This window comes from Lepisma saccharinum, chromosome 18 (genome assembly GCF_977018435.1).
Source record: "Lepisma saccharinum chromosome 18, izLepSacc3.1, whole genome shotgun sequence".
NCBI lineage: Eukaryota > Metazoa > Arthropoda > Insecta > Zygentoma > Lepismatidae > Lepisma > Lepisma saccharinum.
In genome coordinates this window covers 23,872,650-24,004,217 of record NC_139246.1, presented here as the reverse complement: position 1 = coordinate 24,004,217, position 131,568 = coordinate 23,872,650, and the positions used below count along the sequence as shown (strand labels likewise).

The following is a 131,568-nucleotide window of genomic DNA, read 5'->3' as shown; positions in this document are numbered from 1 at the left end:
TCTCTTCTTGGTCTTCCTTGCACCAGTATATGGCGGTTCTGTGTTTGATTAATTATTTGGTCTTCGTTTGTGTTATTTTTGTCACATATGTTGTATATTTTAGGTCATCTCAGATTGGGTCCGTCGAGAGAAACTATTGCGTTGTAGATTTTGAATATGCATGGGTTTATAAGCGACATAGGGAGTCTGAATGTGTTTGAACCTACTAATGCCAATTTATTTATTTATTACAGGCTCAGCTTTTGAAGTTTAATCTATGTCATCGTTGCATTTCTCGTAATTTCACACCTAGATATTTAGCTTCCTTTACTCTTCTAAAATTTTTCTCTCAGTTTTATCTGTGGATGTTTATTAGCATTCAGCTTACCCTTCAGTGGGTCTTCTGGGTGGCCGTGGCAATCGTCAATTTCGCCGTATCACACAAGTCCTCGAGGGAGTTTATCGCAATACTGGTCTATCTTTCCAACTCTGTTCTTGAATTACCGTCCATAACATAACGTGATCTGCAAAGTCAATTGTGCTTTTGATTTCGGAAATATTTCTTAATTTCTTGAGAGATGGCTCCAAGTTTAGATTCCACAATTCGGAACCTAGAATGGATTCTTGCGTTGTTGAAATTGAAGGTGAAGTTAGACATCTGATGTGCTTTCCAACTGATATGGTTCGTGGGCAATCTATCCGCGCTTTCCAGATTTCACCAGCGTGCATCAGACTGGTGCACCAAAAGTGACGTCAATTTCGGTGAAATACGGAAAGCTTTATGCTGCAGCAAGTGAAAGCTAGATTCAAAATGCGCGCGCATATTCATGTTTATTAGGGAAAATATCACTGATTGTGACTAAATCACAGAAGATATTTCATAAATATTATATATTTTCACTTAACAACATCTTATTTTGCATGCGCAGTACGAATTCAAGTGGTATTCTTTTGTAATGATATCGAATTTTGCAAATGGATGCCTTCCTGCATGTTGCAGCAGAAGATGGACGCATGTTTCCATGCATCGGCATACTTTATTTCAATTTGCGTGGAAGTGAAGGAGTAGTAGCATAGTATATTTAAAATATCGACAGTTTATGTCTGCATCCAGTCTATTCGCCCTCCGTGCAACAAAATCTGCGTGACATTCCGTACTATTGCCTACAGAACGCATATCACGAATCAGAAAAATCTTCAGTGCAGACGACGCCATTTTGATTCACCAGCCGCACCAGCTCTTGACGGTGGTGTAAATTGATGACGTCATGGTTTAACCTGGTGAAAGCTTTGGTGCACCCCGGTGAAATACGGAAAGCCAAAGCGTGCATCAGCGGTGAACCAGCGCGTCCACCGGTGGATTCTGGAAAGCGCGGATGTCTCTCAAGGTCCTGAAAAGATGGGGTCAACTAGAGTGCGCGTCAACTCTCCTGCATATGGCCTTGAACGGCTGAACAGCACGAGCGAATCACAGACGTGCGGCGTTGCCTAGTTCCGTGACAAGGTGTTTCGCTCAACCACGCTGTCTCTTTTCCGTGTGAGATTTCGACATGGCACCGCTGCAGTACGCTGCTATTGGCTATCGCCACATGCGGGAGATTTGACGCGCACTCTAGTGTTGGTACAGGTAGATGTCAGTTCAAAGCCTCACAACGACGTCAACATCTCTACCATCTGTGAGGGCCTCTTTTTTTTCAGTTGGAAGAGGGACGCAAGGCCATTTGTACCTTACAGCCTTGCGCCGGAGAACCAACTTCAAGCGACTTGATATATCACTTGCAAATACACTCGATATAAATGTCAATTGCATCTGTGTATAACAAGATCTCGCTTTCATGTCCACAACCTAACCTACAAGCTTAAGGAATTACTTCGCAGACCCGAAAGGAAGAACCGTTAGTGGTCTTCCATTATGTACGTACCTACTATCTGCATACCTACATACACACTGGCAATCAATCAAGACTTACTTCATTACACACCTACATTTGCCTGAAGTGATATGAAAAGATCTCAGGGATTACCGGATTACTGTTATTATTGTAATTGTACCGTGGTAAGCTGGCCACGTTCACCCCAGCACAACAACAGTCGATGCTGAGCTAACATAGGACCTTCCCGACCCAGCAATATTCCAGAGCCGACGAACTTGTACTAGCTCGGAAAACCTCATGTACTATCACACCATAGTATAGGGCCACCATCGCAAAGGCAGGCCCACTGTCCTAGGTGGAACTTCCACGAGGTCTCCTACCAAGCAGTAGGGAAAAACCTTATCGGGAGAGATCAACTTGTTCTTGCAATATGAATAACAAGAATCCATGAGATATAGGGTGGAAACGTAACGTGTAAAGTACTTTTAATTATATATAAACTGCCTTGGTTAGCAACTATTGTGTGTTTAATATGGAAACGGCATAATCGTATTACAGCAAGAATCGAAATTACTTCAGGAAAATCATGGGTGTTATATTTTGTCAGCACAAAATATAACACACAGGATATAACCCTAGTAGTAGATAAAATAGCAGATAGAGAGAATAACTAGCATTCATTCTGCAATCTAATCTATCAAGCTGTATACAGCAGCGGTGATGAAATTCTATGAGTTCACTAGGCGCCATCTGGTTGGCAGACTTTGGCACAGGGTTTATCTATTTTACAGACAAACACCTTTCAACATATATAGCATTAATAAGGGTTCCTGGTTCGAATGCCGGCCTGGGAATGGGTGTTCTTTGTGACTGTCCCATCATCTTCATCTTCGCGAGTAGCCAAAAGTGGCAGAAAAGCGAAATAAAATAAACCAAATCAATGCAGCATTAATAACATAAACATAATCTTTATTCATCCGTTGACCCATGTGTGTTCAGTGGCCGACTTTCGATGTTGACACAGGAGTTCTCGTGTTCTATAGCTCTTTTCAGTTGTTACGGCGTGCGCTCTAGAAGCTGGCAGGGGAAGTGGAGAGCGGGGAAACGACCTATCCAGCGCAACGAGACAGGCCGGTTAGAGAGAGACACTGCAACGTTGCCAGAGTAGCGGGGAAGGGGAGTTGAAATCGAAAGAACCATGAAATACAGACGTCCCATTGTTCGCGTATGGCCTGAGAAGGCGTATGTATCCCCATCAGTGTATGATATCAAGTGTATACGTTGTAGGAATTATTTCCAACTGTACCGAATGTTAGCTAGCATTGTCCATTACAATCATTGCGTCTTTGATGTTCCTTTCGTCAAGCGTATCTAAAAACTGCAAAAACCACTGAAAACAAATTTACATTCCTGTAGAAAACCAGTGTGACTGGAACCTACGTGACAAACAATAATGCGCCCACCTTTACCCACGGGCACTTTTAAACCCCCTGTACCCTCTTTATTTTGCCAGATTTTCGTTGGAGCGTAATTCTGATGTATGTACGTTTCATCTAAATGAAATACCTATATAGGACAAAGGTTCCTTATTTTTTAGAAGATGCATTTTTTGCAAAAACGTTACTCTGGCTGTAACTATATCGGCTCTCTCCATCAGAAATCGTCTACCGTCATTGCTCTTTTTATACTTGAACACCATATACTTCAGTATCCTCCACAACGACGAAACTCCCCACTGAAGCTTATTTGTGTTTGCAAATCAACGCGTAACTTGATCAGTGTTGGATATTCACCCTTTACATAATACCCGAGGATAATTCTTATTATTATATCTTTATCGCAACCGTCGATTGCCTTTGTGATACTGTTCCTTTTGATTCGTTTGCGCGGTGATTGAAATGGCATGGAACCCGACGCCTCAAGACTGTCTTTGCCTTCCCTAACAATACGCTGCACAGTTCGCGTACTCACTCCACAAGCTTCCGACACTCTCTGTTGCACTTTGTGCACACTTACCAAGGGACCACTGTTTTCTGCTTCCTTTTGAAAATATCCATGAACCCTATTGATTTTCCTGCATTGGCTACAAACTATCTCTTTCCTGTTCGCCATGGTACGATACATACTGCGTTAATAAGCACAAAGCTCCCTATGGAACAACGAGAGTACAAATAAACGTCACATTACATGCCACATACACGTTTATCGAAGAAACAATGCAGTTAGGCAATACACAACGCGACAACAATTACTCCCACGTATCTTATTCCTACATTCCGCTCATAACAAACAGGAATCAACACTAGGGCAAAACACAATCAGCAACGCGGTGAATTGGCAACACAGCAACGTGCAGAACGAAGTTAGCGCTGCAGCTTCCTCCCACGACTGCGTAACTCTCGGCTCCACCGCTAGGTGGTCTGTTCTCTGGTTGGTCAGCGGCATGTTCCCCGCTCCCCACTTCCCCTGCCAGCTTCTAGAGCGCACGACGTAAGAACTGAAAAGAGCTTTAATCTCGTATCTGGGTACCACATCATCAGTAAATTCGCATCGTCACTATTAGCCAGAAATTACAGAAAAGCGACTGAAAATAATAAAATTCAAAGACTTACGTACTATCCTGCAGCTGCCAGCATCTCTCCACTTTTGCATGGAAATTCGACATTGAAGCTTTAGTACAATATAATTGTTATGCTTGTCTGGTTGTCAGTTTTCGACGTAGTTTCATAGCTACTGTAACGAGCTTCAACAATGAACAGTAACTGTTGCATGTTAAACATTGTTGTGCTGTTTTGTGTTATAGGTCACGTTCACTTACAAAATAATCTAGAATGTAAAAGAAGGAGTTTCGAACTTATAGAAAGTAAATATTGAAACTGAACATGAAGTTAAGCCCGCATCACACGGAACTGGATTTCCAGTAGGTATATCCTAGTTGGCGCTGGACTGGCTACCAATTTGCAAGTTTTCGCCTCACACGATACTTATCAGCGTACTTGTCGATAGACTTTTGTTCCCATACGAGGGAAGTTGTAATGTCGGCCGCGTGAGATGTAAACAATGTATCACTTCACATTTTTAAAAGCCGATAACTATTCAACCGAGAGGAATAGCATTTCGTATAAAACGTTATTAGGTACAAAACAATGGCGCTGCTTAAATACATATTTTACAACGTTTACTGTACACGTATGGAAGAATGTTTTAGTTGTTTCAAATGTAAACATCGTGCATTCAGCATAGTTGGTGTAACTCAACGCGCCTTTCATGCTGTATAGGTTATACGTTGCTGGAGTAACCGTCGGAAACCACAGACAAAAGCGCTCCTTTGTACACTCACAGATTATCTTCACATGGCGAAACTTTGCTCTGATTGGCTGTTCCACAGAATCCAGTCGAGGAAAGCAAGTAGCAATTAGAACATGTCCTATTCCTCCAAACCAGTCAAGCCAGGCGGCCATGATTGCTACCTAGAAAGTTAGTTCAGCGCCAAGTAGGGCATTCCTACTAGAAATCCAGTTATAGGGGGTTTAGAAAATCTCTGGACTTGGCTATTTTTTTTTTATAGCCATTTTGAGATTGTTGCTCTTTACCTGTATCAGTTCATTTTGAATTTCAGAACGTGGATAATTACTGTGAATCTCATTTTATTGTGTACGTCTGAAATGTTTTTGTGGTAATTAGTCATATTTCGAAAAAAAATATCAACAAATACGTGAAGTTTTCTGAATTTTCTGTCGTTTCTGCTGTGTGTTTTTCGATGTTCTCGAACTGCTAAATTATGAGAAGTCAAAAATTGTGTTTATGCTTATCAACATTTGTAAGAGAACGTTTCATTGTTGTTGTTTGGCTTCCTGAATATTCTAAAATCAGACGGCTACCACCCGGTTTATTTAAAATAGTTGACGTATTCATTCAAATTGTAATGTTTCACTACAATTTATAACCGGTTAAAAACATAATGTTGTAGTTTTATCGCCCACAAAAAATAGCCCTTTGTATCTATTTGCTCACCTCTATTTATTACATTAAAAAAAAAAATAACAAGCCCATGGGACGCGAAGGCCCTTCGCCCACCCCATAGGCCCACCCTTTGCTATGCCTCTGTTGTTATCACCATTCCTCCCATTGTCACCGTAAACTGAAGGTCAGATATGAGGAGTGAAAATAATAAACAAAGAAATAAAAACGCATTCTCTGCAGTGGTCTCAGGTCAGAGTCCCTTTTAAGGCACCTTGTGGACTCGTTCTGATCCAATTTTTTAAACTGTAGGTCCAGTTCCGATAAGCCTATCATGAGCATACAGTGGACTTCTCGAGCCTGTTAAACGCGGTGATAAAATACTGAACGAATGAGTCTTGAATATTATTAGGCATAATAATATATCCAAAAACATGGCAGTTGGAAGGGGCGATCGCCCCTTTCGCCCTCCCCGTGGATACGCGCATGATATCATTTCTAAAATGAAGCAGGGACGATTCCTAAACATTAAAATTAATATATTTACGTTTGCTCACTATATTCATGGAACAGGGACGATCCATAAACATTAAAATGAATAGATTTACGTTTGCTCACAATTTTCATTTACAAAACTTCCGGTTTTCCGTTTAATTAATTTTCAAAGAGGCTAAGCCTAGAAGAAGGTTCATAGTTCCATCTCTTCTAGAAATATGTTATTAAAACCTGTCCAGAAAACATATCTTTCAAATAACCATATTTTCTGAAGAAACAAGAATTATTTATGCGAATTTTTCCCACCGACACACACATATTGTGTGTGTGTGTGTGTGTGTGTGTGTGAGAGAGAGAGAGAGAGAGAGAGAGAGAGAGAGCAGAGGCGTCTCGTGAATGCATGCGGTGAATGCTGCGCATGCGTCAATTGTGGGAAAAAGGAAAGCTTGCTCTGCGACGACATTCATGAGCATTTCTACATTCTAATTTCTTCATATAGGAGAAGCATTTATTTTACACGAGAGCGCTGAACTAAGCTTATATTACATTTCTTGGATCTGAAGTGACGCATGCGTCAACTGTGGGAAAATAATTATTATTTTCTTTCCACACACACACACACACGTGTGTACACAGAAATCACTCCCCTCCAGACACAAGATTATTAGAAAGTTGTTTTCTCTCTAGAACATTCCAGCAGGTGGCCTTCCTTTGTCAACTGTACTTTCACCTGACAGGCAATTTCGATAAACATTTCCTTCATTCAGAAATTGGTTGGACTCTTTATCTCACGTTCTTCTTTCTTGCTTCATTCCTCTTCCTTCTACTCTCCTCTTTCACTCTTGTCCTATCCACTTTTTGTTTATCTTCAGTCCCCCATTCCAGTTCATTGTGTCCTCTTCTCCTTTCTTCTCTATTTCCTTGGCCTCCTTCCATTTTCTTACTAGTACTCTCTTCTCCCTTCCTATCTGTTTAGCCTCATCCCACTCTATGTCAAGTCCTGTTTCTCTCGTGTGTTTAAATATCGCATTTTTCTCTCTTGTAAGTCGAACATCATCCCTATGTTGTTTCAACCTGTCTTTTAGCCTCTTTTTCGTTTCTCCTATGTACACACTTTGACATTCTTTCCACTTCACTTCGTAGATAATCCCTTCCTCTTTTCCTTTTTCTGGTTTGCATTCTTCGCTATTCTTAAGATGCTTCTCCCTCCCTTCCTGTAAGTTTTAATGCCCACTCTCCTAAGCACTTTGCATATCTTTTCTGTGGCCTTCTCCATACTCCTTATTCCAAACCACCTCTCTTTTTCTTTCTCTTCCTCTTCTCCCCTGCCACTTTTCTTCCTTCTTCTGTTTATGTCCAATCTAGCCACCTTCTCGTAGCCATTCTTTTCCAGCTGTTTCCATAGGCTATTTATTTTGCCTTTTTTCACATTCTTTAGTGCATATTTTCTTGATTCTGTCCTCCATATTCTTTATAAAATTTAGTTTAGTTTATGTTTTAAAATAAAATAAATTTTCTGCCTTGGTCAGCATATTGAGTTTTTGAGATCAGTGAGTAATGTAATTTAATCTATAATTCATTTCTTTATTGACTGCGTTGCCTGGTTTGCTCACAGCTCAATATAACAAGAGGAACGTAAAATAACACAAAACACAATCATATTTATATGTCAATCAACAATTGGTACTTAAGAATTGACAAATTTCAATTCATATTTCAAAAAACTGTCTCCGAATTACCAGAATGGATCATTATCATAGCTTCATTTCAACAGTATTTATGAGGTAAAAGATACCGTTTACATGCATGGCCGTAGGCAGGAAAAATTTTCGGGGGGGTTAATTCATAATTGTTCCCAGGGCGTCGCCAGAAATTTGAATAATAGAAATAATAATAATAATTGTACAATAATAATTAAAATTTCATAATAAAACAATGTTATTCTATAATAATAATACTAATAATAATAATTATTATATTATTGTTATATCCTTGAGGGGGCTTACTCAATCCAGCAGATGAGTGAATATCCAGCATAAGTTTCTTTTTGTTTTTTTTACGTTTCATACAGTGTGTACTGAAATGCACAATTATTTTACTTCGTCATTAAACTTTAGATACCTTCAAGAAAAAACTTTAAAAAGTTAGATGGAAATTTTAGTCATAAAGTTTTTGTTGTTTGACTTTAAAATTATTTTTTTTGGGAATTTTGAAAAGTGTGGAACCAGTTATTCTCTTTAAAAGCTTAGCCTGGTGCATGGATTGTAACCTCAATAGCGAACGTAATGCGCTACGAAACTGGAGGTACTAGGTTTGAACTCCTATCAAGGGGGATTTATTTTCGACTTTATCGGACGGGAAATTTAAAAGCTGGAAAGGGAATTTTGGGACAATCATAAAGGAATCTTCAGTGGATAGTGTTGCCCACGGGACGAGACGGGACAGGCTTTTAAAAATTCGAGACGAGACGAGATTGATCATGTGTCCCTTTGACAAACGAATATTTTCGAGACGAGACAGCATTTCACAGTATTTCCACGAGACGAGACAGGCCAAAGTCTCGTCTCGTGGGCAACACTATCAGTGGATATTCCTTGTGACGCAGGAACAACACTGGAAAGATGACAGCAGAAGTGATAATGGAGGGGTCGCCGGTGGGCTGCGATTCCGAGAATATCCTGTTTCACTCAACTTTCAGAATTCCAAATGTATGAAAATTCTAGCTCGATCGTTTCAACATTGTCTCCTTGTATTTTTGTGATGCTTCGAGAAAAAAATTGAAAATTTGTTACAGATTTTGGTTTCTGAACATCCATTAATCCAACATGTCAGAAGTTTCGGGGGGGGTTTGAACCCTAGAAACCCCCCCTCTAAATACGGCCATGTTTACATGGTCTTCTTCTTTCTTGAAGCCCTATTTTATGTAATTGGTAAGATTTCACGGAACAAGTTTTCCATTTAATATGCCCGCCGTATGCAAACATAATTTATGTGTGAAGATTGGGAGGAGATAAATAATTAATTTGATATAGCCAATCCAGATTCTCAACATATCTTCAATAAATCTTAGGTGTCATAGAGTTACCTACTGCAAATATTCTAGTCCAATGTAAATTTATATTCATTGTGAACCAAATAGGTACACTTTATGGTGGCTGGGTGGGTGGGTAGAAACTCCTCTTTGCTGCGAGTGGTGATATGCATAGATTTGGCCTCCAGGAGAATACTTGCATGGAATGACATAAGATAGGATAAATCACTGCCACAAGAATAATTGACATTCCTAATAGTGTCCGAAATTAAGAACATTTTATGACGATGGGGTGGGTGCGCTGGAATTCTTTTCGCAGTCGTAAGGATTCGCTGTGATTGGTGATATGCATGGACTAGACTAACTTGCAATTACGGGAAGATACTGAAAACACAAAAATCTAACAGCAAAACCCAATTATAACCGATATCCAACATTGACATCGGAAGATTTCAATAATATCTATTTTAATTGGTAATGCATATCTTAGGTTTTTTCATAAGAGACTTCCCATATTAAGTGAAAGAGTTCGCTGGGAGTAGTGATACAGTGAACTCGAAAATTCCAGCTGCGGATAACTTATTCAAGAGGAAATAATACATATATCCAAAAAATTGATAAAATTAATGCGTTTTTCAAGCTGACATCGGAGACTTTGTTTGGAAGGTCGTTTATATTTTGAATGACAAAAATATAATTTCCTCTGGCCAATTAATTTCCTCATATATGGGGTGCTTATATTGTCATGTAAGTAAAGTTTGCTAGAAGAAAGTCCGTGATTAAGTAACCGAATATTCATATCCAGCTTTGGGAACAAACCAATGTGATTGCCTCCATATGGTGCCTCACAATAGGATTAGAACTTGGGTTGTAGGTTGGTATTATTCAGCTAATTTTTTCTTGAATTCCTGTAAGTGTTCCAATCATTGATTTCCATACTCTGATGAGAATACCTTAAGTAGAGAGTATACAATTTTCTCATACCCTGCATTGCGAAACTTTAAAAACAAATAATATTTGTATGCTTAATAGTGGTTCTGTCGGAAAGGTCCATAAACGTGTCTTGTAGTAGGATCTTGTTGGAAGTGGCGTCACCTGCTGCAATTCTACAACGAAAAGGAAACAAGGAATCAAGCTCATAGCATGCAACATGCTATGTTCATGTGTTTAAATCATGGAAGTGGAAACTCGACGTAATGTTCTTCTAATATGTGGAAATTAAATTCATAAATCCAATATATATCACCAATACATGCAACAATCTACAGTAATTTGTATTACAGGATACTCTAAATTCCAATTATGAAGTTATATCCGTTAAACGAAACATCAATTTCTAATTTCTCATTTTCTAATAACTATAAATAAACCTAAACAATCAATTTCTAGAACTGAAACAAAACTAAACCAATATAAAATAAAATAATAACCTGTGGCTCGACAGCCCTTGAAGGGTCTAGGCCGATCTCCCGACTGCCAGTCTCCTTCCCACAATCCTATCTAGAGGTGTGGAGATCTTCAACCGGTAATGGGACACTCAACCAATATACATTTCTCATAAGCTTTAATTCCAATTTGCAATTAGAGTTAAGATCAAAATAATAATAGGTAATACAAAATTGTGTGTGTAACCTACCTGTTCTGGACTCCAGAATAGGCCAGGAATAAAATTATGTTTTGTAACATATTGTATTCACTTACATGCAAGCCCAAATCAAGTTTGTGAATAGATAAAAGGGTGAACCGCAAGTCAGAGAAAACTGACACCTTGGTTTTTTTTTTTAGAGGAACCAGGGTAAAAAGTGCATACCCCTGAATGTATGCAGGCAGAGGCCAACTCATCAGGGGGTTCCCCCTTTTACTATTTTTTTTGGGGTTTATACTTAAATCTCTAGAACACGGAAGTCAGCTTGGTACCTGTTCATAGTACTACCATTGTTTACATAAAACAATGCAAGTGTAGGTTAGAACGCTGAGGTGACGTACTCCACTGAAATTTGAACCTCTCAACAGTAACTTCTGGATTTACTTGATACTACCACTTAAAAACTTTCAATATATTGTAAGAAGTAATTTAGGGGGGAAAAATTGAATGATCGTGGTAGTTACATAGCAAGTCTTCTCTTATCCATAGATGTTTGTTTACAACTCTTGGAAACAGCTTAAATTACTGACAATTACCAATTTGAGACTGGGTGAGCCCTGGAGCCATTGGGAATGAAACTTAGGTCTCCCACCTTGCAGTCAGACACCCTACCGACTATCCCACCGCCGCTCTCAAATATATATATACACACACACCTACACACCATGTGGCCATTTCATTACAACCACCACTGCAAGCAGCGCTGACTATGTGTTTGGCGAGAGCGTGCTGCTAGCCAATGTGTCGTGCGGAGATAAGATGTTGCTAGTTCATTATGTAGTGTGGTTCAAAATGGGGAAACAGAAGTACATGACAGAGTTTGCCAAAGGTCAGGTCGTTGAGGCCAGAAGAGCCGGTGCATCCATTTCACATACTACTGCGATGGTGAGGTGTTCAAGATCGGCTCTAGTGAATGTGTTACAAGAGTGGCGTCAATATGGTCAAATGATGTCCCAGTGAGAGAACTGTACACACAGGGCCAGAGGGGATTGGAGGATACGACGACTCGTCCAAGCCAACATGCGCGCCACAGTGTAGCCACCGACATCCGAATACAACACAAATCAACCAGGGACTGTATTTACCAGAACCATTCATCAGACACTCTCATGTATGGGTACGTTAGCAGATGACCCCATCAACACTCACTCCCTATTCAAGAGCATAAGTGCATATGACACTTGTGGTGCAAAGAATACGTGAATTGGCATGTGAAAGACTGGAAGAAGGCACGTTGGTCCAACGGGTCTCGATTTTTAGTGCATTCCGTGGATGGTCGTGCGAGGGTTTGGCGTAAACAACATGAAAGTGTTCTTCCATCTTGCACAATGTCAAGGGTGCAGGCAGGTGAAAGTAGCTGTATGCTGTGGGGAATGTTCACATGGCAAGAACTTGGAACCCATGGAGCATGTAGAGCATCATTGGTATGTCAGTCCTATCATTGTCTCCTAGCAGACACAGTACATCCCAGTATGTTGCATTTTTCCCTGATGGTTCTGATATCTTCCAGAATGATAATGCAACATGTCATCGGGCTCGTGTAGTACAGGATTGGTATGAGGAACACTCATCTGACTTCCAACAAATGATCTGGCCTCCAAATTCTCCCGATAGAGCATATCTTGGATTATATGGAGTTAGAGTGCGCGTCAAATCTCCTGCATATGGCGATAGCCAATAGCAGCGCACTGCAGCGGTGCCATGTCGAAATCTCGCACGGAAAAGAGACAGCGTGGTTGAGCGAAACGCCTTGTCACGGAGAGCACGGAACATTAGGTAATATAACATATATTAAACTTAATGGGAGAAAATAACATGCCTGATTATGCCAGAGGGACTGCCAGAGAGGGACTCCTCGTCACTCCAACAACTGCCGTCGTTGTCCTCAACGTCACTGTGTCGTCCTTCAAATGTATTATAATTGGGTCCAAAATTTCGTCCCGATCTATCTCCCTTACAAAATCGTTTTCCTGTAATTGTTGTGCATGTTTAACACAAGCGGCCCATTGTTCTTGTGTTACATTGTCAAGTTATTCGTTAACAAGTTAACAACACATTTTAATGTGTGGTTCTGTTTTACCCATATCTCGTCAAGGTAAAAGATTGGTCTCGAATCACCAGATACTCGAATTTCGTGCATTGCACGAAGGAATTTTACCCTTGACGTAACAATGTCACTTCTCTCCATCAGAAATTTACGACCGTCGTTGGTTTTCCTGTACTTGAAGCCTAATTGTTTCAATATTCTCAAGGTGGAAGTTCTAGAGCCTTTGTAAGATATTTTGTCCCGTAAAGAGTACGTTATCATTTTGGCAGTAGGAAATTCGCCACAATCGTAAACTTTAAAGACGGTTCTACGAACTACGTCTTTTTCAAAGTCACCTAGGTTTGTTGTTCTTTTCGGTACGTTAATGTGCTTTCTAGGTGATTGAAACATTGGAGCAGGCCCCGATCCACATTATTTTGCCCCCGAACATATCCGAGAAACGGTAGCTTGATTCACACCACACGCTTGAGCTGTTAGAGCCTGGCATTTCTTAAAGTCAATTTTACTTCTCTATTCTTCATTCGAACATTATTTTAAAAACAGGAACGAAGGAAGATCAAAAATGATACAATGCAAATACGTTTATAATAACATTGCTTCTACAGAGGGAACGGTATAAGCTACAATCACGCTTGTTTTTCGTACATACTCGCAAATTCATTATCTTTCCATCTGTTGAACTACTGACACTTGAAATAATATATTTATATCCGAGCGCCAGGTACACGATTTTGTAGCGAGGTGAAACAGGTTCTGAACTAGGCAACGCCGCACGTCTGTGATTCGCTGGTGCTGTTCAGCAGTTCAAGGCCATATGCAGGAGATTTGACGCGCACTCTAGTGACACATTAGGCACCAGGAGACATCAATCATGTCAATCCCAGCACTAAAGGCTGTATTGGCCTCAGCATGGTTTTCAATAACTGTGGACTACTCCAGACATATTGTGGATATCTGCTGTCATAAAAGCAAAAGGTGGTCCAACAGACTACTAGGTGGGTGGTCATAATTCAATGGTGTGTGTGTGTGTGGGCGTGCGCGTTCATTAGTGCTGCAATGAGCATTTTTTGCTCGAGCTAGTTTGCACGGGCAACACTAGATGGCATGTAGAATTGATAGGTCTTTCACTCGAACAAGTGGAATACACTCTAACTCTCAAATCCTATTACAGTGGAATTAAAAAAAAAACAAAAAAAACCGAGCACTCGCGACTCCTGTGCACCCTACTCGCACGTGGAGTGGAGGGTTAGAGTGGAGCACGCTTTCTTATGGCCCGAGCTGATTGGAGGAAGGGAAAGGTGCACTGCACAGAGACTTTTCGTCGAATGTTATTTTCCTTGGGGTCGCTCTATACGCTGGTAAAGTCGTCTGCTAGTCCCACGCATGGGTGCGGCCATGTTGGCTGTATACAACTGGTTGCTAATTTGCTAATGCTATTCCGTGTTCTTGCAGTTTGGAAAGGTGAGTCGAAAACAATGAAGAAGGGAGAGTTAGCACATAGGGAAAACAACTTTGCAGAGCTTTAGATATGTACGATAAAGAAGGTGTCTTCGAAGGAAGGGTGCAATGAAGCATGAAAGAAAAAGAATATGATATTATGCAAAGTACTATTCGGATGATGTCGCACTGTTGCGACTATAGCTCGACCACAAGGAAAAAAACCTTCCATCCAAAGCGTTCGCGCAACTCTGCCGTTATCGGTGTTCGGGGCAGTGTTGCCAGGTCAGATTTGAAAAAATCGGGAGATTGTTCCTTGGGAAACCAGAAGATCTGCTACAAAATCCGATGATCTAATAGTAGCGGATGAACGATGTTCTTGGGGGCGGAGGGGCGGCATAGTCGTGCGCACTGGGGGAGGGGCAAGGGGAGTGGCGCGCATTGTTTACGGTGTAAACGTCACAGATACTTTTGTAACAATGGTGCTAAACCCAGCACCCTGTGTTTGGCGAAAATATACCGAAGATCTCCATTTCAGGAGTGGATATGTTTCAAACAAAAGAAAGTAAACCGTCCGAAGGAACCGACCAACATCTTTCATCTCTTCTGCATTTTCCGGTTAGAGGGTGCGTAGAAAACACCCTCAAATTTGCCCATTCTCAGCACCGACACAAGGGGTTTGCGATGCCTCTATTATCGCGAGGAATTTTTATGACAGGAAATGGTAGAAAGTTGTGTTCACAGATGAAGTCAACGTGCCGCCTTTCGTTGTCGGCGATTTTCCACAATCTTTCAACTCGAATGCTAACAATAACAAATCAATTTGCCTTCTGCTGGTGTTCGGTGTACAGCTATCGATAGGGGTGGGCACGCGTAATGCACCATAATGAGAAAATGCATTACGTATGTGAAATATATTTCGTGAATTAGACAGCATGTCTTCCTCAATAATTCAAGATAGCAACGCTTATGCTAGGGTGCCACCCATCCTCCCCATCTGCTAGAAATACACCCACACCCACAAACACATACATGTATAACATAATTTGCCCACGCTACAAAGTCAGTGTTTCTAGCTCGTAAGGCAAGGACGTTTCACTGTGTTTGTGTCACATCATCCATTTCATCAGTTTTTCATTCATCCATATTGTCGTACTTACCCGTAGAGGCACAAAAGCAACGTAAAATAACTAAAATTGAAATAGATTTTCGGGTGGGATAAAATACAACCATCTACAAATAGTAATGTAGTAATAGTAATAAAATAATGTCCTAGCACAATTGAGTAGCGTTTGACATAATTTCACAGTTCAAACAGCACTTTTCACGGCTGAGTGGAGTTCCACTCCACATCTGCCCTCCATGTTCAAGTGAGATGAGCAGGAAACGTGTTTTTAAGCTGGCCGTTGGAGGTTCCATAGCAATAGTTTATTAAGGAATTCTTCCGAGAAATCAATAGGCCTGGCAACGCTGACGTGAGCCAGCGCGAATGTTGCTTTCCCGCACCCGCCGGCGCAATGTGCTTCTGCGCAGGTTTTCTTTGCTTGTGGTTCCACTATAGCACTTTTTCGAAATGTCTACAGCAGTTTTCTTAATAATAACTTTGTGTGCAAGCGAAGAGATGTTTACGGGAGCCGAATCAAATATTATTTAACCAATGTGGTCTGTATTCCTTTGTTACGTGGTAATCACGAGGACAAAAGGGTTGAACACAATGTGTGCCGTTTCCTCTATTCGTAAATATTTTGTCATTCTTATTCCAATTTATCATACTCTTTTATGCAAAATACATTCGAATGAAAACAATTTGTTGTAATTAATAATGGTCCGCAAAACTAAAAATATCTTCAAGTCGATTCGAATTAACTAACAAGTGGGCGAGTTTATGTAACTCTGTAATTGATTTTTCACAAGATTGTAGGAAGGGAGAGAAAATATTGAAATCCTCTAAACAAAAATATCAGCAGTACTGATAACTTTGATTTAGTATTCACAACATATAATTAACTTTATCTCATATATATATATATTAGGGATGGGACCGATTAATCGGTACTCTATCGGTATCGGCCGATATAGGCATATCAGTGTATCGGTAAAATTACCGATTATTTTACCGATCCGATATATCGATATATATCTTATAATTTAGTGCAAAATTCTGCCATTTTGTTGTAATTTTTATGGATAATGTCCATGCCCTACTTTCTGAAAAAGTAAATGTCTAAATATTAAACTTCTTTTGCATTGCAATCAGCTCAAAACACACATTTATTACGGAGATCAATGAAAATTTCAGGGTCTTCAAGGACCATTTCTAATTTTATATCGGATCGGTAGAATATCGGTACTGTATCGGTATCGACCAAAATTTCATATCGGCCCATCCCTAATATATATTAGTTTGTTATTATTCTTTATTGTTATTTTGATTGTTGTTTCTTCCATTGTTTTTACATTCCAATGTAAAATTGGCAACGCTATATTTGGAATTCTGTGGTAATAAATAAATAGAGCGAACAAAATTGCTAACTAAAAAAATTATATTAGCATGAATTATGGGCGTCGTAAAGGAGAGACGAATCGGTTCTTGGACACCCATGGGAATTGCCATAGTTCATTTCAAGTAAGAAAAAAGCAGAAAGGTTATTGTTAATAAGATAAATAGAGAGCAGAATAACCAAAGTAAAAACTGCATTTAATTGGAAAAATACAGAAACCAGGTTATGTTTTCTCATTATACAATTTAGTTCAAGGAATAAGTGGTTTCACAGTTTCTAAATATTAGAGTTTTATATGAAAGGTCACACAAACTTTAGGACTAAAATTTAGCCTAACTTTTTGTGGGTAAACTTTAGTAACAATCTAGAATAACTATACATTTCAGTACACCAACTATTCGAGATGTGAAAAAAATTAAAAACAGTTGTGCTATTCACTTATCTGGTGGATCGAGTAGAACAATCTTCCAAATAATAATAATAATAATTATTATTATTATTGAATAAAATTTGTTCATATCCATGAGTTTATAATAGTCATTGTAAAACAACAATTATTACTAATACTCAGGGCACCGGAACTCTGTTCCGGTAAATCAGTTCCTGCTGCAGCATTGATTTTATTCTTTAATAACTGTACAAAAGTCAATCCTTTATGACATGAATTCCTATTGTAATCAATAGAGGAAGAGGAACAGAAACAGTTCATGTATTAAATTTGTCTGCTGTCTGTGAGCAGTCAGTAGGTTCCAGGGTGACAGGTTTATCACACGTTTAATCTTCCGTTGGATATGCATACCTTGGAAGAGGGGTGAATATACAAGAAGCGAGAAGAATTATTTCCTATTCGGTTTACTATTGTCAGTTTGTACTGTGATAAATAAAACCACTAAGAAACAATTACATTATTTTAAGTCAATTCTTGATAATATATAAATGGAAGTAAATATTTCCGGTTAGTATTCGCTTATTTACGAGTTACAATTATTCAGTATTTCCGGAAACTTAGAAAAATATTATATTTTGGTAAGTGCTATTCCCTTAAGATGTAAATGAGAGCCACATTTCCTGAAACTACAGACGTCACAGAGCTTGTGTGTATATATATATTTACTTTGGATGGAGTATTAATGCTAATAATAATACAGTTGTTACCTCAAAATGCATTTATTATTATTAGTAGTAGTAGTGGCAGTAGTCTTGTCCATTCATTGTGGTTCGCGTTCAGGTTGTTGAATGAAACCACTTTAGGCACTGCTAATATTACCACCAGAGACAAAGAAGTATGCTCTTTGTCCATGCTACTACTAGTACTACTACTACTATTCACATTTGTCAATGGCCTGACCACCCATACAATCATTTCTGGGGATATATCTAGCCCTACACATATATTCTTCTGAGCAAGAAAATGCATTGTATTTATTTTAATACCCCGTGGTGTAGAAGGCAGGAAATGTGCCTAATGTTTGCAATCACACACAAAGCAGAAATCCATATCTGATCGCAGACAAAGAACCATGTGACCTCATGTTCCTTTACTCGCCAGCAAGCCTATGGTAGCTAAACTGAAGAAATCGTAAGTTCCGGCCAATTGTTTGTCGGTCACTTTCTTGGAAAATGCCTGCTTTTGTTTCTCCATTCCTTCTTTAACTTCTAGTCTGTAACCAATCTGTATTTTATCTACGTATTCCTCTGAATCTAATCTTTCAAATGGTGTAAGATACATATTACCATTTACTTTGATAAGCGCTGTCACTTAACAAAATGTCTCCCTTGCGACCAGTTTCCATACTACCTGCATGAGGAAAGTACAGGGAGCATGTTGTATTAAGCCAGGTCTTCCGTTGCTATGGCGACAGTGACGGAAGTGATGTGATGTTTACTTTACCAGCGTATAATACATATTTCTGTCATTTGTCTAAGGCAAGGGAACCTCAAATATAGATCATAAAGTAAAAGATGAAGTGAAATTTAAAAATAAGTGAACATAGTCATTATCTCCATGTTAAAATGCAGTTTTGTATATCTTAGAGATGTGAAAATGAAATAGGTGATTATGGGCTGAAACTGCTTAGGCTGACATTTTACGTTTCTACGATTATTTTCACATAAAAATGATGTTGATTGAATGTTAAAACTGCATTTTAGAATTTTGCAGGGTACTTGTCTGATAAGGCCCGAACACCTCTCACTCGTTTATTTCCTTAATTTTAGCATTGATACTTACATATTCTGCATTGCGGAAGATTCTTTAAGGTGAAGTTATGCCTCTTTCCATAAAATAGTGTCAATTTTTCATATTACAAGTCATTATTTGTCTTCCTTGTTATGCTTGGGTAACAGACAATATGGCATGCAGTCGTGCTTGTGTTTTGTTGATTTGGAGTGGGTATGCTGTGTTTCAACCTTCTTAACCAAAAAATACCTACTTTCGTGTTTATTATGTCATCATAAACCATTGACGGATAGCCCCACAGACCATTTTAGGCAAGGATAGGTTAGGGAAGCATAGTTAACTCTAAAAAAAAAAAGGCAAGTTTGGAAACACTGCCGAGACCACGTGACTTTTGACGCTCGCGCCATCTGCACTTACATAATGGAAACAACGGCCTAATGTTACAGAAGACGCAAGTTCCTTACGTAAAAACTGATTATTTATTGTTGTGCAGCATTCTATGGTGAAGTTTTTAGTTTCTGCGAAAGAAAATACCTCGAAGAACCTAGACAATGATACAGAAAGTGATTTCAGTAAGTAGTTTCTCCTGTAAATTTGAAGAAATCCGTTCGGGCGATATCAGGAAGTTACCTTTCACAGAATATGATTATCATTTTCAGTTAAGTGCACATATTTGTTGCACTGTGATACGATATTTGTAATTGCTTAGGCAGGTGTCTACAAGTGTATCCATATTAAGTTTTGGTCTGTAGATATTGCATTACTTTCATATACGAGGCGCATCCAGAAAGTAAGTTTCCCTATTTTTTTCCCGTGAAAGTAAACATAATGAGCCGTGTAAATTGCGCATACGCAGCAGAGCTAAGACATATCAATCATATGCCAGGCGGACATATCCTGCCCGGTGCCGGTAGCGAGGCAGCAGTGGTCCGAAGTGGAAGCTCGTATTCCTTCTCCCGGCGCATGCCAGTAGCGAAGCAGCAGTGGTCCGAAATGGAAGCTCGTATTCCTTCTCCCGCCGCATGCGAGGTTCGGTCGGTGATAAAGTTCCTGAATGCACAAAGCATTGCACCAATTGACATTCGTCGTCAGCTCTGTGAGGTCTATGGGCCGAACATTATGAGTAAGCAGATGGTGCATCGCTGGTCTCGGCAGTTTTCGGAAGGCCATCAAAGTGTCCATGATGAAGAGCGCAGTGGGCGTCCGTCTCTCATCACTGATGATCTGGTTGAGCTGGTGCAGCAGCGCATCATAGAGAACCGTCGCTTCACGATTACGGCCAGTTGAGTAGCCTTTTTCCGCAGATATCGCGATCCGTGTTGCATGAGATTGTCACGCAGCGCCTGCTGTTCATAAAATTGTGTGCCAGGTGGGTGCTGAAAAACCTGACACCCGAACACAAAATGAAACGTTTAGGAGCAGCACTGACATTCCTGCAACGGTACCATGATGACGGCGATGATTTCCTCGACAGGATCGTCACTGGCGATGAGACATGGATTTCGCACTTCACCCCGGAAACCAAGCAGCAGTCAATGCATTGGTGGCATAGTGGATCTCCGGTAAAGAAGAAATTCAAACAGACGCTGTCGGTACAGAAAGTGATGTGCACCGTGTTTTGGGACAGGAAGGGCATTTTGCTCATTGACTTCCTCCCCAGAGGTGAAACGGTGAACGCTGACCATTACTGTGAAACACTAAGGAAATTGCGACGTGCCATTCAAAACAAGAGGCGTGGCATGCTTACTGCAGGTGTTGTGCTCCTCCATGACAATGCTCGTCCACATACGGATCGGCGCACAACAGCTGTTTTGACGGAATTTGGCTGGGAGTTGTTTGATCATCCACCTTACAGTCCTGATCTGGCTCCCAGCGATTTTCACGTTTTCTTGCACCTCAAGAAATTCCTGTCCTCCGGCGAGCATTTTGGCAACGACGAAGAGCTGAAGACGTCCGTCACACGCTGGTTCCATTCCCAGACGGCAGAGTTCTATGACAGTGGGATCCAAAAGTTGATACCACGATACGACAAGTGTCTCAATTCTGGTGGTTGCTATGTTGAAAAATAGCTGAACCTTTGCTGTACCTGTTGACAATAAATGGTTTCCTGAAACTGTGTTTTTTTTTTTAAAAAAAATAGGGAAACTTACTTTCTGGATGCGAGCCTTAGATAATAATATACAGAATTATTATTTAGAATTTTAATTGCAGTGTGGTTTCCTTCCATGTATGGGTTTTAGGTTGACGGTGTTGTTTATTAGGTTCTGAAACACGGGACATTGCCAATCATTCCACTACGACGGCGGTACAATCTAGTATTTTCGAGTGAATGTGGTCCAATGCAGAACTCTAGTGTGTATATATAATAAGGATTTTTAAATATTTTACTGGAAACCTGTGCATTTCTAATTATTCCAAACAACTGAACTCACTATGCGAATAAAACTGAACAAATATAAGATGTTATAATGTTCAATTACAGACCCCAGACATCCCTAAATATTATGCAATAAGGGAATTCCGGGAGAGAGAACCCTGTTAAAAAAAGTGAGCTGTAAAATTATTCAAGGTAGTAAAAACCTACATTAAATTACAAGAAAAGATGGGAAATTTATTCAATTTTACTTTTATAAAAATATGCATCTTAATTACCGAATACCTTAGTTTGAAAGGTAAAAATGTAACACCTTTACATTGGGCCATCTCTCCCGAGTGACTGGGTGAGATGCCCCACTATGAATTACATTTTGATTACATAAGAAAATTTATTATAAATGACAAAAGTACTTCACTGTCTTTTCCTATTCTTAGCTCCTTTTTCTTTTCTACCACACATGTTTCACACATTGTGCAGGATTCATGCAACCACTTTGTACAAAATAAGCATTTGATGCACATACCTTCCTCATTGGAGTTGCTCTTGTTGCTGGTAACATCAGTTGGATGTTGAGATTTTCTTAAGTTCACAAAAAAAGAGCTAAAAATACATATTTTTAAAGTTTGTTTGATTTATATTTTGCTTATTTTGTGTCACTTTCTCCCCACTCTTCGTTAAATGCAACGATGAGGATGAATGGTAATCAGATGAAATTGATGAAGGGTCTTACATCTATGCCCAGGCCGGGATTTGAAACCAGAAGCTTTGGCGATGAAATCATGAGGTCTAGTATGCAACATGTTCAGCCACCGAGGAGGCAGCCGTTAGATTTAAAAGAATGAGTACTTCAAATTGGGTGGAGCATCTTTCCTTTTGTACCAAACACTAAAGGTGGACGACACTCAACAATGAGTAATAAAGAAACCCGCACGAATGTGTTCTTATTGATGGAACAAGGATTTAGACAAACACACAAATTCCATGCATAAGTTTAAACCTGTCTTATAACACGAGACAAATGCTGATATAACTTGACAAGTTTAAAAACAAGATGCTTCAAATAGCTGTTGCGCACCTCACACCACATTTCCCATCTCCGCGGCGATGTTGGTTTGCAGTGTTGCAACATGGAGGGAGCAGAATGGTCTGAGGATTTTCAACGAAATTTGTATTCGCTTTTTCCTGGGTTGTTTTCTACCTGTCAGAGTACAGAAATTCAGCTCACCTTTCGCTAACAACTCTTTTTCCTTCTTTTAAAACTTGAGAAACCATCCATTTAGATACTCCCGTGGCGGCGCTTGTGGACTCTACTACATTATACTTAAGTTTATGTAACTCCTTGCAAATATGTTGCAACATTGTAAACAATTTCTCTGGCCTGTTCTCTACGGGGCTTTCCAGAGCAGATTGTGGATTTCGTTGGACCAGACATGATTTGATTTTTGCATTTCAAAAATATGCAGCCAAGAGTAAAGAGCAAGAACATTTCAATGCTTTAAAAAAGAACACAGGCAAGCGTGCTATAAGATTGCCTTCTCGTAGTGATTGTTGTACGATAAAAACCCACCCACCCCACTCTGCTAAAAAAAAAAAACAGGCCACGGCTTGTTGTTGCATTCAGAAAATGAAGTCATTCGCCCTGTAGTTTCTCTTCGTTATAAACCTTAACGCACATGCATAAGTTTAAGATTCACGCACCACACGCATTTTCAAAGACCGGATTAAATCAAATGAACCACTGAATATAATATGAGCCGGCACCATCAAACTACACAGTAAAAATAGTTTGTCATTTGTTTTAGCTTAATTTTGCTGAATTGGCACCACAGGTACTCTCAAGGCCAGACCAATACGTAGAAGAGTGGTGAGGAGGATGACGTAATAGGAAGAGCTCTGAAGTGATCTGCGCATATTGGGACTTGTCAGGTTATAGTGGTCTTAACCTTTTGGAGCCCAAGGCCATTTTCACATGTAACCCCCTTGATGCCCAAGCCAATTTTGAGCAAAATGCAGAGTTTCAATTAAATGAGTGTAGATCGAAGACTAATTGCCCTAGAGAGATGAGTGATATACCGTAGTACGTGGAATGAACCAGAGACTCAAGACTATATGAAATTTTGCAAATTCAGCATATATATGGCAGTGGGGAGGGGGCTAACTCTCAAAATTCCAAAATTTCGGGAAAAAAAAATTTGGTTCCCCCACCCTCCCCTCAAGAAAAAAGTACATGACAGTGTCGACATGCACATGGAAATGATAGCTGACATGTACGGAACACAAAAATATTTGCATTATTATCATATGACCAATATAACTTGAGTTGTACCCCCAAAAGGAATGGTCGGCATGCCACTGATTCAAGCTTCAAAATGCAGCGGTACCTTGAAATCACTTTAGCTCAGAGACCATTTGCCCTGGAGATATGAACGATATACCGTTGTACGCAGAATGAATCACAGATTCAGAAGATATATAATTTATGCACATTCGGCATATATATGGAGGGGGAAATCCCCTGAAAATACTTTTTTTTATTTAAAAAAAAAACGACACCTACGCACAACATTCACGGACGAAAAGCTAGATCGTAGTGAAAAATGAGCGCCAATTCTTGCAGCTGCTTGAAATTCTATTTTTAGACAATGCAGGGTAACCTCTGTTGCAACTTGTGCTAAAAAAAAACGAAGGTTTCCTTCAGCGCGCTTCGAAATTCCATTCTCACAACGCAGATTCAACAACCAGTCTTCCCTCCCTCCCCCTGCTTGCGCCCTCACAGAAAACTTTCATTTTGACATGGGATACTGATAAACAAGCTTCCTTCGAATGCAGTTAACAGGAGGGAGTGAAAAGCATTGCTTTAGAACAACAAAGCCGGTCTTCCTTTATTGGCAAAAATTTGACCTTGAAAAGAGACTCGAAAGATAAGTCCCTTTTCCTGCCTTTCCCCCTCCATTTTCATGAAGACAAAAAAAAATGCAAAAAACATTTGTTAAATACATGTGTTAGGAATATAAAAAATTGAAATTCTAGCCAAAAATAGAAAAGTTATAACGTAAAAACTACGACCTTGACACAGCATCTCAATCGAGATGCTTGGGACCGTGAGGGTTACATTTGGGTATCTCGATCGACACAAAAGTTTAAACTACCTTGTAACATACTTAAAAATTAATTCAACTGGACGAAATTCCCACTATTTTTTTCTTTTGTGCCTCCAACTGACGTGATGAACCTAATAGTGTGCTTTGGTTAATACTGTGAAAACTACAACTAGGGCATATCTTCCGGAATTACCTTATAAATTATCTATTGTCGCTGTAGTTGGTTATATGATGAATGTATGTTCAAAACAACAAATGACTGTATCCAAAATGCAAAACAAAAAACAGGGTTCCATAAATATAATACACCTGAGACAACCATGAAAACTTCTCGGTACTTTAGTATTATACGGACTACCTCATTTCAGACAGTCTGTTTTCTGGAAAAGCAAAAGAAACACTTACCTAACCTAACCTAAAATGTTTATTACACAATTACACAAAGCAATAATCACTTGGAATGAGGTAGTCCGTATAATACCAAAGTACCAACTTCTCTATACACCAGATTTCAAAAGTAACAGTGACAATAATACGAAATTGGATTTTAAAACATTACTTTATTTTTAAGTGATGCTACACAACAAATGCATGAAAAATTCAAAGACAAAGGACAGTTTGAATTACTGTCTCATCCCAAAAAATACTAATCTTTCTACCCGAGTTAAAACTTCACCCACAAAGTTACCCTGGTAGCATACATACGAGTACAAGTAAGATAAGCATCTTTGACTTACTCGACACTTTAAAATACACTCAGTACAACGTAAAATATGAACATGCATGCACAATGCACAAATTAGAAGGTAACTTTATGCAAAGACCAAAACCAAATCCACACCTTTTTTTCTTCTTCTGTAGAATGAATGCATAAAATGCAATTACAAGATTAGCAGTACAGTGGTCTCATGCAGTCTTTGGTCTCTTAAGATACACACGCACACACGTGCACAAAAAAGACAACACACTCAACACAAAAAGGAAAAACAACACAACACAAAAAAAAAAAAACATTATTCAATCACAGTTTACACATCACTGAAATCAAGCACTGTTAGAAAAATAGTTATGAACAAATATGGAGTAGAACCTACACGAGCTAAACACACATCATAAGGGATTTTCCAAAAAACCATCAGGATCCGAACGGGAACTATGCAGTCCTTTGACTCAAATCCATCATACACTGGAAAAAGCTTCATGATGCCTGAAGCTGGTGGCAGTTACACGTGAAAAAGTTTACAGTGCTTCTTTAAAGGCTTTCAGGAGGAACTCTGGATCAGGAAATTTATTCTTACGAGGTGGGCCCTTGTCGAGACCACTCCACAGTAACGTTTCTGAAAAATAATAAAAATTAAAGCTATAACAGAGTGGTTACTACAATCCAGCATCAATACCAAGACTTATGCTAAAATGCTTTCCTTGTTCTCTAACCAGTAGATTACTATATTTTATCGCACCCTGTTGTTTGTCCAAAAATTGTTTTATACCCTTTCATCGAGATTGTCACGTCAGACAATGAAACCAATAACAGGGCAGAATCCTTGGATACAGAAGATTAAAATTTGTAAGTCTGTACGTAGCCCTACTTCCTTAAAAGAGTTTTTGAAAATAAAATCCTCAGAAAAATGTTTGAACCTAAAAAGGGACGATTAGACAGGTGAGTGGATTGATTGATTTGCTTTTTGAGCCACTTTTGGCTAATTTGCGAAGTTGGGGATGAGTGATGACATCATGAAATTGATGAATGGACACAAACATCCATGCCCAGGTGAGTGGAGATGGTTGCATAATTAGGGACATGAAGTTTGTTTTATATATTCCCTAAATCTCGGGGTTATTTTTTGCAGTTTAAAGCAAATTTCGGTGTTATTTTTACATGTGTTTTTATGGTTTCTTCTATGCATAAGATTTTCACATTGCTTTAGTTATGGAAAATTAAGGCAAATTTTAGTTTTAATGACAAAAATAAATAAATCAATGGCTTACCTTTGCGAGAAATTACCAAATTTCTTGCATTCTGGAAAAGAATGTTTCTCATCGGCCACTAAATATGAAATGTTTATTGAAGGATATCACCCAAATCTTTGAACACAATCGTATTTCAAATCTTTCACTCTCACAGAATATAACTAAAAAATTCTTAAATTCACTTTTCAGTTTACAATAACATTGATGATTTTCCAAACACAAATGGTGTGTAGTAAATGTTTACAGTATTCACTCACCACACTTCCTATATCAAAAAAACAACTTCTAAATAGAAAGATAGCAGATTCTTTTCCATTCACTCTAATGGAATGATTGCTTTAACAAAGGCTTCCACAGTTGATGTACACCTTATCTTCTTTACTTTTGTTCTCGGGCATCCCTGACGGCATAGTGGTAATGTCGCTGTCGTGTAATAAAGTGGTCCCGGGATCCATACCCAGTGGAAATATTACAGTGGTTCAGATTCAACAAACTGTAGGTCCAGTCCAGATTAGCCCTTATGTGCATAAAGTGGACGTGAAACAGTCTCTCACTTCCATTGCGCTTAATGAAGGAATCCTTCCGCTTCCATGTAATTTTGAAATTAGTGATTACAAAACAATGTAGTTCTATCTGAAGCATAGTCTTCAGAAGCAAACTAATGCATTCACTGCTGGCTTTGGGATGTGAAGTACACCACAGAAGGAAAAGGAAATGAAAGACACTGCACAAACCATGCAGCTTCAGTGATTCTGACTGAAATTTCCCTAACAATGCCAAAAAATCCCTCTCAGGCCTCACAATACCATTTTGTGTACACATACACCCACACAACCCAGTTTATAGTGAATATTTCACGGAGTTGTTCCCATTACAGTGCAAATTCGGTGTTATTCTGAAAAATGGCGTAATTTGCATTATTTCACGATTCTGAAACACAAAAAACTTGCCCTAACCTACCCAAATACAATTTAAACATTATTTTGCTTTCCTCAACTTTTCGGTGTTATTGTTAAAACTAAAACTCCACGTGCCTATGCATAATTTGTATTCATGTCCAGATATTATTAGCATAATTAAATCAAGACGACTTTGGTGAGCAGGCCATGTGGAACACATGGGAGAGGAAAGAAGAGTTTACAACATTCTTGCAGGAAGGCCAAGATGAAGGTGGGAGAGATAATGCTAAGATGGACCTAAAGAAAATTGGGAAGGATTGGATTGATCTTGCCCAGGATAGACACATATTGAAGGCTTGTGTTGCTGCAGCCATAAACATTTGGGTTTAAGAAGGCTAGTAGAGAGTTAATAGTTAGGATGATCAATGGAAATAAATTTTATGTCCACTAACTGTCACGAAGATATGATTTACATCAATTTGGACTATCATATCCAATTTTAATGTACATTCACAAGTATTCCGCGCATCCTAATCTCACACCATAGACAACAGTTTAGTAATAAATAATAATTTTTGAATACCAGTAATACCAGCACATTAAAAAAAAAATCACAATGGTTGCACCCCACGTTTTTCAAAAGTAAGTTGGTATAAAACCAGTGATGATTATGCGGTGAAATATAGTAAGTCTTTCATTAGTTTAAATTTTAATTTATTTTATCTATGTTGATCACTACCCATTTTGTCATTTATGGTGTCTTGTTGCCAGCCTACTTTGAGAATTTTAAAATGGCACAGAGTCTTCTGTGTAATTACAACGAAAACGTGTATGCTTGACATGAAAATCAATAAGTATATGGAAGTCCAGTTTGGCATGTACTGTACTTTTCACTCAAGCTTTCACCACAACACGAGGTTTCTTCAGGAGCTAAGAAAAGATTAGTCAAAGGGAAAAGTTAAGTTTGGTTAAAAGTAATGTTAAAAGACATTCTAGAGAGAGAGAGAGAGAGGCTGCCTCATGTGAAATACAATAATGCTTGTGATGTATCTTCCTAGTTTCTTGCATTTCCGAGATAAGACTGAAGGGAAATCACAAAACACAAGGCAAGAGAAATGAAGTAATTACCTACAAAAAATTAAAACTCAACAATATAACAATCTTTTTTAGATTACAGCAGAGCATTTTTAACTAACGCCTCGACGTCCAATATTTATTTAACGTGCCTGACGTCGATCTGGTTCTACATTACAATGGTAATGTCAAACCCACAAAAAACAATTAAACAAATAAACAAAAGGCAATCATTAAGAACCTATTTACCTTTTGTCCCAGGGTAAGTGCCATCAGTTGGAGCCCAAGAGATTACATAGGGTAGAACGAATCACACTACAGGGTTAGTTCTATATATATACTGTAATTTCTATAAAAGAGCACATGCATAAACATTACATCATTGCCCCTTTCACTCATACTTTCACTCTCGCATTCATTTCTCGGCAATCCAAAATACATTAGTAATTAATACAATAATAGTTCGGCGGCATGTTTACAGTTAGCTACATTAATTTAAACAGTTCTTAATTTGACATTTACTTTTGCATTTACGGAAAAAAACTGTTCCGGTAGGAGCTTAACCTGCACTGTAAAAACACTACTCCTTTTATGTTGTTGTTGTTGAATGAATGTTAATCTATATATTGTTAATTTTGAGGTTAACGAGGATCACTGATATATAATTATGTTGACAATTTATAGCGTCGTACAATCTGAATATTAAATACTTTGGATGAATGGATAATTGAACGCTGTACGGTTTTACATGTTAAAATAATAGTTGATGCAATTTAATCACCGTAATAAGCAATGTCATTTCGAGATTTTTAAGGTAATTAAGGCGAGTTCATTGGATGTCACGACGGGGCGAACGAAGCTTATCCATTTTCACGTCCATTCCGGCTTACCTTTGTCGGCTCAGGCTAAAGTCCTCGTGGTGAAGTCGTGGATGTTTGTGGCGTGGTCAATAGATGGCTTCCGGGCGATAAGATAGGATCTCCGCGTCTTCAAGGTGGTAACTGGGTCGGACGCCCCCCAGCAGGGCCTTTCTCTGTCTCTACTCCATATTGATAGTACACAGACACGTGCGAAATAACACAACACGGGACGGTGCGACACACAAAGCGAATACTTTAAGCGGATGGTTCGCGAAAGATTGACGATGATAACACGTCGAAAAAAATCTGAGTAAAACTGGTTGATAGCGCGTCGAAGAAAATCTGAATAATACTGTCTCTTCCGCTTCTCTGCTCGTCTATTTATTTGCTATTCAAACGGTTCGTTACTGTACCCTCTCTGTCCAAGCGTTGCTAAATTGTCCTCAAGTCGTAGGCTCTTGTCTTGCTATCTTCGCCCGTATATTTGGAGTTCTTTGACCCTTCTCGAGCAGCACCTCGAGTAGAGGTTAGCCAAAGACTGGGCCTATTGTAACCTGCACGTTCGTTCCGAAGACAGTGCCAGGGAGTCTGTAGCTATTGTTATCCAGTCTAGCTGTTTAACCTTTAATATCGGGCTTAATTTATCTCCTATCAAATTCTGCTTTGGGGATTTCGTCGATGATAATCTGCTGCTGGGCTGTCTTTAATTTCAGTTGAATCTGACCATTGGTAACAAAGTTGTATTTTTATATTTCTTTACCCGAGGCTCGCCCTCTTCTCTCGGGAAACAGGCTAGTCCTTCGCTCTCTGCCGTCCAAGTCCCGGTGAACAGCAACAATCCAATGCATATTATTGCTTATTACGATGATTAATTGATTTACCTGATAATTAGCAAGATTTTATCGTTATACATTCAATAAATAGAAATTATAGAGATAACAAAAAAAAGAGGGGGAAACGACTACAAGAAAAATATCAAACAATGTTTTCAAATGCATGAAAAACTCTTAATGGGACATTTTCTGAAGTCTGAATTATCCTGTAAGTTATGCAATTTATTAAGAATTGATCAATTCTGCTGAAAGTACTGGAGCAGGAATAAACTTAATACTCTGAAACTACATGAATGAACGAACTATTATTGATAACGACTGTCATTACTTAACGGGCATACTATGCATAGGAGTGGATGACAAAAAATTTGTGTGCAGCTAACCATCATCAATGCAGTTAACATCATAGTACCCTTGATATTTGATTCACTAAGGGCTCAGAACATTTTGCATGCAGGGACCACAGAAAACTGTGCCACTGATGTTCTACCACTTTTGGCTAATCATGAAGATGAAAATTAAGTGATAAAATGAGATGAAGTCGATGAAAACCAGAACCTCACTATTCTGCAAGAATGAATTTCAACATAATCTTTAACCTACTGTATGATTTAATACACATACTGAATGTGTGTGCAGGGATGCTTTTTTGTGTCTGAACGTACTTCAGAATCATTATGAATGTCTACATCTTGGACAGAGTTTTACATTTTTTCATGTTCACAAAGAAAATTCATTCAGAATACCCAGAAGCTCACCTCAAGTATCATATTTCTTTCAAGATATGGAAACCACAAAAAACAGATATTTGTCACTGAAATGTAGCTTACATTTGAAATTTTATTCCCATGAATATCATGGTGTGCGCACAAACGTGTGAATGCTAACAGCATCAAATCCTAAACAAAACCAATAGAACATAATAAATACATAATTTGCAAATATACTTTTCAAATAAATACACACAGAATAACTAGGCTCCATTCCAAAAATATTATATCACTCACATTTTCTTTTTTAGCTTCAAATCTGCCCAAGCACAGAACTATCCAATTTAATGACTTTTTTTCTTACAAAATTCCTATACTTTCCCAGGCCAGTGGGAACCTGATTTTATATTGGATTGGTAGAAAAATATCTGTTGGTAATTTTTATATATGTACAGTCAACTATAATAAAATGAATCACCTAGATCCTGAAATACTGACTTCTGAGCATGGTGTTGTGTGTTGCATGTAACTACCTTAAACCTAACGTAACAAGGAAAGCATTTACGAATGTCATATCCCATGCATGTGAAGTAAATGGCAGCAACAGCCCATATCCAAGACAACAGTAAACTACTGGCTGCTCGCAAACAAAAATATCACCCAGGAGTATATGGAAGGTAAAAATAGTTTTCCAGAAAACATGCAGTAAGTGATCACTAAGCCTCTGAAGTACGTGTAAATTAACATACATAAAAATCAAAGCATGCAAAAAATGTGTATTCTATGATCAGTTCAGAATTAAACAATCACAATCTATGCCATTTTATGCAATGACTAGGGACATGCATATTTCGTTTTTGACGGAAAAAAAAACAAAAAAAACAAAACAAAAAAAAACGAGATGTCAAAGAACACATTGCAGTGCTAATTCTTCAGGTTTTTTAAAGGTGTGTGATGCATTTTGCTACCATGTTTTGTCACGAAATAATGCGAAAACACGAAATGTAGGGTCTATTTACCGACATGACACCTGAGGTCTGAATTATCCTGCAAGTTATGCAATCTACGGAAAATTATTAATTCTGCTGTTAACATTGGAGAAGCAAAAATGGTCTCCTTTACACAGATATAAACTAAATACTCCGATAACACATACATGTGCTATTAGAAGTGAAATGTTAAATTTCCTAAATTTAAATCAAATTTAGGATTATATTCAAAATTTTAAAATCAAATGTCATTTAATTAACCACTTTTGAACCTGAAATTGACTCCGTTTTTGTACAGAAATTTTGCTTTTTTATTTACCAAAATTATGTGCCTCTAGCATAGGGTTACCAGATGTCCGGATTTTCCCGGACATGTCCTACATTGTAGCCTTGTGTCCGGAAGGAATTTGAAAAATGTCATAAATGTCCTACATTTTGAGCGTCACATAATAAAATTAGGGAAATACGTGTTTCAGTTTAACAAAGATAAATCATGCAAGTTACAAGTCTATGGACTGCGCTCCCAAACTAAATAGTGACATTTATTTTGATTCAGTCATTGCAGAAAAATAAAATAAAATATTGTCCTGCTAGAGGACAAACGGAAAAACGGAAGCAATTAATGAACAAAAGTTTTGGGGCCACATTCTGATGATGCGACCGTTCAATGCCTGAGGGTAATTTCTTGCCTTGGGGTTTATACTGATGAAACAAAGTGTTTTCCATTCTTATTCATTATCTTGATTGTAAAGCAGGGGTTTAGAGAACGAAGTTATTTAGGGTGTCTACTAGTCAAGAAAGTCGTGAAAATCAAGAAAAATTAAAGAAAGTAGGCCAAGAAGTCAATAAAAAGTCAAGAAATTATACTTGTGGTTAAGAATTTTTGCTATCCCAATGACTGATTAGTGGATTTAGTTTATTTTATTTAACTTTTCTGCCCCTTTGGCTAGTCGCGAAGATGAGGATGAATGGCCATAAGATAAGATGGATGAAGAGACAATCACAAACATATAGGGACGACAACACGAGCCCCACATAAGATAATACTGGTTGTGAGTCCAAACGCCAGAGCCTCACTAGTCTGCAAAATGCAGGGATAAAATAGGTCTAAATTTCTTGTTGTATACTGCTGCAGTTTACATTTTAACCAGCCTTTTGGTAGGATTTTCTTATTAAATATTATTTTCTTAATTGCTAATTTCCAACTTAACCTTCATTTATTCGACCCCTACTTAGGTAAACAAAAACGAAAAATAAATGTAAAGAAAAATCCTGAAAAACTCAAGAATTTTGGATTTGTTATTTTGGTAGACACCCTGTTATTCAACTAAAAACTACCCAAGATGAAACTTCTGGAACCATTTCTATGGTAATTGCTGAATATTTGTTTGCCATTACAGGTCATAATGCAAAGGTTGAGAGACTACTTTCATTACCATCAGCACAACGGACTCGCGAGAGATTTTCTTTTCATAAAGTCTGTAAGTTTGGTACTGGTCCATATAATATCAAAGAGTTTGACTGTTCATTCTCTCATAAAAATATTTTGACTTAACCTGAAATTTTGGGAAAAATTGGCTCCTCTGAGAAGTACCGTTAAAACAGGTGCATTGTTTAGTATAATTACAAGTTTGGAAATTTTGAATTAAAGAATTCATTAAGAAATCTTTTTTTACTGAAAAATGTCAATTTTAAATTACTCTCGTAACGTGTTCTATAAAAATATGTATTATTTATTGTGAATGTTTTGTGTCGTACATTTTGACTCAATGTCCTACATTTTGGAACATAATGTCCTACATTTCCCTCATAGCGATCTGGTAACCCTACTCTAGCAATGACACAGGCATAATAATATAAACATTAAAAAAACCTTACCCGATCCATCCTCCTTAATCAGTACAAACTCGTAGGCTCCTCTCCTAGGTGTTGTTTCATTCATAACCACATCCAGATCATTATTTTCAGCTCTCAGCACATCTGCATACTCCAGAGCTCTGCGACGAAAAACACGTCATGAATTGCTGAAATAAATGTAAAGGAAGAAACTTATAACAAGCATGCCTGAAACACTACAACACTACACTGAAACTACTCTTAATTTATCTCCTGTAATACAGATTGGGCATTATTAACCTATTTCCTTTTACTGCAAACCTACCCATGCACGTAAAACTCAGCATACTCCATTGTTATGCTGAGAACATGCAGTTAATGACGCTACAAGACACAAACAATACAAATCTAACAGCTGATGCCCTCAACTGTGACCTCAATGCTATACATAACTGGTGTAAATACAGGGTGGCTGAAAAATACTTATAACTTTTGTAAATTTATAGCCGGATTTGCATGAAACAAAATGTATTATGATTCCTGAAGTGGTAGCATTTAATTGCTAATTTGTGCTTTCTTCTCACGATAGTAAGAGCAGCCCAGCTGGTATCCATTACGAAGTGTGGCAGTCTGGGATACATGTGCAGAGATGATTGTGGGGTGTTCATGGACCTCGATCTTCAGTGGATGCCAAGAACATTAGAAACTGCAATTGCAGGCTGATGACTATGGGATCTGTGGTAGATAGTCGCAGAAGCAGCCGTCTCTTAACATCCAGATTGGAGTGAAAATATGCCGGTAGTGCAGAATATGTATGTTCGAAGTCCTGTAGTCATATTGAAATGACCATTCCTGATAGTCTTGACATCCACTGAAGCATGAGGTACGTGTACACCCAGCCACAATCTCTACACCTGTACCAGGGACTGGCACACATCGTAACTGATACCAGCTGTGTATGCTCACGCAGTGTCAGACATCGTGCCATTACGGGCTGCTCTTATTACCATGAGGAGAAAGCACAAATTATCAATTTAATTCTACCACTTCAGGAATCTCAATACATTTTGTTTTATGGAATTGGGGTATATTTATAAAAGTTATTTATAAAAGTTATGACAATTTTTCAATAAGGAGTAACTTTACAGCCACCCTGTAAAATGGTCTTGTAATTAACCTCAATAAGTGCTACTTTAAGGTAATTGGTGTTGGCGCTACTTAACGTTTAGTAGATGCGAGCCTGTCCAGACTTAACGTCTCAAGCTTATGCTTCTCCCATAAAAAAATGCAGCTGCCACAGAGATGAAATGTCCCCCCCCCCCAAAGAATGACAGGGATTGTACCTCACAATAATGAAAGTTTAAGAAGAAAACCAAGATTTTACACAAAAGTTCTTATTTGGCATGTTCCTGTGACCACCACAATAGTAAATAAATGAAAAAATGCAGTATGTAGCAGTGGTAAATTTCTACAACTATGCAAAGTTGCATTGAAAACAGAATTATACTTCTTGGGTGAAAGTAATAAGGTATAAGACTGCCAGTGTTGCCACCATACAAAAAAAATCCAGAGAATCGCTTCTAGTGTTGACCCTATGGACAAAACTTGCAGGAAAGCAGGACACAAGAGCACTCTTTGAGGACATGTAATGCCCGTTCCACAATTTTGAAGAAAGTAGAAAAAAGTAAGCTTGCAATATTTTAGAATATTGTAATTTTAGGGAAATTTTGAACGTTTCCAGCTAATTGCCGCATGCTGTGAACATGTTCTTTTGATTGATTTGCATTTTTTTCACTTAGCCCTTTGTGCCACATTTGGCTAATTTGCGAAGATTGGGATGAGTGATGACAAGATTAATGGACACCCACAAACAGCCATGCCCATGCCAGGATTCTAGCCCGGAACCCCTAGCATTGTAGCATGATGTGCTAATCACTTTGCCACAGGGGCTGGAGCACATGTTCTTTTGTTTTAATTATTACATGTAAAAATAAAATATATCCACAAAAGGTAGTGTTTGAAGAGTAAGTAGCACATTTACAAGATCTGATTCTACATATAATGTGGCGATGGAAAAAAATTGACATTTTCAAATTGCATTTGTTAATAATAATAGCGATGGATATATTGATTTGTCATTCCAGTATGTCATTCTTTCATATGTATGTAAATGAACAAAAAATACAACTGAATTATTATCTCTAGTTTTCAAGAAATTACATTAATTAATGTCACAAGAAGGTGGTTTCGATGTAAACAGGAGCGACCGCCCCGTTCCAGTTTGTAATCCAAACTTTCGGTGGTTGGACATGTGAAAGTGTGAAATACATGTTTAATAACATACACAAATAACTGATTACATAAACATTCCCTGTCGCAGAGATGAAAAAGGATATTAATGCACAAACACAACAACGTCTTGCAGCCATGAATGTTGCTCACACAAAGACAGTGTTGCCAACACCTTTTTGGGAAATATAGTTCACAAAGAAAATGTCTTGGCCACCATATTGTATCCAAAGACATGATTGTGGAGCCAACAGTAGTGGACTTAATAAGTTTAATATTATACGCCACAACAAACTACATCTGACTTGCACTACATTCAAAATCTTGCAAACAAAAACAGCAACATATTTGGTAATGGTTCCAAATGTTTAATTTTTTTCAAGTTTTATTGGACTATTAGGAAGTGCTTTACAATACTGGAAACTATTGTGAGAGTAAGTTCGAATATTGGAGATACTAATTAGCACAGTTAAAAGCTTCTACCGGTAGTTACCAGAGAAATTTTGATTTGAAATTTAGCTTGACTGAGCAGGCATTCTCTGTTTCAGTTGACTTACACAATTTTCTGCAGATTTTAATGCAAAGCTTGGAGGGGGTTTTGTGCTAGAGACCAGATATTACATCAGGCGTTTCAAGCATCTAGACACGTTGTTTTTAATGCTAAGAACCTTAAACCTAGCCTGCCTAACCTAATAATGAAGCATTTAGCAACGAAATAACACCTTGTACCCCACGCACGTGAAGTAGAAGTCCGCAGTAGTGTATCCAAGACAGCAGTAAACAAACAGCTGCTGCTCGCAAACAAAGAATCATATAGGAATATGAGGAAGGGAAAATAATTCTCCAGAAAACAAGCAGTAAGTAATCAACAAGAATCTGAAGTATGTATTAATCAATCAAAACTTGGGCCAAAAAAATATATGACAGACCCCAATTTATGCATGAAATACACAATTACAGGACACGAAACTACACAAAATGCCAATGTGGACAACTTTTCTAAATACAGTGGACTATTTTCAATTCAAACTTGGACAATTCGAACTACTCGGTTATTTGAATGTTTCTAGTTTCCCCTTGGAGTTTGAATTAAAGAGAATAGACTGGCTGAAATTTAAGGCCAAAATTGATATTCGAACACAAATCGAAGTTTAGGATTTTTTTTAGTAGGGTAGTAATATAATATAAAAACTTTTTTTTTAAAAGATAAAACATATGCATCCAAAGTTTTGGCAGAAAATATTTGAGCTCTGCTACTGGTTTCTCCTTCTGGTTAAAGCTCTTCGAAAATACTAGATTTTCATTTATTTTTTAAATTTCAGAAGAAGTTTTCTCTGTTTTTACGTATTACCCCCTCTCACCACCCATACACAAATATATTAACAATATAAAGGGTCTGCATGATTCCATTTATCCAAAAAATATAATTTAATTCAATTCTGGGTACATAATTTAAGGTGCGGAGTTTACATTTGCCTTTTCACATACTCAACACTCGAAATAAATCTGCAAACACAAGTCTCAAAGGTTGCGGGACATACTAATCTATGAAAAATTGTTAACTCTATAAGAATTTCAAACTGTAAATTTACCTAATCAACTTCAAGAAATCTTGCAATAATCTTTAGTCTGTCCGAGATTGTTCTGTAAAGGACACTAACAAAGCAAACTGATTGAGAGAATTCTGTTTTATTTTCCACGCAGCTTCATTTTCTTTTCCTTCCTCCATAAAAATAAAAGCTAAACTGTCAAAGCCTTGCCTCAGGGCATTAATAAATATGTACAAATTCAATGGGATTGGGATTAATAAAAGTTGCCATTTTTCACGTCTACGGAGAAAATTCACGCCGAATTCATGCATAATTCCCGGAATTGAAGGAATTCCAGGTGATTAGCTACCCTGATACTATCAATACTATCGCTATTTTATTATGCTTGTAACTGAAGATAATAGTACACACCTGCTTGTGACAAAAGTCGTAATGTATCCATTATTGATACAACATATGCTAATATCATTTCAAACATACAAATTTGCTATCCACAGATACACAGAGGTAACCAGGAAATCTTAAGAGAATAAAGGATAAAAAATAAACCTTACTATGGTTTAGCAGTTTGTTGTGGTCTGCTAGTTGGGTGTACCGGGCGGCGAAGTGCAGTGGGTAGGTTGAGCGGCAATTACAAATGTGAATTATATTACATGTATTCACATTTTATTTATAAAAGCTCAACAAAACCCGAAAATACCCAATTATGGTTCCTTTTTTTTTAAAAACTGTTTTTTTCAAACCCTGGTATGAACTCAATGGTAAGGCTACTGCTAAAAATTATATGTGCATTCTTCTTTGCCAGCTATTACTCGGAAACAACACGTTGCTTGTTTATTTGCAATGTTACATTCAAACAACCAATGGTGACGGAAGTGACTCATAATGTAACACGTGTTAATTTTAAAGATTACAAATTACTAAGATTGCAAAAAACCAACTTATGCATGGTGTACATTTCGTATATTGTGTTGTTTGATTGAAGAAATTTGTTACAGCAAGCACATTCATTTATTTGGAACGCCATTTTAATACAATTTTGCAAGCATCGAACGGATTACTGTAACCTGGAAGTCTGGAACCCTAGTTTTTATTTATATATCTGTACCAGCATGCAGTCAAATCCTACTTATGACATTACAGTGAAACTGCTAATGCTAAAATTAATATACAACATTTTCGGAATACACACGAAAATGACCAACTAATATTACATTTTTACACATATATTTATAGGTGTTGCTTTATTTATTGCCATTCCTGGGATAATTAACAAATCCACCGTTTTGCTGTCATTATGGTAATGCAAAAAACATTCAGCAAACTTTCGCAATTTACAACAGCTGATCGAGACAACCATATCAACTGCAAACAGATTATACTATGTACTGCACGTATCTGTTGGATGCACAGTGTCCTGCATTTCCATGTTTATCCGGCACTTAACGTGTTAGGCAGAGCCCGACTGCCACTTACATTACACAGGACTTTAAGTGCTGGTAACGTTAGGAACAACCCACAAAATGGTGTTAAGTGGGGGTTGAGATGCTAAGCGGAGATTGTGCAACCAGCCCTAAGTCAAACAGTGCCACACACAGATTAACAGTTTACACACTTGTACCAAAAAAATGCAAAAGTTTTAAATTAACCAGATTGTGTTATTCTAGCCTTCATACAAATGAGGATTTGAATGAAACTATTGTCAATTGGGTGTGAAACATTTGTGCGCAAACAGCACAATGAGTAACAAGTTCATTATTTTATTTTTGTTAAAAGGGTAAAAATTGTTTCTTCATCATTTGTGAACAATTGGGCATGAAACGGACATTTATTGAAATTGACACAAACGTTAGCCAAAATTCTTTATGTGAGAATTACTTTAATGATTTCCAGCAAATGTGTATTTCAATGAAAATAGTGTTAATAGTTTGTGAATCGTTAGTGCACTATATGTATAAACTGCAATGCCAATACAGTATACTCAGTGAAATATCAATTTTGCACTTAAATGTCAGCCATTTTCATTAGAGGTGGTGAAAAAAGGAACAGAACATAACACAAAAGCTTGAAATTGTTTTTACCGCAGCTTTCTATCATTTTTCTTACCTGAGTTACCATAATTATCGAAACTGTCTGCAAAGGTCAAAAACATGAAACAAAGAATGGACTATTTTAAAACAAAGTCAAGCACTAGAAAAATAATACCTGCTTTCAACTACCCTTGCATAGGGGTTAGAACAGCAAAAATATTGAAAATTTTTAAAAATGGTCAAGCAGCAAGTGCTGGACCATTCGGTATAGACTGATCCATATGAATTCTGGACTAAAACTCTGTCTTAGTACAGTTTCTCTCAGCTAAAAGTGGATAAGCACCATAGCAAAAGAGGATAAACACCATAGCAATGTTCTTCCATGTATTCAACATTTCTAACAATATTACGGGTGCGTTCCGAAAGTCTTAAAGAAACGAACGAAGATAACTGGGCTCGTGAACCTGGTGAAACAGACTTATGGGATGCTTTAGACGAAAGTGCTGTGTTTGCTTATAGAAAGTTTCCGCATGGCATCCAGCGGAAGGCATGTCCTTCTGGTAGAAATAAACTCTACTGCAGACAATTTTACTAATTTTAATCACATTGTAAAAACAGTTAATGCACACTTGTCTTGTGCATATTGCTTCATATCGCTATTTGTTAAAATTATAATACATTTTCCGAACTAGAGCAGTTTGAATCCATCAAACACACATGTTCTCTGCAAGCAGCAGACGATTCTCACCAAACAAACCAGCCTCCTGGCCCGTGCATTTGGTAAACATTGTTCTTGCACGAAACACAGGAGAGAACTTATGGGATGGCCAGTTACCATAACTTGTTCAACGCGTTAAACTCGTGCGACTTTCGGAACGGGCCCTATCTGTACTCATATTGGTGTTAATTTGTGAATGTTTTTGGGCCATTTGACATAGCAGTATGCTAGTGGAAACATTGGATCATACACCCAATAATGAAACGTGTGATATTTTTACTATGAAAAATATTACCTTCCTGATTTTTAAAAATTATGCTTGAGATGTATTGATTATGCTGTATAACAATTTTCATTGTGGTAAAACCTGGGATTTCCTATGAAACAATTGCCTTCTTTAAAGATATTTCTGCTTTCTGAGCAGGTAAGAATGGTAACAGTTATTTTCTGTTAGGACTGTCCTTCTCTCCAACAATACTTAATCATTGCAATACTCCACCTAGTTTCTGAGATATGAAATGTTTTGTCACATGGTGTGTTCGTTCGTTCACCTAATTACTGAAAATCTTCAAATGTTCAAAAAATGGTAACTTTAAATGTATTTGTTGGACAAGTCTAATATTACATAGTTGCCATATTGGACCAAATAACTATCAGTAAAAAAAAAAAAAAAACCAATCCATGAATACGAAGCAACCTGCTCTGGGTGATTTCACATGGAATGGTGACCCAATAGCATATAGTGTTATTTTCACCAGGTGCTTGAGAACAGCATTTTCACCACCAAAAGTACCTGAATCATACCATAAGATTGTCTTTTATCTTTTTTTAAAATTCTTTTACAGTGTTCTTGAGTTGGTTTTTAAGTTCACTTTATGCACAGTAAGGCTAATTGGGACTAGACCTACAGTTTTAAAGTGGAATCTGAACCACAATGTGCCTCCACCGGGTATCGAACCTGGGACCCCTTGATTACAAGGTGATGACGCTACCACTGTGCCATCGGGGAGCTGCTGTACTTCCCAGGGTTGGCATTTCATCCAGGAGGGTGAAATAGTTAATGTTGTTGCTTTGTGATCAGTTTTCAGGGTGGCATTACTTGAGGAGACACATTGGCGTATTCAACAATCAGACTACCAGGGGGAGGGGGTACAAAATATGTTATAACCAGTGCTTTTTTTCTGGCAATCAACAACGGTACTCTAAACTGGCACCTTATTATAGGTGAGGACTAATAACATTTTATTTTAACAAAAGAAATGACTACAATGCCAGAGGTCCCGGATTAGAATACCGGACTACTATCCGTGACAAAAATATTGAGGCCTCTGTTTACGTGCTTTTAAAATTGTATTCCATAGGTGGAAAATTGTGGATAATTGCAAATTCAATGAAATTGTAAAAAGCCGTTCATATGACACATTTGACCCAAATCCAGAAGTTTAACGTGTGTATTACAAGTATGACCACAGACAAATTATTATTGACTACTCCTAATACGGATGATGTATGGTGAGATGCGGCCAGTCTCAGACTCCGCGGGCTGCAGGTGACTTGCACAGCGTTGCCACCTCCCTACACGGCCTGCAGGAATATTGGAAGTATGTTACGTTGGTCCGATCCAAAGCATTGTGGCAGTGTTAAATAATGAATAAACAATTTGTCGTATTATGAATGAAAGACATTTTCTTTGTATACTTTAGTTTTGGTTAAATTTTCTAGCTTTTTTCCAATCTTTATACGAACGTCATTTTCTCCTTATCTGTATCATTTTATGTCGCTCATTTCAACAGAGTAAGTGCAATGAAGAGGACGATTTGATGAAGGTGCTAAAAAATCTTAATAAATAATCAAACCCATGACTTCTGGCTTCTCAAGTCTGTGTAAAAAAAAAATAACGTGCCTGTGATCTATAGCAACTTCATAACAAAGGAAAACTGGGAAAGAAAAAGTAGATGTAAGGGATCTTATGTATGTGTGCAAGTCCAGGCAATAATTCATGGTAGGAACACAAGAGTGATAAAAGAAAATTTTCATTTGTTAATCACAGTATCTGAACAATGCTTCCCTGTGCATAACAATTTGCTTTGTAACCAAAACTTCGGCTTGCTTTCCGTGTCAAAGCTGCTGGCTGAACGCAGAGTTTAAAGGGCTACAGGCGGCCTGTGGCAACAAAGCGCACATAGTCATAGCAACAAGAAGGAAAACGCGCGAGCCAGTTGCCAAGAAAAACAATTCTGTCTGTAGTTTTCAATTCGCAGAATATGAAAAGATAAAGCATGGAAATTTGATTTTTATTCCATGCTCATCATTTGGATATGCTTTGCATCGCCATTGGGCTAACCGTTACAGTGATTGCAACACTGTTATTAAACATTAGTTGTGGCTGTTCCACAAATGATAGCAATATTATATATGGCTCAGATATTTCCACATAAACAAGCTTCAATCACAAGAAATGTCATTTTTACGACTGGTTTACAAGAAGCTACACACAATTGAATTAGACTTGCATAAAAAACACACAAAAAAACTACACTTTTATGAACATTTTTGTTTGAATAGAGAAAACACAGAGCTAAAATCAATGTGTCTTGCTTTTGTCTAAAAAGCAGACTTCTGGCTATCCAATGAGATATATTTGACTTCTTTCCTCCCACGAAGTACAATTTTACAAGGACATAAACAGAGGGCTCAATATTCTTGTCATCGATAGTAGGCATGGGTATTCTTTGTTATATCCCTTCATCAATTTCATCATATCATCACTCATACTCATCTTCGTGATATGCCGAATGTGTCAGAAAAGGGAAGTAAAATACACCAAATCAATCAATCGAACAAGAGAAATGCACATGTGTGTATGTATATACAGGGTATCTGTGCCAGTGTTACAGACTGGTCCAGAAATGCCCCAATCAAGAGAGGCGGACTTATTTGGATGCATCATAGTTTTTGAGTAGTTGTTATGATGAACACATTAACAAGCAAAACAGTAACATCAACAAATCAACTTTATTAGTGCCAGTACCATTCTTACCAGGAAAAAAAGCAGTAAGTAACATTTTTACAGTAAGACTTTTCTAATTTTATTAATCAGATTTGGTACTTTCTTCCTCATGCAACGTAACTCAAATTTAAGAATGTTAAAGCATGTCCTTCAAGATGCAGCACATGTATTTAGTATTAGTGAATAGTCCATCCTGAACTTCAGTTTATGAAACAAATTATTTTGCAAGTGCAGTGTTGTGCCAATGTTGGAATTAATTATGCTAGAGCTACAAACACATTTCTTATCTCATTTATTTCATATGCCACAGACCATTAAATAATTCAAAAATACTGAGACATGTTTTAAATCTGCTTCAATACAATTTGTTCAGTTTATCACAGTTGGTTATCCCTTTATTTTTCTGGATATTTCAAGCAAAAATACCTCCTAAATATAATAAGTTTGCCATATTAATTGCCTAGTTGATTTCGTCCAAACTGAATCATCCTCCAAAATATCTGGCCGCTATGAAAATGGCATTTTCCATGTTCAAAACATTAGTGACCCCCAATTTGGTCCCCAACGCTCCCCAAACATGCACTATATTGCAAAACATTTATCGTCAAACTATAGCTTAAGTGATGCCCTAAAATTCTTGCGAGTTTCTTTTCTTAATCTCAAAAATGTAGTTTAGGCATTTGAAAGGGTCATCAGAATTTGGAGTCTACCTCAGAACGTGAAAAATCAATTTTTCATCTACAATCTTAAAATGCCTTGAACAAAAAATTACCGAGGTGTATCTAGTTGTGATTAATTACCAACTAAAGGTTAAAAGATTAAAAATCAGTAACTTACGTGTGTGAGCATGAGATTTGTCGAACTACGTTTTGAAGGTTATACTACCTCCATCTTCAGGTTGAAGTGATGTTTTCAGACACCTGACATGGTGCCTTGTCGAGAAAGTGGAGGTTTAGGATTTAAGTCAAAAGGTGTAGGAAAAGATACTTTCTAAAAAGATGATGTAAAATACATATACTAAAACTGTGCAATACTCTATTAAAACAAAAGAACGTTCAAAGGTGATGTATTTTCAGGGTGGCTACAAACAAGCAGAAATGAAATTCCCTGACTTTTCCAGGTTTTCCAGGACAAACTTTACATTTTTCCATGACAATTACAAACTAAACAAAATCGATGCTTTTGCAAATGGAAATAATAAACTCATACAGATCCACGTATGGTTTTGTTAAGTACCAATATTATCTTCTATGAAATTGACTTAATTTCTCTATTCTCTATGATTTGAATTCAAACTGCAAAATAGTGAATTTGGAAAATTATTACAATTCACAAGCTAGGGAAGGATTACGGATTTTTTTCATACGCAGGGAGTTTAAAACAAAATACTTCATTATTTTTAAAGTTACGACTAAATGAGATAAGAGTGAAGAGAGATTGATTAAGAAATACAATTTGTAATTTATCAGTCTCCTTATACATTCTCGGTATTATATGTTGATATTTCCACTGAGAACCCTTTGCTTGCAAAAACCATGAGTGCGGACTCATTTTTCAATGCATAAAGCTACTTCTCTTTTCTCTGTAAAGCAAACAACTTAACTCTTGCATATAAGTGAAACAATTGAATCGATCAAAATAAAGTGTCATATATTTCCTTACATCATCAATGGGATTTCTGCTTCAGTACAGTATATCCAAGTGAAGTACTGTGAACTGACAACATGCAGTTATACCATTAATGCTGATGAAAGGGTATGTAGGTATTAGAAATTTAACGCAAGGAATTTATAGAATTGCATTGTATAGGTACCTGATTTAGCTAACCACACATTAAAACAGGAAAACACTAATAATAAAAGCTTATGAAAGTTCATATACGAGGGGCATCCTGAAAAAAGCTCCAATGGTGTATATACACAGCACTAGTGGTCGGAGAGCGACACACACACATGCAGGCAGGAAGAAGTGGTATGTAGCTGTAATCTGGTACACTTGCAATGCAGCAGTTTTAGGGCAGTTCTAGGTTAAAGATTGCAGCTCTCACACAGTCTCCCACCGACTGCGATGTAGCCTACATTGCACGCTCAGAATTTGGCACAGAGCCACCAGCAATCGTGTGAGGTGTGCAGACCGGATGTCGTGAGTGATAGTATGGTCAGACGATGGTGCAGACAATTCACGGAAGGCCAATCGAATGTGCACAACCCCATACAGCTGAGCACACACGGGCCCTTTGCATCACTTCAGGTGAGAGATCTTGGACCACTCCCTGAACAGCCCTGGCCTTGAAAGTACAGACTTTCATCTCTTTGCTTTAGTGAAGAGGTTTCTGGCAGGGCAAGGATTTGACAGCTACACTGCGGTAGAGATAGTTCCAGTCTTTGCTGTCAGACACATATACCATGGACATACAAAATTTAGTGCCATGCTATGACAAATGCCAGAACAACGGTGTATGCCGATAATTATACCGCGTTTGTTACAACCTGTCCCCTTTCCCGCGCTAGGGAGCGCTCGACAGTTTCGGTGCCAATGAGAAACGAGGAAAAAATCGTCTGCTGGGCAGCGAGGAGCGAATGGAAGCCAGAAGAGAGGCGCTTACGTAGACGCTGTTGCGACGTTGCGTATTTTAATTGGCTGCCTGGCTGTTACTTTCCCCAGCACCGAGAAAAGCCAGGGAGCAACTAGCGCGGGAACCGGGACAGGTTGTAACAAACGCGGTATAGGTTATGACTCACTGTTACTAATGCAATAAATTACAACTGATATTCTTGTTTTATTTATACCTAATCGGCAGACTCTTTGATATTTTGTTATTTTTTTTTCAAATTGGTGTATTTTCTTTTTTTTTTTACTTTTTACTATACGGTGTTATTTTTCCCAAAATTCAAATTTTCATTTTAGCGCATTTTCTGGCAAATATCTGAAATTATAGCTTCATGGTGTTTTGCAACTACTGTTTCAAATTGTAAGTCACATGGCTTACGTCTCTTCGTGAGAGAGTGGTATCTTGAAAGTTATTTTGGGAAAGTTATTTTCCATACCCCTTTTTTTAATTTTAAGGTAAGAATTTTAGATAATGGAATTTTCCCCGTATATACTGAAGGGTGCATAATGACCATAAGTGGCGACGCACACAAAAAATTAAAATCAATCAATCTCACGTGACAGATACCGATATATTATGGCACCAAAAATTGGCATTATCTTTTTTTCACTTGTTAGTGTTATGTTTCCCAAAATTCGCGTTGTTTTAGAACATTTATCTGCCAGATATACCGAAACTTAATACTCCATTGTGCTTTTAAACTATTATTTCAAATTGTAGGTCATATGGTCTACATACTTTCGTGACAGTTTGATATGTTGGAACAGATTTTTGAGGAAGTAAAAGTAAAGTGTTTCCCTGCACTTTTCCATGAAGGTGTATAGGGGTGTGGAGTTAGGGTCCCACACTTTCTTGATCACGGTCGAAGGTGGGGGTGATGTGATCAGCACCACGCTCCTAGCTACTTTATCCCTCAAAGTATCCTTAAGGTACCAGCTTCATATGATGCTGGGTGGGTGCCGGAGCAGTTTGAATAGGTGAAAAACATCCCTGTTCTCCCCTGCAGGGGATCGACCCCGGGTCTCTCGCATAGTAGTCAGATGCCCTAATGACTGAGCTCCATTATTACTCGCTCGACAAATGCCGATGTGCGCACTTAGCTTGGTAATTCAAAACATATCTCGTGCGACAAATACGAAGATGTGGCTCTCGTGTGACGGTAGATGCGCACTCGATCTCCTGTTAGAACCCTGTCACTTTGCTCTGTGATGCAAATGGTTTCGATAGAAGTTGAAAAAATCGTTGGAAATACATGATTTAATGTGGCTGTCGGAATTATTTCATGTACGTATAAGTATAACTATAGTTTACTCTTGAGTAAAATGTTGGAAAACTTGCATGTTCTATGTACATAAACATGGCCTAGATAAGACAAGAATGTTTCGTTGTTTTACGACATTTCTTTAAAAAATATCGCTAAAAACGCCAACAATTCACATTTTATGCCAAAATCGCATTATTTCGATATTTCGAAAGGCCAAAAATGTGTCCAAACATCACTGCACATTCCTCAACATAACTTCGCAGCAATTACCAGTTTTCACGGTTTTGGCGTTTACGGTTCACTACTAATCGGAAATTACTTTCTGGCCACCCCTTGTATAAATCAGTAGATGGAAAGTGAAAATTTAGCAGGGCTGGCAGAGAAAAGTCAATTCTTGAAGAAAGTGATTTGCTTTTATGATTGAATGATTCGAGTAAATATATTAAAATATTTACGTTTTTATAATTAGTATTTTATTTCATAATATTGGACATTAACCTTACTCAGTGAGAGATTAATGACCATCTCTCACGAGTTTAAACAGACAGGACAGGGAGTGGCGTTAATTTCATTGCAATACTAGTGTTGCAGTAAATTTGAGGTTGGGAGCATGCACTTGCCAATTTTTATAACGTTCACCAATGCAGATTTATGTTTCACTTTTTCGTGATAGTATTCAATATATATCCCGTTTGGTTGGATTCTTCTTGATATCTAATAATAGTGCAATGCCATTGTAAACGTATGTTAACTTGTACGAAACCAGTAATACGTCAGGATGATGAAAGAAAACCTTCGTAAGCACTGCTACATTAAATAAGGTGAAGTGAGCCAGAAGTGTAATAAAATTCCAGCAGCATATTTTCAGTGTAAAGCTCTTCTTGTTTATGCATGCGATTTTTGTTGGATGTTGCAGTCCATGCAATTTCTGTCGCATGTTGTAGTGAGATACTTTGTCGGGTGGCGATATTCGACAAAAATAGTATGTATCAATAGAACCTATTTTTTCCCATGTTCCTTCATTTTGCCAACAAAATGCCTTACTATCGGACGACGCCATCCGCTCTTATCCCCTCCATCTGTTGACAAGACCCCTTACTACTCCCATACGGACAAGAAAAAATGATAATTCAAAGCATTTTCCACGTAATATTTAGAGGCTAAACTAAACCTTTACTCCCCCGATGATACCATATGGTATCATCGTGCTGATTATGAAATGAATGTGCTTTTTGGACCTTCATACTCTTATATTTGGGTGGAACACTGACACAGGTCTGGAGCAAGCCTGGGAAATTCATATTGATGACCAACCTCTCACCCTCTCCGCAACATATCAAAGCCACATTTCCGAACAGAGTTTCACATTTTGGCTCATTATTCAACTTGTATGGCACCCAGGAACATGAAACATGTTTCAGTCAATCTCTTTGGAAACGTCCATTCCTTGAAGATAATACTAAGGTTTGCGCCTTCTTCCCCACAATAGTGGGAGAAGAGGGGGCAAATTCCAGATTTTATTTTTTTCATTGAAATTCGGGGGACGTGCCCCAAGCCCCCTTCCTCGGTCCCGCGTTCTGAATTGTGCACGGTTGCATGCTCTGATGTTTGATCTGAAAAACAAAACTTATCCGAAGTAGATTGCTCCCATGGTGCCAGAGTTATAACAATTTTCCTCCAAAAATGCAAATTACCTATTTTTCGTAAAAAAAAATCACATTTTGACTTATTATTCAACTTGTATGGCACACAAGAACATGAAATATGTTTCATTCTCTTGAGAAATGTCCATTCTATGAATAGAATACTAGTTCGCGACCTCTCCCCAAAATAGCGAGGCAAGAAGGGGCAAACTACAGATTTTTACCTTGTTTTTTTTTTCCATTGAAATTCGGGGGTCGTGCCCCCAAGCCCCCTTCCTCGGTCCGACGTTCTGAATTGTACACGGTTGCATGCACTGTTTTATCTGCAAAACAAAAGTTATCCAAAGTAGATTGCTCCCATAGTGCCCCAGTTATAACAATTTTCCTCCAAAGAGTGTTCGAATTTAAAATTCCCGCCGAGAAGCCCGAACGAGAGAAATTTCTCTCTCTCTCTCTCTCTCTCTCTCTATCTCCTCCTGCCATCACTGGTTTCTGGCGCCGTGATTGTGTTGCGCATAAAAGGGGCCTAAAAGTTGAGGCCGAAACTTGCGAACGAGATTTCCTGTTCCCGTGCAGTTCCATAGTGATATCTTTAAATAAATAAATAAAAAAAAAAAATCAATGAAGACGAAATTTCCTGACTTTTTTTGACACCTCAAATTCCCTGACTTTTCCCGGTTTTCCAGGTCTGTCGCCACCCTGATTTTAAATCATCTTTTTAGAAAGTATCTTTTCCTACACCTTTTGACCTAAATCCTAAACCTCCACTTTCTCGACAAGGCACCACGTCAGGAGTCTGAAAACATCGCTTCAACCTGAAGGAGGTAGTATAACTAGGGAACGGAACTTTATGTGCTAAAAAACTCAGAAATATTTATTTTTTATGTGTCATAAATGTTGAAAATATGTGATAAAAACAGGAAAATATGTGACAAAAATAAAAACATTTGGTAACAAAAACAAACTATAACATGCATTTTAAACACCTGAAATTAGTTTCTAAATGATTACCTCTTAGCGACCTATTTTTTGGAAGAGTTGCAGCAGATCACCATAGTTTTTTTTCCAAATTCTCCATTGTAAATCTGTGACGATTATCTCTAAAAAGCATTTATACTGTGAGAAAGATCGTTCCACGTCACAAGAAACAATTCTTGCATATTTGAAGCACGAAATGTCACTAACGCTGAAGTTTTCCAAAGCTTCCTCTTCCTCTACTTCACCTCCTTCCAAAACACATGCAATTTGGCACAATGTTTGAAAACCTTGGTTTTTCCCCAAAAGTTCTGTACATTTAGACATTTAGATCCAGTGAATTCTTTCAGTTTCGTTTCTACTATACGGACTTTACCAATGGAAGCTGCCAAAGTGTTCGCGGACGATTCAAGCTTTCATATGGAATTAGAGAGAATGGACAGGTTTGTTGAGATGTATGCCAATTCGACTTTTAAGGAGGGCTCCATCAACAGTTCTTGCAGAATTCTTCTTTGTCGAGATCATTTACAACAGATACAATTTTTTTCAAAGTTCTGGGCATAACATCTGCATCGCGTAACTACAGGTGTAGGGGGAAGGGGAACCTCAGGACATTTTTGTTTAAAAATGTCTATTCTTCTAGGCGACTTGATAAAAACTTTCTTCCCATTTGAAACCAGTTTATCGACATTGGGAAAAAGAGCTCTTATCTTTTCACATATTCTATGCAACGCATGCGCGACACATGTAACGTGCACCATTTTGGGGTAGCTAACGGCAAGACCACTGCATGTAAGCTGCAGCATCTGTCAAGAGAAGAACATTGTCAAATTTTATGCCTTCTGGCCACAATAGCTGCATTGCTTCATTAAAAAGCCTTGCTATCGTTACGTGTAGCCAGCCCCAGCTACTCACAGCTATTTTTTCCCAATAGGATCGTAGGCGAGGTGCCAGAAGTCTGCCAGCGAGGGTGCTCAAAGACAAAACAAACCTAGCACTCTCGATATGAAAGAGGTGGGGAGAATAAACATTTTTCCTTCGAGGATTTCGAGGTAGATGAAGTCAATGAGCGATTTTATGTATTTAAAATGAAAATTCGCAAAATATGTATTTACATACGGAAAACTGGAAAATATGTGTTTTTATGTAAAATAAAATTTGCTGTGTTGACATATAAGGCTATGATCAGAATTTTTGCAAAAATGAGGGTCTCTATCTTATCGCAGAAAAAACATTTATTTACCTGAAGTTCCTTTCCCTAAGTATAACCTTCAAAACGTTGTTTGACATCTCATGCTCACACACGTTAAGTTACGGATTTTTAACCTTTAGTTGGTATTCGATAGTGAGCAATTAGCACATTACCAGTTTGTTTTGTGATTAATTTTAGCTAAAAACATCTAAATTTGTTGCAGTTACCGTAGTCCCAAAATTGGCAACTTATCCCACCCTTCCTAAAACACACACTATATTACAGAGTTTTTATTAAAACTTAAAGCTCAAGTGCTGCCATAACATTGCTGAGACTTGTGTTTCTTAATCTAAATTCAACCTAGTCAAATACGAGCACAATTTAAAGCTCTCTAAAGATATGTTAAACCAGTCTGTCCTCTACTATCTTTAAGCATGATGCATTTTTCTCAGATACAATGTGAGACCAATCCCTCAAAGTTATCTTGCAACTATAAAAATTGCAACTCAAAACTTTTATCATAAATACAAGGTTTGTGATTTTACCACCACTCCTCTCCTGAGATATGAAATATTACTTTAAAAGTTTTATTGCAAAATTGCGGACCAATGAAATCTCTAAAATGACTGTTTAATTCCCTTTCCTCTGAAAATGTAGGGCACAGCATAGAGCCTGCAACATTGGGAAAATCAGTTTTCCATCCATCTTTAAATACATTGTCTTATTTTGCTCACACGTTTTCTAGCAGCAGAAATAATTTTACATAAATGATTCAAATTTACAACAGTTATCATGGCCACTAAATAGATGACTTATCTCTCTCTACACATCCACCCTAACTCAACTTATCGCTCTCTGCCCATCCACCCCAACTCATGCTCCTCCTAAACCATGCATCATATATTTATAATTTTATTGTCAAATTATAGTGCAAGTACATAATGCTCTTGTAAGTTTCATGCACAAAGGTCAAAACTATAGTCTATTCAAATGTTTGAAAATGTCAATAATGATCAAAATATGAAAGTATTCATTTGCACTGTATTTACTCGAGTACCCTAAGCCTGAAAAAAAAGTAAGGAAAAAAAATGAATTTTTGGTAATCATGAAGGTGCATGACTTACATGGGTATAGAGCTCCTACCCAGACATAAATAACATTTACCTTACATAGGCCAGCAACCAATTATGATGAGAAAAAATATTTAAAGTGTGTTCCCATTTAATTATGCCACAATTAACGACATTCTCCCTTGTAATACTTAATCATGTAAAAATATATTGCATCAATTGATCATCCCAGTTGAAACTATGATGTGCCACTATGGTTTTCCCAACATAAGTGCTTGATAACGAAAATACTATCACATTTCAAAAGTATAAGCTTTGTACAACTATGCTGCATCAATCATTGCAAACGTTTTATCTAAAAATGTCTGATACTTCCTAATTGTTTCTTGGATACATATTCTTTTTGTTTCTGTTAAAATTACATTTCTAGCATGATTTGAGGAAAATAGCTTGAAAAACCCACTTGTACTACATCCATTATTTTTTAATATTACAAGCTCTGCTAAGCCTTTTCAAAATCTTAAACCCTTGATTTCGCAAGTGATTTTTTTAAATTAAGATTATGCGCTGCTAATTGTGAATAATAAAATTCTTGAGCGCGGAAATAAGTATTTACGACTGTACAGCCGTTTGAAGTTGCAAGGTAGTTGCAGTGTTTAAATTTCCCATAGATTCCGGGCTCCGCCCCTGGGGTAATTACTGCTACCGCGGCCCCGCCTTTCTATATAGTCCCCCTTTTGAAGGTATGTTAGAAACTGGCCGGAGCCACCTGCCGCCAATACTATTTTTCCCACTGACACATGTAGGTACCAAAGAAATAAGGCTGAAATTAAACCTCAAAAGGTAACTTACCTCTTCATCCCAAGTCCAGGCTGAATTGCAGGTCGAAGTTAATTTGAAAGTCCAAAAGAGAAGTAAGTCGCATGTCAAAAGTCTTTGTTGTCCTTTTCCACAGAATACTATCCTCCCCTTTCCGTACCACCATACAAATAATAAGTTGCAAATTATCCCACAAGTCATTCAGAAAATACAACCCTCCTCTTTTCTGGCCCATAGATGCGAAGATAAATGTGCTTGATGCTCCACAAGATAACGTTGTCACAGAAATCAATTCCAATGTCTGAAATCTCCAAACCGACCAATACGTCATACAAATAACATATTGTAATTTATCCCATTGCACAAGTTAATCATAACAAGAAAAAGAAAATGTGTCGACGTAAGGAACTTCAATATCAAAAAACTTAAGTTTCGTAGCCGCAGATGTTAAAAAAAATACCTTCTGCACTATGTAGAAACACACTTTGTTACAAGAAACTTATTTATGTTACGAAAATATTTGAAATTTTTGCGAAATCGAGGGTGTAAGATATCGGCAAGGAGTCGGTGGGTTAAAAAAAAAAAAAAAAAAAAAAAACATGAGGAAAACTGGGCTGAGCCCACCCGGGCCAACCCTGATATTTCCTGTTAAGAAGTTATTTTAAATTAAAAAGGTCGGTCTATTGGTCAAGAAGATAAAGGCAGGGAGAAAAACCAATAAGCAGTAAATACTTTATGAAGAACAACTTCAAGTGGCCATCTGAAGCACCTAATCCAAACGTCCGGACCAGAAAGCACAACATAAGAACACATCTCTCAACTCCCAAGAATAATTGGGAAGGCACGGCAGATTTGCACAAACTACAGAAAGCAGTGCTTTGGAGCTGTTCTTTTTTTTTTTTTTTTAAAAGAAATGTTGGAACAAGTAATTCTCCGAACTTGACTTTGTAACATCCCTGACAAGGCAACTGACTGAGTCCCACATGAACATTCGACTTATAAATGGATGACTGCCTCGAGAGTTGGGTCAAGATATAGCAAATATCCTAAAGGAAAATTACCTACATCTTTCAAAGCAAGTAATATGTTGTCTCCTAGGGTAAAGGACAGAAAGGCAACAATCAATTGTCCTGAGTGCAAAACTCCAATTTGCTCTCCATTTTGTACTTTGAAAGAAAATAGGGTATAATTTAACAATACAGGGAATTTCTCCAATTTGTTCGAAATTTTGGATACTTACTAATTTGGGTCTCCTAATCACGAATCTGCACTTAAAATTTGGCGCTCACGCATAGAAATTCCTGAATTATGGCTAGCCCCACGAACCATTGGCACGTGGTTAGGTTAGGAAACATAGTTAAATTTTAGGGTCGTAGTAGTATCAGGAATATATATATATTTCGTTCCTTAACTATTCGAAACTGAAAATTTTGCGATAAATAATGAGCAATTGTCGGTTGCGATGACTGACCCTCTTATTTTGCAAGTTTGACACGTGAGCGCCAAATTTTAACTTCAGATTCGTGATTAGGAGCCCTAATTTAGTGTGTATGCCGAATTTCAAACAAAATGGAGAAATTCCCGGTATTGTAATATGCGTATTTTCTGTAAAGTATTGGCTAAATAATTGATATAGTTATGTTAATTAAAATCACCTTCATCATTATTTTAGTCTTTTAAATCCTATTCATAACCAATTCCGTGAGAGGACATTTTTGTTCGGGGTTTGTCTCACCCCACCTCACCAGCTAAGGGAACAAATAGAAATGAAACATAAAAACGTGTACCATGAATAATGAAACAAAAAAAACTTGTACCATGAATATTTCAGAATTAAACTTTAGCTAACCTAATTCGACTTACCAATGTTCAATCGTAACTTTCAGCCGCCTTGCGTTTGCCTTGGCCTTACTCTTTGTTGCCTCATCATCTTGAGAAGTTGCAGCAGCTCTCGCTGGTCTTCCTCTACGTTTCTTCACAGTTTCATCAGACTTGGCTGCACCCTTTTCATCTTCTGCATCATCTTCGGTAGCAGGGTTGTTCTCAACCGGTGCAGCAGCGGCACGTTTTCTTGAATCTTGGACATTTTTTTTAGGTTGGCGTCCCCCCTTTTTTGTAGTCTTATCAGAATCATTTGTGGTAGCTTTAGAGCCTGCTATTTCTTCGTCCACTTCTTCTGTAACTTCTTTATTTGTTTCTTCGTCGGTTTCACTGTTCTCATCCGGTGTAGCAGCACCACGTTTTCGTGAACTTTCCCCCGTTTTTTTCGTTTGGCGTCCGCCATTTTTTATACTTTTTGCGGAAGTTTTTGAGACTGGAATTTCTTCGTGAATTTCTTCTGTAACTTCCTCATTTGCTTCTTCATCGCTTCCATCGTTGTTCTCAACCGGTGCAGCAGCGGCACGTTTTCGTGAACCTTGTACATCTTTTTTCGCTTGGCGTCCGCCCTTTCTTGTACTTTTTTCAGTGTCGTTTGTGGAAGTTTTTGAGACTGCCATTTCTTCGTCTACTTCTTCTGTAACTTCGTTGTTTGTTTCTTCAGGCTGAGTTGTAGCAACGGCCTTTTTCCCTCTTCCCTGCTTCCTTGGTGGCATATTCACTAAAATAATAAAACTGCTCGATCAACACCAAAAACCAACATGCATCAAACACGTTGCAGACGCAGAGAAGAAGTCAAATTCTAAGAGCGCCAAATTCACAGATTATTTCTAGGCGCGCAGTAGCAGCACAGCACAACGCACATCACTATCAAGCAGAATTGCCAGGTCAGATTTTTTAAAGGCCGAGTCTGCTGCCACGCACGTGTCAGCAGTGTCTGCTGCCACGTTCTTTTTCTGCTGGAACCTCAAAAAAGATGCGCGTGGCAGTAGACTCGGTCTTTGTTTTATCGTGATTTCATCATGCTATGTATGCAAGTACGTCTGTAACACATACTGTAAAGTTGTAGCGATTACTTTCAAAAAAATGTTTTAAGATTAGGTCCCTCAGCATTCTTCTAATAATAAACCTAAATGCTCTCGTAGTTAGGTTAAGTTCTATTAACATTAAAATAATATCGCTAAATGCTTTCTAAAGAAAAAAGGTTCTAAATTACCTGTACATTCATTCCCACTAATCATAAACTTGCATTTCTCTCGTCTTAATCTGTTCTTAAGATTTGTAACATCCTCTTAGCAGACGAATTACGTGGCAGCAGCAAATTTGATGCTTATTCTTACTGCTGACACGTGCGTGGCAGCAGACTCGGCCTAAGAATAAGCTTCAAATTTGCTTTCAAATTGTCCCTTTGAAAACTAGATTTTAGGATCTCGACAAGTCTGGACAGGGATCGGGAACAAAATTTCCCGTCTCGATCCCGACTTCGGGAAATGACTTCCCGACTTTTCGGGATCCCGAGCAGTCGGGAAATACCGAATGGTCATTTAAATAAGTCATTAATTCTTGACGTTTTCTGCATTGTAAGTGTCTGGAACTTATCGTAAATTGTTAGTTTTTTTTTTCAGAAATGCAAAAAACAATCACGTAAGGTGAAAATGACATGTAGATTTCGAGATTTCAAGAGATTGGGGAAATTTCGAACATTTCCCATCCCGAAAATTTCAAGTCTTTGGCGGGAAATTGCGAATTTTTCCCGTCCCGAGTGTTGGGATTTAAAAAATTTCCCGTCCCGACCTCAAAAATTCTGTTCCGCACACCCCTACTAGATTTGATGGTGACGTTCTTGGGAGTCAATGGCGTAAGCAGGATTCCATTTCGGAGGCGGCTGAAATTTTAAAAGCGGATATTACATAGCGACAGTTCTGGAGGGGCGGAATATACAATAAAATATTTCATAATAAGGGTTAACCCGATAACCACTCCAATGCCCGATACTCTTACCGCTTCTCGCCGATGTCGATGACTGAAATTTGTAATAATTAAAAATTGTTCAAAATATTCATTAATATTATCATCTAACTAACTATTTCCAATTATATGCATCAATTTATTCGAGTTTTCTTCAAAATATTCACGAATTACATAACACTATTAAACTAACTCATATGTGATCACAGAATACAGCTTTCTCACACAATAATGGTTCAAAATGGATGGAAACTTGAATTTTCCTATAATTTCCAGGATAATTAGAATCCGCGAAATTGCCGCGTAGCATTTTTGCGGACTCCGCAAAAGACCAAAATGCCGGGAAAGCATCGTTCGGTATGTAAATATAATACAACCGACACTTTCCAATGTCGATACAGGGGTGCCACAGGGGAGTTTCATGACGCGCCTGCGTCATGGGAATTATTGAGGGGGGACAAAATTTTGTACCAATTCTATCTATCTTCACACAAAAATTGGGGGGGGGGGTGTCGTATCGTTCCATTGACTTGTTATTGATTTTTAATTTTGGAAATTATGTATAGTTTTTCTACCTACCTGTGCGTGATTGCGGCGATAGGGTTGAAATGAAACACCACCTCTTATGCTCTTATGCCTTTAGAATCGGTTTGGTAAGGGAGGGCGCGCGTGGCATTCGCATTAATACAAGGTTGGTTGAGCAGACAAACTGTGCAGAATAAGGTTAACTAACAATGACAGTGAGCCTAAAGTATCTAAGGTAAACATATATTGCTTAAATATGTCTGTATTATACAGTGACGCAACCACAGGGGAGGGGGGCAGGGGGCGTCATTGCCCCCCAACCTTCGACGGAAGTCAATTCTAGGTTAGCAAAGAGGGACAAACATTGACGGCCAAGGGTACCTGCAGGGGGGGGGGGAGGCACAGAGGAGCAATTACCCCTTCGATTTCAAATTTTATGCAAATAAAAATACATTTTGTAAAATTTTCTTGCTTGCTTCGCTAGCTTTTTATTGGCTTTTCTCGTTTTCGTCAAGTTCAGAGCTGTAGCTAGGGGCGGCGGGAGTCGGCCATGGGCAGAGTACTGCAAAGTCTAGCTTTTGCCTACCCGTGCTTCTTGCCCCGCGAGAACAGGTTTACCTGCTCGCCTGCCCACGACAACGAGTCGACTTGCGTCTTTAGCCTGGTTCCTCGTCCTCAAGGCGCTCTGCGCTTACAAGGTACCTGCGCATTCAACAAGACCCGGGCGCCTGCAAACCCTTCTGGAAGGAAACAGCCCTGCGGCAGCGTGTCGCTCCAGGCGTTTCTTCACCACGTGGACAGCTGCAGCCAGTGTTGCCTACTTACGTAGCTCCAAAATCCTACGAAGTCCTAGGAGGATCTCTCTACTTTAAGGAGAATTTATATACTTAGCGATTTCAGTTCATTATAAGCAGTTTTTATCTTATTGCCAGGAAATGCACGCAATATTACAGCATCATTTATTTAAATGAATGATCGGGCAAACAAAAAACTCCTCATCTAAAACTAATTGTTTTTCATTACATGGTGTCTTAACCAGGCACGCAGTAGCGCAACCACAGGGGGCATTGCTCATTAATTTTCGACGAAAATGAAGTCTAGCGGGGTTGGGCAAGGGGGGCAAACATTAAAGTACAAGGAAAACTAGGCTAAAGGATACTCAAGATGGAATTAGTTTTCATATTTTTCTTGTATTATTCCTTCCAGACGGCAAAGGGCACCTGCAGAGGAGAACGGAGGGGAAATTGCAACCCCTTGATTTATAATTTTATGAAAGTATAAATATATTATAGTATATTATACAGTCTCATCAAGTTAAATACCGTAGCTAGGGGGTAGCTGAGGTCGGCCCTGGGAACCGAACGATCTAAATGAAAAACGTTTTAAAACAGAGAATGCCATTGCTATCAATGTTGGTTTGTTATGAGATTGATTAATTGATTATGTAATGTATTTAAATATGCATTAAAGAAACTTTGAATACGTGCACAATTTAGTGTTAACATGTTGCATATGTATATTCTTATTTTACGTCGCCCTATGTTTCATATGTGAAAAGAAAATATTTTACATGAAAATTTTACATGCCACATGAACATTCGGAATGCATTTATCATGCACTTTCTTTCAAAAACAGTTTGTGTGCTTGTTTTCCATTATTAGCTAATGCGTTATAACCGACTTCTACCCACCCCCTTTTTGCATGATTTATGAGAGTAATAATGCCTTTGATGTTACTTTATTACTATTATTGTTATTGTTCTTGTTGTTGGAATATTTATCCAGGTATTTGCCCCTCCAAAAGAAAATTCGTGGTTGCGCCTCTGCAGGCCCGTAGCCAGAATTGATTGGCGGGAGGGGGCGCTCATGGGTTATCAGGGAGGGCTTATAAACCAAGTCCATTTTCAAGGGTTTAATAGTATTATATGAAAGTAAATTATATGTGTGTGTTGTGTGTGTAGCCTAATCATTAAGTTAATATAGGACACAGAAAATCTAGAAATATCTATTGTTCAAATACTTACAATTAGTGTTGCCCACGAGACGAGACGAGACGAGACGAGACTTTGGTCTGTCCCGTCCCGTCTCGTGAAAATGCTGTCTCGTCTCGTGTCTCGTCTCGAAAATATTCGTTTGTCCCGTCTCGAAGGGTTCTGTCTCGTCTCGTCTCGTCCCGTCTCGTTTTGTCCCGTCTCGTAAAAGTGATCCGGGATATCATGCCAACAAAAGTCAAAAGTAGCAGAAACACAATATTTTTCCGGAAAGTGGGATAAAGCTCCAAATATTTTATCCATTGCGTGGTGAGAATAAATAAAGTTCGTTAATCATGAGGACTAGGTATCTTATGAAATCTACCTTGTGGTTTTTCTCGCTTCCATATAACTGTCTATCCATCGTACATAAGTGAGTGCTCTTTTTCATTACTGCTTTACCTTTTGGAACTCTTCAAATGTTTTCCACTAGACCTTCTTTCTTTCTGAATGTCGAACTTCCATGCACTATGAAAATGTACATTTTTTCTTTAAATTCTAAGCTTGGCGCTGGGAGCACAAAAAAGTTTTCAAATGTGTAGTACGAACACAAAAGACTATTTAAAATTTCAATACTTAGTATATTACAAATAGAAAGCATTTATTGTTCTTAATATTGTTAAACATCTTCTATGACATAAGTTTCAAAAAGTGTTTCTTTGTGATATTGTGCTGTTTCTTATGTTCAGCTTTTGACGCACATACTTGTTTGTTTTTCCATTAGCCTCTTAAGTCCGGTAGCACCACCGCTTGATCTAATTTATCCTTCGGCAGGCACGCATCTAGAAATATATGTCGGGGAAGGTTTCCGAGCCAAGTGTTTCAGAAATAATAATAATAATATCATTAACGACAACAATTAAGCAAATGTTTAAATTAATACATTAATATAATTCATAGGTCTATTCACTTGAATATGTAAATTAATGAATTCTATTATTGTTATTGCATGAAATGTTACAAAGATGGTAGAAGGATAGTAATATAACAGCACGAATATTAGCTAATATCTAGCTTACGTGTAGTTAACATCGCCAAAATGTGCATAAAAACAGCTGTCCTGGCAAGAAAATTAATGTCAAAAAGGTGATAAATTGAATATTTGCTGAAACACAAAAAAGGATGTTACATCCAGCTGACGAAAAATAAAGTTCCTGATTAATATTTTATGCTCATTATTATAAGTAGTAGTGTACATCATAAATCTTCATTGATACTGTCATTCAAAGCCGTATGATCCCAATAGAATCCTTGTGTTCTGGTAAGTTCGGCAGGAATAAGTAACCCTCGATTATGCTAAACAAATATATTTTTGGTTTAGCTAGAGCAAGGCCCCAGGAGGATGCAAGAAGCCATTCCTGCAAAAGTGTATGTTTTACGAAACGAAGAAACGTGACAAAACCACCACGTATGGAAGGCAAACCTGCATTTAGTTCGTATCGCACATTTACAGAGCCGTGCCTCCTGAAGTTATAAAAATCCCAACTTGAATGATTCTTTTAGACATGCTATAGTTGAAAAAAATATGTTTAGATGCACCAAAAGTGCATCATTATCAGATTATGCATATAACGTGTTATTGGAATCAACATATTTGTGTAAATTGGGTGCCTCCCGGATGGCGTAGTAATAAAGTCGAGGTCTTGTAATGAACGGTCCTTGCGTTCGATACCCAATGGAGTCAAAAAGTGGATCGGATGGCACATTAAACTGTAGGTCGGTTCGTGATTTAGCCTATTTGTGAATCAAGTGGACTTAAAATAAAAAAATTAAAAATATTATCAACCTTAAGAATATTAGAATCCACTAATTCACCCGCAGGTAAGTCAAATTTCACATATCCGTCTTCATCCTCGTTCATAGACTTCCTGCAACACCTTGTGAATGTGTGTTGCATCCTACCAGGTGCGAGAAATGTGCAGCGTTATTCTTTCCCTGTACTGCGTTATTTCTTTTCATAACAGTAAGGCTAAATTCTCGTTTTATCTGAACTTTTAAAAAATGTGCAAAATACTTCTCTATCTTTAAACAACCACCCTTTCTCATGTATCTGTAAAATAATCCCACTTTGTCTCAGAAAACCTCTTCCCACGATGAAATGAAGGAAACAACTCTCAAGTCGCAACAATTATAATTTTTTGCTTAAATTTCCTATCATTTATACAAACAGTAGCACATATCACGTCCTTTGGTGCAACACTGTCAACAGCTAATGTTACTTTCCTCGTCCTAATCAATTTACTTCCAACCAGTGACGGCGCCAGGGAAATGTGACTGGGGGAAGGGATGCTGGCAACAAAATATTGGAAGTGGGCAGTCACATTAAAACGCCCGAAAACACTACACATATATAATAATACTTATAATAATAATAATTATTATTATAATTATTATTATATTCATGTATGGTGTTTTGTGTTTGTCTTTTGTTTAGAGTGGACGTTTACTGCCTAAATTTACTTCTTGATTACGAGTTTATCTCCACATGATTCGTTTTAATAAAGACATTAATTCTGTTTTATTGTAAAGTTGCGTTGTCTCTACTGGCCTATTTCAGTATTGGAAGACATTCATAATTTTATAATTCATCCTCTTTCTTGAGATGACTACTGATATAAATATTTAAGTTATAAGATAATAATGTAAATGACGAAAAAATGCTTCGAAGAGTTTAATTTTCTTGCAAAATAAACGTGACGTTGGAAGAAATGAATCTTCTTAAGGATTAGAAACAATGTGAGGCACTTCTCCTGTAGGAGAATTCTGCTCTATGTGCTTTGGAGAACACATTGCCCACCTTTGGTACGTCCAGGACTTGACATTTCTTCTCAATGGCAAGAACAGCCAAATGAGGCAGTCTGCATCCAGCATCCTGTTTCGAGCAAACCTTTTCAAAGATTTTAAGGACAACAATCTTCGTAACGCTGAAGAGTTTTGAGCAAAATTTGTGTTTCACCTTTCAGGGAAATGTTATCACAGGATAAAAAAATCAGACAAAGGTTACAGTTATCTCATAATTCAAGAAATATTCTGACCCTGGCATTACTTACTCTTACTCTACCACTCCAACGCATGTCTGTGCTACACAACTACAGGCACCTATGGAGTTTGTGGGAAGAAGTTCTTCGATTTTGATACGTACGAGAAAGAGCGAACCTGCATCTAATGATTGAAGAGTGGCAAATCATAATAAGCGTTCTTTTACCTGCCCGCGATATGTTTTGAATCGAATTTTAAGTGTAATTTGCATTTTAAGGTTCACGTCCAATACATTTCCAAATAATATCCCCTCATTAACTTCAAGAGTATCGAAGAAATTCCCTTTGTTAAGGTTTCCTCACACTCATCATTTCGAAATTCAAGTCCCTGAATAGTAAGAAACCGCGATGAATCCACAACAACTGACATGTAGTGTCGGGTTTTCTTCGATCACCTTTGGTCCTGGGTTCGATACCCAGTGGAGGCATTTTAAACTATAAGTCCAGTCCCGATTAGCCTTAATGTGCATAAAGTGGACTTAAAACATCAAATCAACCAACCAACCAAATCTTGAATCAACTTTGAATGTCTTTTACTAATTAGCGTTGTCACTAATGACCACGATTAGAATAATTTCCCCGTACTACAGATGATGTCTTGCGGTCCGATGTCTTGCGGTCCTCAAAATATTCGTGATGTTTTAAAACCATCCACATTCAACATTTTTTCCCAATTCTTAAGACTGGTTAAAACTTAGGTTAATCTCGGCTATTACAGGACATAAATGAATGAGAAATCACCTATGCCCAGGTCGGCGCTCGAATCTTGGACGAAAGTCACACACATATAGCTATATACCGCGTGAGGCACCTAAAAGTACCACCTGAAATAGCGAAGAAACCAGAAACAGTAGCGATGTGAGGTTTGCGGGAAACAATAATATCAAATGGGGCTCGTAAATCGGAGGTATGGGGTGGATCGAAAAATATCGACAAATGGGGCATCTGGAGTAAAGTCATATTTTCTTAAATGGAACGATATACAATAACATGCATAATATAAAAGAGCACACGCAGAGAAACACAACGCCATTGGTCTCATGCATCTACTGCACATAGGAACGAAGATATGGCCATGTGAAAATATGTCAACAAACTAACAAGTGGCCCACTTGACCGTCAGTACCACGGCATGTACAAGTATGAGATGTCGGAAGCCATTGGACAAGATGAAGACAGAACGTGTTAAAGGAAGAAAAATACAGTAGACATCGTCAGCACCATGTATTTGACTAGTGTTACAGCATAATGAAAATGACCATGACAATATGTCGAAGAACCACTGCGTAAGAAGCGAAAACCTGTCAAAGTGTGTGTTCAAAGTGGTGGCCGTCAGCTGCGATACAGGCAACGAGGCGCCCACGCAAAGATCGTTGCACAGAATGTAGCATATCGTAGGGAATGTCCCTACAGGCCGCAGTAATGCGTCGTTGCATATCCTCTGGAGTTGTTGGCACATCCCGGTAGACAATGTCCTTCAGCTTTCCCCACAGGAAAAAGTCTAACTGTGTCAAATCTGGGGAACGAGCCGGCCATTTGACAGGCCCTCCACGTCCAATCCAACGATTTGGAAATGTATTTTCCACACATGCTGTAGCGCGTCTTGCACTGTGAGCTGGACACCCGTCATGTTGGTACCACATTTCCCTCCTTGTCTGAAGTGGTATGTCCTCCAATAGTACAGGCAGTTCATGTTGTAAAAACTGTATGTATCGGTCAGCATTCAGTGTCCCTTGTATAAAAAAAGGGCCAATGAGATGTTCACCCACTATACCACACCACACGTTCACACTCCATGGGCGCTGGCGTTCCACTTGGCGAAGCCAATGTGGATTTGTCACCGACCAATACTGCATGTTCCTTAGGTTGACATTTCCATGATTGGTAAAAGTTGCCTCGTCAGTGAAGAGGATACGTGACAAATCGGGTGTGTCGTGTCGTAACATCCATGTGCAAAACCGAACACGGTCCACAAAATCATTCCCGTGAAGTTCCTGATGGAGGGAGATATGATATGGGTGAAACTTGTGTGTGTGCAGAATGCGCAATACACTTCGCTGACTCATCCCAGCATCTCTGGCAATTTCACGGGAGCTAACGTGCGGTTTCACAGCAACAGCGGCGAGAACATTTGTTGCACCTGCCTCACCTGTAGTTGGCTTGTTCCGCACACGTGCTCGTGGTGTTACACTTCCGGTGTCTCTTAATTTAATAAATAACTTACCAAACAGACGTCGAGATGGCTGTCGTCTGTCCGGATATCTCTCTGCGTACACACGGTAGGCTTCTGAGGCATTCTTTCGGCATTCCCCATAAATCAGGATCATGTCCGCTTTTTCTATGTTTGTGAACACCATAATCTTCGCTCTTACCACTACGACTGCTTGCTATGAACTAACACGATCTCGTGGACCTGCTATCAAAACTTGCTCTGTGTAAAGGCAGTTCTGTCAGGCACCTAAGAAGTCTTACATGCCGTGGTACTGACGGTCAAGTGGGCCACTTGTTAGTTTGTTTACATATTTTCACATGGCCATATCTTCGTTCCTATGTGCAGTAGATGCATGAGACCAACGGCGTTGTGTTTCTCTGCGTGTGCTATTTTATATTATGCGTGTTATTGTATATCGTTCCATTAAAAAAAATATGACTTTGCTCCAGATGCCCCATTTGTCGATATTTTTCGACCCACCCCATACCTCCGATTTACGAGCCCCATTTGATATTAGTGTTTCCCGCAAACCTCACATCGCTACTGTTTCTGGTTTCTTCGCTATTTCAGGTGGTACTTTTAGGTGCCTCACGCGGTATATACTAAACATATTAATATTTGTTAATCAAGTTAGTATTATAAGCAGGAAAGTGATATCATGCAGAATACACCACTTTGAAAAGGTGAAAATTGTCATACTCTTATAAATGAACTCTCTTATTATTCGATATTTAATTAACTTCACTTGCGGGCCACCAGGGGGTGGGGGGCGAAGTGTCTGACATGGGGCGTCCCCCTGCCCTCCTCTGGCGTCGTCACTGCTTCTAACCCTCTAATAACTTCGCTGCTGATAGCCTCACCTTCGAAATGGAAGCTTGTGTGTCGGCGAATAATACAAAGAACTTGTGTTCACTGTTCCTCTTTCATTCAAAGTCCCTCCCTTGCATCAACCTTCATTCCTACTTCAGGCCTGGATTTATGGCACTTACCCGCTACTGCAGGTCAACCTCACCCCTATGTTTGGTGTTTGCCCCCTGAAGCAACGGTGTCCATTGTTCAAAGCGTAACCTCTGTCAGTTGGGAACGGCGAAAAATAATCTCGGAATACACCCTGGCCATAAACAGGCTCCCGCCACCCTGACATTGCTGTCAGCTTCCCTCTGAAATTGATAAAACTACTTTGTGAAATTTGTTTTGAAGGCTAAATTCATAGAATAAAAATAACAGCTGCAACATTCCTTCATCTGATTTACAGAAAGGCTAATCGGGACTGGACCCACAGTTTAAAGTGGGATTCAAATCACTATGTGCCTTCACCGGGTATCAAACCGGTACCCCTTGATTACAAGGCGATGACGCTAGCACTGTACCATCGGGGAGTCCCCTCATAGAACAACGTTTCCTTCTAGGACGATTATACAGAACTTAGTGCACTTCCTTCATTTGAAATCTATTATATCAGCCTCGGTATTTCGTTATTACAATCCAAGGAATAGTATTCTCCTTAAATAAGAAATAAAAAAATAAAAAAAAGCATTGGAAATAATCTTCAAACGGACGTAAAGAAATCGAATCCAACCACCTGTAGATTGCCTGAGGGAAACAACAAGAATTTTCTGAACAAAGACATTTCCGAAATTTCCATAACATTCTAATAATTTCGCAACTCGTGCAAATAATCATGTGGTAAAATCTTGTCATGGTTCCCTGTAAACGCTAAAATCACCAAATTAGTTATTTCCTTATTTCCCGTACTTTCTCCTCCTCTTTAGCTCTCAGCTGTTCGGAGTGGGATAGTGCAAGATTATTTGTATCTAATTATCTCCTTCTCTTAGTCTTGCTAATATCTTCAACTCCTTAATAACTTTCCCAACTCCTTATCAATTTGTACTGCCATGTTTCCTACAATATTTTTCCTACATCCTAATAACATTCACTTCTGCACACCCTTTGATGTAAAAATTAAATAATAATAATAATAAACCCTATCCGTCGGTCCGTTTATCTTTCCAACCTAGACTATTTTTACAAGATAAATCTCGGACTCAGACACTCCACGATGTTTTGGCCCCTCCTTCCACCTTCTCTACCTGCCCTTTTACTTGATGTTATTCAGAATTGTATTAGTATCTGGAGTACTATCGTAACATAAAGTTATTAACCTGGAATAAATTGGAAAAAAATGGGGAGTAAAGCTATGTTTCGAAAGAGTATTGAAAATAAGTTTAGGTATTCAATTCATTCATTACTCTCTCTAAAATAGTCTTCTTTTGACTTGATACACGCTTATGAACGTTTCTAATTGAAATACTTTATTCCAAGCAAACAAGTATTTGGAACTGATTAAACATTTTGCTTTTATTTTTTCGAGACATTCGAGACGAGACGAGACTTTTCAAAAGCCGTCCCGTCCCGGCTCGTGTCTCGTCTCGAAAACGAGACGAGAAAGGCATTCCGTCTCGTCCCGTCTCGAATTTCAAAAGGCTTGTCCCGTCTCGTGTCTCGTCTCGAAAACGAGACGAGACGGGACATTTCCCGTCCCGTGAGCAACACTACTTACAATATATTTTCAATATCTTCCCATTCATAGCTGAAGCCGAGAGAAAATATTCTAATTACTACCTGCTACTTTGACTTCGGCTCGTAAATCAAATGAAATCATTTTACGCCTATCTGTTCTTTGTATTCTGTGAATTTAACCTTTATCAAGTTTTGAGTAAAATAATATCTGCAGTCTACATTTTCATTCGTTACTGCAAACAAATTTTACAAAGTAGTTTACCAAACTTCAGAAAGGGGGGGGGGAGGATAGCGGCAATGCCCCTGAACCCTGTCTGGCTACGGCTCTGGTGTTCGCAGTAGAACAGTGTGTTGCTCTACTCGCGACCTCGGCGTCGACCGTGACATGTTCCAGTAGTGCCCTGGATTATTGGTTGTTTACGACATATTCTTATGGAGCCTATGCCACGGAAAACCTATTTCAATGTGTGTGGGGGCAAAAGCAGGAACATTCTTAAATCTCATTTCATTGGCGATGTGGCTTTGAGTTCCCTTTCTAAGTAGTGGAAATCTATTGCAGTTGGCAACAGTGCAGACAGGTGTGCGTCCGGTGGAGTTTCTACTCGAAGCAACTTCGTCATGCAGAGGGAGGGGCCTGCAGTTGATGGAAAGAACGAACTGAGACCTACTAGGTATCGTAAGACTGCGGGTACCCGACGGGTCTACAATGCCTGCCAGGAACGATCTGGGCAGGTGGTCAGACAAGCTGCTCAAGCGAGTGTGTTGCGCAGGTTCCATGGCATTTTAGGAGCGATGTTTCGCGAAAGGGTCTGCTCCAGGTCTTGTGCAGGTTTCTGGCCATGGGCACCGAATGATCTAAAAAAAAAAAAAATTGTAAAAGAGAGAATACCTTGGCGCCCCGTGATATTATTTTCGCCTTAATAGGGGCAAATAGGTGGGGACAAACATTGACGGCGTGCACAGAGGAGCAATTACCCCCTTAGATTTCTAATTTTATGCAAATAAAAATAGGTTTTGTAAAATTTTCTTGCTTGCTTCGCTCGCATTTTCTGCCTTTCTCGTTTTCGTCAAGTTCAGAGCTCTAGCTAGGGGCGGCGAGAGTCGGCCATGCGCGCTGAATGATCTAAAAATAAGTTGTAAAAGAGAGAATGCCATGGCTTCCAGTGAAATTGTTTGCGCCCTATTAAATTAATATTGTTTTCAATTGCAAAAAAATAAATCTAAAAATGTTCTTCCTCGCTTCGCTCGCATTCTACTTGTTTTCTGTAATGTAATGTATTTAAATAATATATGTTGTATATTTGTATTGAATAAGCTTTGAATACGTGCACAATTTAGTGTTAGCTTGTTGCACATGTATTTTCTATTTTATGTCGCTCCATGTTGCATATGTTATCATTCATTTTCAGCCATTCAAAATACAGTTTGTGAGCTTGATTTCCATTATTAGCTAATGTAAAATTGACGGTGTTGAAAAAATATTTCAAATTATTTGTTCCAAACAAATACTTTAGCACAGACTTCTTTATGAGGATAATAACGTCTTTGATACTAGTAATAGTAATAATAATAATAATAAAGCCATTATTATTATTATTGGTACGTTTACCCTGGTACTTGGCCCCTCCCAGACAACAATCTCTGGTATTATATGTTTCCGCTAATTTTTTCTGACAAAAATAATTTGAGTAATTAATTCGGCATAAACGGGGTGTGGGGTGTTCTACCTTTTTTGGGGGGGAGTGAGTCATGGGCCTTGGGGGGGGGGATGGGCACCCCTGAGTCAATGGTATCGGCTGGTACAGTTTCCTGGGCGTTGCTATCGCCTTACAATTTTTAATCTTAATTTTAACAGTTGTTTAACTACAAAAATGATAACCCAGGGTAATTTTAGGTTTCTTTCTTTCAGTTACCACTTTGGTTTACCCGAATTCTTTAGAATTTCTATTCTCAAAATTTCGGGAGGGGCTGTAGCCTTTCCAGCTCCCCCCATGAGTACGCCAGTGCACTCCAGTGTGTGTCCGTTTGAGAATGAAGAGACAAACGACGTCACTTCATAACAAACCGACAGAAATAAATGGAACTTTTCGTACTGTACGTGCTGCTTGTCGCTGGAACTGGGCCACTTTCTCAATGCCGTGCATCGTGCCACCTTGGTCTGTTGGTCGCGCATGCGCGGTAATTGCGAAATATCAGACCGAAGCAACACGGAGGTTTCGAAACCGAAGTAACAAGCAACACAGTTACCAACAGTCTGCAACAAAATATTCGCTGTGCATGCACGACCATCAGACAGAGGCGACACGATGCACATGTCACCACGGTACGAGAGGTTGCATTTATTTCTGAAGGTTGATTTGTAAGTTATACGTGTCTCTAGTCGCTTCGGCCTGAAAGCTCCCTTATAGGCTTAACGCGTATCACTTCGATCTAAGAGGCTCCATCCCAGGCAAGACGATGAGAGATTTGAACCAGTAACCACCTGAATACTGGTCTGTCGCCTTGACTACTGTTCCCTCGGTTTGCTTACTCCAAGGACAGCATTTATAATAAGTTAGTATTCAATACCACAAATACTCCTATATTTGCATCCATTTCTTTTTAATATTATGAGGCACAGGCTCCAAAGTATTCCCTTCAAAAAGAGATTAATTTTCGCGACCAGCTTATACCATCAAGCCTAAGTAGCAGCCCAAAATATAACGCCCATAGTTAGTTTTTCCCCATTTTTGTAAGTATAGTAACCGTGAGAAGTCAGAACTGTTGTTTATTATGGAAACGTGTTTCCAACTTTTTCCTTTTATTTACAAAGATTTGGTATCGTTATGTTTCACAACAACAGTTTGTGTCGCCCCTGTCAACACATGCTTTTTCAAGCACAAAATTGTTCAATCTGTATTGTATTAATCTATGTATGTTGGAATCTTTTCTTTAAAAATGTGTTATTGTTAATGTTACAATAGGTAATGAATTGTTTAACTTAAATCAGGAAAAAATGCTGAAACTATGGAAATATAAAACAACTATGTAGTAACCTTGGTAAATTGTAAACAAAATTATGATATAAAAGAGCTAGACTTTTGTAAGTCTAAGGGACATTCTCCTGGTTGCCGAAAGGCTGATGGTTCAGGGGACGTTGGGTAATATCTTGCTTCAATCTTCGGATTGGCTGGTGTACTTGTACTCCATTTGGCAGATATTCCACAAACCCAACTCTGAATAAGGCATTCTCCTGCATCATCAAAAAGACCAGGGTTATAAACTTCGGTACAACGAATAGGTTTAGGCCTACAAGTTGTATCGGGTGAATTGTCTGTTTGAAAAGTGTTTGTATATCATCGGAAGTATAAATAAATCTTCGAGTAAAAGATCCTAATGATCTTTCATTTCAAACCTACATAGGTGATAATTAAAAATAAATCCTGCACCACAGACCTCGCAAGGGTTTGTTCCTACTAACCCTTAGAAGCCTTTGAGAAGTCCGATAGAAGGGTTGTAACCAGACTAACATAAAGCCCTAAAGGCAGAAGGTGCGTGTCAAGTTTTTATTCATTTTTAACACTATTGAAAAAAATATTCAGTACTTAATATATTTTGTTCACTGACATCTGTTATCTAGAAATTTAAAAACTTCACTGTTCCACGTCAAGCAGAGAGAGGTGGCGTCATGAATGCGCACGCTCTCAAATACACAAACAAGACTGCAAGAGTTGTAACTTATAGGCAGAGACTTGTAAATTTCCAAGTAAAATATGGTACATTTTACGTTAATTTCGGACAGTGCTGCAATAGAACCGTTAATGTTTGGGAATAATATTAGTGAGAGTAAAGTAATGATTTATTCAAGACCCTCGCCCCTTGTCTGAACAAAAAGTTTAATTTGGCCCCTGGGAAGATGGCTCACATATGTTTCTACTTTCATCACTAGTGCATTTCAAGCATTCAGAGTAGCAATATATTGTTTGCAACTTTACTCAACAGATGGCAAAACGATCACTAAGTTCTGAAATGTTGTTTTCTTTGATTACTGCTATAGAATGATGAAAAGGTCCTAATTTTTTATGTGCAAATATAAGTGAGAATTCTTTCAAGAATATGAAAGTTTTACAATAGAAAATTACCGTAGAAAGGAAATAAGAGTATCTTTTCTTAGCTACTATACTCATAAGTAGGACCCGGAATTTTATGTCCTATAAAACTGTACAATATGTATGTAATTATGTCATAAAAATCGAAAAATATGTCAGAAAAAGGTAGAAATATTCCCAGTAAATCCAAAAATATGCACAACAGTACTTTCGAATCTCTCATAATAATTCAGTATCTTCCAGGGAAGATCGACTAGGGAGGGGTGGAGTAATAAATGAAGACAGAATTCCACACAGCAATGAGAGAACATTTTCCCTCAATAATGTTTGCATGGCGGGATAAAAAAAGGGGGGATATTATTGTTCTATTTTTAGTTGGTAAGAAAAGACTGCATCTGCTTTTAAATTCTTCGTTCGTAATTTCCTTATCCTGGCATCGATAATATGAAATATCAGTTGCGCTAAATATACGAAGAAAAATTATAAAATAACAGAGTATATGCAAGACAATTACGAAATTATACAGAAATATGTCTTATTACGAGAAAATTGAAGAAATATGTTGTAAAAACGCGAAATTGGTAAAATATGTCAAAATATGCTTTATCAAGTTGGTCTATTTCGGCTGATTTTCATCAGATATGTAAAGATCTCACCCCAGTAGGCTACACGATCCGATGCCAAATGAAAAATATGTTATAACATAAAGTCGCGGGCCCTACTCATAAGAATTAGGATAAAACTTTATGCATTACAAGTTTTAACAATAACGAACCAGAATTTCTTAAAAATGCAAGTAGAATGTTTGTCAGCTGCCAATTTGTCGCATTAAGAAAGTGCTATAACATTGAATACTGAATTTAAGTTTAATTTATTTATTTATTTATTTATTCAGAGTTTCAGATACAGTCTTATTTGGCCATTTTACACTGAAACAACATAAAGTAGAAACAAAAAATAACAAAAGATAAAAACAATAACAAGGTGGGATAGATTTATATGTTCTTGGTCAGTAATATACAAAAATTATGTTCTGGAAGGAAAATATCTACATTCTGGGGAAGTTTGTTGTAGATTTCTGGGAGCCTGTAAAACAAGGATCGTTGTAGAAGGGATAGCCTAGTGGTTGGGTTGTGGAAGAGTTGCAGGTTGCGCGTTTGCTTTTGGGGTACCCTAAGTGTGAATTTACTGATTAGGAGATCTGTTCTGATTTTGCCATTTATTATCTTGTATAAAAATTTCATGTCAGCTAGATCACGACGAAAGGATGGAGTGTGAATATTCAGAGCAGCCACGGTGTCTGATTTGGATACATGTCGAAAGGAAGGTATTCTATGGCGAACAATGGACATTTCCACTTTGACATGAAAAACGTTTTAAATCCATTTATTTTACAGATAATGACACAAACATGAGATGTGCAAAATATCTCGGCGATATTTGTTTCGGTTCTCGAGAAACACGCCTTCAAACACCGCTGAAATTCACCTCCTACGTCACGGATTTGAAAACGTCCTCTCCACAGACAGGAGGTCCTCTGACGTCATCACTTAGAAATCGTAGCCGACGTAAAAGACCGGCCCCGAAGCTACGTCATCCAGTGATGCTGACGTCATGAAGTGAGTCCCAAGCAAAACGACGGGAGGATTGCTTCTTGTGCTATTACATGATACATAAATTCTTCATTCAGGGACTGACACAGTGGCAAACGGAGGACGAAATTACAAATCAATTCACAAGGAGAGGATTTTTTCATTCTTTGTCAGTTATAATAAATACGTTCTAATAGTTTTTTTGGCGATAAAACACGCCAATGATAACGAACCTAACTAATAGTGCTCTTAAAAAGTAGAAACCTGAACGTTGTAGACCTTGTTGACTGACTAAATGTGATGCTCAAAAATTAATTTACTTTTCAGTTTTAAACCACGTTACGATTACATTATTTTCTTCTGTACACGCTTTATTAACGGGCATGGAAAACGTCAAAATATCCATTCACTCAGGCTGGATAAAATATAAGAACTTCAGATATAGTTTTTCATTCCAATTGCATTACAACACACTCGAAAATCGAGATGGTAGTGTCAGGCCCGTAGCTAGAGGGGGGGGGGGCAACTGCCCCCCCTGAGAGCCTGCCTTGCCCCCCCTGTGAAAAATACAGAACATACTCCTACCTGGAATTCTCACTAATCTTTACAATTATATTCTGTATTACTGTCGCAACATAACAAAGACATTTATTGATTTTGTGATTTATGAAGGTGGATTCCGTATAATGTCGTATCCGGATTGGGAGGAAAGAATTCCCTTCCAGTTTCAGACTTCGGGAAATGATTTCGCAATTTTCATTTGTGACATTTTGAGTAGTCTTGTATTAAGGGTGCCTAATGTGTTTGGATGTTTTTCTTGGATGTGTTGCTATGAAGTTTGAACTGCATAATTTTTTGTTCCCAAGTTTACCTTTTGGTAATAGCGATTCATGTGATAGAGAGAGGGGAGTGGATATATATTTTTTTTACTTATCGTTGCTTTTCTACCACATCTAGCTAATCGTGACAATGAGTGATGACGTGAAATTGATGAAGATACACTCCCAAACAGCGTTGCAACCACAGGGGGCCAGGGACATTGTCCCCCCAATCTTGGACGGAAGTTCACTCTGGGGGGGGGGGGGCAAACATTGAAGTAAAGAAACATGACTAGTAAAATCTAAGAACAGCGGGACAAATGGATACTCGAGATGGAATCAATTTTCAAGTGTTTCTTGCACTTTTCTTCCAGACGGCTAAGGGCACTTGCAGGGGACACAGAGGGGCAATTGCACCCTCGATTTCAAATTTTATACAAATAAAAGTACATTTCGTAAAATTTTCTTAATCGCTTCGCTCACAAGCGAAATATCTGCTATTCATAGGTATAGTGCAAGTTCTGAGCCATAGCTAGGGGGCGGCGGAAGTCAGCCTTGGGAGCCAAAACGATCTAAATGAAAAAAAAAATGTTAAAGAGAATGCCATGGCGTCCGTGATATTATTTGCGCCCTATTAAATAAATATTGTTTTCAGTTTGCAAATATTTGGATCTAAAGATTTTTCCTGCTCGCTTCGATCCCAATATGATTATTTTCTTCAATGCATTCTAAATTACCAGAGAGAGAATTAAGACCAGATATAGGCCTATACTTCAGATTGTTGCTGCTTAAATGCATGAACAGTTGTTTTGAGAAAAAGGAGCGCCCTCATTTGAGAGACAATTTGGCGGAGGAATTGATCATAATTTAGCATTAGCATGGTGCATATGTATTTTCTTATTTTACGTTGCTCCATGTTGCATATGTGTAAAATATATGTTGTACATCGAAGTTATACAGTACGTGTCATATATACAAAAATAGTATTGTTCATCATGCATATTCTTTCAAAAATACAGTTTGTGTGCTTGTTTTCCATTACCAGCTAATATGAAATTGAACGCGTTAGAAAAATATTTCAAATAATTTGTTCAAACACAAATGCTTTAGCACCGACTTCTACCCCCTTTTGCATGATTTACGACGATAATAACGTCTTTTAATGTTACTATTATTACTACCAATACCACCACTATATAAATATTATTAATATTGGCACGTTTGTCCTGGTACTTCACCCCCTCTCCAGATAAAAATTTATGGTTACGCCTCTGCTCACAAAGAACACTCATGCCCAGGCTCGAACGTGGAACCCCTGGCTTCGTAGTGTGTTGTTATGTAACCATCCCACCATGGAGGTCGGCTAGTGAAAGATGTAGGACAGTTTACTGGTTCAAATTATTATCAAACACGATGAAAATGTGGTAGTGTTTCACATTTATTATTTCGGTTAGAAAGCGATCAAATTTGTAGTTTGATACGGGTTACACTTAGCATCTTATGGAGTGTAAATATCAATTTCAAATCTTATGAATTATTTCTCTATGCAAACGCATCAAATGTGATAAGCAACATAGGTGTGTGTTATGATATCCATTTTATAAAGGAAAAGTTAAGTTTTAACCCTGACTGTTTGCATGATATCGTTTCCACAGTTATATATTGCTCTCATAATTTTAAACGGCAGTAAAAATTAATGCCATTTACAACTGCGAAGTTATCAATGGATTGCATACATTAAGGACAGAAGATCCCATATGTCGATTGCTTGTAACATCGAAAGTAGAATTAGACACGTAAATAGTGACTGAGAAGAGTTGCTTGCCTTGATGCCCTGTACACACTGTGAAAGTTGTCTGTGTTATCAGGCAGCACCCTATGAATATAGGTTGAAGAAAATGACAAGTAGGAAAAAGCTGCAGTGAAATAAATACGATTGATTGATCAAATTGGTGTTTTAAGTCCACTTTATGCACAGTAAGGCTAATCGGGACTGAACCTACAGTTTTAAAGTGAGATCCGAACCACTATGTACCTCCACCGGGTATCGAACCCGGGACCCCTTGATTACAAGGCAACGACGCTACCACGGTGCCATCGGGGAGGCCCTAAATACGATTGAAAATCTCTCAAATTATATTCTATTTACATTGTGTCTGTTGTAGACGTTGTTTGTTAAAGTACCCCAGGCACAACCTAATTTTTTGACAAATTATTATGTCAACTCTTCTGGTAAGGAGTGGATTCTCCTAATTTTATTCATCTATCTTAAGCCATTCTGTGACTGGCAGAAATCAGTATCAGCGTAAAAAAACCTGATATTTGGGGTTTGTACGCTTCTGCTCAAAAAGTGGTGGCGATAAGCGACCTCGTGCCGCGGAAATGGGGTAAGGCGAAGGAGGCCTGTTATATCGTTCGGTTTCGTACCATAGTCATTAAGGAAGGTATTTTTCATAATGTAAAGAGGATACAACATTTCCCTCTATAAAACTTGATATGAAATATTAATGATTGATGACACTGTAATTCAAGAAGTCATTGATCAATCAAGGGATTCCTATTTGTTTGACGGGTGTCAAACACATGTATTTCAACAACACAATATTTTGCAAAATGATTAACGTAACCAGTAAGCAAACATTGTCTGCAGTGATGCAAGAGTCTTTCATTTGAAGCAAATAGAATCCGTGGTGGAGTAAGAGACCCATGTTTCAATGTTTTAGCAAGTAGGCCTACAAAAAATGTATTACACATTTTTACACAATTCATCAAAGTCTAGATAATATGTAACCATTATTATTTAATTAATTCGATTTTTCTTGCATAACACAATACAATGGTGTTGTTGGATTCTCGTTAGATTCCTTTGTGCGTAAAAATCTTGCATACTGGAAACTAGAGGGAAACATTATGAAGCACGATTTATAAATGACTTCCTTAATCAGTTCTGCAGAGAAGCCCGAAGCTGTTGGTATATATTAATCGTGTATTAACATTATGGACCTGTAAATATAAAGTAGATACAGTCCCGATTAGCTTATTTATTTTAAACTTTATCTTGGTATTCTTTGGTAGTCCGAAAGGTTATATCGAAATAGTGTTATTTGATGTTGCTCGAATTTTTATTGTTCGTTGGAGTTTCAAGATAACATCCCTTTCCTGTTACTTATTACTTTTGTAGGAGGGGAGGGGACAAGTGCCTTTCTGTACCTTGCTATATCTGTCAATGCAACACAATATATTAAAAAATTGCCCCCTCTAGGATTGACTTCGCCTCCCCTACAAAGAAATCCTGGCTACGGGCCTGGGTAGTGTGAATATATGAATGAGAAGTCAGCAGGTCATTCCATGTCAAAGCAACCTATACAAAAATAATTATGTGTCGTCATAACTGCACGTGACAAGGCTTGTATTTCTGCCAGAGGTGGTCACACACCATGTTGAACAGGCATAACCAGTTTTTTTTTTGTTTTTTTTTCATAGCATTGACTGAACGTGTGAATGCACACAAAAGTATTTATTCCCCTACCCCCAAAGTCCTATGGGTAGATGTGGTGTTTCTTTTGTTGTGGTTTGTAAGGTGTATGCTAATTATGTGCAATAAATCAATGTTCATGTGTGTTTCCAGCACTTATGTCTGTGTTGCTTTAATTTTGCACACCAGTGTACATTTGAAATAAAAAATCATTGCCCGAAAGTGTTCACGAGAAATTTCCATTACTCACATGAAACCACTTCTTCAAACTGCTGTGAAAAATAAACGAATAGGCTTAAACAAACAATCAAAAATAATTTAAACATAAAAAAGGTCTATTCTTCCGATTTTTATAATAGCAGAACACTAGCGCCACTGTTGGTGGTAGTTCGCAGAACCTTATCCAGCAACCCTCGTATGTAGCTGCCAGCTAGGTGGCAGAACATGTTAAGTTGTCGTCTTTTGATCTCGTCACCAAGTTGATGGGTTCAAATCCCAGCTGGGTGTGGGTGTTGATTTTGTGAGTGTTGTTGGAGATTTATCTCTAAAAAACTAACTACGATTTATCTTTCTTTTATATATATATATCTTTATATTAGCATATAACAGACCTTTGTGTTGCTCATTTTGCTATTCATTTGTTTCTGTATAACAGGGTGGGTACTCACCGGGAATTCCTTGAATTCTGGAAATTATGCGTGAATTCTGCGTAAGTTTTTCTCCGTAGAGGTGAAAAATTGCAACTTGTATTATAAATGCCCTAAGACAAGTTTTTTACAGTTTAGATTTTATTTTTATCGAGGAAGGAAAATAAAGCTGCGTGGAAAATAAAACAGAATTCTCTCAATCCATTTACTTTGTTAGTGTCCTTTGTAGAACAGATGGAAGATTATTGCAAGATCAGATATCTTGACATTCATTTGGTAAATTTCGAGTTTGAAATTCTTATACAGTTAACAACTTTTCGTAGATTAGAATATCCCGTAACATTTGTGACTTGTGTTTGTAGGTGTATTTCGAGTCTGAGTATGTGAAATGGCAAATATAAATTCCGTACCTTAAATATTTTAAATGTATAGGGTTTAATTGAATTGAATTAGAATTTTTGGGTGTATTAGAATCACACAGGCCCTTTATCTTGTTAATAAATTTATGTGTGTGGGTGGTGAGAGGCAGGAAAACGTAAGGAAGATTGAAATAGAGAAAACCTTGAATTTTTGGAAAGTTCACCTTGAAAACCAGGAATTATACTTGAATTTTATCATGGCTCTAGAGTGGTCACCCTATATGACTTTAATTGTTTCTTTTGTGTATATTTAATGCTTTAAGGAACCTGCATTCCCATTGGTTAATTCATTCTGAGCGTGGTGTCTTGTTACCACCATATCTTTTACACACTGCAGTTTTCAGTGGAGAAGCCACTCTGGCAACAGGCGAAAACCGTAGCGTAGCAGACAATTATGGATAACGTGGCTACATTTCAGTGAAGTGCAGTGATATGTAATTGATTATCACAAGAACATTACAGTGCTCAATATCTTTCATTCAAGAACTAGTAGTGTGTTATTGTAACACCAGCTTCCTCCTTCATGTAAACAGTTTCCTTAGGCATGAGTGCAGGACAGTGTAATTACGTATTGTGTGTACATATATATTATAATATAGCATTATAGTTAATAGTAAGTACCTGTATTTTCTTTACACCTTGTCAACAGAAAGCGTAAGTATGGTTAACGGTAAAGAATACCACGGGGCTCTATTCATTTCGGCGTTTTCGTATCTTTGTGTTACTAAGTTGCCTGTCAGGAATCAGATTCGGAATAAATAGTTATATGCATGTAAGTTTTCAGACATGGTTTCAAAGAAAATACAACTTCTAATGAATGAAATGAAGAGTTAGAGTGTCTCAGGATTTACAAAAAAAAAGTTTTGATGACTATAGACACTATTCCACTGCTTATACGTACTTATGAGTATAGTTCCACTCGTATAGCATTCATTTTGAAAAAAAAAAAACATTACTTCATTCTTTCAAAAACTAATACAGTAGTGGTATTGATGCTATTATAAACTCACAAAAGGAAGAGCACCCCTCAAGCAGGTTTGGCTATACTTAAAACAAGCTCAACATGGCCATATGAGCTTTTTGCTCTAGTGTGGAACCCTGCCTAATCCAAGATTTTTGTAAAAATGCCCTCGGGAATTTTTCAGAAAGGAAGAGCTCCCTCTGATTGATTTGCACATACTTACAAAAGTTGCATCAGCCAGATTTTTGTCCATAAATTTGTCAAAAATTGATATATTTTTGGCCACACCAGAAATTAAGCAAAAACCCATACATACACACACATATTTACTTCCGGTTTAAGTTTAATTGGATACCAGGTTCAATTTGCTTATCTAATATTAAAACAATGCAATATGCAGAGCTCCTCTAGAATTGCTCCGTGACACTCTTATTTTTTATATTATATGTTTGCATGTTTCTCCTCTGTGTCAGTGTGTACAATTCCCGAGACGGTAGTATTGATTTTTGCTTTGCATGTTTCTCCTCAGCGCCAGTACTTACAGAAATTCCCGAGTATTGCATCAGCCAGTATTGTGAGAGTGGTTGAGGAGAACAGATGTGTTGATACAGTGCTTCTCATACTTACAGGCCTGTTTGGTTTAAATATTCATATTGAACAATATAAAATCTGATATTTGTTGTAATCCACTCATATTTAGAGTCAAGCTTATATTTGTCCCATGTCCTGCATGTTTGTGCAGGTATTTGTGCTGGGTCAGTGTGAATGAATATTTATTCTTTTTTTCCACTTGTAAGCTATTGGCTTTACAACCTGTCATAATAAGCATAGAGATTAGATTTAAAACCCAGGAAATTTTATATAAATACCAAAGCCAAAAATATTAACACACATACACACATACACACCTACACACATATACACACACACAAAGCACACAGCTGAACCCAACTGATATTTTTTATTCAGTATAAAGTTTTGAATTGAAACCCAGGAAATTGTATATAATAAACAACAGCAAAAATGCCAAATCAAAAATATTGCAATTAGTGCAATAAAAATATATTTAGCTCTAATTGGGCCAGACACCAAAAGATTTGTAACCCAGACAAATACAGAACTCCCACAAAAATTTGCCCCAAATGCAATAGAAAATACAGCATGCAATACTTCACATATACACATAAAAATACTTGCTCTGTACAGTCATCAACACAACCATCTACATCTGGTCTGAAAAGAAGGCACGAAGCACCTCTTAATGCCAGAGCAGCAAAGCAGCCACGCTATGAACCTATCCACAGCAGTTTTAATGCCCAACTTAGGGATTATCGGTTTGTATCAGAGCCAAGATGTGACATTAAGAATTTTTTGAACAGTATAAATTCTGATCTGCAGGCAATTCTTAATGCACAAAATGGCTCTTATAAACTGTCCCTTAAATTGTTTGCACAATATAAGAAACCAAATGGCACAAAATTTACACAGCCCCACATAACAGAAACTGTACCGGTATATTCAAATGCAAATTCGGACAAAATAATAAGCAGTTTGATGGATCAACTGAATATCAAACACTCTGAATTTGCGGCAAAAGAGTCCGGATGGAGCCTATGCGGCTCTCCGCACAAGTTATATGTTAATATTTCTGAATTCAGCCCATTACAAGGATCTACATATCTGCCATTACCTGATAATATTAAAAACAGAAGAGCCGTGGTCAATATTGAAAATACCGACCAGAAATGCTTTTTGTGGTGTATATTAGCTGCTTTGTATCCAGTTTCAAGGAATCCTCAGAGAATAAGTTATTACAAACAACATGAACATGATTTTGACGATGCAATGGAGGGTTTAGAATATCCAATGCTTGTTCAGAATATTGATAAATTTGAAAAAAAGGCCAGGCACATCAATGGCAAACAATTATCTATTAATGTATTTACTTGTTCCACTGGCAATTGCTTGATAGATCCTCTCAGAATCAGTACACTTGATGATGAATCTGCAATTCCGATTGATCTGCTCTTAATTGAAAAGGATGGTACATATCATTACACTTTGATACATAATCTTGAAGCTATAGTCAGAACACAACTAGACAAATCTAATAGAATATTTAAGTTGTGCAGAAGATGTTTAACTGTATTTGATGGTCAAAAAATGGTAAATGGGGTTCGTGAAAAAAATGCAGAAATTGCTAAAAACAAGTTAATTGAGCATCTGAAATACTGTGGCAACCATAAACCTGTTCATATGCTTATGCCCAATCCAAGTGAAAATTGCAAATTCAAAAAGTTTGAAGCCTTGTTGGAACACCCAGCATATATTGTCTGTGATTTTGAATCGAACCTCAAACCTCTTGCATTCTGCAATCCAGATCCTGAAGAATCTGCAATTACACCATACCAGCTACATGAACCTTCCAGTTTTTGTTATATAGTTATACGGGATGGTGTAGCTAGTGAGCCACACTTATACATGGGACCAGATGCCATCAAAATATTTGCACATAGAATAGAAAATGAGTGCCGTGACATAGCATCTAACATCTTATTAAAATCAAAGCCTATGTTGCCTTTAACAGAGAAGCAGATTGAAGATTTCAACAATGCAGAAAAATGCCCGGTATGTGATTCTGAAGTTTCAGATACAAATATCAAGGTGAAACACCATTCTCATACAGATGGTCGATATAAACAGGCCCTGTGTAATAGCTGTAATACTAAGATCAAGAGACCAAGATTTGTCCCCATATTTTGCCATGAAGCATCCAATTATGATTTTCATCATCTGATCAGGTACGAGGGGTTTGACAAGCAGAATTTAAATATTTTAGCTGAAAATGATGAAAAATATATATCTATTAGCAAAATAATTAAAGTTAATGGTGTTCCCATTCACATAAGATTTCTTGATTCTTACAGAATTTTATCTGCTAGCCTGGCTACACTGGCCACTCAATTATCTGATGATCAATTCAAAATCACACGTGCCTTGTTTCCAAATCAGGACCTGAAATTAATTAGGCGGAAGGGTGTATATCCATATGACTATGTTACAGATTTTTCTAAATTTGATGAGTGTTCTCTGCCACCACAAGAAGAGTTTTACAGCAAAATCAGAGGATCTGGAATCACTGATGAAGATTATCACCATGCTCAGTTGATGTGGAACAATTTAAATTGCCAGACATTTGGTGATTATCACATGGCATATTTGAAACTTGATGTCACCCTCTTAGCTGATATATTGCAGGCATTCAGAAAATCTTCTATGCAAAATTATAAACTGGATCCAATATGATGCAAAAACTGCCATATGCAGGGCTTGAGTGGGTCGAAGATTTCAATATTAAAGATCTTCAGGACTTTGATGACAGTGACTATGGCCTCTTCATAGAGGTTGATCTGACAATTCCTGATGATTTGCACAACAAATTTTCTGATCTGCCCCCAATTTCCGAGGTTCAGTGCTCACCTGGCTCTAAACAGAAGAAGCTCATGATGACTCTGGAGCCGAAACAGGGATATGTCACATATTACAAAAACCTCCAGTTCCTGATGAAACATGGTGTTCAAGTGACCAAAGTTAGAAAAGTTTTGAGGTTCAGGCACTCAGAATGGTTGAAACCATACATTGATACAAATACAGAGCTTCGAACATCTGCAAAGAGCCAATTTGATAAGGGCTTGTTTAAATTGATGGTGAATTCAGTGTATGGCAAAACTATTGAAAATGTCAGAAAACATACCGATGTTAAAATAATTACTGACCCCAGCCTGAGCAAAAAATTGGTTGCAAAGCCTAATTTCAATTACAGAAGAATTTATGATGAGCACATGGCTCTTTTCAACATGAAGAAAACAAAGATTAAGTTTGATAAACCTATTTATGTAGGGGCTGGGATATTGGAATCGTCCAAATTACATATGTTAACATTGTATTATGATGTGTTGAAACCTTTATATGGCGATCGTGTAAAATTAATGTACATGGACACGGATAGTTTTATTCTTGATATTCAAACAGAAGATGTTTATCAAGATATGTTACAGCCTGAATTGTTTAAATATTTTGATACCAGTGAACATACAAAAATTCAACACCACCACAACAAAAAGGTGCCTGGCAAGTTAAAAGATGAGACACTTGGTGATGTTATTGTGGAATTTGCTGGGTTAAGTGCCAAGGTGTACAGTTTTAAAACATGTAGTGGTGTTGCTGCCAAAAAGGCCAAGGGCATTGGCAAAGTAACTGTAGACAAAGATCTTGAATTTGAAGATTATGAAAATTGCATCAAATCCCAGAATTTAATCAAAACATCAGAATCCAGAATCCAGAGTATGGATCACTTGCTGACTAGCAATATTGTAAGAAAAGTGGCTCTGGACCCACATGATGATAAGAGATGCATTTTATCATGTGGCATACATACTTTACCTTGGGGGCATTGTGATTTGAAAAATGGGAATCAATGCCCAATTACAGACCATGATTTGAAATAAATAAACATGCCTATGAACTTATTTGGGTTCAAAAAACAGGCTATTATGGAGCTGCCAACACCACAACCCTCTTCTGATATGCTGTCTAAACTGAGTGGCTTGTTAATTATTCATCTGAACAGCATACTTACAGATGTTGATGATGAAACAGGCAAAATATTGTACATATTTAACAATAATTTAAATCATTACCAATTACCTGTAGGTGGGCAATTGCAATTTATTACAACCCCTGAGGGTGATGTCAAGATTTCAATAGGGAGAAATATTTATAGAATTAAGCACTCAAACATGGTTTCTGGCACTGTATATACTGTTTCTGCTGGTGACTGCTTATATATTGAGGTCCCTGGATCCTATGACAAGCTTATACCCTTTTTTATAGAATTAAGAATCAGATACTCTATAATAAATAACCATTAAAACAAAAATGCCTAATGATATATTTGGCCATACAAGACATGAAGATCACAGTGATGAGATTCTGATGCTTGATGTCAGAGTCAAGAAATTAAGAAGTGATTTACAAGCTTTACAAACCACACTCAATGCCAGTCTTCAATTAGAAATTACAAATTTGCAATCACAATGCATGGACCCTCTTCTTAAAATTGATTCCGAACTCAAAGTGTTGCTTCAAAAATATACTGATCTGGCAACATTAGATAATTTTCAAAGTTTGGAAGAAGCTGTAGCAGCTCTTCAAGCCAAATTTAAGACCCAGGCCACCAACTCCGAGCAATTGAAACAGCAATTGGAAGAGCAGATAAATAATGTCCAGACACAGCTCCAAACAATTGTCAAAAGCATAAAATCACAAGAAGATTTTGATCTAGTCATTTCCACTCTAAAAGAACAGATTCAATCACTCCAGATACCTAATCTGGACCCCTTGAACAATGCCATAGCCGAGGTTAAAGAAAAAATTGAGACACTTGAAAATTTTATGAACAATTTGCCATCTTCTGATGCTTTGAGTGCAATAACTCGGAGTGTAGCAAATATTAAGCTGCAACTTGAAACATATGAAGATTTTGGAAAAATTCAAAGTACCATAACCCATCTTGAAGGTACAATAGCAGCAGTGCAAAGTGATTTGGCAAATGTACAAGAATCCCGATTGCCTGGGATTGTAGATACTCTTGTTAGTGTCCAGCACCAAATCACAAAGCTTGAAAACCTCAACACTGAATCTGAACTATCTCATTTTCATCATTTGATCGATGATATTCAAACAAAACTTGAAATTTTACAACAATCCACACCCACTCAGGCAGATATAGTCCTGCTCCAAAATGCTATGCAAAATGTGGCTGATGCTTCTGAATTAAACAATGTAAAATTGGCACTTGAATTTTTGCAAAATACAGTATCAAATCTTCCCACATCACAGGAACTTAAAAATATTAAGAGGGCAGTGAATAGGATATTGAAATCAGAAGATATCAAGAATATCCAGGCAGAGATCAAACATCTCACTCAGACAGTGGCCACTCTACGAACCAATCAACATATTAATGAACTGCATGCCCTGTTTGAGGATATCAGAAGACAGGTCCATGATCTTACTGCTCAAAATTCAAAATTGGCAGTTGTTGAAAATTTGCAACAAATTGTAGCTAATATCAAGCAAGAGCTAGGGACCATGGAATCCAATCGAGCAAATGCTCTGTCTGTTTTTGCCACCCAGCTTCAAGAGATTGTGCAACAATACAAGAAACTTATTGTGGACATAAAAATCAAGCCAGGCCATGATGATGTTGTTAGGACCATCAATGAGCACCTTGAATCTGTAACAAGCAGATTGCTTACAGCAGAAAAGGAAATAACAGGCATAATCGAGAATCCAAAACATACAGTAATTCTTGAATTGTACAGCATCCCTAACAAAGAATATGATTCACCATTTACACCAGGTGGCAAAATATATATGCTGTCCCCTGCACAATTTTATTATCAATTTTTTGTTGGGGGCACACTGAGACCAATCAAGATCAAATATTGGCTTCAACCACAGGCACACCACTACCCTACCTTATCAATAACAAATGCTGAGAACAAAGTGAAAATCACCAGTGTAGAGTTAGAGGATTTTACAGATCCCAATACATTAGAAACAGCCTATGTTGAAGATGATGGATCTCTGGAATTTAATATACAAATAGGAGACAAATTATATTTAGAAAATCCTGCAGTCTCAGCTGCTGAACACCCCATAGTTGCAATATTCTTGTTTACATATTATGTCTAGACAAATTATTGTTGATGAATTACACAGACAGGCCAGACATAATTTTAAGAGACTGCCAGTAGTCACAAAGGGCATAGATGATTTATGGCAGAGCGACTTGATTGAAATAGCAAGTGGGCAGTTGAAAAACTTAGACAAAATCAACAAGGGCTACAAGTATCTACTCACTGTCATAGACACATTTTCAAAATTTGCCTGGGCTGTGCCACTCAAATCCAAGACTGGAAAATGTGTTACAGAAGCCATCAGGACAATCATCAATCAGAGTGGAAGATCCCCGCACTATTTGCAAACAGATAATGGCAAAGAATTTTATAATTCTGTGTTTCAACAATTTATTAAAAGCCAGGCAATAAAACATTATTCGAGTTACAGTGATCTCAAAGCCTCAATTGTAGAGAGATTCAACAGAACCTTAAAAAATCTTATGTATAAACAATTTACCCTCCAAGGTAATTATAAATGGATTAATATTCTTCCAGAACTTCTACATAAATATAACAACTCGGTCCATTCCACAATCAACATGAAACCTTCTGAAGTAACTTCATCTGATGAGCAAAAATTGATCAGGACTGTTTATTATCCTAGATACCAGCCAACAACAAGAAAGGCCAAATACAGGGTGGGTGATCAAGTAAGAATCAGCAAATATAAGCACTTATTCAAAAGAGGCTTTACAAGAAACTGGAGCTCTGAATTATTTACAGTGGTTCAAGTTAAACCTGGGACCCTTAACACATATATAATAAAGGATCACCGAGGAGAAATTCTCAAAGGCAGGTTCTATGAACAAGAGCTCAGCAAAACTAAACAGCCTGACACATATCTCATAGAAAAAAATCATCCGCAGAAAAGGCAACAAGTTACTTGTCAAATGGCTGGGTCATCCGGAAAACAGCTGGATCGATGCAAACAAAATAATAATATGAACACCTGGGATGTTATAAAGAGGCTGCCAGAACCTGAACAACAGAATAAGAGAAATGGCAACTTGCTGCCTGATAATATTAGGTGTCTTATTGTTGGGCCATCTGCTTGTGGTAAAACTACACTAATGGTTGATAATTTTTTATTGGCACCCAACTGGTTAGACTGGAAAAACAGGCACTTGTATGTCTTCTCTAAGAGCTTGGAACAATTAAAATATCAGCAGCTGATGAAGCTATATGATGGATTGGATATTGCCACTTTTGAACCAGATGTTAAGCCACTTCATGAATGTCTCGATAATTCTGTTGTTGTGTTTGATGACATTATACTGGATAATCAAAACAAGGTTAGAAATTTCTTTACACAGGGGCGGCACAAAAACATTGATTGCTTCTACCTGGCACAGACTTTTTCTAAAATACCGAAGCAGCTGATCCGAGACAACAGCAATTTTATATGTGTGTTTCATCAAGATCATACCAACCTCAAACACATACATGATGAATATGTAGGTGGGGACTTGAGCTACAATGATTTTTCCAAGTTTTGCAGCAGGTGCTGGAACCAGGACAGTTATGGGTTTGTCACAATTGATATGATAAGAACACCCTATAGTGGCAAATATAGAAATAAAATCAACAATTTTCTAGACATTGAAACATAAATAAATAACCATGAAAAGGCCAATCATTGATGATCTTAAGTTAAGAGATTATCTTGTAAAAAGATTTAAGGGATGGAAATCAGAGAACCGGGGAATTTATGAAAAACACAAACAAGCAGAACAGCCTGTAATTGATGCTATTAGTGAATTAGGTAAGAATATCAAAACTGTTACAGAGCAAAATCAAAATTTGATCACAGAGCTTGTACCTGTAGCTGCAAGGAACATATTAGATTATCCATTCACCCCACTTTCCAGTATTCATACACCTAGTCCTATTGCTCCTAGAAGAATTGAAGCTACTCAGGATCCTATTGAATTGGGTCTTCTTGCTCAAAAATATTTAACCACACCTAAAGACAATAAAGATGAGGTGTTTGGCTTATATGCTGACACAGAGCTTGATGGTAGCATCATACATAGAATTGGCAATTTCAGAGTAACATTTATGGGAGATGATATAATTGTATATTCAGAATCTCGTCTCGGAGAAAAAGGTGCTTTTGTTAAGTACCCCGGCACACCTGGGTTGTGGGAACTGATCACTAGGAAAAGGCCTGGCAGCTATACAGATCAAGATTATGATTATTACAAAGAAATATTAATAAAATCAGATGCTCTATACCAGAACAATGATCCCACACAAAAAAGGGTCAAGTCGAGCAGTGGGGCAAAATACAATAATTTAATCAAGCCCATATGGTCACAGATCAAGACTGGCAGTGGAATCAAACAATACAACACCCTGCCTAAAGAATTTGTGTGGGTTGATGATGTCAGGAAACTTGTAGATAGGTTATTGGTGATAGCTGGGGAGGAAAATGCTGGGAACCACAATTTTTACAATGAAAAGGTTGGAATTATGGACATGATAAGCACCAAATTATCTAATTTTATAGTGAATGACCCTAAGGGGATTGGATATCTCATAAAAATTATTAATACTCTACCCCCCAAATTTTGGAATATTTCTGAGGGTCCGGGCCTGGTGAATGACATTATAAACAAGCTGCCATTTGAACTACACATTCCAGGCTATCAGTATTGTGGTCCAGGCACAAAATTGGATCATAGATTAAACAGAGGGGATCCTGGTGTAAATCCCCTAGATGCTGCTTGTAGAGACCATGACATAGCATACAACACACATACTGATCTTGACAAGAGACATGTGGCAGACAAGAAATTAGAAGAGGCTGCATTTGGTAGATTTGTAAGCAAAGATGCTTCTTTGAGTGAAAAAATAGCAGCATTGGGAACCACCATAGCTATGAGCACCAAACAAAAACTGGGGTGGGGGTTGTGAATATGTATATAATAAACCTAGGATGAAGGCCAAGGGTGTTATGTATCAAATACCTTATGCAGGTCTCAAATCTCTTGGGCCTATTGATAGCCTCTTGACCAAAAAACAGCGCAAGAAAAAAAGCTCTTGTCTTGCAAAGGGACATGGTATGAAATTGTTGCTTAGTACCCCCCAATTAAAAAAATTACAACAATCAAGAAAAAAATCACATGTGGGGGGTTTCATATTTACTATCCCGGCCATCTTAGCAGCTTTGGGGGCTGTGGGGAGCTTGGCTGGGGGATCAGCTGCCATAGCAAAAACAGTAATAGATGCCAAGAAAAATAGGGCAGAATTAGATGAGCAGAGGCGCCATAACCTGGCCATGGAGAAACAAGGCAAAGGTGTTAAGAGAGCCATGAGTAAGTTTAAAAAAAACAAGAGCCGCTTACAAACCAAGATATTGAAGCTTTAATCAAGCCACTGGGCATCAAACATTTTAGGGGTGTGTACATGTCTGATTCTTTACCGGAACAACCACTCAACAAAGAGTGTGGCATTGTTAATTTGGATGAGTACAAAAATCAGGGCACTCACTGGATCTGTTATCTTAAATATTTAAAAAATGAGGCATTTGTGTTTGATTCATTTGGAGGTGTTCCACCTGAAAATTTAATAAAATATTTAAAATCACCTAATCTTTATTACAATAATGCCCGTGTTCAAAATTTCAAAGATGTTAATTGCGGACATTTGTGTTTATCTGTTCTTAGATATATGTCTCAAATAAATAAACCATCAATTGAAAATTTTCAAAAGGCCTTGTGGTATTTAAAACATCATGGGGGTATTCCATCTCACGAGCCAAAATTCAATATTGAAACTCAAATTGCATGATGACATAGTGTATCCCAAAACAATAGCTCTCAGAGCATTTTACGGCATGTACTTGATACCTAATATTACACACCACAACAATACAATTGCAGTAGGGGATCAAAAAATTGTCATCACTCCAGGGCAATATAATCTGTCCACTCTAAATGCTCAATTACCCAGAGGTGTAGTGTTAAGTCAAAATTCTGTCACTCACAGAGTAGAGATTGTGTCTGCTACAGAAACAGTAGATCTGGGTACTATAGGAGAGCTGTTAGGCTTTGAGAACAACACAAAACTTGAACCAGCCATCAAACACACTGCTATTAATATACCTAAATTCTTAGCCATAGAGACTCTGAATATTCACTGTAATGTGGCTGAGGGTATGATCACCAAATCAAATGGCATAGGCACTCACAAACAAACCGGCATCATTGCAACATTCAAACCTAATTCCGAATTCATGGAGCCAATCATCTACAATCCATCCCCAACATTATATTTTCCTGTGTGCCATAATAGAATAGATAACATTGAATTGATGGTCACTAATGAAAAAGAAGAATTAGTTGATTTTGCTGGAGCCACAACAACTGCTATCATAGAGATTAACATTTAAATAAAAATACATACAATGGAAAATATTGAGAGTTATGAGCTACAATCATTCCCCCCAAACAGGAGGACATTTGCAAATTTAAATCAACCCAACACAGAGATTGAGGTTGATCTTGATGTAGGGGATGGCTTTATACACCCTCACAGAGCAGATCTATACATCAAATTTGATGTTGTAAAGCTCGATGGAACAGATTATCCGGCAAATTCAAATATAAGATTGGTGGACAATTTTGTGCCGCATCTGTTCTCTGAAATTGAGATCAGAAAGCATGGTGTTGTTATAAACAGAGTGGATTATCCCGGCATTACCTCCACAGCTTTGGCCACACTAAAATTATCCAAAACCGAGGCTTCTTACTACAAAATAGGTGGATTTGAGGCTGGTGATAAAATTATATCTAAGAGCCACACAGTGCTGTTCCCCATGCGCCTGTTGCCTGGATTCTTCTCAGATTACAAAGATATTATGTGGAAGGGTGGGTTAAGAATTACATTTAGAAGAGCTGCAAATGATAACAATGCTTTGATGAGGTACAGCACATTAAACCCTACAGGAGAAGCTTTGCCCAATACCCTACCTGATGAAGGCAAATGCATTATTCAGACTATGGAGTTAAGAATCCCTGTTGTTGAATATGAGGCCAGTTATGCTCTTAAACACAAAGCTGATATAGTAAAAAATCCACAGATTCCTCTGCAATTTTACACATATCAATGCGTACAGAAGCCCGCATCTGGCACATATTATGAGTTTGATGCTACAAATTCATTCTCCAGTATACAATACGACATGCCTGATTTTGTGGTGGTATTGTTTCAGACTGGAAGACACAACAATCAGGAAAAAAATTCAAGTAGATTTGATAACTGCAACATCAAGAACATATATCTTAAAAATGGCAGAAATGAGGTCTTTCCTAGAGAAAATTACAATTTAGACATGTCCAAGGATGATTTCCTCAAATTATATGAGGCATTTTCATCCTTCAAAAGGGTCACTACTGGCAATACTGACATGTATTACACACCAGATGAATTCAAGACACAGAGACCCATGTTTGTAATCAACACTTCAAAAAGAAAACAAGTTGTGGTGAATGACAGGACAAACATTAAAATTATCTGTGAATTCCATGAGGCATTACCTGATGACACCATATGTAGTGTTATTCTCATAGGTGAAAAATCATATGTTTATGATGTAAGAAATGAGAGGGTCACAGAGCAATTCTAGAGATCCGATTCAAACATAAAAGCCCCTTGATTATAAAACAATTTTGCCGTCAGGAAATATATTACTTACCCAAATTTTATAGCACCTCTGCTCGTGGCAGAAAAGCTTTTATACCTACCCAAAACACAACACATCTGCCAAAAGCTGAAATACAGAAATATTGCAATGATTATTCTGTAAGTTAAAGACTTGAGCCTATATTATTGCAACAAGACCAAACCTGCAATTCGGTTTGCATGACAAATATCCATGAAGCCAATACTAGGAATTTCCTCAATATGATGAATGGTCCCTGAAAAGGGGCACAGTACAGATAAGAATTTCTCTTTGAGTTCTATGACAAATGACATGTAATTTCCCTCGGAAAAAGCACAGTGCAGCTTATGCCAACAGATATAACCTCCCAGGCATACAGAAAGAAGGCAATTACTCTTTGATGATGAATAATATGTTATTTCTCTCTGAAAAGACACAATATAGATTATATCTGCTGGCATGCAATAATTTATTGTTGGCCGAAACATGGGACTGATCAAAAGATTGGAAAGAACATGGAAACAACTCTCCCATTGTATTGATCAGGCAATTTTGCCCGTATTGCTGAGCTGATATTTTACCCAGATAACAGCAATAACAAAACTCTGGTGATTCTTAATAGAGAATAATTTTGCTCTGTTGTACAACATTTTTTACTAGGTTTAAGATCTGGGGGCTATCAACAAAACAAAATTATTCTCAAAATCTCACATATGGAATGCCACATATATTTCAATCTCTCAGGACTCAAACCCAAAAGCCTCCTGATTACAAGACAACAATATTAACATTTTGCATGAGGACTCAAACACGAACCTTTTGATTACAAGGCAATAAAAACCATGCACCACACTCCACTGGGTCTCAGAACCCAATAAATATCAATTCAAGATTCCTGGGATTTTGACAGAAAAACATACTATAAACAATAAGATGATAAGAGAACTTGCCATAGTTTTAAGTATAGACAAATCAATCTGAGGGAGCTCTTCCTTTCTGAAAAATTCCCGAGGGCATTTTTACAAAAATCTTGGATTAGGCAGGGTTCCACACTAGAGCAAAAAGCTCATATGGCCATGTTGAGCTTGTTTTAAGTATAGCCAAACCTGCTTGAGGGGTGCTCTTCCTTTTGTGAGTTTATAATAGCATCAATACCACTACTTAATACGATTTTCGAAAATAGGAAAAATATTGGGGAGATGATCCCCCCTCCCATCAATTGAGGGGGACGTGTCCCCCACCTACTGACGGCCATGCTGAAAGGCACCCACTAAAATAAAGGAATTATTTCTCCTTAATTATCTTGGTCATTGTTTTTCTTACAGGAAGGTGGTCCAAATCCTTTCAGTGGATTCACAGGCCTGGTGCAAAATAGCAAGCCAACCATGGGTACCCCAGATTTCAGCTTTCTGAGCAGACCACCACAAAGTGGGGACAGTGACAGCAATGAAACGAAAGGAACACTTCCAAGCTTCAGTTTTCTCAACCAGAGTAATGGTGAGAAGGACAAGGCTCAGAGTTCGCAAGGTCTAAATTTTAATTTCCCAAGCAAGGACAGTGCCGCAAAGTCGACGTCGCCACTTTTCCCTTTTCTGGGCAGTGCAATGTTACCGACAAGTCAAACTAACAGTTCCTCGGCATTTAAAGGCTTCAGTTTTGCAAAGAACGTGACATCGGCTAATGAAACTCAGACGCCAGGAACACAATCTTCGATCTTCAAGACGAATGGTGCTGGGGTGCACAGTGCTAAGGCAGGTGATAATGATGAAGATGCACAATATCTCGCCCAGCTGAAGAGCTTGAACGAAAGTGTTTCGTCTTGGATTAAGATGTACGTCGACAGTGACCCGTACTGCCTTCTCACTCCTGTCTTTAGAGACTTCGAGAATCATCTGGCTGAGATTGAATCGAAGAAGAGCAGTTCGGTAAAACGTGACAGTGACGATACTGCTGGATCTCCAGCTAAGAAGGCAAAAGTTACTTCTCCAGCCAAATCGAACGAAGAGCCTACGAGTACGACGCCAACTTTGAATTTCTGTTCCGGCAATTCAAGTTCGAAGTCACTTTTTGGCAATAAAGACAAGATCGGAAAAGATGCCACCTCTTCTGCTACTTCGGGAAGTGGTGATGCAAAATCAAGCATACAATATTTAGTGGACTACCGAAGCAGAGTGCAACAAGTACTGAAGCTGGAAGTCAAAACAGTGTAAATAGTGATAAGGACCCAAAACAAGGTTTCAGTTTTGGCCTGGCACAACTTCCAAAAACTGGAAATTTTACTTTTGGAGGGAGGTAAGTGGAAGATTCGTATTTGCAAGTTATTTTTTAATTTAGTTTTGTTACTGTGTCACTATATCAATTTCATCAAGTCATTCTTAGTTCTGCCAGACATCCTATGTTTTGAGTGTCACATAATTTGCATTAAAAAAATTGTCTCTCAGCTCAAGAAAGATAAAATCACAGGAAAATAATTTAATTTCTGGGGGATTTATTACCATACCGCTTGGCAACATTAATTAAGTAAAATGTTAAATACCAAATAACCGGTGGTGCAACAGCCCTTACTGGCCAAGGCCTACGTACCGACACCTTGGTGGGCTGAAGCCCCCCCCGAAATCGTACAAATATCCAATTTAAATAGTGTGTAGTGCTAATCACATTGACTTCATTAGCAGGATTAAACATCGTATATACTGATAAATTATTTTCAGGACTTTCTACCCCCACACTTTTTCAACTTTAGATGACAGCTCACTACCCTCCCCTGAAAAAAAAAATGGCTGCGGGCCTACACTCCATGTATTTCCCAGACACCAGATGATCGCCGAGAATTCGTGGTGCAAAATCTTCACATTGCTCTAACATAGGGATGACTCACTGGTTTTTCTGGCAAAAATGATTTATTTAAATTGCAAGTAAAGCATCACATGCGAAGATAAACAGAAAGGTCTGGTTTGATCTGGTTTTGAATTTGGAATTTGAATATATGTTAATGATAACATAATTAAGCTTTGTTTCCATGTTTGAAAAAACATTAAAACCGCTCTGACCAAAGCAGTATTTATTTATGTAAGAGACACATTGTACATGACGTTTCCACCCTATATCAGGGTCTTCTTCAGACTAAGAACCAAATAAACATCGAATTTCTTCAGGAATCGTGCAGTACATTATAGTCTGTGACCCAGTTCTTACGTGTGCAAGGTGAAAGCTTCGTTTCGGAGCAATGATCATTGAGCTCTTAGATACAGTACTTGGCACACCCTAGAAACGTCACTTTCCATGTATCAGTGAATACTGATAGGATATGGAGTAAGCCACGATACACACTTGCATGATTTTGACACAGCAAGTTTGCTGCAAACCTGCCTTTACATCAGGCTTTATACAGCCTCTTATGGGCCGATGCACATGAGTGGGTAGCTCACTCTCCATAAGAGCATGTGTAAAGCCAAATGCAGCTTCCTGCTTGTGGTGTCTCATCCCTTGTAAATTGTACAATCATTTAGCCATCATATCGACCCAGTAAATAATAATTATTTGTCTAGTCCTACATATTGTTATTACTGAAAGTGAGAACTTGTCATGAGATAAATTGTTCATCTTTAATTTAAGCACTGGCAGTACACCTTTCACCTTCAGCAATGTAACCAAACCACAGACTGGCGAGGATAAGGACGAGGACCAGCCACCAGTCGTAGACTTCACTCGTGTAACGGAAGATGATGCTGTGTTTTCTAAAAACTTTGAACCTTATTAATAGTTTGCCTTATTTTTCTGTGCCCAACAATATCCATAATATTACACATGAACACAAACTACATATTACCTTATAATTTGACACACACAGGAGATGTACTAGATAGAAATATAACAAAAAATGCAGGTAGACTAGGACTCGAACCTTACTGAACCGACTGAACTACCAAGCAAGTCTTGTTCGGACAGAGCAATGGCGCAGTATGGTAGAGACCAGGGCCTACATATTTCTGTGTATAATACGAGGGTAAATCAAAAAGTAAAGGGAATTTTCACATAATATCTTTATTTCCACACAAGAAGAACTACTACACATATCACTTTTCCACTTATATACCCCCTGCACGGCAATGCACTTTTGGTATCGTGCATTTAGCTTCTGTATACCGTCCGCAAAGAGGTTCTTTGGTTGCGCACGAAGCCATGTCTGCACCGCCTGCTGAACCTCGTCATCTGTCCTGAACTGACGACCATGCAGCAGTCTACCCACTCATACACCTTTTGTTGAGTCATGGTGCTTGCTCCATACTGTGCTAACAGCGGACGGTGGGTGTCTGCCGGTTTGACTCCCTCCGACCAAACAAAGCGCACTACGGCACGCTGTTCCTCGATGGTGTATTCGTGGAGTGGTGCATCCATACATTTGATCTTTTTGCTCCACGACACTCGACTGAATGGGGCAGTGATGGATATTACTACTTCCATGTCACTCCAAGTATACACGTGGTGACGTCAGACACACCCAGTCTTCGTTTATTCGTGCGAAAACACAAAATTGCCTTTAGTTTTTTATTTACCCTCATATAAACTGTATTGACCTGAAAATAAGCTGCATCCTTAAAGTTTAAGAGGGGAAAAGGAAGAAGACAATAATCAGGAGATTGAGGGAAGAAAAATTGCTGGTAGTACTTTTATTCTATATATTTAGAATCTAGAAAACAATATATACCATAGAATTTTCCTTCAACACATTTCTTTTCTTGTTAGGCACGGTATCAATGTATGTTCTTGTTAAAAGGTTCGCATAACTACTTTTTATAGTGCTTTTTTATTTGTTCTTCATGCAACGTTTAATCCTGGTGCCCCAGAATTTTCTGAAGCCAAGATAACCACACACAAATAAATTATTAGGTAGACTAGTCATGTAAAGTTGTGTGTGTGTGTCGTTTATCTTGGCTTGAGAAAGTTCTAGGAAACCAGGATGAAACATCGATATCATTGCATGAAAAATAAAATAAAAACCCCTTAAAATGACTGCATATTATTTTGCATGGTATCAGTCATAATTAACTTCAGTAGTAACAAGTACGTAAACATTTTCGTTAACATGAGTATATCAGCTCATAGTTGTTTCCTTTACAGATGCTAGCTGTGTGTGTGTACACACACACACACACACACACACACACACACGCACGCACGCGCGCGCGGTGTCATTTTAATGGCGCCCATGGACCACAGATTCGTATAGAGGACATCAAAACAAACAACTTTTCCCAGTAACATTTTTCTCGTTGGTGCGTCGATTCGACGCTACAGCCGTTCAAAAAAAGACCGTTTTGCCGCCTGGATGCTGGCAACCCAACACAACATTTGATCGTACCTGTGACGTCATATCCTGCGGCTAAACAGTGCACGGCAGGGTTGCAAGGAACACACAAATTTTGTGAAAAATGACAAACTTCCAGCCACATTATTAGCTGTAAAACGAAGGAAGAAACGCGTCCAGCAGACCGGATATCATAGCTTACCAGCCAGAAGATCAGCATTCATCTCAGGGGAAGGGGGGAAGTGAACCAACGATATGAGAAATGGTAAAAAACGTATTCAAAATGAAATGTAAATGTCGGATTTTGTCTCAGCCTACATCTAAAATATCAACAACAATAAATTTTATTGGACTTACAGGTTTTTTATCAGGAGAATTAAGATTTTCATGGTGGTATCGTTTGGATTCTGTGTGAATAGCGTGTTGAATTGTTTGTTTTTCTAGTTTGAGATCTAATTAATTGAAGTTTGATTTGAGAATAATAGTTCTAGAGTTACAAGATTAAATCTCTCTATACATTTTACATTTGATATGTGAAAGAGAAAAGCGAAATAAAAACGCTTGTGATTTCCCAAGATGGCTCAGGATGTGAAGATTAATGAGGAAAATTTAATGCAAGCAATCCAGAGTGATATGAATGTGATTGTACCTGAACAGTTAGCGGAAATGGAAGTTAGTGATAAGACTTCTTTCAAAAGAGGTCGATCTAATGAAGAATGCACGGAACCTGAAGTGGAGAAAAACCCCAAAAATCCGAAAGTAAGTGCAAGTACAAAGGTTGGTGTTGCTAAATATAAAAATGAGGCATATGATATGTCTTTATATTATGAGGGACATCAAGGCCCATATATCGTGTTGGTGGACAGTACATTACCTGGATCACAGAGCCTGAATACGGTAAAATTAGGTTATAATTTGTGTAAGGAGAAGGTTGATGTTGAATTCGTTAAACAAACTGGTTTGAAGCAGGCAAAATTGTCATTTCGCACAACATATGATGCAAATAAATTTGCTAAAAATGAATTCATCAAGGAAAAATACCATTTAGAAGCCAGAATTCCTAAAGGTCTATTAGTGAGAGAAGGATTAATATATGGTGTACCTACCGACATCCCAGTAGACGAGATAATCGAAGACATTAGAGCTGAAGTTCCAATAATAGATGTAATAAGGATGAAGAAAACTTTTTTCAATGAGGATGGGGAAGTAAGACAAGAACCTACTAAACTGATTAGTGTAACATTCCAATCTCAACAGTTACCAAAAGAAGTGAAGTTGTGGAGACAAATATTTGAAGTGAAGCCAAAAGTAAGATCTGTGATTTTATGCAAGAAATGTTTCCGTTTCTCACACTCACAAACACAGTGTAAATCCTCTCCCGTGTGTTATAGATGCGGTCAAGCGGAACATGGAATCTGCAATGCCAGTCCCAAATGTATTAATTGCAAAGGAAACCACTTATCTACCGATAAGTCTTGTGTAAGATGGGAGCAAGAGAGAGAAATACAAAGGCTGATTGCTTATAACAACATCTCCTATCAAGATGCAAAGAAACAAGTACTTTTTGGAATTGATCCACGAAATGAACGGCGAACATATGCGACCTCTGCTAAAGACTTTCCTAAATTGCTGGAGATAAGAAAGGAATCAATAAACAAGGAAACCCCTTGCACATCAGAAAATTATACTACAAACAGATTTAATTCTGTTACAGATTGGGATAATAGAAGAAATGACACATATCTAAGTAACCTCTGTTGGAAGAAAGTGCCACCAGAATCTGACCGGTCTTATGAAAGTTTTAAAAAACAACACGGGGAAAATTTTAGACTGCATTCTGCTTCACAATTGAGGAAAACAATTAAACCTGTTTTGATAAAGGACAAAAATAAACACAAGGATCCACAAATTGCGTCAACATCATCAGCAGTGGGTAATTCAAGTGAACCTGTGAGCACGACGTGTTCCTCTAAGGAACAGGAGAGAAAATCAGATTCGATTGGACGCAGGACAACAGCAGAGAGTCCTTCTCAGAAAGAATCGCTAGTAAATCTGCTACATCTAATAGCTGAACTTACCACAACAATTTCAGTGAGTGATGATTTATTATATATTAGGAAAATAATATTAAAATGTAACGAAATTTCTGTACAAATTTTAAAACTAATTCAAGACTTACAAGATTTCGGGGACACCCCCTAATTTAAAACAACAATGTGTTGCCAGCGAAGAAAAATCTTGCCATTAATAATACAATGGAATTTAAGATCCTTTTCTGCGAGGAAACTTCAATTAATTAAATTAATAGATGAGTGTCACCCGTTAATTATTTGTGTTAGTGAGGTATGGGGTTTAAAATCAGAAAATATTCATATTGCTCACTATCATACTATATTAAATGATTATAATGTGGGAAATAAGGGTGTGGGAATTTTTGTTCATGAAAGTGTACCATTTCAACAAATTCAGTTTAATTCAATACATGATTTATTTTCCAAATATAATGTAGAAGTGGTCGGTATAAAAATGCAGTTAAACAACTTACTTTATAATATTATTAGTTTGTATATTCCATCTCATTATACTTCTCAACAAATACAGAGCTCTCATCTAAATTCTCTTTTGTCTGGCTTTCAACATCCCTTTATCATAACAGGAGATTTTAATTGTCATAATACATTGTGGGGTGATCATAGAATTGATACTTTGGGAAAGACAGTTGAAGATTGGATGGATTATAATAACTTGACAGTTATAAATGATGGATCTCCAACACATGTACCACCAAATGGAAACAATATGTCCTCAATTGATCTAACTTTAATATCTGATAATCAGTGTTTTGAATTTGTATGGGAAATAGACTTTGATTTACGAACTAGTGATCATTTTCCATGTTTCATCATGCTAACATCATCTCAAAAATTTCCAAAATTAATAAAACAAAAAACAATTCGTAAGTGGAGCGTAAAGAGGGCAGATTGGATGAAATATAATTCAGTTTTAGACTTAAAATTTTCAGCTAAAGAATATCAAAACCAATATACTATACAATATGAAAAATTTGTGGATATAATAACTCAAGTTATGGATTATGCCTGTCCGCGACTGAAACCGCAATATGATCGAAATTTTCCTAAAATAGATTGGTGGAATGAAGAATGTTTTCAAGCAAAAAGGAAGCGAATACAAGCATTGAAACAATTTGTAAGTGCTCCTTCACCTGCAACTTTGATAAATTTAAAACGAGCTACTGCAAAATCTAGAAAAGTATATATAAAGGCTAAGAGATTTTCATGGCAAAAATATTGCGAAGAAATAAACTCTAACACAAAATTAGACGTCATATGGCGCAAGTTCAGATCACTTAGAAAAGCACATGTAAGTCGGACTTTACCTTTGTCCACTGAATGGAAAACTGATTTTATTAATAAAGTAATTCCTACACCCTTTACATCAGCCTGCGAACCTCCTAATATATTCTACACGTTCTCATCTACATCAAAATACTCAAAGGGGTTCACATCCTCTATCACTGTAAATGAAATTCATGAAATTCTTCAAGGGTCTAAAGATTCTACTCCTGGCATTGATGGAATTACGTATTCTATGGTACGAAATCTTCCACAGAATGCACTAAGCATTTTATGTAAAATTTACAATCAAATATTCCTATCGGGTAAAATTCCTGTTGCATGGACCTCTCAAATTATTATGCCAATTCTAAAACCAGGAAAAAACCCTTCGTTGGGTCAGTCATATCGCCCAATAGCTCTTAGTTCCGTATTGGCAAAAATTTTTGAGAAGCTTTTATTAAAGAGATTAGAGTGGTTTATGGAAGGTCAAAAGGTATTTTCTCCCAGACAAATGGGATTTCGTAAAGGTTATGGAACCCAGGATGCATTAGTAACATTATCTTCTCATATTTATAGCGTTATTAACAAAAAACAATCAGTACTCTCAGCCTTTATTGATATTCAAAGTGCATATGACAACGTAGATATTACTGTTCTATTGAGACAACTACAATTACTAAAAGTGCCTCATTGTATACTCATATTGACATGGAAATTGTTATCTAAAAGACAACTTTATTTTCATTTTGGTTCAGAAATGGTAGGTCCAATATATATTGGACAAGGACTACCACAGGGAAGTCCTCTTAGCCCATTATTATTTAATGTTTATTTATCAGATATTAAAACAATAATAGATTCCCCATTTCAGTTTCTACAATATGCTGATGATGTATGTATATATTTAGACTCAAACAATCACTTGAAAGATTTTTCAATGTTTGAAGATAAATTAATAGAATTTAACCAATGGTTAAAGCAGAAGAAATTATCAATATCTTTAGAAAAGTCCAAAATAGTAGTATTTAAACATAAGGGTCTTCAAAATATTTTCAACATTAATCATAGGAGATTACAAATTCCAATTGTTTCACAAGTAAAATATCTAGGTGTATACTTTGATGCATCATTATCATGGCAGTATCAAATAAATATGATGAAAAATAGATCCGATAAAATATTTCATTTATTTAAAGCTATGGCGAATACCAAATGGGGAGCACATCCTAACAGCATGCTTATGTTTTATAAGAATTATTATCGAGCAGTATTAGATTATGGATTAATGGTCTTGTGTAATCTTCCAGTAACAAAACTTTCTCCACTAGAAGTCCAGCAACGGAAAATTCTAAAAAGATGTTTGGGATTAATGAACAGTACTCCTAATGTAGTGGTATATATGGAGTCAGTAGAATGTTCGGTTTCTGTGAGGATAAAGTTAATTGCAATAAAAATGTTATTTAAAATACAACATTCACCATGGCATCCATTCAATGATGTTTTATTAAATCTTTTAGAGCTGCATGATTCAGGAATAACCAATGATAAATCAGCTACCCTTTGGGTACAACTATTTAGTAAATATCACCATGAATGTAGTCAAGTACTCATAGCAAGAACATTGCCAGTATACTCGTTAGAATTTCCCACACAACCAATTCAAAATATATATATCCCGAAATATAATCATTCAGCTGAGTTTAGAGAATCTTGGGAAGACTTTTATCATATATATACAGATGGGTCTAAAACTGAAAGTGGAGTAGGAGCAGCTCTTTATGATACTGAAAGAAATATATCAAAAATGTTTAGGTTACCAGTGGAGGCATCCATATTTACAGCAGAAATATATGCGGTATATCAAGCTTTGATTTATATTGGTACAGTTCCTGAACAGAAATTTCTAATACTGGTTGATTCGCGAAGTGTTTTACAAGCAATACAATCTAATTATAAAAATTTATTTAAAATATCACCATATGTCATCAATTGTATTCGTGCAACTAATAGCTTAATTAGCAATGGAAAGGTAGTTCATTATGTGTGGGTAAAATCACACATTAATATTTACGGAAATGAACAAGCAGACAGATATGCAAAAGAAGCTGCTCAAATGAATGAAACAATCCAGTTACCATTGCATTATACAGATCTTCTTCCGAGGGTTAAGAAGAAAATTTTTGAAGAATGGAACTTATGGTGTAATAATGCATTAGAAAGCGTTGGTGAAAGTTATCGTCCTTATGTTGATTACAATAGAAAAAAACCTTGGTTTTATAATTGTAAAGGATCAAGAAATGCAATTGTTTTAATAAATAGACTAAGAAGTGGTCACGCGAGAACATATCATCATTTATTTAAAATACACATTTTAAAATCTCCGAATTGTGATTGTGGTGATTTAAGGGGTGATGCTCATCATATTATTTTGGAATGTCCAATTCACTCAGAGAGAAGAAAGACTTTATACAAAACATTGTCAAAAATTAATGTTCCTTTCCCTATTAATATGACTTCAATGTTGTATGCTCCAGATATTAGAATTGGATATGTTATACTTGCTTTTTTGAGAAAAGCTGATATAAAATTATAATATACTTCTGTTACTGACTGACTTAATGTAGTTACATAAAATTGTATTTAAGAGCGTTTATGAACTTTGTGTGTAAAATTTATATTAAAAATGTTTATTATGTACTTATAATGTATGCTGGGCATAAACAGCCATCTGTAAAGCTGTAAGTCCAATAAATCTTTGTTGAGTTGTTGAGTTGAGTTGGACTTACAGCTTACACGTGGCTGTTTACGCCCAACTACATGTCAAATATTTGCAAATCTCGTTGCAAGGTTGATATCTACAGGTTTGTGTCCACATGCCTTGTGGTACTTTTGTCATTACAGCTAAAACAAGTACAACCCCAGTAACAATCTAATGATGAATCAGTACCGATTATACTGCCCTGTTCACAAATTGCAAACTATTACATGTGTATCCGGTGCATAGATAAACACATAGTAGTCTTAGAGATTGTATTACTACTACTTATATCCCTGTATTTTCAATCATTTTTGCCACTTGCCTCATAATGCTCTGAATATACATCATATTTATTATCTGTTGCTTACCTTTGGAATTTTGAGTTCTTTCATTTCTATTTTGTCATCTGTTCAGTATGTCACAGACAACTAGTATCAGAAGGACGAAGTGGATACACTAAATTGTAGATGCCAACTTAGTAACTAGATTTGCAAATATTTGACATGTAAGCTGAGACCACTTCCACTTGAATTCTATTTTCTTTCAACTATTTTTCGTATCGTTTGTTTACTTCCTGTTAGGTTACAGAACGTGTTTTCTCGTTTTGTGTTACGGTACATAATGCAGCTGATTGTAGCTATGTCATTTTTCACAGAGTATGTGTGTTCCTGGCAACCCTGGAACGCATCGCTTCACGATGGGATATGACGTCACAAATGCAATCAAATGTTGTGTGTGGTTGCCAGCATTCAGGTGGCAAAACGGGCTTTTTTTGAACGACTGTAGTGCCGAAACGACGCATCAACGAGAAAAATATTACTGAGAAAAGTTGTTTGTTTTGATGTCCTCTATACGTTTCCGTGGTCCGTGGTCCGTGGGCGCCATTAAAATGACACCCTGTATATTTAAAAAAATTAAAAAAATGAATAAAGGCCGCTTCCAACGTTAGAAAAGTCCCCGGATTTGAAATGGTCGGGGATCGAACCCGGGACCTTTAGCATGGTAGTCAAACGTGTTGCCGGCCTTTTAACAAGAACATACATTGATACCGTGCCTAACAAGAAAATAAATGTGTTGAAGGGAAATTCTATGGTGTATATATTGTTTTCTAGATTCTAAATATATTAGGGATGGCCAAACGGATCCGGATCCAAAAAATCCGGATCCAATCCCATTATAATATTACCACACCTTAAAAGGTATTATGATCTTCGATTACAAAGAAATTTTTCGTTAGTCCTACAATAATTTTTTTCAAGTGTTGTTCCTAAAATACTTTGCTACGCATCGGCTAACACACTCGTGCACAATGTCAGAGGTGATTTTGTAAATGCCATTGAAACGAATATGTATTCATTCGAATGTATTGGAAATGAAAACACACATAAATGTGAGACATTCCATTCCAGGATGAAACCTTTAACACATATAACAAGATAGAAATGTTATACAAAAATTATACAATTGTTTTACAGTTACAGTTTTACAAATTAAAATAAAACATTATAATATATGCAGTGTTAAATAATTAGAAAGTGTAAGACTAACAAGGGAGGTTATCTAAGTGTCCCCCCCCCCCGATTTCCATGAAACTTGGCAGTATAGTGGGGCCCAAAGGAAGAATTACGTGTTTTTTTTGTTTCAGCTAAAAAACGGTTTTAGGGTGCAAAACCCCCTCAAATGTCAAGATGAGGACAAATTGAAGTGAGGATCTGACCCCTGTGTCCCTCCGATTTCCATGAAACTTGGCAGGTGTATAGTGGGGCCCAATGGAAGAAATACGTGTTTTTTTTGTTTCAGCTAAAAAACGGTTTTAGGGGGCAAAACCCCCCCAAATGTCAAGATGAGGACAAATAGAAGTGAGGATCTGACCCCTGTGTCCCCCTCCGATTTCCATGAAACTTGGCAGGTGTGTGTATAAACGGGCCCAAATGAAGAAATACGTGTTTTTTTGTTTCGGCAAAAAATTTGTTCTAGGGGGCAACCTCCTCTCAAATGTCAAGATGAGGACAAATTGAAGTGGAGATCTGACCCCTGTGTTTCCCTCCGATTTCCATGAAACGTGCAGGTGTATAGAGGGGCCAAAATGAAGAATTACGTGTTTTTTTGTTTCAGCTAAAAACTGTTTTAGGGGGCAAAATCCCCTCAAATGTCAAGATGAGGACAAATTGAAGTAAGGATATAACCCCTGTGCCCCCCTCCGATTTTCATGAAACTTCGCAGGTGTATAGAGGGGCCCAAAGGAAGAAATACGTGTTTTTTTTTTTGTTTCGGCTAAAAAACTGTTTTAGGGGGCAAAACCCGCCTCAAATGTCAAGATGAGGACAAATTGACGTGGGGATCATCTGACCCCTGTGTCCCCCTCCGATTCCCATGAAATTTGACAGGACCTATGCCCCCTGTTTCTTCCTATGCCATATTTACGTGGTTTCGGGGTCAGATCCCCACTTCAATTTCTCCTCATCTTGACATTTGAGGGGGAGGGGGCCTCTATACACCTGCCAAGTTTCATGGAAATCGGAGGGGGAGACTTGGACCTCCCTTGTGAGTGTATTAATTAATTACAAATCGCGCACGCGCGCACACACACTATATATATATATATGTGTATGTATATTATATATATGTATATTATATATATTATATATATATGTATATTAGCAGGTAACAATATGTTATAAGCACATTGTTACTTTCCAAAGAAGCGCATGCGGGATGGCAAAACGGATCCGGATCCGGATCCGAAAGTAGCGGATCCGGATCCGAAAATTCTGGATCCGGATCCGAAAGTTCTGGATCCGGATCCGAAAGTACTGGCTCCGGATCCGGATCTGAAAATTGCGGATCCGGATCCGAAAAATTTTAGGATCCGGATCCTTAGGATCCGGAACCAACCGGATCCGGATCTGGCCATCCCTAAAATATATAGAATAAAATTACTGCCAGCAATTTTTCTTCCCTCAACGTTACCGACTGAACCACCGCGGCCATATTTTAAATAATGCAACAATACAAACAAGCTGTATTGTTGCATTATTTAAAAATGGGAAATAAGCACCATTTTTTAAAGAGCATACAATATGAAATGTCTTAGGGCCGGTTTTTCAATGTCTGGTCAACTTTTTCGTCAGCTAACCACCAGTTGGAGTTGACCGTAAGTAACAATTGTGAGTTTGCTATGCTGAGCGAGAAATTCAATGACACTGACATCTAGGTGTGTAAATTCAAATTAAATTTTGCCTGGTGTGAAAAGGTAGAACTACAATAAGGCACATGCGGTTGTTGAAATTCATTGTTTACATTGTAAATACAGCAGAACTTAACGCGCTCGTATTTCTTTGCTACAAAGAAATACATACAAGGCGAAAACAATTACTACAGATTTGGCTTTTTTTCCCCTAAAACAGATCGACTTCACAAACCACACAATGGCGTATCGTACCCAAGGTATTGGGCAAGAAGTATAAAGTCTTAGCATAGCAGATATCAGAGAAAGGAATGCTGAATAAGTAATCAGGCAAAGGTCGGGTGATTGACTTGGAAGGCGTATGTGGCATGAGGATTGGAATTGTCAGGAGGTGTGATCAGTTGGCGAGAATACGAGAGAGAGTAAGGACTACGGATTGTGAGAGAGGAGCAAAGTGGGGAACGATTATTGGACGATGGTGTGTGACAAGAGACAAGTGATAGTTCAGAGGACAAGCTAGGAATAATCTCCATATATTTGTAAGGCAAGTGATATCCTTTCCTTAACCAATCCATATCGGTTCAGTCATGGAGAGTATAAAACCCATATCTAATCTAAGCTAATTTCTATCGCCATTCCTTTAAAAGGTAACCTCTTGCATTTATCACATTTAGGCCAAGCGAGTGATAACCATCTGAGAGATGAATGAGGAATAGCTACATCACCCAATTAAATATAGAGGTTCTTGGTTCGATCCCAAACGCAGCATGGGAGTTGCGTTACGTGGTGGAGGCTGCTTTGGGCTTCTCATCCATTTTTTGCAAATGCGATGAGAAAACACTGCAGTACGTGAAATACTGCGATTTTCATCTATTTCATCCCGAAATATGATGAAAATAATAGAGCCTTCTAGCTTTTCAAATTACTTACGTGAGATATGGCGCCGGAATTTTTACTTGTTAGCGCTTCACGTTGTGTTAATTATCAATTGTTACCAAATATCAAGAAAAGAAAGCAAAAGGTAGGCCTAGCAATATGCTACGCGGCAAGGCACAAATAAATAAGGGTAGAGCTTCAACTAGGTTATTCGGCGATTGGGTTGTGTAAAAAGGAGAATCAACATTAGGATGTTGCATAAAGGTTGGTTAAATATTTTAAAGATGTGTTCGGTACTGTCGTCACTCTGTTACGCGATTGTTGAACCTAACTTATCAAATTTCCGGGAGAGTAAACAATTGAATTGCTGATAATGTCCTGTCAAAGCCACGGGGGGATGAGAAAAGAAAACAAGCAACTTAGTGCTAATTTTAAGCTAATCAAGCATTTTTCCTGCGCATAGGCTAATCATAGAATTATGGCGCAATCTAGATTTATTCACCCCGACATTTTCGAAACTATCCAGTTTCAAGGTAACATTCACGAGGATGTATTAAAATTCATTGACAAATTTGAAAGTTTAGCTATTCTTAATGAGTGGAATGACTCAAAGAAAAGGCAAATGCTACCGGCATTTTTGGCTGATTCAGCATTAGAATGGTTCAATACTTGGAGTCGAACTCAGGAAGCACAGGATATAGATTTTGTAACTTTAAAAACTAAAATTGTGGAAGAATTTACGGAACCGGGGGATACTTTTCAATTAGAAGAACAAATCAGATTACGCTTCCATCAGGAAAATGAACCTGTTTCAAAATATGTAAGAGAAAAACAGTTATTGTTATTAAAATTAGATCCTGCCATGGACATTAGTGAGCAAATTAAGCAAATAAGAGGGGGTTTACAACCTAATTTTATGAAAGAAGTTTATAACAGGGAATATGATTCAGTGCATGAAATGTTACGAGACCTGAAAAATGTTGAACAATTCAAATATCTTGTGCAAAAACGTAAAATTCTAGAAACTGAATGTGAGACGATGAAAGCTCTGTCGTGTTCTGAATCGAGTCGAGCATACATGCCGACTCAGCAAGCTATCACGTTGCAGCGCACGGTCAATGGTCATGTTGACATAAGTTATTCTCAGGCTAATCGAGAGATCGAGGAAAGATTAAATGCACTGCAACAAGACCTTGATCAATTACAGTCGAATACGGGACTCCAGTCTCATGAGTCAGATTTAGTTTTGCAATTTCAGAATCTTGAGGCTAAAGTAAATGCACTTGCAGAACATCGGAAAAAACATTCATTCACTGAGTCATCATTCTCATATCCAGTTAGAGAATATGAACATAGAGATAGAAACAATAGGAGAACCTATTATCATAATAGTAATCATAGAGCTCAGAATAGAAATACTTGGCATAATAACCACAATAATAATCTCGACACACAGTCGCAAAGCTCGCATAGGGGGCGATGGCGCAATGGCGGTAACCCTCGATTTCAGCGTTCGCATTTTTCATCTTCATCGCCGCGAACATTTTTGGAGCAACAACAGGAGCGCGAAGATCCAAATAACCATACTAATCAGGTTGTTAATGCAAATTACTCTACTTTTCGTAAGAACAGAAGCAATTTTAAACGAGTAAGACCTGCATATGACGGGGACCTAGGTGTAGGACCTTCGGGAAAAACTCTAACGGTCTCTACTTTTCCTTCTGAAGATTTGATTTACATCAATGTGAAAGTAGATGGGGAAATTCGACAGTTCATCCTGGATAGTGGAAGTCAAATTTCAGTAACGGGAGATAAGAACATACCAGTCAATGCCAAGAGATTTAATATAAATACTGCGATTAGAGGGGTCACTAATAGTCAACTAACGGTTAAGGAAATTGTGTTACTACCATTTTCTATACATAACCAAACATTTGTTCATCCATTTAGAATTGTTAAGGATTTTAATCAAATTACTATATTAGGAAATGATTTCTTGAAGGGACAAAAGGCTAAGTTAGATTTTGAGGAAAATAAGCTTACATTGCATAGATTTGGCACACCTCCTAGAAACCAAATTAAAAATGAGAATAAGAAAGCTTTTGACGTGTCAATCAAAGTTTCCCATTTATTACAGCATGTTTTGCAACCAGAATTTGTAGCTGCTAAAAAGATAAAAGTGAAACCCAGGACACATTTGTGCATTCCATTGAAATTGGCTAATTCATATGACAAGGATAGGACACTCTTGGAACCGGACCTACAGTTTCAAGAGAAAACGGGATTGATGGTTGCCAGAGCAATTATTAATCCGGATTCGAATCTCATTTGGATCACAAATCCTTTAAATTATAATGTTACAATTAAGAAAGGCACTATTATCGGGAAAGCTGAAACATGGGATAGGCCAATCATGAGTAACACTAATGATGAGAATAAGGATGAAATTGGTGAACAGGCACAGGTTTTCGCGACGGAAGAGTCAGGGAACGTCAGTGACGCACGGGCGGACCCTAGTCGGTTTGATGTGAATCCGAATTTAGAACCCCAGCAAAAGGAGCAACTTTTGGCTGTTTTAATGAAATATCCACATGTTTTTGCGTGGTCAAAGGATGATATAGGTAGAGCTACGAATTATAAACATAGAATTCAACTAAAAGATGACACAGAATTTCACTTAAAATCCTACCCGATTCCAGTTCACCTTCGTGATGAAATTAAAGATCAGATTGAGACTTTATTAAAGCAAGGTGTTATTTCTTCTACAAAATCACCCTTTAACTTTTACCTTTGCGTTACGATGGTAATAGGTAGTACAAATAATTATCCTTTCCTACAGTACAAAAAAGACGACATCAAATATAAACTAGCTAATTAGGAATTAATGTGTTTTATCTTGCAGGCATCTTTCAACTAGAAGTATACATCTGCTTCGTACACTTTATTTTTTTCGGGAGAACGTAACATCATGGAGAAATTAAATATTTTTATTGAACATTCACATTTTGTATTCAACTTTTACACACTATCTCTATCCGACGATATAAAAATGCAACAGTTTTTAATAAGTGTGTTAGGATTGCGCAAAAAAAACAACACATAATCAATCTCAAAATCGTGGTAAATGAATTATAACAAAACAAAAAAAATCTGCAGCAGGACTTGAACTCACGACATAAAACTTAATCTCCAGTCCAAGATGCTGACCTTACCTGCTACACTAACTTGCCACTTGGGGTTTTCCTTCACGATAGGACAGATCTCACCAGTACGTGCACACAAATGAAAGTCTGGTGACCATTTCCTTTGTTTAACCTGTTACTGCGCACTTTATTTGAATTCTGCCAAGCACAAGAAGTTTCTTTTTACACCAATGTAACCTTTTATTGAATTATTTCCTGTTCAATGTGCCTGAGAAACTGTCTGGTGGAGCCATGTTTATTCGCAAACTACCAATCTCGCTGACCACCAGATGAAGCACGTTGTTAGTGCCACTTAACATCCAGTTGAGGAGCTGATCGCAGATGGAAAAACCCTAAATTACTGTAACCTCTAGTTATTTGCCCAACTCGAACGTTGATCGCACATTGAAAAACCGGCCCTTAAAAGTCAATATCTTGAACATAAACCATACCTTACCTTTTCACAGTTGAAATTTGGATGAAAAGTTTCTTAAAAATTGCTAGCTAATGGTTTGCTATTTTTATGATCATATGACCATGACATCAATTACAACGTGAGGCAAGATGGCTAGAAACCAGACTTTAGAAATAAGCTCGATGAGATCAATTTTCTTTTTGGTGTCATATTTTATGCAATTCTGATCTATATAAACATGGTGGAAAATTTGCATGTTATCCTAATCTTTTAAATGAAGGGCTGTGGACTTTTTGATATTTTCAGATTAATGAACAATCAGTAGAGGCACATATTTTTGGTATATAGAAAAGCAAAATTTCAGTACAAAGACAGAGTCAATTTCGAGTTCAAAAGTGGTATATAAAATGACATTTTAATTTTAAAATTGTGAATATAACCCTAAATTTGATTTAAAAACCGCTCTTACTCCACAAAATAAACAAAACCCTTTTAATAACACATTTATACCAGAATATTAAGTTTATTCCTGCATCAAGGGGTCCATTTTTGCTTCTCAAATATTTACAACAGAATTAATCAATTTTCCGTAAATTGCATAGCTCGCAGGATAATTCTGACTTCAGAAAGTGTCGTGGCGGTAAATAAACTCTAAATTTCGTGTTTAAAAGTGTATTTCGCATTTCGCAAGGACATTAACGTTGCAACTTCACACAACCAATGTGGGTTTCCCACACTCCACAAATGCATATTGTGACGATTAACCTGACCGTGGTTTGTGAAGGTTGACTCGTCTGAGAAAAGTACTCTACGAAATAACTGCTGGTCGACTAGTATTTGTTCCCGTGCCCATTCACAAAACACCACTCGATTGTGAAAATCGTCGCCATGAAGTTCCTGATGCATGGACACGTGATAGGGATGAAATTTGTAGCGTTTCAATATTCTCCAAACATTATTGCGAGAAATTCCTGACTACGATGATATTACTCGCATACTCGCCTGGGGATTATGACCCACCGCGGCTAGAACTGCAATTTGATTATTCTCTCCAGTGGCAGTTGCTCTACGAACCCTTTTCTTTAGGTTGTACACTTCCTTCGGCACAAAACTGTTTGACAACTCGAACAAACGAAGAACGTGATCGTAGCCTGTCAGGAAAACGTTCCGCATAAAGGGTCACTGCATCGTCGATGTTCCTTCTGCATTCACCATAAACAAGGATCATTTCAATTTTTTCTTCTACGGATAGAGAATCCATGACGTTGAATACCCCACTTAACTGTATCGTTCGACTCCTTGCTGTCACACTGCACTGACCATTACAATCACTGACTACTGAGAGCGCGAGCACAATGCTTCTAGGCCAGAGTATCCCTCCTCCCACACTTGCCAGCCACTGCATTTGCGAGAGACAACCAACACGTCTATCATGAATGTAACAAAATGTGTCGGACAAAACCTACGTATTTTCGGACGTCGAATTCGAATCTGCAATAAAAAATAGGGGTTCAATTTTAACATTTCAAGGTTGCCCCCTGCACCCCCCCCCCCCCGGAGTGGCAGGGTGGGTTAATTGTAGCGTAGGTGACTTGCCCCAACAATACTATAATACTTTCATATGGAACATTTTTTTTTTTTTTTTTTTTAAGTACAAGAGCAATCAGGTGTGGCAAAGTTTCAACCAGTAATGAAGGAAGTTACTCAGCATAAAAATCTTCTGGAAATAAGAAGATTCTTTGTGATCTCATGTCATGGCAAGTAGGATTATCGTGGGAATATGTACCTTCATCATTTCCAACAAAACTGACAAAAACCTTTTCCCAGATATAGACATACTGCTGAAAATACTTGCTGCGCTTCCTGTTTCTACAGTGTCTGTTGCAAGAAGCTTTCCAAAACTGAAATTAGTTGAAACATATTTGAGAAATGCAATAAGTGAAAATAGGGTGAATGGACTTGCCACACTCTTTATTTATAGGGACTTGGCAATGGAAATCGCCAACAATCAACCTCACCTACCATTTGGCTGAATCTGGGAATACACGATGTTTGCAACTTGTTCCGTAAAGCAGTGTTAAAGATTAAAAATATTTGGTGGTTAATTATTGTTTTTGTACTATTCCATTCCAATATTAGCATTGGAAGTATGTAACTTTAATGATTACTTTGTTAAGAATGTGCTAATATAAGATAAAGGTACCCCTGTGCATGTGCACACATGCCATGAAAGCATATGGGGTGATGTGGAGGTAGAGCTCCACATATACAGTATTCTTGATCTTGGCCATAGTTGAGATGATGTGATCAGCATCATGCCCGGCTGCCTTTACTTCCCAGGTTGTTGACAGCATTTGTACCCGGATCCATTTTTGGTAAAACATTGGGGATAGAGTTCTGTTTCACGGGGGGTACCTTGCTCACAACTGCCGAGTAAGGTGGACGCATCGGGCGCACTTCACCCACAACCCTCTTCTTCACCTTTTCCTCCTCTTTATCCCTTCCACCGAAAGGAGTGTATGTTCCCGATACCGTTGGAATCCAATTGCCTACTACGTTGTCAATCAACTGCCTTCGGCTGCTTTTGACCCATTTGATCTGGGCATTATCTACGCTTTGCTGAGTATCGTTCACTTCACTGAACAGGCCGTAGTCTCGAGTGGGATTCCTTGAACCCACTGCAGCTCCCCTATCAATTGGAGAATGATACGACAAATAATTATCCATATTTTGTGGAATGTTTTGCGGAGTATCAGTGATAAAAGTCGGGGACATTCTCCCACCATATATTATCCGATAGCCATCTGCTTCGGAGAGCTTGCCCATTTCACTGTTCGGAGGGTTACCCACGACAGTCATTGCAGAAACACTGTATGGCTGAGGTTTCGCATGTAAGTAACTGGTTGGTAACTCAGTCGTGACAATGTCTTCCTCTGGGGTGGCAGGCTTGAAGTGTGATGACAGATCTTTCAGAAATGCTGCGCCAGAAACTGGAGGGGATACGGGCGGTGGTATAAACGGATGCGTGGCACCTTAGGAATATTCCGACCAGGCATGTTGGGAGGCTGGCGTTGGTGGAGGGGTGAAGCCTAGAGTGCGCGTCAAATCTCCTGCATATGACCTTGAACGACTGAACAGCACCAGCGAATCACGGACGTGCAGCGTTGCCTAGTTCAGAAGCTGTTTCACCTCGCTACTAAATCGTGTACCTGGCGCTCGGATATAAATAGATTATTTCAAGTGTCAGTAGTTCAACAGATGGAAAGATAATGAATTTGCGAGTATGTACGAAAAACAAGCGTGATTGTAGCTTATACCGTTCCCTCTCTAGAAGCAATGTTATTATAAACGTATTTGCATTGTATCCTTTTTGCTCTCCCTTCGTTCCTGTTGCATTCTGAAACTTTCCGATTAGCTAAGGGAACAGGGCACGTTCGTTCCCAGTGATGGCAGAAGAAGTTGACGAAGAGGATACCGTCATTGTTCGTTTTGTTTTTTTCATGTGTTTAGTGGGTGTGTGCAGCATGTCATTGAGTAAACCAAGTGGTAGTGATGGCGAGAGAAGAGGGAAAAATACAGTGTTGTACGAAGCCAGGCACGACAGGTGATTTTTCAGGTGTACATTTTTTTTTAAAAAAAAAAGTGTTCGAGTGACGAACAAAGAAGTAAAATTGACTTTAAGAAGTGCCAGGATCTAACAGCTCAAGCGTGTGGTGTGAATCAAGCTACCGTTTCTCGGATATGTTCGGGGGATATATCGGGGCCTGCTCAAATGTTTCAATAACCTAGACTAGAAAGCACATTAACATACCGAAAAGAACGACAAATTTAGATGACTTTGAAAAAAGACGTAGTTCGTAGAACAGTCTTTGAAATTTACGATCGTGGCGAATTTTCTACTACCAAAAAGATAACGTACTCTTTACGGGACAAAATATCTTACAAAGGCTCTACAACTTCCACCTTGAGAATATTGAAAGAATTATGCAGTCCCTAATCAGGTATGTTCTTTTCTCCCATTATGTTTATTATATGTTATATTATCTAATGTTCCGTGCTCTCCGTGACAAGGCGTTTCGCTCGACCAAGCTGTCTCTTTCCGTGTGAGATTTCGACATGGCACCGCTGCAGTGCGCTGCTATTGGCTATCGCCATATGCAGGAGATTTGACGCGCACTATAGTTGGATATACTGGCCATCACTGCTCTGCAGATCAGCAGTCATGTGTTCTATCATCTCGTCTATGGACTTTTTCTTCTGATGGCCATAGCTTCCTGGTCCACTATCCCCCATTGTAACCTGATAATTTTTCTTTCGAGATGGAACCTCATTCACACTAGGAACACAGCCTGTTTTCGAAATTGAGCTCATCTTCTCCTTCACCTCTGTACAGCTCTGTCCGAGTGGCTCATGTACTGTCTGGTCTACTGGTGGCGGAAAATCTGTTGCTTTTTTAAGTTACGTCTACTTCAATGCTGGCGGTTTTTCAAAAGATCAAAGGCTGACAATGTAGGAGCGAAAACATTTGATAAGGAAGCCGAGTTGGAATCAAACATACCTCTACCAAGTACAGGAGAGGAAGCGATGAAGAGACTACTAGCTTGCAAAGGAAAAGATCCATATAGCATCCTAGGAGTAAAACCAGATTGCTCGGATGATGATATCAAAAAGTATTACAAACGCCAAGCTTTCCTAGTTCATCCAGATAAAAATAACCAGCCGGGTGCTGAAGAAGCATTCAAAATTTTAGTCCATGCATTTGAACTAATCGGCGAACCTGAACGACGAAAGAATTATGATCGAGGGGTGGCCAAGACGCAGCAGGATGAGCAGGCATGGAGTGAATTGAGTGAGCTTCTAACACAGCTTCAAGAAAAGATGGAGGAGGCAGCCAACACCATCAGGTGCACGAACTGTGGTTGCAATGCAATGCCCCACGTTGCAGCACCACAAAATGCAACGCAACGTGCCACCACTCGTAACTCCAGGGTATGGAGATCCGAATTTGCAACACACCGCTCCTTGCTCCGGCTGGTCAGTTGGGAGCACCAGTTCTCACCCAGGGATCGGGATTAAGACGATCCGCCCTTCCTCCAGGAAGGTAACCACCGATTTGCGACGTGACAGTAAATAACATTCCAAATACTTTATAATTAAAATGTCCAAAATCTTTAATCACGAATCGCGCGCGTACATGCTGATTCGCACATGTTAAAAGTTATAATTTGTTGGGTCATGCACGCTCGCAGGCAGTGATAAGCAATTTATTTAACACGAGAGTCCGCGCACCCCCTTCGCAGTTAATAGCAAGACCTCAACTACCTACCTCAAGCGCGAGGCGCAGCATAACAGATTGTTCTAACTTACAATACAAACTCATAACATAAAATAGCACAAGAAGAACTGATAATTTATATAACACATCAATGTTAATTAGCGATAGTAAGCTAAAGTTCAGGTTGGCAACAATTAAAAATGCCAACGTGGAAGTTTTTACATCGCCAAGAACACGAAGCGTGGTTCCCCCACTCCTAACATAAACAGCCAATAGGAAAACGATATTTTATTGAAAACGAGGGAGAAATACTTTGCTATAATATTACTAACTAAACTGATTTTATCAAATAAATCATATTTGCCCTTGTACATAAAAATGTTAAAATAAAGATTTAGTTTATAACGAAGACAAATTACTTCAATCTTGTACATTGTTGAACAAAATTCGATATTAAGAAGAAAAGTATTTAACTTGTGCTTAAACAATGAAAACGTTGCATATATTATTTGGGATAATTATTAGCCTATGAATTCTGAATAAATGTTGCAAAAATACGCGAATAATATTATAGCAAGATAAATCGTGAATATATACATGAATTATAAAAACAATTAAGTATAAATAATTTAATCCAAGTTCTTACCTTGAAAGTATACGAATAAAATAAATGACAATATACAACTGAAATCTGCCTAACATGGCGGTCGTTACAATTTCCCCCTTGTCGGCATAAAAAAAATGGCTGAGTATATCGAAGTATTTTTTTTAAAAAAATAGATGCTTACTATCGCATAACACAAATAATATTCGATTAAAATAATTATAAAATTATACACTCAGATTACACTGAAAGAACAACTTGATAACAGATTCAAGTTTTCTTCCAAACACAATAATTTATGACTGAGATAGACTTTTAGGTTACATATAATCGTCGAAAGTTACAATAAATTTCAATTAATATGCATGTACATGAACTATCAACTTGGATAATATAAAATATACGTTGATAAATATAAGCTTTCTTTCTGTAACTTAAAATTTTACAAGTCTTTCCTTGGATTTTATGTTCCTTTCCGTCATTGTTATTTGACCTAGTTTTTATAAAAAACACAATCTTCATTTGACATACTTATAGCTTTGCTTCTTTGAGCTTATCAATAAATCAGTGTTTATTGTTTCGTCAACAATGGCTCTTTTATCATGTTACAACCAATGTTGTTACATAACTCTTTAATTTGCTTCGGTCAGAGAAAAATAAACAAGACACAAAATAAAAGAACTGATTGTTACAACGCTGAAACTATATATGAACAATGCTTTTCTTACAAGAAAAAGTCTTATAGCTTAGCTTCCAAAAGAAAGATCTTTTTCCTTTGCTTCGTTTTTATCGTAGTACATTAAAGAACACAATGAACTAGATTGTTCATCATTGTTGAAAATTAAAAAGAGAATGTTTGTTGAATAAAATCTCAGTGAGATTGCGCTGATTCTGGAGTCGTTGGACAAGGTGGATTGAATAAAAAGTTCCGAAGGAGCAACACCGATGTTTGCAAAAATATAATTATTCATTAACCATCTGTTTTCTGGTATAAAGCGAGCCACAGCTGTTCTTGAAAATATGGAATTAGACAAAACATGTACAATAACATTCAGTTCGATTTATAAAACAGCTGTTTTCCCACTTCGCTAAAACTTTCTCATACGCGTTGCGTGTGGCACAGTGGCGGCTGCTTAATACGTGCTACCGTGCTATAGCACGTTGCTAAATTTGTTAAAATGAAAAGAAGAAAAAAGCAAATCTCACAGATGCAAGAAGTTTAATGAAGCCCCAAAGTGAAATGAAACTTCTCATGTTAAGAGCCTCAACATTTACCAGCGGCGCCACGTATTTCCCTCACGCTGGCTATAAGGAATAGCGTACCGTGCTAAAATCTCAACAGCACGTTTTCGCCCCTTTTTCATCCCTCCGCGCATGAATACTGTACACCCCCACTCCTCGATTTGTACGGAGGATAGTGTCCCGGCTCGAGAAAAATCGTCTGCTAGCGTGCTACAGGAGGAATTAGCACGGTAAGTGTGCCATCTCAGGATAAGAAGAAAGTCTACGACAACCTATTGCCTCTGTCAGAACAACGTTTCTTAATGTCATTTTCAAACGTTCTGTACGTTATCAGTGTAGAGTTATGTAATGTTTGTAGCATGTCGTATACATTTGCAGCACCTGCAAAAAAGTTGGAACGCGAATTGACACTACCCCTTAGCCTTTAATCTATTTCGGTGGTAAGTTGTAAAGATTGCAACTCTGAAACTATAGTCCGTGCCTTTTTTGCTTCCGAAAGTGGATTCTGCTACGTAATTTATGTTCAGGAAATTCTAATTTTATATTTTATCTAAATTGCTTGTTTTTAAATGCTAGATATTTCCTTGTGTTTATGTAGAACTTCAATAGTCAAGAAACAAACTTACAGAGTACCGTCATTCTTCCCCGGCTTCCAGATCCGAAAATTTTCCGCGCGGTTCATTGTGTTAAAATCGCGTGAAGTGGTGGTCATTGTTGTGAAGGATTAGCTTTTTGTTGTTGTTGTTGTTGTTGTTAGAAGTGAAAGTGAGTGTCTGTGTGTGTGTGTGTTAGTGTACCATGAATTCGGTGGATTCTTTGTTCCAGCGACCTTTCTCTTCAAGAACACTTGAAGAAAAGTTGGAAATAAAAGCGTTAGGACGGCCGTTGCCAGATTTGGATCTATCGCAAAATGCAAAGGGAGGTAAGAACGCTACGCATAAAAGGCGATTTAATAGAAAACTGTAATATAGTGAACCATGGCTTTGTGGGTGTCAAATTCGAAATGCATTATTCTGTTTTCCTTGCATGCTTTTTGGAAGTAATGATTCGTGGTCTGAAGGAGGGGTAAAAGATCTAGGACATTTATGTGAATATATGAGAAAGCATAGAGAAAGCAAAAAGCACATGAATAATGAGTTAAATTTTGTCTCTCTCGGAACTGTCAACATAGCAACGCAGTTAAGCCACGTTTATCTAGAATCTCATAATGAACAAGTTGAAAAAAATCGCCACGTCTTGTCAAAAATCATAGACTGCATCAAGTTCTGTGGAGCTTTTGAGTTGTCCCTGCGTGGCCGGCCACGATGAAACAGATTCCTCCGCAAAACCTGGGATATTTTTTAGGGCTCCTTGATTTTGTCAGTAGTTTAGACAATGCTGTCAAAGAACATCTTGACAACAGCACTGTATTTAAAGGCACTCGATCTCGCCATCGAAGTTCCGGGTTGAAGTCTCGGCCCGGGTATGGGTATTCTTTGTAATAATGAAATTAATGAAGGGGCATTCACAAACAATACCCATACCCGAGCCGAGACTCCAACCCGGAACTCCGATAGCGAGATCGAAAGTCGACCACTTAACGTTCGTGGCCACAGAGCCGGCACGTATGTGTGGGTGGGGGGGGGGGGGTAGGGGGCATTATAAGTACATGAAAAACAGCATCAGTTGTAGCACGCATGTTTGAAAAGTCACGAGCCGCCGCTGGTGTGGCATCGATAAAAGGTTTTGAAACACAGGCACCTGTTTCATTTAAATTTAATTCACTCTCCACTCCGCTAAATCTTTCTCACCTTTCGGGAAATTCGACTTCATAAGCCAATAGTAATTGAAATACACTTGAACTCTCATATAATTTACACTTCAGGTTTGTGCATTTGCCGTCTACTTATCTTCACAGATACGATGTTCACATTTATACTATCCTTTTTGCACTCGTATCACATATAATATTTTCGGTGACGGAGGATGCATCACTAAGTTGAAGTGTTAACTTATTCAGTTCAAAGTCCAATTTGGCCTGGTAACCACGTAGAAAGGGAACTTCTAAAAACATATCAGCGGGGAGATTTTTAACGACGTAGATGTCAACTTGAAAGTCCTGTCCATCGAAATTTATGGAAAGTTTCCTTTTACCACATACTCGAACATGTCTGCCCGTGAAATCAACCAAACGCACTTCAGGTTCTTTAGAGAGATGCCTGAGGGAGCAAACAAACAAAAGAAAAATGGCCATCGTCTTTCCAATGTTGTCACTCTTCAAGCTGAAAATTATTTGTGTTAGACAAGGTTAAACCAAGTTACACCTATGCTGTAATAGACATACATGTGTGTTAACATTACAATTTAATTTCTCTTCACAAAATTCAAGTATTATACATGATAATTCAGAATGAAAAACAAAAGTTTGCTAGCAATGCCTCAAACAAATGTTGTAATTCATAGGCAGAAGTTGGCATTGCAATTTGTGCTCAGTGTAAAAAAAAACAAACAAATATACACATAGACAACCACAGGCTGAACCTATACAAAAGGAGTGCCAGAAACACAGGACTACTACTATACAATAAACTTCCATGTGAAATAAAGGAGGAAAGAAATCTTAAGCTATTCAAAAATAAAATAAAAAACTATCTCTTAGAAACATCACCCTACAGCATAGAAGAATTTCTACAGCATATCTAACACTACTTTCTCTGTCTCACCCATGTACATAATCAATTGGACACAATATATCAACATGTATGAAACTTTAATTAATCTGATATGCATCCCATATATGTAATCTAGTGGATGTAATATATATTTGAAACTCAATTATGCTGATCTATATCCCAAATATGTTATCAAGGGTATGTAATATATATTTGTAACCATAACTGCTATATTCCATGTATGTAATCAAACCGATATGTAATAATATATACTTGTAACTTTAATTATACTGCATCCCAAATAAGTAATCAAGTGGATGTATTTGTACTGAAATCATGCTAATGTAATATGTAACAAATGACGTGCTCTATACTGCTGCAGATAGAAATATCTACAATGTAGTCAACAGAACAAGAATAAATTACAATTACAATTACAATTACATTGTCAGCGGCAAATGGTTGGACGCATTCGCACGCTGGAAGCAAAGAAATTTATGCATGGAAATTTGTTTGGAAGAAAATTGCGAAGAAATGTTTATTTTTTTTAAAAAAAGAAATATAGCCGGGGTCATCTGCGATTACCTAGATGACCCAGAGTATACGCCGCTGATTTAGGTCTAATGTTTATTTTAGAATATTTGAAAGTTTTTGTTAATAATAATAATAATAATAATAATAATAATAATAATAAGACAATATGAGTAAATAGCCATCATTCTCCTTTCATATAAAAAATGAGGGTGTAAGGGTTTACCTTACCATGTTATGTGGCTTTGCATGCCAAGATCCTCTCTCTGCCACTTTCTCTCGAATCCTTCCCTCGCAGAGAGCTTTTCAGGGAAATGTGTTCATCCACAAGTCGAATTATTTCAATTTACAGATTCTTCTGAAACTAATATAGCAGGAATAGCTTAGCTGGTTCCAAAGGCAATCATAAGGTCGAAGGATCGAATCCTCACATTGGTGAGAACTTTTTCAGAGATTTTAGTCCAATGACGAGTGGCGACATCTAGTAGCAAAATACTGAACTAACACCAACATGTAATTACAAAATACCTTGTTACCTGGCTCAGTAAGTGTTGCACTTGCTCCCAATTACCAGACTTATCCCTTGAGGATCATTGTTTTTGATTAGGTTATCGGAGATATATGTGAAGGTGGCTTGTGGGCTTCTGCGAGCCCCGAAGGCTACCTCGTAGGGCGGTACGGGATCCGTAGAGTCGGAGCTGGGGCTTGCATCCACGGAAAGTGGAGAGGAAGTGAGGACTTAGGCAAAGTGGATGGTAGAGGGGAACAGAGGACATTCAAAACCAACGTTCACCTCCAGGATTCGAATCCGGAACCTCTGAAATTGGAAGCAACACCCTTACTGATTGAGCTAACAACGGCATTCACTTGTCTTTCTTTGGAACTTATATTTGAACCTAGCTTGCCTGCTCGTTGCCTGAAAAAAAGATCCAACTTTCTCGGAGAAGACTTAAACTCGCGTCCTTTCGGATTCCAACCAGCGCTCTTACCAGCTGAACTACGGTGGAACTCCATCAACCTTTGATCAGAACTTGTATTTCTGGAACGTTTGGCATACAGCAAGGCAATGTTCATTTGTGTTCACCTCTCCACATTTTCTACACTCCTTCGCTTACATCCTATAGTAAGTTTGTTGGAACTGTATCATGTTATTACGTATGACCATGCCAAGGAAAGAGGAAAGTTTCTTCTATTCGGGGAGGGGGGGGGCTTCCAGATGGCGCAGTGGTAGCGTCGTTGCCTTGTAATCAAGGAGGAGGCACATAGTGGTTCGGATCCCACTTTAAGCTGTATGTCCAGTCCCGATTAGCCTTACTGTACATAAAGTGGACTTAAAACACCAAATCAATCAATCAATCTTCTATTCGGCTAGTCTGAAAGGAAAGTTGTCGCTTGAAAAGTTCATGCAAATGTTTTGACATGGTATTTCCCTTCAAATCTACTGGAAAATCGACGTAACTCCTTCCCTGAACAAATACTCGTAAATAAAATGGACCCTTTCTTAAAATCTAAATAAGTTAGGTGGGTTTTGCGGTGGAGAGTCATTGGTAAATATATGCATTGGCGAACGCAGGGAGGGGCTGACGGGGCAACAGCTCTCCCCCAATTCATGAAAGCAGTAAAGGACTGGGGGACGAAATATAACCAACACAGATATGTAATATCCATCCTTTGAATTCCTTCCCCCTCTGAAATAAAATTATGCATACGCCAGTGGTGATGGCTGTCAGCCTTTGTGTCTCCGTTGTCTTTGGCTGATAAAAAGAAGCAATTTGGTAACCAACCTTCTTTACCCCCGGCATGCAGCGCCATAATGCGCTTACCACGTGATACAGGGGCATTGAATGCACAAAAAACAAGAACCATCATTTACGCAGACTCACCAAATACAGTGCTTTCATGGTCGAGTTGTCCGTGGAGCTGCGATTATCGCGCCGGGAAGTAAGAGCGCGTCTGCCGGCAAACTGGATGCAACATCCACGAACCTGGAACCGCTAGTTATGTAATGAAATAAGCTCGTGCTAGTCGTACAATTACATTGACAGTTACAATTAAAATGAGCACGTACATTGTTACAAACAGTATTAGAAATGCATCTACACATTTAAGGCATCTTTAGAGCAAATTCTCACTAACACATATCAGTTCTTCTTCCGAAATTGCTTCAATTCCTCTCCTGATATTTTCTTTCGATTCATCTAATGTGTGGCTTCAAGTTTAAAAGCTTGGTAGCTCGCCACGCAGACGTCGTGGAAATGTTTCTTGTGCAAATCGCCGGAGGAATGTTTGAGGAGTATGTTTCAATCGTGCTCCAACGTCGTCTAGTTTTTCAGTAAGCACAGCCAGGGGCGATTCCTCCATGTAGGAAGTGAGGAACTTCCTACAGTTCATTTATACTTATTTCCAGTACTCTACTTTTTAAGAGTTCAATGAGCGTTGTAAAATTATGAGCGTAGTGTAGGTTCACTACTCAACTGTCAAGAGTCAATATGCTATCACTCGCTCGCTCTGATCTGCTGCCCAAAGACGACCGACCGTCTTTGCTGCAACTGAGAGGCTGAGGAAGCTTTCTCGTCATCCTACAGGCAGATGGGTGAGGGGCAGTGATGACGTCGACACTTGGGGTAGCAATGAGTGGAGTGACCAAGGGGTCATAATCCCCCCCTTTTTTTAGGGCCCAGTATTCCTAAAAGAAGAACGTCAAAGACAGAAAAAATTGCGAAGTTAGGAATGACTACAAAAAATTGTACAAATAACTTCCACCCACTTTCGAAAATCAAAAACGATTTGATTTGACTATTGAGCCAGAGATGCCGGGTTTGTATCTCGGCTTGGCAATGGGTGATCTTTGTGTGTCCCTTCATCAATTTTATCGTATCGTCTTCACAATTAGCCAAAAATGGCGGAAACCGAAGTAAAATAAACCAAATCAAACAATCAATCAATGAATGATTTGATTTGATTCGCTTTTTTGACACATTTGGTTAATCGCGAAGATGATACGACAAAATTAATGAAGGGACAAACACAAAGAACACTCATGTCCAGGTAGGGGTTCGAACCCGGAACTCCTGGTGTCGTAGTGCGCTGTGGTAACCACTCCCCCACGGTTGGTTGATTTGATGTTTTAAGTCCACTTTGTACACAGAAAGGCTAATCGGGACTAGAGCTATAGTTTAATGTGGGATCCGAACCACTATATGCCTCCACCGGGTACCGATCCGGGACCACTTCCACTCCCCCACGGAGGTCGGCCGACAACAAAGATGAGAGGAAGGCGCTAACCATTCGGATACGCGAGTATCGGCAAAACAAACTGAATTTTTCCTGAGTAGTAATTTTCAATTGCATTTTTGAAATACCATCTTTATATATGATTAACGTTTTTTCAAAAATTTTGCATTGCTTGATTTCCCTAATTTCCCCATCTCACGATCTCGTTACTGAAGGATCCGGGCTCGAGCCCTGGCCTTTGTATGAGTGTTTATTTGCAACCAATCTTCACCCGTTAAATTTAATCAACGTTCATCGTCATGGCAGAAATTAAGTAAAGCGATGGAAGAGAGAAGAAAATGCAAATAATTTCTTCCCAGTGCATCTGCAGGGCACTGTGAAATCAGGAGCCTAGAATTCTCTGTTTATGATTGTCCCTCACGACTTTCATAAGCTCTTAGCTACTTATTGCGATTAAATCTATACAGCTAGAAAAAGCGATGGGGGATAAACAGGTAACAAAACACACCTTTAAACACACCTTTTTCTACTTTCTTCAATGATATTCATTTGGCTTTTTGAGTTCTGGGATACATTTTTCATTTCTAATTTTCTCATTATTCACTGCAGGCAGAGTACAACACATAAGAACAAGAATGCACGCTCGTCACGAATCCCGGCCTGAATTGTTCATTGTGAGGTCCCTTCATCAGTTTCATTATATCATCACTCATCCTCATTTTCGCGATAACCAAATGTGGCAGAAAAACGAAGTAAAATAAACCAAACCAACAACAAGAATTAGAACGCGCGTTTTCTTGCCCATATTAATACATCCGTATTTATGACTGTTTATCTAACCCATTTTTTATTGGAGGCCAAGAGATTAGTATATTTAAATAAAACACTACTAAAACGAGAGCAAGAGAGAGCGTGAGCAAATATTTGTTATTTGATCATTATATATTCCATATTTTTTAAAAAAATCATAAAATTTTTGTCTGCACATAAGACGTTCCAATTGCATAAATAATAAAAGTACATCCCATATTATACATACATATTGTACAACGTGTAAAAACTAGTGTAAATACAGAGGACAGAAGTACTGCAGAAAAATTTCCCCTTAGTTCTTTAGAGGATTTACAAAGGAAGCGAAGGGAATCCAATCCCCTATCAGTCCTATAGGAGATAGACTGGAGGACCTGAAAGCAGGGGCGCTCAACCATTGGAGCGGGGGCGAGGGGGCAAGGGAGGTAGAGGCAGAAATCTTTCCTTTCCCTTCGGAAACTCGTTTCTACCTGCAACTGTGAGGTGGTGGAAGGCCGAGCTAGGCCAGCTTTGACGCTGAACGCACCGAGGGACGAGAAGCGCGTGAAAAAAAAGTGTTGTTTATGAACTGTGGCTTTAACAAGACAATAAATATTGTGATTTGATAATAATTAGAGATTTGAGATTGATTGATCTATCTCTGCTAGACAAGCTACTCCTCAGTGCACGTCACTGGTTGAGGGGTAGTGCAAGGGGAGGGAGGGGGTTGCCAAGTTATACAGTCCGCGAGGAACCTCTCGTGGCTTCCTAATTCAGTGGTGCAGAACCTAGCATAATGTGTTTGGCATAATGGTAGAATCCAGCATCAACTCGAAAACGGACGTCCCTGGGAAACAGAAACATTGAATTCTAATGAAGATATTTTGAGGAAATATATATATATATATATTTTTTTATAAATCTCCAGATCTTGTTTGTACTTTTCTAGCGGACTTGTTTCAAACAAAAGAAAGTATGCCGACCAAGGAACAAGCTTTTACAGGCCATGGTACATCCTCTTCTTTCAATCTTTTCTTTTTCCTTTCCCATTTAACAAGTGAGGAACATTTTATGAAAGGAAATCGTTAGAAAGTAGGGGAGTCACAAATAAAAACAAACGGACGCCGTTACTAGTCGTCGAATTTGCTTCAACTTTTTTCAAGCACTATACTGAACACATTTTATTAAAGGGTCGAAATTCCTAATATTGCTTAACTATAATAAATAATCAATAATGCGGTTCACAACTCCAAAATAGCTGCATAAATTGAACTTAAAACTACTACAACCATCAGAACATTATAAATTTCAAATAATTGTATAATAATAATAATAACAATAGACACCAGTATAATTTTATCGTATTTAGCGTAATTTAAGAGTTGAAAGAGTACTTTTTTTCTAATCAGGAGGTTGAAATTGGCAAAACTGTACTCATTTCACACACGACAGACAGGGAGAGCCTTCGAAAAGTTTCCTTGGTCTGTTTATCATAACTTCCTACACCCAAAATAATCCACGAGTAGCCGCTGGAGCACACGTAGTTTCACATTTCGCTTCTTATGAAAAACATACCTTCTCTCCCTAAATTTGTTCACAAGTATACGAACACTGTCTCTGTGTGTACAGAAACATCTGGGAATTTTGCTGCAAAACGCATTCTAACTTCCCTACCAAAATTCGTAATGACGTAAGTCATATATTTTCGTTTTAAATTGTGCATGTAGCGTGGAATTATTATACTGCAGAAAAGCACCAGTAATACGTAAACTGAAACAAAACAATCTGAAACACTAACTAACTCTCTAGCCTTCTTAAACCCGAAGGTTCATGGCTGCAGCAACACAGGCCTTCCATCTGTTCCTATCTTGAGCAAGAACTATATACTCTTTTCCATCCCTACCGATTTCCTTTAGGTCCATCTCAACGTTGTCCCTCCATCTTCGTCTTGGCCTTCCTACAGGTCTCTTATCATCAGGTTTCCCAACAAGAATCCTGTAAACTCCTCTTTCCTCTCCCATTCGTGCCACATGGCCTGCCCACTTGTTAACACATTAACACTTCTGAAGTACTGACGCGTCCAGTGCCAAAGTCAGCGTACATCTATGGGTCTAAATGCCGGCAGATGCGCTCTTACTTCCCGGCGCGTTAGCCGCCGCCCAACGGCCAACTCGACCATAAAAAGCACCGTACTTGTATCGCCAAGTCACCATTCGTACCGATTCCATGATTACCCACCTTTTGTGTTTAAAACACGAAACTGGTAACCCATGTTGACAAGCAGTCGGCACAAATGTCTCTCTTGGCAACGGAACTCGCACAGTTCTTTTAGACGCATCCTTTACTTTTTTTTTTATATAGTAGTAGGCAACTACGAGTCCCCTTTTCACCACTTTCCTAACTGTAGTAGACCTGTTTAGTGTAAGAATTTTTGCTGTTTCAGCAACCGCTCATCTCCCTAAATTATTGTTTTAAAAAATTCAACCACATATTCATGTGCATTGCTAGGCGTGCGCAGACCCTCTGATTAAGGGGGGGGGGGGGCCTTAATGAAAATTCATTCGAGTAAAGAAAAACCGGCGAATATATTTTATTTACGGAAAATCTCATTGTCATTCGTGCAATTGATTGATCGATTTGCTTTATTTTACTTCTCCTCTTGTGCCACTTTTGGCTAATTTGCGAAGATGGGGATGAGTGATGATATGATGAAATTGATGAATGGACACTCACAAACATCCATGCCCAGGCCGGGATACGAACCCGGAACCCCTGGCGTCGTAGCGCGATGTGCTAACCACTCCGCCACGGGGGCCGGCACATTCGTGCAATTCTAGGTGTGTTGTATATAATATAAACACATATGGTTGGTTCATTGATTTCCTATTTTAAGTCCACTTATTGCACAGTAAGGTTAATGGCACCCCATCTACCTCGAACCGTGAAGCATATTAATGTGAATCCATCGAAAACTACGAAAATGACATTGGCAAATTTTCAGGTTTTGTAAGAAATTCGATTTCGTCCTTGCATAAATAAATGGGCTAGTTGTGGAGAGGCAGGGCTCCAGAAGTCTGCAGTCTGCAATAGTGAATAATTTTAGTTTTATAATCATTGATGCGAGGCTCAGACTATTAGTCAGTAAGAAAAGAAAGCACAGTATGATGACACAAACTACAGCTCTCGCCACGAAAACAGCCCAGTCAAGGTCGGAGTTTACCCTTGCTTCCTCCACACCCCTGGCCCTCCAGAGTTGCCACACTTCTTCTAAGTTGCTCTGTCGACACTTCGCTTTGTACACACAAATTCGAAAGAAACGCCCTCCCTTACGGTTATGCAACCCGTAATTTTATATCATCTAGTTTCGCCTGGTAGAGTAGTTCCCGAGAAGAGCAGTGTTTCCAAACCTATAACTGTAGTGTTTCCAACCCTGTATTGGTAGGTTGGTTGTTGATTTGGTGTTTTAAGTCCACAATACACAGTATGACTAATCGGGACTGGACCTACAGTTTAAAGTGAGATCCGAACCCCTTTGTGCCTCCACCGGGACTCCTTGATTACAAGGCGACGACGATACCATTGCGCCATCCAAGCCTGTATTGCTTCGTAGAAGACGAAACCTTAACGTAAACTTCTTCATTCGTGAGTTACATTTGGTTTACAGACTCACATTACAGGACACTCTTTTCCTGTATTGCATGTGTTCTGGAGCATTTATTTTTTCTTCTGCGGAGAAAATTCTGTTATTATTTTACATCTTATTTTTCGCAGCTTCTCTACCATTTATTGGCTAATCGGAACAATGAGGATGAATGATGACTCGATGAAATTGATAAGAGGACAGTCATAAAGAAACCATGGGGGCTAGATTCATATTATTATTATTACTAGTATTATCTTTCTTTTTTTACTTTACTTTTGGCTAATCGCAACGATGAGGATTAGTGTATGATAAAATGCATGAAGGAACACTCATAAACAATCATACCCAGGCCGGGACTCCAACCCGGGAATTTCGGCAGCGAGATCAAAAGCCGACGGCTTACCACGCTCGGGCACAGACGCGGCCAATTATTATTAGTGATATTGTCTTAAGTAGTGTATTTTTCCACCATATTCTTTCATACAATCATGCAACTGATGAAAATTAAAATGTTAAAATACCTGCCTACGTTTTTTTTAAAGCTTGCAATATAAACCCCTGCTGCACGAAGCCAAATTGTGGGAATACGAAACAGAACCAAGTTAACATATCTTGACCGTGGAAAGTGTTAATACAAAATCTAGAAAAGAGCCATTTAACAGTTGCCTGATTGCTTTTCCATTTGTTGTATGGGAAGAATTGTCTGAAATGTGTGTGTAGTGGCAGGCAAAGGAGAATACAAAGATCGAATAGAGAGGCAACACTGTCACTGTTCTGCACTGCACAGACAACGCGTCTCGTCGAGTGGGCGGGGCACTGTGGGTGCGAGCGAGCTGCTGTTGCTTCTGCAAAAAAGAACACTGACAGACAACTGAATGACGCTCCGCTTAAAATCTAGTCAATCGAGAAAGGATTTTTTGAGGAAGTGAATTGAAATATAAACGCCAGAATTTGGTCTAAGCCTATAATGGTTACTCGCAATAAGAGCGGATCAATTTTTACATGTGGAATTCCGTAATGAAGGAGGCAACAGGCAGCACTCCACACCTTTAGCCTGGTAACACTAATAAATCATCTCATTATATGCGTTCGGTTATGCTGATAGTCATGTTTAATATATTACCTTCAAACAAACAATATCATGGACTCACTCAGAGGCAGAATTCAATTTTAGGCTTTACTTTCCTGAAGATATTTTAGCAATATAATCATTCCGCTCCATTTTCGTATTCTCAATTGAACTCGCACTATTTTTTCCAGATGTTGAGTCCCACCTCCCTTCTCCCACCTTAAAAATTCTTGGGTGAGAGGCTAGAATTACAGACAATACTTTACGACTCAAAGTGACGTGACCTAGAACGTAGTGAAAAATCACTGGTGCAAAATTCAACGTAATGATGATAAAATGAAGGTAGGAAAATGGATGTGCTAGAAAGTTTTACATACATACATACACACACATAGTTAGTTCCGTGTAGAAGACATTTCTTCACATTTTTCTCACCTTGGCTTCCTTCAATTCACGAAACTGTAAAGCCATGAACTCGTTAAACCCCTATAATCACGGAGTCCCAGGTTCGATTCCTGGTGGAGACACAACTGCCTAGTGGTTCGGATCTCACTTTCAACTGTAGGTCCCACTTCGGGTAGCCTTTCTGAGCATGAAATGGAATTAAAACACGGTAACCCATCACAACACACGCGCAGAGGGCGTTGAACGTCATGACTGACAATTATTACATACATCGAACTTTCAGCGAAGCTGGAATAAGGTCTATTTGCCATGCCAAATAGTGTGAATTTTCAGTCTTCTATACGAAGTGCATGCAAGTTATCTAAAAAAATGCAAATGTGAGGGTGAGTCGAGCTATGTTTCATTCAATAAGATCTTAACTTCAAACATATTTTGCTCTATAGTTGTCGATTTCGAATGAGCATCTAAGACTGGTTGCTTAGCGGACCGGATTTGGAGCAAAATCATGGACTGTCACAGTTCCAATCACACTACAGACATAGCAAAAATTGTTCGCCTGAAGATGAGAGAAGAGGTGATCTCTTGAAATGTCTCGAAATATATAGATAGAATATATGTTCAATCAAAAGGAAAAACAATGGATAATATCCAATTAAGTAGAAACGTTGTTAGAACCGGTGTTCATTCACAGAGCAAAAGGGTTATTGTGACAAAATCCTGTTTCCCTGCTGGCTACTTCCGAGAAGAGGGCTTTGTGAAGTTATCGTTTCTTGCCCAAGCGGTAGGCCTAATTGGTTGATTGACCACGAGTTCCTTCGTAGGTAAACGCGGCAACAGAGGATCACTGCCATAAAGGTGGTTCCCGCGTCGGCTGAAAGACCTACAGGAATTTAAAGAACCATTGTCACTAACTTCAGACAAACATCTAATAATTTCCTTAGGTTTCGAAGCTGATCCGAAGGGACAACAAATACCAAAAAAACGACATGAATTAAATGATCGATTGGTCCGTCCTTCTGTTGATGGATGGCAATTTATATTAACAATAATAATCGTAAGCTTATCATTCAAGAGTCAACAATCAAAGCTAATACGCATCTATAGATCAGAAATTACTAGAGTGTTAAAGTTGTTTTTGTACCTTTTGTTATTTTAAGTCGCTCTTCTGCCACTTTCGGCTAATGAGGATGAGTGACGATTAGATTAAATTGATGCCATGATACCAATACTGAAGCTGTGGCTCAAACCCGGAAATTTCGTGGTATCGGAAGTGGACAACTTAACGCGCTTGGCCACCAAAGAGAACCGGCTCTGCGGCCAAGCGCGGTTAGTGGTGGACTAACGATCCAGACACCGAATGTTCCGGGTTCGAGTCCTGCCCGGATCTTTGTCAATTTCTTAATCGTCAGAAATCCCTTCACAATCTAAGACATACCATTTTATCAAAACTTCATTCCCCTCCCCTCCACCTCAAATTTAATACTCAATCTTC

The 131,568-nt window shown here is 38.1% G+C and overlaps 2 protein-coding genes across 2 annotated transcripts; one reads left to right on the top strand and one right to left on the bottom strand.

Moving 5' to 3' along the window:
• Positions 1 to 25,172: 25,172 nt before the first annotated feature.
• On the bottom strand, positions 25,173 to 55,689 carry LOC146002474 (uncharacterized). The gene is made up of 3 exons (XM_083140345.1): positions 54,833 to 55,689; positions 33,841 to 33,986; positions 25,173 to 25,963 (listed from the first exon to the last, which is right to left on the bottom strand). The coding sequence occupies exons 1-2, from the start codon at positions 55,561 to 55,563 to the stop codon at positions 33,977 to 33,979; spliced, it is 741 nt and encodes a 246-aa protein (XP_082996471.1). The 5' UTR covers positions 55,564 to 55,689; the 3' UTR covers positions 25,173 to 25,963; positions 33,841 to 33,976.
• Positions 55,690 to 57,151: 1,462 nt separating this feature from the next.
• LOC146002166 (uncharacterized) lies at positions 57,152 to 95,311 on the top strand. Its single transcript, XM_083139883.1, has 3 exons — positions 57,152 to 57,172; positions 92,877 to 93,757; positions 95,167 to 95,311. Exons 1-3 carry the CDS (start codon positions 57,152 to 57,154, stop codon positions 95,309 to 95,311), a joined length of 1,047 nt encoding a protein of 348 aa, XP_082996009.1.
• Positions 95,312 to 131,568: the final 36,257 nt, after the last annotated feature.

What these genes read in the sequence shown, in the direction of transcription:
- LOC146002166 (XM_083139883.1), top strand. Translation starts at nt 57,152, where the DNA reads ATGCCGGGAAAGCATCGTTCG. An exon ending in TGCCGGGAAAGCATCGTTCG is followed by an intron (nt 57,173 to 92,876) that starts GTATGTAAATAT and finishes TTTTTCTTACAG; the next exon opens with GAAGGTGGTCCAAATCCTTT. An exon ending in AAGCTGGAAGTCAAAACAGT is followed by an intron (nt 93,758 to 95,166) that starts GTAAATAGTGAT and finishes CTTTAATTTAAG; the next exon opens with CACTGGCAGTACACCTTTCA.
- LOC146002474 (XM_083140345.1), bottom strand. Translation starts at nt 55,563, where the DNA reads ATGCCACCAAGGAAGCAGGGAAGAGGGAAAAAGGCCGTTGCTACAACT.